The sequence below is a fragment of the Emydura macquarii genome, unplaced genomic scaffold (assembly GCF_026122565.2).
Source record: "Emydura macquarii macquarii isolate MOO-44397 ecotype Brisbane River unplaced genomic scaffold, CSIRO-AGI_Emac_v2 contig_3470, whole genome shotgun sequence".
Classification (NCBI taxonomy): Eukaryota; Metazoa; Chordata; order Testudines; family Chelidae; genus Emydura; species Emydura macquarii.
In genome coordinates, this window is record NW_027133607.1 from 8,805,959 (window position 1) to 8,943,207 (window position 137,249).

General features: G+C 46.2%; 2 protein-coding genes across 12 annotated transcripts; both read right to left on the reverse strand.

Moving 5' to 3' along the window:
* Positions 1-11,070: 11,070 nt before the first annotated feature.
* On the reverse strand, positions 11,071-105,307 carry NRF1 (nuclear respiratory factor 1). Of its 5 annotated transcripts, none has more exons than XM_067534941.1 (13): positions 105,193-105,307; positions 81,153-81,384; positions 76,196-76,310; positions 74,165-74,291; positions 72,567-72,707; positions 60,565-60,723; positions 59,066-59,263; positions 55,606-55,707; positions 49,546-49,703; positions 44,403-44,527; positions 29,313-29,369; positions 27,014-27,094; positions 11,071-13,069 (listed from the first exon to the last, which is right to left on the reverse strand). In XM_067534941.1, exons 2-13 carry the CDS (start codon positions 81,373-81,375, stop codon positions 12,906-12,908), a joined length of 1,650 nt encoding a protein of 549 aa, XP_067391042.1. In that variant the 5' UTR covers positions 81,376-81,384; positions 105,193-105,307; the 3' UTR covers positions 11,071-12,905. The 5 variants fall into 5 exon arrangements, with proteins under 5 accessions (XP_067391042.1, XP_067391045.1, XP_067391043.1 ...); XM_067534944.1 differs by having other exon boundaries at positions 26,994-27,094; XM_067534942.1 differs by lacking the exon at positions 105,193-105,307 and adding an exon at positions 104,189-104,411.
* Positions 105,308-122,937: 17,630 nt separating this feature from the next.
* Positions 122,938-134,515, reverse strand: SMKR1 (small lysine rich protein 1). 7 transcript variants are annotated; one of them, XM_067534908.1, is made up of 3 exons: positions 134,499-134,515; positions 132,927-132,988; positions 122,938-123,425 (listed from the first exon to the last, which is right to left on the reverse strand). In XM_067534908.1, the coding sequence occupies exons 2-3, from the start codon at positions 132,927-132,929 to the stop codon at positions 123,222-123,224; spliced, it is 207 nt and encodes a 68-aa protein (XP_067391009.1). In that variant the 5' UTR covers positions 132,930-132,988; positions 134,499-134,515; the 3' UTR covers positions 122,938-123,221. The 7 variants fall into 7 exon arrangements, with proteins under 7 accessions (XP_067391009.1, XP_067391004.1, XP_067391005.1 ...); XM_067534903.1 differs by lacking the exon at positions 134,499-134,515 and adding an exon at positions 134,081-134,210; XM_067534904.1 differs by lacking the exon at positions 134,499-134,515 and adding an exon at positions 134,029-134,086.
* Between the last annotated feature and the right edge of the window lie 2,734 nt (positions 134,516-137,249).

Consider the following 137,249-nt stretch of genomic DNA (forward strand, 5'->3'; position numbering starts at 1 on the left):
GGCTGCTGCTTAAAGCACGGCTCTCTGGGTGTATGTCCTCACAGTACCCGGCTGATTCCCTCTCCCTAAAGCAGGCGCAAAGGAGAGAAAAGGAGCCCCCCAGACTAGCAGAGTGGAAAGTGGAACATGAGGGAGGAGACCCGTGAAAACTGCAGCAGGAAGGAGGCAGGGCCCAGTCTGAGCGCTGAGAAGGAGCCCATAGCATGACTGGCTCTGGTGGAGATGTCTGATTTTGACAGCTGGCCTGGCTGGATCAGGAGATTGGCGCGATTCCGGCTGGCTTCTGGTTTAACAGAGAAAGCATAAGAATATCCGGGAAATGCCCTGATATGATGCTGCTGCTGATACCCTCTGTGCCCTACCCCTCGCTGCTGAGGAAAAGAAAGAATACGCCCGAGTGGAAAGAGACTTTTGATGCCCATTTTATAGGTAGACCGAATATTACCTGTGAAAGGGCCAAATTTAATAAGAGGTGCCAGGAGCAAAGGGAAACAGCCGAGACTTTTGCTCTTGCAGTTCATAGTCCTGCTGAACACGGCACATATGGCATGCTAAAGAAGAACTAATAAGAGACAGGATGGTTATTGGTATAAGAGACACCAATTTATCAGCACAGCCGTGGCTAGACCCTGCTCTCACACTAGCAAAAATGAGAATACAAGAAGCAGCAATGTGACATATATCTTAGCAGCAGGGTGGAGCACACTGGATATTTGTGGTCAGTTCCTTGCAAACTTGGAAAGAAGGCAGAAAGTTCTTTAACAAATAATATATAGAATAAAGGATTGTCAACTTTGCTTGCTCAGAGACTACTCCCAGATGGGAAACTGGAATGTATTTATGGCACAGAGCAAACCATACAGGAGATTTATCCTCACAGTTTCACAGGGCTAGGAAAGCTGTTGGGGAATACAAAATAAAACTGCTGCCATCAGCAGCGCCCTTTGCTCTCACCGCCCCATACTGCAGCTCCATGGCCTTGCTAGGGGAAGTCAAAGAAGAGTTAAAGAGAATGAAAGAGATGGGGGTTATATCCTAGCTAGAAGAACCCACTGACGTGTTTGCTGGCATAGTTGTAATACCAGAGCCCCATGGCAAAAATCCATATTTGTGTAGAACTTGCACACCATAATAAAAACGTGTGCAGACAAAAGACACGTTTCCCCCAGTTGACATTCGCTTAGTTAGCAGAAGCCAAAATGTTCTCCTAGTTCCATGCTACAGCAGGCTTCTGGCAAATCCCTCTTGCTAAAGAATCTATACAATTAACTACATTCTTCACCCCATTTGGAAGGTTTTGGCTTCCATTAGGCATATCTCCAGCCCCAGTCCATTTCCAAAAGAAAATCCCTCAGATTGTGTCAGGTTTGCTGGCATCCTTTGCCACGCAGATGATGTGTTGGTGTATGGCAAAGATAAAAATGAGCACGATGAGCAATGACAGGCAGCATTGAAAAGCTTTCAAGAAGCCAGCCTCGCCCTGATAAATGTGAATTTGGACTTTGGAGCAGCTAAACCTGGTAGGACACATAATTAGCTAACGGGGGATTCAGCTAGATTCAGACAAACTACAGGCATTGCCTGTCTGCCTGAACCCACAGATGTTTCTGCGATGAGAAGATTTCTGGGCATGACAAGTCATTTTGGGAAACTCTTACCAAATTCAGCTCATCTGGTAAAACCCTTATGAGAGCAACTTACTGAGCACAACGGGCTTGGGGTAGCCCACAACAAAATGCATTTAATAAAACTAAAAGCACTCCTGACTACTCCACATGCTTTGGCACAATATTTGGTAAACTATCCAACAACAGTAGCAGCAGCTTTGTGTGGTTTCGGAGCAGCGCTCACTCAAAAACAGCCAGAAGGAATCCAAAGACTGTTGCATTCATATTGAAAAGCCTCACAGAAACCAAGACGGGCTTTATCTGGAGCCACTGATTTTGCAGAAATCTTTTTTTTAACAGTCTGTACTGCTTCTTCACAGACCTGTTGCTCTGGGTAATAGGAATTACTAGTACGCTGGTCCCAATCAATGTTCTGTGCAAATTCTAGGAATGGTTCAGTGGTAAATTGAAGCTCACTATCAGATATGGGGACTTGAGGAATGCCTTGTCTTGCAGATATTGACTTTAGTTTCTGGATGACCTGTGCCAATGACGTCTGTGTAAGTATAGCCAAGTCACTCAAGCTAGAGAAGTATTGTTTACCGTACTGTATGTGTGGCCTTTCCAGAAAAACAAATCCGTGGCTATCCAGTGTTTCCTTGTTACAGCCTTCTATGAAGGTCTAAATTTGCCTACTCAGACAAGGCCATCATAAACATTTGTTTATACCTTGGTGTCCCTCAAGGGTTTTGGAGCGCATCTCATTCTGACGTGCCACAGGGTAAGCAAGCACTGCATTCCTGGCGTATCGGTCAACACCACGTGTGTCTGGACTCTCACCAGCAAAACTTCTAATGGGAAGACAACGTAAGGACACCCTTATCTGTGACACCAATACTGCTTAAACCTAAGTAGCCTGATGAACAGGAATTTTGAAAACGGGATGCTGAAACAAAAAATTCAGCAACAACAAAACGTCAGTGTTTGGCACAGAACGCAAGCACTGCCTGAACTCAGAACAGGGAACAAAGTTTGGCTCAAACGCTCCCAGAATGGTTCAGCACTTGGCAGAAACACCCAGTTTCTATCTAGTGGAGACTCTCAAAGGATTTCTCCAGAGGAATTGAGTTCATCTTCAGTATTTCCTGACACAACAAGGAGATGATCTGGGAGTTGCAGGTACTTTGTCTGGCAACTGAGCCCCCCCCCTACAAGCATGCAAACCCTCCACATGCAAACTCTGCAGAAGCGAGAGCATAATCTGGCATCGGAGAAGGCAGAAACAGATCAATTTGCATTATAGCAAACACCCACCGAGAAAGAAACCATCGGAGAACTTCCTTCAGCATCAGACTCCAAGTCTCCTTCCTCACAGCTTGAACGACTGTTGTTAGGGGGTAACCTTCAGAAGAACGTAGTTCCAGAGGTTCACTGGACCATGAGCCAGAAGGGAAAACCCCAAGTTATCTATCACCTGTGCAGACAAAGAAACCGAGCACTTTGGACTTTGTGGGAGAGCCTGACCAAAAGGGTGGTCAGCCATCTTGGAGGAAGGAAGTGTGGTAAGACGCTTACCTTGAACCTTAGTCCCTAGAAAGCATGCTTTTACTTTTGTTTCTTTGTAACCCTTTCTACTTTTCGCCCTTCTACTTTCTATCACTTAAAATCCTATCTCCTTTTGTTAATAAACTTGTTTTGCTTTTCATCGAATCCAACCTAGGGCTGTGTTTGAATTGAAATGGTTATTAACGCCAATGGAGGGGCAGACAAATCCTATTATTCCTCAGAAAGGGCTGGACGTTGCAGATTACGCAGTTTGGGGGAAAATTCAGGACTGGCAGATGCTGGGAATCCTCTTGCCGGGTGTCACCAAAGCTGGCGGAAATCAGGAAGTGTCGTGCTGCGGCAGAAGGCAAACTGCTGATGCCAGAGTACGGGATCGGGGCCGCGCAACACACAGCCATAGCGTGCATTCTTGTTACTGACTGTGAACATCCCAGGCAGGGAGCTGCAGGAACGGAGCATTTAAGCACGCGGGGTTACAGGGCAAGTGGTGACACAACCCCTCATGAGTCTGGATTGCACCCCAGAACGTAACATAGCAACTTTGGTTTATAAAGTACGGTTTAATCTTTTACTATAAAGAAAAGGGGTTGCAGACTGCATAGTCCTTCCCAGTTACCAGAGAAGACCAGGACATGTGGCAGTGGGGAGCTTAATAAATGTTGGAATTTCCTGTTCAGGATGTTCGCTGGTTCTCTGCGTGTAACACACACACATACACGCACGCGCGTGTTAAGCATATAATCCCCACCCTTTATGTCAGATCCTGTTGTCATTTCCTCTGTCGAACCCCGAGCTCCTCTTTTCCAGCCAGCACCCCTTGCTCTCCTGCAGGCCTGGCTGGTTTGCATTAAATCCCCTGCTCCAGGTGTGCAGATCTCGGGCTGGCAGGCAGTGGCCAGGTGTGCGCTGCTGCCTATCAACCAGGTTCAGCGAGGGGATGGTTTGAGAACCACCGGCTGATTATGGCGCTCTCTGACTAAGACTCAGCGATGTCAGCAGAAAACCGCCTTCCGTGGGCGTAGCTTGTGTCTACACTACGAGGTTATGGTGGCATAGCTGTGCGGGTAATATAACCCTTATAGTGTAGACATACCCTGCGTCTCCCCCCCACCCCCAAAGAGGTCTTTGATAACCTCCTACTGAATCGCCGCTGTCTCTTTATTCCGCTTGGGGAATTTCCACTGTCTCCATTTCCAGCAAGAAGGGGGCTAGGGTGGCGTATTGCAGGGAGATGGCACTGTGTTTCAGAAGCAAGCCATACATGGGAGCAGAAGGACCCTAGATGCCCCCCCCACTTCCCCCCAAAACCCTCTCCCAATAGCGCCAATGCCAGCCCAAGGATGGCTCTGGAGAGGTGAGGAAACGGAGGCAGGTAAATGCACGTAGGGCTTGTGATTTTTGTATTGCTGGGTGTATTTCTTGGGCTAGCAAAGAAAGCGCAAGCGGGCGCTGGCAGCTGCTGCAGTGGCCGTGCCTGCCGTGTTGCACCTAGCCTGTAACCCAGCGATAGGTGGCGAGCTGGGAGGCCATGCGGGTCAGCTGCAGAGTGAATCAGCTCTCGGCTAGACAAGCTGCCCCCTGAGAGTGTGCCCAGACCCCCCAAGACAGCTGCCGTGCCTGGACTCCCTTCCGTCTCTGGGGGCATCAAGAGTCCTCCCCCATAGCACCCGCCTGAAGCTGTGCGCCCTCCGTTGGCTATCAGGGCCCCAGTAGCAGCTGAGTGGCAAGTGTGGCTATTGAGATGGTAGGAAGGGGCCCTTCTCCCAGAACCCTGTGTGGGACGGCTCTAGCCACATGCCCAGCAGTAGGGTAAGGCGGGACCCATGAGTTTCAGAGGGACCAAGTTATCTCAGCTTTCATCACTGCATTTCAGGAGTCCCCAGCGCCCGGCCCAATTCGCCAGGGGCTTTCGGGTAATTTCCAAAGGCCATGCCGTGGGGCCAGGCAGACTGGTGCAGCAACTAGCCCAGTGGCTTCCCAGCGTCACCTGCAGAGCAAGCACCGTGGAAGGCGCTGGCCTAGCCAGCGTGGGGCACCTGCTCCCAGGAGCTGTGGCCAAAGGGTGGCACTAAGGCCTGTGAGCCAGCTGGGCCCTATGCGGGTTGTTGCAAGTTCAAGGCCTCAGGTGGGGTTTTTTTTGGGGGGGGCCTGATCTGGTTTTGTGGGGGTGGGGACTACATAGTTCTGGAAATGTCTTTTGTTGTCTGTGCCTTTTACATTCTGACATTCCCTGTGGGCAAAGCACGGCAGCCATTTTGTTCTCAGAGCAGCTGCAGCCTGTTACCAAGGAGGGAACGGCCGGTCAGCCACACACCGCGCGCTCCTCTGGGCACGGCACTTGGGGGTCTGGTTCGCTCCCTGTGAACGAAAGATTGTGCCGAGGGCTGCTTACTGGCCATGGCCACACATCTTTAGCCCTAAAGCCAGCCCCCCCCCCCCCCCCCCCCCCCCCCCCACACACACACACACACTCGGGGGGCCTTCAGGGTTGTGACACACAGCTCGGTGTTGGTTGTCCTCTAGGCCAGGAAGGCAGGCTGGGGGTCTGCCTCATCCGGAGAGCCCCCCCCCCCCCCCCCCCCCCGGGGCAATCCTGGGATGCTCGGACACCCAGGGCTGAAAGTGTCCCACAGGTCGTTCCCCCCCCCCCGCCTCAAATCGCCCAGTGTCTGCCTCATCTGGCGTCGTTCTCTCAGCCGCTCCCCGGGTTTGGCCGGGCAGCCCCGTAGCGCCAGGGCGGAGAGCTCTGGCCCCAGGGCACGTCTGGGGTTGAAGAGGCTCCGGCCATGAACCACTCTTGCTCTGAAAGTAGCTGGTCTTTGGTGTCTCAAACCACCGGGGGGGGCGGGAGGTGGCATGGCTGGCAGCTCCCAGGTGCCCCCCACCCGCTTGCCTGGGTGTCACAGAGCTGGGGCCGAAGGGGGGGGGGGTGATATTGTGTGTGACAGGGGCACCGGCAGAGTCGTGTGAATTTCCCCAGTGCTCAGCTTTAGGCAACACGGGCAGGGTCTTGCTTTTCCAGTCCCGGGCAGGAGCCCCCACCCCGGCATTCATGCCTCTCTCGCGCTCTCTGCCGTGGACGGATCCCTCCCCGGCCCATTTCCCTGACGGCCACGCTGGGCCTGGGCATGCTGCCCGGCCCCCTCCGTCTCCCCGGAGCCAGGGGAGATTTAACATGCTGCCCAGCGGGCGTCAGCCGGGCCCAGCGGGCGGCCCTGACCTTCTTACTGAGCCCCGCTTAGCGCCGATTAAAGCCGCTGGGCCCGGCGCTGCTGGGCGGCCATGGAGCCACCTCTGCAGCTGCTCGCCCTCAGCCAGGCAGGTTCAGGCCTGCGCTTACACTGGTGGAGGCAAACGACTCCACTAGGAGCATCAGCGTCTCCCTTATGCCCCCGCAACCCCGGAGGAGCCAGTTGGCTGCTTCAAATAAACCGCCCCAAGCCCCTAGGCAGCCCCCCCCCCCCCCCCCCCCCCCCCCCCCCCCAAAACCCGGTGGGAAGGTTTCGCTGCTCGGTCTAGGGAGGGGCCAGAGCCGCGCTGGCCTCGTGCCAGTTGGCCAGCTCCCCACCAAACCCCCGCGTCGGTGGGTGGCTGTGATTTATCATCTTACAGGATCAAGGCAGCTTAATGCTAAAAACACTGCCCGCCAGGTACTGCCCCCCCACCCCTGAGGCCGGCGTGGAGGAAAAGCAGGCAGCCTGGGCACAGCGGAGCAAAGTGTGTGTGTGTGTGTGTGTGTGTGTGCGCGTGCAGGCGGGGGCTGCGCTGAGTGTAAATAGCCCAGCCAGGAGAGGGCACGGGTCCAGGGCACTGGCAGAGCAGATCTGCCACGTGTAATGGGCACAGGGACGTAAGATGATGGATGGTGCAATTTCAGGCCCTCTCCCCCCCCCCCCCCAATATCCCCCACCAAGCAGTCTGATGGGGTCTCTCGTCATGCCCATGAACAATTAGCCAGCTCATTAACAGACACACGTCAGGCCTGGCTTTAACTTTGCCGTGCAGCTGTACAACGGGGCGCAACGTTACACACACACACACACACTTTGTAGTGCAGAAGCGGCTGGAGAAGGCCGTGGCGGCCCCGTGTCCTGTCCACGTGGCATGGCTCAGCCCGCCGGTGCCGCTCAGTAACGCGCTGTTTAACGGTACCGGTGCCGCCCACCCCCCCGATTAACCAGAGCAAGGGGCTTGAGTGGGAGGCGGTGGGTGGGCCCGACTGGCAAGCCAACAGCATGTGCCCCCTGGATTCCCGGGGGGGGGGGGGGGGTCCTGCTGGCTATTTACCTGCCTTCAGCCAGGCCACGCTCTACATCGAATCACTGACGATGTCACAAGCCCTGCAGCCGCTCACTGCGCCCGCCAGCGGGCACAGAGCGATGTGCCTTTATCGACATCTCTCCAGGGCCCGGCTCGCCGTGCCCAGCCGTTCTGCCCTGCCGCAGGGCCCTGCTGTGACGCCGGCTGGGCACTGGGCCAGGCCCGACATTCAGTTTAGTGGGTGGGGCCGCGTCCCTTTATGCTGGTTGATGCTCTAACGTTTCTGTCTTGCCCAGGCGCCGGAGGCCTTTAACACGCAGTATAGACCAGCCGCCCGTCTGCTGGTGCTGGGAGGGGGCGGGGCATGGAAGTGGTGTAGTGAAGCAAGCAACACACCAGCTGACCAGGTGCCGGTGACAGGCTCCCCTTGAAGCTAGGATTGGGGCAGGCCCCATTCCACAGCCATAAAGGGCAAAGCCTTCCGGGCTCTGCCCACACAGGCAGCTAACCCAGCGGGCCTGCTCCAGCGTGCTGCCCTGGTTTTAGTGTCGGGCGCCTCAGCCGCAAACGCTGCCTTGTAACGCGGTGCGTGAGAGAGGCACGATTTGCCCTGCAGCGCTCCGGCCCCACGTTCCATGGCGGCCTCTTAGCCGTGTCTGACCCGACCATATTTAAAACCAACAGGATCCTCCTCCTCCCCCCCAGCCCCAGCTGCTCAGGGAGCAGCGAACACTTGACGGGGAGGGAGCCGGCTTAGGCGTGTGCGACGTAGCGCGCTGCAGTGTCCGGGACGGCAGCCTCCTCACTCCCCATCCACCACTCAGTGCCTCGTGCCCCGTCCCAGGCGCAGAAGTCGCTGGACGACCGTGGCCAGGGCTCTGTAAATGCCGTGCCCAGCGAGGTTGGGTGCGGGCCAAAGCCCAGTTGTAGGGGCAAGTGGGACGCTCAGGTTACGGGGCCGGTGCGGTCCTTGATTTCACTGCCAGCCAGGAGAACAATTAGCCCCCCCAGTGGTTCCGGTAGTTTTGGAGATGGCTGCCTTTCCTCCAGCAATGGGGCTGAGACCCACCGAACTCATCTCACCCAGGCTAGCTGATGGTCCCAGAGCCGTCACGCCCCGTGGGGGGCTCCGCTTACGTGGTCAGCGCCCTCTAGTGCAGCCGGCCCCCCCTTGGCTGCATGCCAGCGTGCACATCCCGTTCCTGCATCATAGCCCACGTGTAAACCTACCCGGCCTCCCATTCTGCCCCCCTAGCCCAATCGCTGCCTCGCGCCGCAGGTGTGAACCCCAGCTCGCTGGCTGCCCCCCTGCGTTCCACCGTCACCGTCCCGCTGGCGCTGGGGAAGCTCCTACAGGGGCACAGCCCCGGAGCCGCTCCCCCATGGTACCATCTTCCCAGCGGCTGCCGCCTGTGTGCTAAAAGCCCAGTGTAATCCGGGGCTGGAGTGGGGGGCTCTGTCCGGTGTCCTGTGGGAAGCCGCCAACACAGCTCCCTTGCCTCACCCTCCTGGTGGGCAATGTGCAACAGGCCCACATGCGCTGGGGGTTAACCCCGCCCCACCCCAGCAATCGTACATGGGACAGGCCTGCCTCGGTTGCTCCAGCTGCGTCACTGCCCGTTAACCTCAGCCACGCAGATTTTCCAGTCCTATGGGAGAATCTGGCGGACATTGTACCCAAAATGTAACATTTTTCACAGCTGGCCAGCAGCCCTGGCACTCCTGGGGAATGGGGAGGAAGCAGGGAGGCTATGCACTGGGAGAAGGGGCTGATCGTCCCGTTTGAGCAAGTCATACTGACCAACAGTTGGAGCGGGGCAGATGGTTTCTCTCAGCCAGCCCCCTTCAGCTAGAAGCGGCAGGGCCGGAGGAGCGGGTGTTGGGGTGCAGGAGAAAGAAGGGGGAAGAGAGGCTGAATCGCAGCAGAGCACATGGATGGGACACTGGCTCACTAAATTTGATCATCAGATCAAAGGAAGGAAAAACCAAGGTAACCCATGTACCTCCACTCACACCCGTGTCCTCAGTACGTGTGTCAGCTCTCCCTCCTGCTTGGAATAGCACTATTTGAGAGAACAGCTACCCCTTCTTATCCTAAAGGTGCCCAGCGATCGCACTGGCCCCCAGCATAACACAGCCAGCTCTGGGGTGTAACGTGGCAGTTCTTCAACCCTACACAGCCGTTTTAGACGGAAGGGAAGATTGCCACTTGAAATGAAACGGCTTGCGGGAATTTACAGAAGCAGAAAAGTAGCATCTAGGAGTAGGAATATGGCCAAAACACCAGGGCTAACAGAGACCAGAAGTGGTCAGGACCTTGGTCGAACATCCTCTCCACCAGCTCAACCCCCAAATGCCATGCTGGAGTATCAAGCCAACAACGGTCCAAAGGAAAGAGTGGCACCTTGCTCAATCACCAGCACCGCTGTGGGTTTTCTTAGGAGCCAGCCTCTCGTCCCAACACTGACCCTACTGAGTACGGGAGATCTGACAAAACCACAGGCTGCGGTGGCCTGGCTGGAACCATTGAACCATTAAGCAAATATTTTGACAATAGGCCATATACTGAGGGGTTAGGCCTGTCTTGTCTATATAGATTGTAAGCGCTTAGGAGCAGGGATGTCTCTGACTGCGTTTGTACTGAGCGAAGAACAATGGGGCTCTGATCTCAGCGGGGGTGTCTCTGTGTTACTGTAATCCTGTTATACACAACATTCAAATAAAGCGTCCTGGAATGTGTTTCTGGGCTGATTCAATGTGCAAGTTATTTTCCCCTCCTCTTGCAAATGGTTTCTATCAAAGCTCAGATTTAAGAACATGAATGGGTGCCTATTTCATGCTCTCTCCTTTTTTGCGCAGCGTAAGAATTCTCACATTGAGTCTGAATCAAGTACCACAATTGGGATTGCAGGGCAAACGGGGGTAGGAAGCACGTAATTATTCAAACTGGAATTTGGCCAGGACAGAAGCACTAATTAATACTTAGCACTTAATCTTTATAATGCACTTGCAGATGAAAATTATAACTAACTAATCACTAGGGCCAACTACGTGATCTCGTAGAGAAGTGCCACGGGATCTTTAATGATCATGTGTGATCCAGGACTTCGGTTTAATGGCTCCTCCAAAAAACACCTCTCCACCAAAGCCCCAGCAGGACACCAAACAACAAAGAAGAATGCCACCTTTCGAGGTCCCAACACCGCTTTCAGCAGCAATAGGCTAGTGCATGGGTTGAGGGAACCTGAAAGAGAATATGAATGAAAAAGGGAGGCTGACTCATCTAATTTCATTGTCCAACTGAGTGAAGTGCAAAAAGAGTAAACACCAGAACCAATGTCGTGTGAGTGAGGTTTTAAAAATGGTCACTTAATAATTTAAGGTCCGGATCATGCAAACTCTTCCGCCTGTACATAGCTTTACTCAGCTGACTAGCTTTATTGGAGTCATTGGGATTACTCAGAGGAGTCAAGTTGCTCAGGTGTGTAGATGTCTCCAGACTCAGGCCCTAAGACATTAGCAACACAGGTAAGCCAAACGAATTAATATGTTTACCGCCTGAGAGTTGCCCTTTTAAAACCATCTTCCCTGCATTTACCAAAACCGTGCAAAGACCTACGAAAGCAGAGGCTCCAGAGGCAGACATTTGTAACAATTTATTGAATGAGGCAAGAACAGACAGAATGGGAAAACAACAGGCATTCCATGCTCTGCTACTTGACTGTTTTTTTTCTTTTTCGGGGGAGAATTTCTGAGACTGTAAGAACGTTATTTCATCGCCAAAGAAACAAAGCCACTGGACATCTTCACAACGACAATAAAAAATAATAGTTAAAAAAAATAAAAATCAGAAAAGCAGGACTGTTTCTATGGAAATGTTTCCCTCCCCTCTTTAAAGTACAGAAAAACATATACAAAGAACATCTGATATTTTCATATAAAACAAGTAAATACAAGGATCTGAAAACTTTTCTCAAAGGCGGAGCAGGACGTGGAGAATTTTGTTAAATGGCCACTTAAAATAAAAAAATTAAATACCATGCACAACGGCACACACCAAGGGAGAGTGTGGCTAAAAGGAGAGAGGAACTTGCCTGGGGATGGGGCAGTGTTGGTTATGGCTGGGAAGGAAAGGTTTGGCCCATTGGAACGTCAAGTAAAATCAGCCACTGAAAACACACCAGGCGTTTTTCTGTCTAGAGGTTTTCACATGAAGTAGATTAAAAAAACTAAACAGCAGCAAAGCCGTGCTGAAGATGCACATACAGCAGAAACAGGCACATGACCTGTGGAACGTGAACTGGGGCAGGGGGGCTACGGGCAGAGTTCCCCCAAAGGGAGTCTCCTGCAGTATGACCCCCCTATTTATTGAACAAAAGTATTGTGTGGATTGACCACACTGTGATGGGGAGAGGCTGGGATATGGGACCCTCTGTTTCAGAGAGTCCTATCACTGCTCTGATACTACCAGTGACACTCAGACCTCGGATGACTCGACGTACCCCTCAGCGTTGGGGGGGGCCAAATGATTCAGTTACAAAATGAGTCTTGGGGAGATGTGGGGGAAGGAAGAATCTGCCCTAGTCAAAAAAGGGAGGGAGAAGTTAACACCCTTGCCCCCCTCCTTCGCACCCCAACCAAAGCCTCCCAAACGTTTTCCATTGCAGTCTACATTTACAAACATGAAATAATAAAGAGAAGGGTCTAAAACGTCAGCTACATTTCAACAGCAGAGAAGCTAAGGGCAGGTCTTGAGGGTGGATTACAGGAGCGTAAGGCAGGGGCATGGGAGGGGAGCTCTCCACGGCGCTGCTTAAGAACTTCAACGACAGAGTTTTCCTCTCTTACAGGTATCACGGGGTAACCAATTGCTGCCCTCTGAGACGCTTTATCCCTTCGAAAGGCTGCTGCCGCCCCTACACAGTCGCGCACACACCTTCCCTGAGGAGAGATTTTTTTTCCAAACGGTCTCTCTCGTTCCCCCACCCCTGCGACATTAAAATGTTTGAAACCTAATTCTCAACGTGACAGGACAGAGGGGCCCGACCACAGGAGCCGCTGCAGCAATCCTTGCGGGCTCGGTGGGCTGCAGCGTTGTTGGAACTGGCCCCAGCCAAGGGCACCATTACTTCCTACGGAGGGCGGGGGGCAATCTTCCCATTTTGCCCTGATTCTAATAGAGAGATTTCATGCAGGGGGAAGGGGATGGTATTTTGATTTAAATCTCCTCAGAATGGAAGTCCATCACCGATTGGCTTTCCACTCCCACGAGCTCAGAGCGGCGCAATAAAAATGCACGCCACGCACATCCTCTGCTATTCTCTTTTTTCCTTTTAAAAAAAGGTCAACGAAACCTTTGCTTCCAAAGCCGGGAGACTCAGTGCCACCTGATTGCATCTCTGAAGAGGCATAAAAAAATGTATCCGGGTAAGAGACGAGGAAAAAATATCATCATGATCCTCCGTGGCGGCGTCATTGTTCCAAGGTCACAACCTCCACGGCCTGACCGTCCATGGTGACAGCACTGTCTGCTATCCTGGTAGTGACGGGAGCCATGGCGACCTGAACGGGGCCATTACCCTGGGCCAGGCTGGTTACCACCGTCTGGTACATGCTGACGGGGATCTGGACAAGCCCTGTGGAGACAAAAGTAGGAGATGGGCTTTGCAGAGAGTTCAGTCATTTCAAGTGGACAAAGCAAAGGACTCTGGCATTTTTGGGATACATCTTTTATCCTCTGCATGTTGTGATTATTTAGATCGCTCCAAATCAGAGTCAGAGAGTTTAAGGCCCAGATCATCTATGTGACCTGTATATCACAGGCCATCACCACCACCCAGCACCCACACACTAAACCCAACAATCAAAATTAGATCAAAGCATTACAGCCCACAGACGACTAAACTATTCTGTGCCAAAAGGCAGAGCAGAGGAAGGACCGAGGTGCACCAATGCCCCTGGCCCCTGCAATAGCAGATATACCCAGATGATCCTGGCAAGTGACTCATACACCCATGGTCACTGAATCTGATCTGGGGCAAAAATTCCTTCCTGACCCCACACATGGCGAGCAGTGAGACCCTGGCACATGAGCAAGAACTATCTGGCTAAGACTGTCTGAGAGGAAAAGCTCAGTGCCACCTCAGAGCATTGGCCCATGTCCCATCTCCAGCCATGCGCACTCCAGTGCTTCAGAGGAAGGAGACAAAAAAGAAAAAGACAAAACAAAAAAACCACACCACCACAGAATACACTGGGGGCGAGGGGTCCCTTCCTGACTCTCGCAGGTGACCAGAGGAGCTTAAGACATAAAGAAAAAGGGACCCTCAGGGCTGCTGAGCCCGGCCCCCCACCATCACAAGCAACCCCATCCTACAATCTCACTCATACATTTGTCCAGCTCTCCCTTAAAATGGTTTGGCCCCAAAATTCCTATTGGGAGGCTGTTCGAAAATCTCCCTCCTCTGATGATTAGAAACCTTCTTCTGATTTCCGGCCTGAGTTTGTTCGTAGCCAACTTATACTCATTTGTTCGGGTGTCAACATTGTCCTTTAGCCTAACTAGCGCGTCACCCTCTCTGGTGTTTAACCCTTAATGTATTTACAGAGTCTTCAGATCTTCTTCTCCCAGCCTTCGTTTTGCCGGGCTAAATAAGTCAAGCTCTTCCTGTTTCTTCTCATAAGACAGGCCCTTCCTTCCCCTAACCATGCTAGTAACTTCTCTGCGCCAGTGCGTTTGAATTCAGCTTTCTTGGATATGCGGGACAAGAACCGTACGCAGTACTCCAGATGAGGTACTCCAAATGGATACATAGGGGTGTACACTGGGAGATGCTGTGGCCATGAAATAATAGGTCCCTGCCCCAAAAGGCTCTAAGATCCCACAGTGCTACAACGCAAGAAAGGGGGTCCTGCTTTGTGCAGGGATTGGACGAGATGACCTCCTGAGGTCCCTTCTAAACCTAATCTTCTAGGATTCTATAAAGGTGGGCGATTGGCGTTGGAAAGCCTTGAAGAACAGGGTGGTTCAAGGAGCACGCGAGCTGTGTACGTTGACTGGGGGGCTGGTCCACACATGCACATGAAGGCATCAAGGCAAGAGTAAGTGATGGAGACCTGGGAACTGGACAGGGATTGGACGTGGAAGGGATGTATTAGGGAAGTGCGAGTGGTCTGTATGGAGCCCTGAAGGTGAAGAGTGGAAGCTAGTGTAGGATTCAGGAAGGGAGGGGGGGACCTGTTTGGAGCGGTGGGAAAGTGACTTTGGCAGCAGCCATAACCTTGGATTGTTAAATCCAAACCAATTTTAAACAGTGCAATTTACGACCCAGTTTAGGCTGGGTGTTTGCTGGTATTTCGCTCAGCTGACACAATGAGGCTGGTCTGTTTCTCCCCCGAGCCTCTGGCTGCTTGTAAATTCTCCAGCCCCACCCAGCCACGAGAGAAAAGCTGTTTTCATCAATTTTAAGAAACACGTTCATGAAAAAAAAAAAAAGTGTGTGTGCTGTGTCCCAAGGTGCCTCACGGATCAGATTGGATAAGGTTCCTAGCACTGAATTTAGACTTAATGTAAGTGAGGGTGAGAAGAGAGAGGAATGGTCTGGGTTAAAGCTGGACAAGGTCACATAAATCAGCCAGTAACTCAGTCTGTGGACATCTTTGTTCCTGTGCAACATGAATTCAGCTCTCTTGTCCATACGCATTAGACCATAAAAACATTAAATGGCCATACTGGGTCAAGTCCAATGGTCCATCCAGCCAAATATCCTGTCCTCCAATAGCGGCCAATACCAGGTGCTTCAGAGGGAATGAACAAAACAGATAATCATCAAGTGATCCATCCCATCGGTCATTCCTAGCCTCTGGCAAACAGCAATCCCTGCCTATCCTGGCTAGTAGCCATTGATGGACCTACCCTCCATGAATTTATCTAGTTCTTTTTTGAACTCCGTTATAATCTTGGCCTTCACAACATCCTCTGGCAAAGAGTTCCACAGGTTGACTGTGCATTGTGTGAAGAAATATTTCCTTTTGTTTGTTTTAAACCTGATGCCTATTAATTTCATTTGGTGACACCCTAGTTCTTGTGTTATGAGTAAGTAACACTTCCTTATTTATCTTCTCCACACCAGTCATGATTTTATAGATCTCTCTCATATGACCCCTTAGTCGCCTCTTTTCCAACCTAAAAAGTCCTAGTTTTATTAATCTCTCCTTATATGAAGCTTTTCCATACCCCATATCATTTTTGTTGCCCTTCTCTGTACCTTTTCCAATTCCAATATATCTTTTATGAGATGGGGAGACCAGATCTGCATGCTGCATTCAACATGTGGGTGTATTGTGGATTTATAAAGAGACAATACAATATTTTCTGTCTTATTATCTACCTTTTCCTAATGCTTCCCAACATTCTGTTAGCTTTTTTGACTGCCTCTGCACATTGAGTGGATGTTTTCAGAGAACTGTCCACAATAATTCCAAGATCTTTTTCTTGAGTGTTAACAGCTGATTTAGACATTAATTTAATGTAATTTATACATTTTATATGTAGAGTTGGGATTATGTTTTCCATTGTGCATTAATTTGCATTTATCACCATTGAATTTAATCTGCCATTTTGTTGCACAGTTACCCAGTTTTGTAAGATCCCTTTGTAACTCTTCAGTCTGCTTTGGACTTAACTATCTTGAGTAGTTTTGTATCATGTGCAATTTTTGCCCTTTTTCCAGATCATTTACGAATATGTTAAACAGTACTGGTCCCAGTACAAACCCCTGGAGGACACCAGTATTTACCTCTCTCCATTCTGAAAACTGACCATTTATTCCTATCCTTTGTTTCCTATCTTTTAACCAGTTACTGATCCAGGAGACCTTCCCTCTTATCCCACGACTGCTTACCTTGCTTAAATACACTGTGATCCACTGGATCACCCTTGCTCACACGCTTGTTGGCCCCCGCAAAGAATTCTAGTAGATTGGTGAGGCATGATTTCCCTTTACAAAAACCATGTTGACTCTTCCCCAACAAATTATATTCATCTGTGTGTCCGATAATTCTATTCTTTACTATAGTTTCAACCAATTTGCCTGGTACTGAAGTTAGGCTTACTGGCCTGTAACTGCCGAGATTGCCCTTGGAGCCTTTTTTAAAAATTGGAGTCACATGAACTACCCTCCAGACATGTGGTACAGAAGCTGATTTAAATGCTAGGTTACACACCACAGTTAGTAGTTCCGTAAGTTCACATTTGAGCTCCTTCAGAATTCTTGGGTGGATACCATCTGGTCCTGGTGACTTATTACTATTTAATTTATCACTTTGTTCCAAAACCTCCTCTAGTGACACCTCAATCTGGTTATTAGAGGTATCATTATGATACAGTCTTTAATTACATAATCATGTACTATTTTTTCTACAGGACTCCTGTCTCCTTCAGTGAATGGGTAGTTATTCAGCATCTCTTTTCATCTTCCACATTCAGTGTGTTGCCTCAGGTTTTGTTTAATGCACACCACTCAAACCCTGCTTTAAATACATAGTTATTAATCTGCTCATGGGTGTTTCTATGGTGCTTTCACCATAGTGGTGGAGTGCTTCACACACATTAATGAATGTGTGGTGAGGTGGTATTAACCCTATTTTTCAGCTGTGGAACTGAGTGATTAAGGCCAAAATTATCAAAGGTCTCCCCTGTTTTGGGTGTCCACCTTGAGATGTCTAGGGCCTGATTTTTCAGAGTAATTAGCAATGTTATCTCACTACGTTAAAAGTACAGCTTGCTCCAATCAACTTCAATAACAGCTGAGAGTACTTGGCACTTTAGAAATCTGGCTCCAGGAGTCTTTCATTGGTCACCCAGAAAGTGAGGAACATGCAATTAGTGGCTACTTTATGACAAGTTTCCTTTCAGTGATTTGCCCAGGAACCGTGCAGCAGAGGCAGAGAGAGTCCAATTCTATAGGGCAACTATCAGCTGCCTTCAGCATGAGATCGTCCTTTGTCTTCCTATAGTCCCCTGCCTCATTCACACCATCCAACTTCTGCAACAAGACAGGCAGGGGTCTAGCAGCCTGATTCACTAGATAACCATAATTAATTCCCAGAGCTCTGGTCATCCTGCCTCTTTATCCCTAGAACTACCACCAGCCTCTCCTAAACAAATCTCATTTGTTCCTATCAGTCAGCTTTTTCCCCCTTAGCTATCTACTCCTGCTCTCACGTTCATTTACATACCTACATTTTAAGGTCCAAGTGCAGTGTCTCTAAAGCTGCCGGCTCACTGCCGGTGCTATATAATAATACTGTGAGATGGTATGACAAATTCAGGTTGCTTCCTGTTTGGACAACAACAAAATGTCTTAAGGCCCCAGGGGTTCCCTTGCAATGTAGGTGATTAAATGATGTACAGTAACTGCAATAAAGGTGCAGGCTCTTGCCTTCCAGTAACAGTGTGGTCATGTGCACTTGGATGCAGGGCAGGGCAAGGGAAGTCTGGAGCAGCTTTGGCTGGACTATGGAGTCCTAGAATTTAGCAAAGGAAATGACTTCTGAGATCATCTGGTCTATGCCCCTGACTAACACTGGATTGTCCCTTACCTAGATCAAGTTCAAATAATTCTGGATAGCAGGATCCTTGATCCAAGTTTTCCAGACAGAGGAGTCTACTATCAAACCACTAACTCGTTTGGGCCATTTGACTCAGATTTCACTAGCCAAGGCCAGGACCTCTATCCCCAAAGGAGACTATTTAATAACAAGAGGCAGCAGAAAGTTTCTGTGTCCTCGCATCACTTACTGTACAGACAGAAAAGCTTATGTCTTAATCATGCAGACCAGGAGGGTGACCCAGTGTCTGAGATGGCACAGAGTTCAGTAATACATTGCACTTCTCTAGCCCCTTTCATCTGAAGATCTCAAAGCATGTTGCAAACAATTAAGCCTCATAACTCCCCTACAATGTAGATATTAGTCTGCCAACTTTACAGACGGTAGAAAGATCCAGAGGGGTTAAGTACATGCCCCAAGGTCACACAGTGAGTCAGTATCAGGATCTGGAATAGAGGAAGGAGACTGATTCCCAGTGCCCTGCTGTAACCAATGGCACCACCCCACGTGACGACTTTGACACATGCAGAGTCCTGCAGAGCAGACTACAGAAGGCACGGGGGATTCTTATGCATCTTCAGAGAGAGATTATAGGCTGCGGAGGCTTAAATCTGAGCTGACATCCTTTTCACAGTCCCCACCCCCCAAAAAGATGGAATAGTTAAAAATCCCTGCAGACTTCAGTTTGTGGGGGAGCCAGGCAGCCACCTGGAAGTTTGGCCTTAGGTCAAAATGGAAACCAAGCACCTCCCAGATCTACACTCCAGGCAGCCAGCCTTACTGGTCCTAAACATTCTCCATCGTGCCACAGTGGCTGAATGGGTCTCCTGGCCTGCTTAGGAATGATTGTCCAAAGACTACATACAATGCAAGTGACTGATCCTCCCTTATTGGCCAGGGAGCACACAAGGATGCAAAGCTTGATCCCCCTGCAATGCACAAAGAGAAATGTAGGTGCACGCTATGAAACAGATGTTGCCATTCAGAGAAAGGGTCTATGTAAAAAGGGAGGGGGGGGGGAACTGAATGGGCTCAGTCCCTGTGGGAAGGATGGATTCCTAGGATCAGCGGTGTAGTCAAGACCAGCCCCACCTCAGGAACAGCAATACCTTAGAGAAGGGAATTATCCACGAGAGACAGACAGACAGACACACACACACACACACGCTCTGCCCCTTTCTACATGGGATTAAACTAAATCGCCTCACTGTCTGATGTAGCAGCCTTTCTGACAGTAGCGGCAACAAACCGAAGGAAGAGAGGGGTGAGGGCTGTAAAGTCTGCTGTGCATTAAAGCAGAGATGATCGCCCTTGGGAGAGAGACGATTAAACTGCAGATACACCGTAATCAGGTCTAGGATTGTCCCTGTGCTGCATCTGCTCAGACCTGGACCCTGATTAGCCCTAATCTAGCTGGCACATGTTAATCTAAAGCACGGGGTTTGGATCCTTTCAATTGTATTAAACAGAAAATCCCTTGCACAAAACTTCTGGGGCTATACAAACACACAGATCTGCAAAGAGGGGACAATTCCTTGAAGGAGATACGCCTATTACAGGGGGACAGAGCAGGCAGGAAAAATCATACAACTTCTTGCCAACAGATGAGTGGGATGCTGCAAGTCTCCATGGCGCAATGCTACACTTCAGCTGCGCACACAGTTCAGATTGGCTCCTGCCACGTCAAGGCCTATAAACAAACATTATTAATAATGCACTAAGCCGCACAGACAATAGAAGCAGGTTTTCAAAGCAACAGACTGCAGCGCTGGAGCGGGGACGCACGTTCGCTCCTCTTTGTGCAGGGATTGTCTACCTACAGCTCTCTGTCACCACGCCTCGCCCACTATTATGCACGTTGAAGGGGGTGGAGCACAGCTGTGACAGAGCAGCCATGGCAGCCCACAAAGCCCTAACAGCACGGCCTGCATCCATTCTGCTTCCCTCCTTTAAATCCCCATTCCTGTCGTGTTACCCGCACTGGGATAGCGCCCAAAGGCCCTGAGCAGGACCCCATCGTGCTGGGGACTAAGCAGACATAATGAGAGAGTGTTCCTGCCCCAATGAGTCTAAATGACAAGCAGGTGCCACAAGTGGGTTACAAACAAACAGGAATGGTTGTAAGATCCGTGTGCACAGGCCAGCTGCGTGCACAGCTAGATGGCTTGGAGTAAAACTTTTTAAAATGATAAAATCTAAACCAATAAATCAAATCTGCATCAGCCGTACCTGCTGGCGCCACTTTCAGTTACCTATGGCCTTGGTCTTGAAGGATAGGAGAGTGGCTTTATGGACTAGTTCAGACGGGGACTTTTTAAGAGGCAATCTGTAAACAAGCCTAAAGGAGCCTGGGGGAGACATAGAAAAAGACCTGCATCACTGGTGGGGCAATAGGGTGCTGGGACAGGATACTAGAGCAGATAAGCAGGAAGGAACAGAGCAATGTAGGGCCTTTAAGGCAGGAACAAGAGCCTTGACTCTGATCTAGTGAAGGAATAGGAGCTGGTAGAGGGATACAAAGAGGGCTAGAGATGGATTTAATGCCAGGCCAAGCAGTTCATCTGAGGAATTCCATTTTGCATGGACTAAAGGAGGAGGTTGCGATATTCAAAGATGAGGCTCAGGTTACAGGCCTCAATGACGGGGAAGAGGGCTGTGTTATCAGCCATTAGCTGCAGCAGGAAGGCACTGGGTGGGCGGGGAGATGAGGAGGTCAGCTTTGATTATATTGAGTTTAAGTTGTGAACAATGAAATCAGCCAATCACTAATGGCAAGCCTGAAGGGCCCTTGGGGAGTGGTTGCGTTTATTTTTATGACTGCTTTACCCCTTTCTCTGGTGCCTGTCTCAAACAGCAGGCTTAGTTACACTACAAAATTAGGTCGACTTAATTTAAGTCAATCTACAGCCACCGCAGTAATTCAATTGACTGTTGGCGTCCACACTGGCCTCCTTCTGCTGGTGGTGTGCATCCTCACTGGAAGTGCGTGCACCGTACGAAGTGGAGCATTGTGGGGCACTGACAGTCAAGTGTGGAGGCACTGACCCCTGCGTGGAGCACACAGCAGTATCCTCCCAGCTACTCCAGGGTGACAGCCAGAGCTGTGAGCCCAGCATGGGCTCAGGGAGCCTACCAGCTGTGAAACTGACATTCTTGTCAATTTCACAGCTCCAGCTGTGAGCCCAGCTTCAGAGCAGAGACACTAGGGACCATGAAACTGAAAAGAATAACAGCCAACAGTAAGGTAACGTCTACATGGACAGTGTGTCGACCTAACTGCATAGACTTAAGCGCTACTTCTCTTGTGCAGGTGGAGTTATGGTGTCCGGGTGGCAGGCCACTTACTTCGGAGGAAGCAGCATACTAGGGTAGCCACCAACATAATTAGTTTACGTCAACCTAACTCTGTGGGGTACACCAAGCCTGGGAGCTTTCTGGGGCAAGGATGGAGTATTCCTGTGCATATGTGCAGTGTTGAGCACTTTGAGGGCACTGGTGGAATACATAATATACAATCATCAAGACTACAGGCCATATTCAGGCCTGAAATGTGCTGGTGCCATTGCCATCTCTTTCAAGGTGAGATGTACTTACTTATTCCCCAGAAGTCTCAGTCAGGAATGTTCCATCGTGATCAGCAGAAGACAAGCTGGCATCTGCAGACTCCGCAGGGCCAGACCCCTAGGATGGAGATGAGGGGTGGCTGCAATCTGCTTTATTTTATATAAATACGGTGAGACCCAGGAAACTGCCAACTTTATCACCTGGGCACAATTTGAGGCACCTCTAGAACAACTAGAGTACTAAGTTGGTGTCAGGAGATATACTGGCAGGGGACATGGCTCCTAATTCAGCACCTGTGCAGGCACTGGTCTCCAGCCAAATCTAATGTCTTGTGGCTATTACACAGATCAGCAGGAACTCCGTTTCCCTACCATGGTTGCCCGCAGTCCTAGTTTTGAAAGGACAGTGCTAGGTACAGAAAGCTGGGCCCAGAAGGCATTATAACCTGTATGTCAGCCTCTGAGCTGACATAAGGTTTCTGCATTGTAATAACACAGCAACTTTGTTGCAGGCAACAACATTTTATGTGACTACCCTAATTCCATCAAAATAAGTACACACCCTCTAGCATCTAATCCTGGAAGAGTAATGACCATTCCTATGTTTCTAAAACAGACTCGCCGCTGGATCTGCGGATCAGTCGCCATTACCATCAAGAAAACAGCACTGTTCCTCTCCAATGGTTAAGATTTTCTCATCACCAGAATTTTATAAAATTCACCTTGCCCTCTATGGAAATTTTGCCAAGATTTCCATGTGAATAGTAAGAACATAAGGACTCCCACACTGGATCAGACCAATGGTCCATCGAGCCCAGTATCCTGTCTCTGACAGTGACCAATACAAGAGCTTCAGGGGGAGTGTGCGGAACAGGGCAATTTAGAGAGATTCACCCATTTTCCCTTCCTGGCTCCTGGCAGAGGTTTACAGTCGCTCCGAGCATGGGGTTACATCCCTGACGAGCCTGGCTAAGAGCCATTGATGGACTTATCTTCCACAAACTTATCTAGTTCTTTTTGAATTCCGTTATAGTCTTTGCCTTCACAACATCCCATGGCAGTGAGTTCCACAGGTTAATTGTGCACTGTGTGAAAAAGTATTTCCTCTAAATCAGCGGTTCCCAAACTTTTCGAGCGTGTGGACCCCTTTTCAACCTCCAAACATTTCATGGCCCACCACATGCTACTAGTTTTATTTGAAATTGTACATTTCCTTATTATGAGGACATTATTCCTAAGGATGTTATTTTTTTCTTTTCCACGGACCCCCTGTAGTAGCCTCACGGACCACCAGGGATCTGCGGACGGTAGGTGGGGAACCGCTGCCCTAAATTGTATTAAGCCTGCTGCCTATTAATTGCATAGGGTGGTCCCTGGGTTTTGTATTGTGGGAAATGGTAAACAAACACTTCTCTTTTCACTTTTTCCACACCATTCATGACTTTACAGACCTCCTGCATATCCCACCCCATCAATCATCTTTTTTAAGTTGAACAGACCTAACCTTTTTAGTCTCTACTCTTACCCTTGATCATCTTTGCTGCCTTTTGAACCTTTTCCAGTTCCACTGTATCTTTTTTGAGATGGGACACCAGAATTGGACACAGTGTTCAAGGTGTGGGCACACCATGGTTTTATATAGTAAGTGGCATTATAATATTTTCTATCCCTTTCCTAATAGTTCCTAACATTCTGTTAGCCTTTTTGATTGCTGCTGTGCACCGAGCTGAAGTTTTCAGAGAAGTGTCCATGACGACTTCAAGATCTCTTTCTTGAGTGATAACAGCTAATTTAGAATCCATCACTATATATGTGTAGACGGGATTCCTCCCCTCTCCCTATGTGCATTACTTTGCACTTATCGATGCTGAATTTCATCTGCCTTTTGTTGCCTAGTCACCCAGTTTTGTGAGATAACCCTGTAACTCTTCGCAGTCAGCCTTGGACTTAGCTATTTTGAATAATTTTGTATCACGTGTGAACTTTGCCCCTTCACTCCTTTTTCTAGATTATTAATGAATATGTTGAACTGCACAGACCCCAGTACAGATACTTGGGGGACCCCACGGTTTACCTCTCTCCACTGTGAAAATGAATAATTTATTCCCACCCTTTGTTTCTCTATCTTTTAGCCAGTTATTGACCCATGAAAGGACCTTTTTTGTTATCCTGTGACTAAGTTTCCTTAAGAGCATTGGGGGAGCAATTTTGTCAAAGGCTTTCTGAAAATCCAAGTACATTATATCGACTGGATCGACACGTTTGTTGACGCCCTCAAAACATTCTAATAGATTGGAGAGGCATGACTTTCCTTTACAAAAGTTGACTCTTCCCCAACAAATCTTGTTCATCTATGTGATTTAGGGTGTCTCCATTTTGGGGGGTAAGGGAGGGACTATATTTGAGATGCTCTAAAGGGTCCTAACTACAAGAAGTGGTGAACACTCTCCTTCTGATTAGTCAGACTCTTTTCATGTGTCACAAGTTGGGCAACCAAAAATTGGGGCATTCAAAGTCACCAGTCACTTTTGAAAATTTTGGCCTCTGACTGTAAAATATTGGCCTCCATAAATTAAACATACACAAGGAAAGGTAGGAGGTGAGGAAATGCTGGCATGGACATGTCATCAACAGCTCTCCTTCTTTCACAGTCCTAAAAACCCATCAATGAAGAATACGTCAAACCAGTGCTGGGTGGAGCAATATGGAAATTGTTCCACCCAATACTGCTTTGAAAAGACTTGCAACCTTTATTTTGTTTTATGACCTCAAACGTGCCTTCACGTCACCATTTGTCTCTGGAGGAGCCATCCTGGTCTAATCATGTTAAAAAAATCCAACTAGCTCAAAGATGCACAACAAAGCATAACAGATCCGCCAACAGGTTCACAACAACGTGTGAACAGAAAAGTTGAGGTGCAACAGTGCAGCTTGCGGATGGAGTATCAGTATGAATCGGGCAGTCCCAGACACTTACCTGCAAATTATAATGGATATAGTGAAGTTTCAGTCCTAACTTTTCCATGGAACATTAGCCAAACACAACAGAAAACAAAAATGCTACATTTTCATCCAATAAACTGCAAGGATCCCCAGGGGCATTATGGCAGCTCTGCAGCCACCATAATTAAATAATTCTTCCCCCCCACTCTCAACAGCTAAGCACATCGAGCTACCTATGTGGATGTCACCTGCGTCACCTGCCATTCAGCCACCAAATGCTTCCTAAAACTGACAGTGATTAACCCTTTGCATAGTCCTGGTTCATCTTGTTCTATTTCAACATGCTTCCCCCCTCTGCTTATTCATAACAACCACAGGAGTGGATTTATCTAAGAGCTCAAAGGCTGGGTAGCGACTGTTGATCTGGTCCCCTCTGCTCTACATCACTAAAACAGCATGTGTCAGGAACCAAAGAACCAGGCATACAAGGGTTCACTTTTTCCTTGATTAAATTCAACTTATTTAACTTTAACCGCAGGTGTTGGCTACTCAGTATTTTGAAAATCAGGCTGCTTATTTAGGTGCATAACTGTGGACTGAGAAGCCTAACTTTAGACACCAGTTTTTCAAGTCCTCACTTTTGTCTTTCCCTCCACTCTCTTCTGGAGAGCAGATGCCTGTGGTGTGCATTGAGATTAAGTTGCTGTTTTACACATTTATCTTCTGCTACAATCCACCAGCTTCTATCTCTTCTGCTTCTCCGGCATGGCATTAGCACAATCTAAAGCCAAAAATCCCCCTCGGGGAGAAGCTAGAGCGAGAGACTTTTTTGCCTTTTTTGTTTTCTAGCCTTTTTACTTTTGTCTTCTTCGGTGGGGAAGGATGATCATCCTCATCAGGTGACCATTCCTTTCCTTACTTGGGGCTCCCATTCAAGAAGATATGCCAGAGAGGGAGCTTTGAGCCCCTGCATTCCTTTTTGTCCCATATGAAATTGGAAGGGGTGCATAGGGAGTACATCCCAGAAAGAGTTCAGACTTCCGCTTGGGAAGGGAGTCAGCAAGGATTCCTTGCCATTTCCCACCAGACAACCTGGGGGACGGGCCATGGAGCTTTTTTAATTTGGGATGGATTGGGAGGGGAGATTTTGGGACTTACCCCTACAGAATCCTTGGCTGGAGAGGACGAGCCAGCCCGTTGAGTCGCAAGTGCTGGAGGACTGACCTGCCCTGGTGGAAGTATCTCCTGAGGAGTCTCTGCTTTTTGTGTGGGGGAATGCAGAGGCCCCCAGCACGCCATCCAGATACACGGTCCTTTGGCTGTGGCCAAGCACGGATCCACAGACAGGGAGCAACTGTGGCAGGACACCCCTTCTGTGACTCCTGAAAGCATCTCTTCATGGATGGAGCACGTTGTGGCCCTGGGCATGCTCCGCTTAGCTATGTGGAAGAGTCTACTCACCACAGACACACTCCCTCGTGGCTGGGCACGCTGCAGTGGCTCGCCTCTCCTTCGGCGCCCCCTCCCGACAGCTGCTCTGGCCCTGTGGCCATCTGCCTCTTCCTGTGACTTGGCCTTTTGGCCACCTCAATATTAGTCCCGCTCCTTCCAGGGAGACCACAGTCCAGCATGCCAGGGGTTTGGCAATGCCATGCCATAGGATCAGCCCAACTTCAGGCTTTTTGGGCCTGTCAGCTCTTGGCCCTGGGGTCCTCACGCCCCCTGCCCTAGGTGTCCTGATCAGGGAACCCAGGCCTGCCCTCCTCTGCTCTGGGTTCCAGCCCAGGGGCCCTGTATAAAACAGAGGAGATCTGTTTGTTCAGACCCTCTGCTCTATGCCTAGGCTGCTTCCTGCTGTGGCCCATGGCTAGGCCTCTCTCACAGTCTCTGTCCCGGCTGATTCCTCTCTAGGTCCCGACACAGAGGGCAGCTCAAACTAGTTATGAGGGACAAAATGGTCCTGCACCAGGCTGACCTATCCCAAGGAGGCTCTAGGGTGACCAAGTAGCACGTGTGAAAAACTGGGATGGGGATGGAGGGTAATAGGTATCTATATAAGACAAAGCCCCAAATATCAGGACTGTCCCTATATAATTGGGACATCTGGTCACCTTAGGAGTCTCGGGTTAGGCTGTTGTCCCAGCCAGGCCTTCCTTCCTTCACAGGGCTAGCTCAAAAGGTCTACTCCCTCTCCCAGTCAACCACCACTGAGCTGGTCTTTGCCACTATCTCCCGCCTCCAGGCTCGACACCTTGCACAGGTGTACTGCGGAGGGGCTGACTGGGTTCCCAGGCTCCGATTATCCCCTTCCTGGTCACAGTAGGGTCTGTAACCCCATCCCAAGCTGGGATTGCAAATTCCTTCAGTTAATACCCTCAGGTGTTGTTAGTAACCCTGGGAAGCACTTTAAAAAGGTGTTTTATCTTGATAACATTTCTTTAACCTGAAATTCTGAGCCTTTACCTTCCTCTTCTGTCATTTTGGCCTCGTTCTGATGTATCTGTAAAAACCTTATGTTCTTCTTACTTGATAAAAAAAGAGGGGCTAGGAGAGGAGACAAAGAAGCAGATCGTGTTTTTCCATGGGAAATCAATTTCAAATCCTCAGCTCATGAACCTGTCGGCTAAATTGCCGGTCCCTCCCTCACCTCCATGGGATGCAGAAGATGAATCTAGAGCTCAGTAAGGAGACTCAGACCGGCTTGAGCCAGAGGCAAAGTGTGGGCATACTCTGTGTAAGTCTTCCCCGTGCAGCTCTACTCCGCTGTAACTCCATCCCAACCTAAGACACTAATTCTGAGCCTCTCTCAAGCAGGAACTGCAAGTCTGCTAAAATTGGGCCAATTTTTGTGCAAGAGAAAGAGAGAGACGTGGCATACAGAGACCAGGAGACTAAACGTGCTCATTTCCACTTGTGATCTAGACAATATTTGAACCTAGGACTCCAGAGCTCCAGTGGACTAACCCACTTTGCTACTAACAGCTCCCTTGATCAGCTAGCTTTACAGAATAGGGAAGGATAAACCTGATAAGATCAGCCATTTGTATCATTGTTAATTCAAATATATAGGAAACAGTTAAAAATACTGAGAAAGAATCATAGCATCTAACTTTTACTAAAGTTAGAAACTTTAAATTGTGGGTATATTTTAGGTAGATGGCTAACAGGTGTTATGAAGACAAAGCTTCATAGAAATTAAAGATGGGAAATATCTAATCAATCACAGAGTAGATTCCTCTGTGGTCCCCAAACAGGATGCATCAGATAATAACCTGGTATGTTTGATCTTCGTTAAATGACCAAGATACCATATTACAGTTTTTAAAATTTCTGAAGTCATTTAACAGAAAGCTATTCTCATGTTTTACCATAAAAGTGTTAACAACACCCCTTCTTTTCTGTTCCCTGAAAACTCTGTTAATTACAGTGCAGACTTCTACATTTGCTATTAAATTCTAGTGGTTTTCAGGGTAATTGCTATGGAATCCTATTATATCTCTGTAGAAATCTATTCATTTAATCCGAATTAAAGTCTACAGGGCTTTTCCATAAAGTAAGGACTATATATAAGCTGAGTTTAGTTTTACATTTAAAACATCCTTTAGGAACCCATATTCTCTAGAGGGCTTTTGTATAGTGGCAAATTGCAAGTTCTGAAATGTAAAGGGAGAGCCCCACTTCAAAGTATGCAGTGACTGTTATTCTGATTCTTAAGGACAATCTATTTTAAAATATACATAGCAATTTGAAGTCACAAAGGCATTTTGAAAATATATTTAAATTCAATGTATTTAAAACCATTTTAAAAAACGCTTAACAGTTATCCCACACTCCAGTGACACACACACACTTGAATTTCTCAGATCATTTGAGAAGGGAGGACATCCACTGGTGGGCACTCATGTCTTGGTCACTCACCCCTTGTGGACCATTGACGAATGTTAGTGAAATATATGCCATGTGTATTTATGTATCAGACAGAGAGGCATGTGTATATACCTGTCCATTCCATCTGTGATAGACGTGTGAACTCCAGTGTGAGCGAGTGCATGCTCACCCACCCACTGGAGTTCACTGGTCTATACCAGGCCAAACTGGACTATTTCTAGGGGACTCTTTGTTCAAGTTTTTACACGAGGGCCGTCTCCATTTTTTTCAATGCTCCTCACTGTGGGTTCTCAGCACTGATGAGTTGGTGGCAGTTTACGCTGGGGTTTCTCTTCCCTTCGTATAACTCTTGTGTTTTACACATTATGCACATGCTCTCTAAAATGTTGAATCAGACATCTTACAAATCAAAATATCACACCAACACACCTCTTCCCTCACCACAAACGTTGTTACTTGCGCATATTAGTGAACTATACATTTTGGGCCCAATCCTGTCACTCTGACTCATTCCTTTCTTAGGTGGCAATCCCATCAATTTCCACAGGCATTTAGCCTTAGTAAGGATAGAAGGATTGGGCCCTCGTGTATTAGCATGTGCATATCCCCCCTCACACCCATGACTGTTAATGTAGTATGTATCCGTGAGTTTGACCGTACATATGCAAATTTAACACACCCATGGATACATTTACTTCTGAATTCTACTACTCTTCACTCGTGAAAGTGAGAGGAAAAGATAGCCAGACAGATGTAGCCCTCCTTGCCCTAAGAAATACCAGGTGTGCTCAGAAAAGCTAGAGAAACAAGCAATAATGCAAACCAGCAGCTTAATCCCAACGTTCCAAAACTACCACCACAAAAATTAACTCACCTGCGGAATTGTCTGTTAGACTCCACTTGCAACCTGAACAGTCTGCTGCTAGGAAGCCTGACAATAAAATGCAAGTATAAAATGCTGAACAACGGGCAAAATATCGCAGGGGGTGGTATAACCAGAATAACCCATGTATGGACAAGAAATATGCCCTTCTCACTCCATTTGTGAAGGACAATAGCCACTGAACAGAAATCATTCCTGTCCTTCACGGAATTAAAAGCCATATTCAGTGTCCACACAGGGAGAATCACCAAAATATTAGATATGCTAGACTATATATTTCTAACTATAAAACATACTATATTTGACATTAATAAACAGCTTAGGGGCAGGGGGAGTACAATTATTGCAGATCATCCCAGGAGATTTCTTGCTAATATTTAGACTAGTGACATAATCAGGCCACAGAAAGTCTGTCAGGTAGGGACTGTTGTGGAGTGGGGTAGCTGAAACCCTTGTTCCTAAGAGCTAAGATCCCATCTGGTAATGCTATCTCCACCATTCCCAGGTAAAGTGAGGGTGGGGGCAGGGAGAACAAAAGAAAAAACACAAAACAAAACCACGCACACACACACACACACAGATGGATGCCAAGCTGGGACTTCTACACATCCCAGAGCACTAGGCCAGAAAGTTCCTAAAATCCAGGTTCTCGCCCCACCTGCCCCACCAGTCACTTAAAAAAAAAAATTAGTCTCAAATTATTTTTTCAAGTTACAACAGACTTAGATCTAAAGGAGTTTCAAAAGTCGGGGTACACGTCACACTAGGACCATATGTGAACACCAGCATTAGCGCACACTGTAGAGCATTTCATACGTGAAGGTATAAAGCAGCTATTGTTCAGGCGGTAGAGTAATATGTAACCAGATATTCTCTGGGTTCATCTAAAAGTTGCCTCTCTGAGCATTTCACTGGCTTGTTCAGCGGTGAACATACTTCTGCTAACACACAGAGCTACATTCAGGGCTGACAGGCCAAGAGACACAGGTTCTTTTCTTCCCTCACTTTTGCGTGTGTTAGAAATGAAGTAAACTTATGTTCATCAGCACAATAGGCTCACGTTAACTGTTCCTTATGACAAAGTACTGGTTAATTGAGTGCCTACGGCTGGTCGTACTTACAGCCCCATTTTGATGCGGTTTCTTCGGCCAATCCAATGATATTTGATTTAAAGGCAGAAGAGGAATACTGCAAAATTGTCACCACGAGATTCTCTATTAATCGTCATTCAATGGCTCTGAAATCAAATTGGCTCTATTCACCCAGCCAAACACGCAGCTGGGGCCTGACTCTTTGGTCACTCCTCTGCAAGAAAGTTTCTGCCAGCAGAACCTGGTGGAAAATTCTGTCTGTGGAGCGCGACATCTTTTACCTCACCCACCTCGTCTCTTTAATATCCTGGGACAGACATGGCTACAACAACACTGCATGCAACTGAGGAGCATGCTGCAGGGTAGAATCCAGGTCGCTTTCACGTAATTCTACGAGCTCAGTGGGCATGTCTTTGTTCAGGAACAAAGATGTGTTCTTCTGAGTTAGCTAACTGGAGTCAACTAACCTGAAGTAAACTTCTAGCGAAGGTGTGAAATATACAAATTGCCTGGACTTCACTAGGATTTTACTTCACGTCAGTTAACTAATGCAAGTTCAGAACACATCTTTTTCCTTGTGAAGACAAGGCCATTGAGAGAGTCCGAGATTCCTCCCTTTTCTCCTCCAAAGTAACACCTACACCTAATACCTCCGCCCCCCGGCTTCCCTCCCCATGATACATTCTTGCTACAATGACCACACTCTGCTCTTTGTTCTGTTGTGTGTTGGATTGTCACAGGCTATCCTTTCACTGCCTGCAGACAGTAAGCTTTTTAGGGCAGGAATCAGTTAACTGTTTGGCAAACATCACCCATCATACATGCCCTGTACACCTTCAATGCTATATGCAATGAATCAGAGTAAACACAGGACTCAAAGCCATAGCAGGTGTAGCATAAGGGTCAGTTTTTAGTCAATATTTTTTTAAAAGCATTTTCTTGCATTGTCTGTGTTGTGTAGCCAGTGAGAGTGGTTCCCACCGCTCTCTCCAGAGACTATTTCTTTTTTATATTCTACTGCCTTCGGCAGATTGCTGTTTAACTCTGCACATCAGCTGATAAAACAAAAGGTTTGGAGGCTGGACTGACGACTAAAACATACAACATTTGTGTGTCATAAGCCATATAGATCACAGGTTTTACTGAGTGTGGTTAGCTGGTATGGTACTATGAGATTCTTGAGTGCATGGGCATCTAAAGTGAGATCCACATAGACAAATACTCAAAGAAGAATTAAGCAGCCCCTTCCATAATAGGTCTGCCTGTTCTTTACCTTAAGGGACAACAGAACAAGTTAAAAATCCTGGTTGATACATGAAGAGAAAGAAGTAACTGATGAAGAAATAATTCTGCCTTAAATATTGACAGGTAACATTTTCAAAAGCACCTAGGTGACTTAGATGCCCAAGTCGCTTTTTCAGAAGTGACAGCACTTTTAGAAGCCTAATTACTATAGACTTTCAATTAGACGTAGGCTCCCGAGTGCCTGTTATATTTGAAATGGGACCTAATATGCGTTTTTGAAAATCTTATCCCACCAGCTCAGTACAAATGCGTCTTTAAGATGACTTTTAAATCACAATACGTCATCAGTGGGTTAAATTCTTTGAGGATGTAACTGGACAGCTCCACTGATTTGTTGACTCCAGTGACTTCAAGGGAGTTGAACCTACTGTATTTAAGCTGTTGATAAGTTTGAGCCAGTAAGTACTGTCACCTAACTAAAGAGCTCATTCCGTTAGAACTTAGATAAAAAACCATCTACAAGATCGCTGCCAATTTGGCTTGATCTAAACTGAAAGTAAACTCCCATGATTTTGGAGGTTAAGGGGCAAAAGAGACATGAATACAGTTGCAATTAAATATATAAATTCACTTTCTAAAGTACAATGAACATGCAGTTTTGTGCACCTCAATCGACATTTTCTAGCGCTTGAAAATACAAAGAATTTGTTTTAGTAGGGGAGAAATTGGATGGCTCAGGGGAACAGGAAACATGAGCCTTTCACCAAGAGGTCTCCTGTTCAAATCTGTCCTAGCCAGTAGGAACAGATGGCCATTTCTGAAGGCTGTTCAGTAACTTATGAAATGAGGGATTGTCTCAGTCAGTTTCCTAGTGGACAACCTGTCCATGTCACAAACATGAGCTGTTGCCATTTTCTGGCAGATCCAGTGGAGAAGCAAAAGATTATATAGGCATGAAGCAAGTACTCTCTACCTGACAAAAGGAAGTCCTGCCAGAAAAGGGTTGAATCACATTAATGGGATCATATGTGGGAAGATCATGCTGCAGCTGCCTTTGCTACACGTATTCTATGGCTGTATAGAGACTAGAATCTCAATAACCAAAGGTTAGACAATTTAACTCATGATTGCCCCCTCCGCTTTGTTCCTTGTAAGCAGGATCCTATGAATATTTACTAAGCTTCCCCTTGAAGATGCTTTGAGTTTGAAAGACTAAAATCACCGGGGCAGGTAGAAATGATGAAATGGAGGGATCCTCAGCACTCCAATACCATGAGGACCCAAACTCATTCGCTCCTTGAAAAGGGAGAGAAAAATTACTGTGATCTATAAACTGGGTCTCCCAGTGTGTCTGAGCTTTCTCTGAGCTGTGCTTTAGTTTGGGAGCTCTTGGGCAAGGATCTTCCATCACCCCAGGGCACGTTGTCAGCACTTAGTTGGTGCGAAGTCCAAGATACCATGTGTACAGCTGTTATTTTGTAGACCATTCGAGTCTACAGATAGCAGTACCCTCCTGGCAGAGAGGGGTATTTGTGAGTCCACAGAAGAAGAGTTATGCAGATACGAAGTTACCTCAAGAGGTACTTCTGCTGAGGAAAATATGAAGCCAAAGGAGTTCATTTTTAGTGGGGTAAGAGACAGAGTCAAATTCAGGACGAGGGCCGCCCCTTTACTAGAAAGGATCCTAGGGAAACAACTTCAGGAGCAATCGCTTTTTGCATCTTGTCATTTATTTTGCAGCTTCACATTGACTCAGAACCGCTTGTGCCCATTCCACTACAAGAGAGAAAGGGTTTCACAGCGACATCTGGAACTGCTCCAAACGCACTGCCCTCCTGATGAACTTTAGGAGCCAATTAGCACCCACAGGCCACTTTAAAGCCCTATTTCCTGTCCAAGTGTGTTGCATGCAGCAGCCTGAGCCCCGAGGGGAAGACAGGCTCTTGGGGGGAGGTTTGAGCGGCTGTGTCATGCAACCACAGATATAGTGCATAAAAGCGGGTGTGTGGCAGTAGCAGCCGCCGCCCTGAGTCTTGTGTTCTCATGCCAAAGTCTGCGGTGCAGAAAAATAGGCCGATTCCTCCTGCAATCTTCCTACACAGCTGTTTACTGCCTGCGGATTACTGCAGTCACATGAGCTGCTTTACAGCAAAGCCAAGCTGTCTTCATGAGCTGAGAAGGTCACTGAGAGACAACAAGCTCAAGAGAGAAACATGCTGCCCTCCACAGGGCAGCTGGGGGCATGATTTGCTGCCAAAGGCAACAGGGGCAGCAGCTTTGACATTCCCCTCTGGTCACAGGGCATGAGAAAAATGGCAACATCACATTCAATCCTGTCATCGTGACCCACCCAATCAGAGGAGAGCGCAGGTATTTGCTACCCACTTCGATCTCACCCCATTCATTTGCTGGGCTGCAATCTGTGAGATGGTGGATTACCAGGAAGTGACAGAATGGCCAATTTGGGATTTGCCAGTGGCTATTCCCAATATGCATTTAGGATTTGAAAAATCATAGCAGATGACTGCTCCATAAGGTCAGGGCACTCTATCTACCACAAAGGTCAGTGCTTGGTGATTCGGACAAAGGCCACACACAGTGTTAACTTGCCATGCTGTGCACTGGGGTGACAGAACATTCCTTCCTGACCCCTGTCACGATCTGCTGACACCTTGTAGCATGAGCGTGGATTACTCCTTTCTTAGCATGAGTAGCTAGAGATGTTATCCAGCCCCTTTCCAAAGCCAGCAGCAGCGCTTGACACTTTAGGAAACAGTGGCCAAAGGATGAAAGTGATACATTTTGTAAAAGCAGAAGCACAAATATTCTGTGTGACCTGATCATAAAATTAATTCCCAAAACATCTGCTGCCTTCGCCACTGTGCCATGCCTCAGTTTTAGGGCCCCACCCTCTAACTCTTACTCACAAGAGTATTTCCGTTGACTACAATGAGATAACTCACATGAGTAAGGGCTATCGGACTGAGCTCTTGGTTATGTGCTAGAGGCACACAACAGACTGGGTTTTGTATTTAGGTTTTGAAATCAGTTTGTGCTGCAGAGATCTGATGAAGGTAGATAAACAAAATCACGGAATAAATCTTCATATGTGCTAAGAAAACCATTTAAAAGAAGGGAATTCAAGCTTCTTTCAGAAAGGTTCTTAAGTTGTTTTCAAGGATGGGGGATGGACTTTTTAGGAAACCTTGAAGTATTTAAAACTGACACCCCTGAACTGATGCATCACCCCCCGTTCTGTATCTGGAGCTGTTGTTTCGCACTGTGATACTTGGGGAAGTGGTGAGTTTGCAGCCTCCATCTAGACCATGGATTGGAGGAGTGTGCAAGGACTGCAAAAGCAACACTGACGGGGCCTTATTCTTTCTGAGGAAAAAAGACTGAGTCTGACTCCACTGTGAAGGAACTTCAATTAACATACATGTCAAGGTTATTCCTCTCTTAAAGGGACAGATGTACACACACACCTCAGTGCTTTACATTAAAATAAATTAAACAGAAATTTATTTGGGAAAGTCCCTGTTTGGAGCTTAATTTACAAGGGATTTCTTCTTCCTGCAGGGGAAGTTTAGGGGAGGAACCATCTCATTTCATCAGACGCTTTATACAGTTACAACAGCTTGCTGGGATTTGAGCCAGCTTCCCATTCAGATCAAATTGCATCCCTCTCCCACTGACATCCATTAAGAGCCTGGAGCTCAAAGCTGCCCTCAGGTTAAACTATTTTTCTCCTACCAAAAAAAACCCCATAATATTTTCTAATGGACTCTTCACTATTTTCCTAAAAATCAGGGGATGCCCAAACTTTGCCCTGCTAATAGCCACGTGGGCAACCTGCCAGGGCGCTGAGAGCCAGACCTTATTTGCATCCAAAAGTGCAGAGCGCAGCCAGCCTCATCAGTAACAGAGGCGCAGAGCGGATAGAGCCCAACCACAGGCTGCAGGGAAGCGGTTATACCTTGGCAACACTGCAGTCAACCCTGCCTTCCAGGGTACGGTACGGGTAGCAAAATGACAGTGCAGCTGTGGACAAAGCTAAGGCCTGGAAGAAGGCCTCCAACATGTAGTCTGAGGGAAAATCTGCTTCTCCCAGGAATAAGGTTATCCATCCTGGAGTCTGAAACTGCACCGAAAGCACCCACAGCTGCTATACTAGAAGGTGTTACTTCATGCCCCTCGACCCAGGACCCAGACATCAGAGGGTCAGCTAGGATCAGAGAGCACAAGGACCAAAATGACACCCTCTCCAAACCTCCCTCTTGTGGCTAGCATTCCCTTAGCCCCGCTACCAGCTGTCTGTTCAGGGCTAGGCCCCTGAACAATGGAAAGGCTATTGAAGCACTTGTTCAGGGCTGCCTGATGGGTGAGGACAGAGGATGGTGTGCAAGGCACTTTGGATAGTGAGAATGGTGGTGAGGATTGAGCAATGTGGCACTTTGTAGCATGGCGTCTGTTATTAGAATGTAAGATCTTTGGGGCAGGGACTGTGTCTTCCTACACGTTTGGGGGAACCCTGAGCACATTCTGGGCACTATCGCAAGCAAAATATATGTTTATAATCATCTTTGGCATTAGAGTCAAGTGCGTAGAGCAGAGAGAGCCTGGCTGGAATTTAAGGGGCAGCTTGGCTGATCTTGTCACACTGCCATGGTTAGACAAATCCTGCTCTGAACTTGTAAACCAAGCAAAATGTCTCAGGATGTCATTGCTATAGAATAGGGAGAGGATGCACCACTGATTGCTTTGCTGGCTATCACTGTGCTCACAACAAAGCACTTTAGCCCAAGCGCTGCAAAGCAAATGGCCCTTTGTTATTTAATTAGTGCAGCTCATCAGGGTGACACCATCCTTGTGGGGGAGCAGTAACACTACCTCTTCTACATCCCCGAGTACTTCCAGCTCCAGGTGGTCACAACTGTTCGAAAATGGACCTAACACACAAGCAGTCCTGAGACTGGAAAGTTCAGCTGAGGGGCTTGACATTTTTTTAAAGCATTTGTCCATCTAGCTCTGTGTGCCCACGAGAAGCCACTTAGTGAAGAAATGCCAGCTAAGCAGTCTGTCGTTCCCCACCCCCAGCTAATCATAATCACTCCTCCTCGGGCAAAAGCCATGACTGACTATTCAAAGTTGCCTAGGTGAGTTAGGCAACCAAATCCCATTGTCAAGTCAACAGGATTTGGACACTTAACTCTTTCACAGTCCTAGTGACACCGGGTGCATCTTCACTAGGAAGAAAGAAGTTGTGTTCAGGACTCAGAACCCTTGTTGGTGCCAACAAACAGAAATGGTGGTCAGTTTTAGGATGCAGGAAGCAGAATTGCTTTTAAACATCACAGCAGAAATGAAATCCACCTGCTGTGATTTTTAAGATACAAATAAAAGTAGAGACCCAAATGGATGCCGGCGTCTCCTTGATATCAGTGTGCTCTTCTCCAGTCCAGAGCAAAAGGGAACATATTGCAGTGATGATGGACGAGGAGGGCTGTTGTCTATTTCTTTAAATGTAATGTTAATGCCTTGTAATCAGCTTTAATTTTTAAACAGACCCAGCCCTCCTGTCCATTTTCCCTAATTCATGACACGTGGAAGGTAAATGGCCCTGTGCTTAAACCAGGGCAGCATCAGCTGTGACAGCTGGAGAGACTGTAAGTCTCAACTGCCTGATAATAGGAGTGGATATCAAAACTCGCAGGGGGAGAGGGGCAAGGGAGATGCTGCAAGGTCAGGAGGGAGCTGGCAAGCAACGTTTTCCAACAAGATATATAGTTCATTGTACTGACGGGGAGGTCTGAAACCAGTTAGCTACATGAGATGCTATAAGCAATGTTCAAGCTGAAAAGAGGCTAGGTGGGCACTCCCAGTCACTGTCAGAGTTCACCCTCCTCTCTGGATACTTGTAAGCCATACATGGCTCTTACAGAGATGCCTCTGAGAAGCAAGGGGTGTCTCTCTTTAGAATGCACCTGATAGCACCCAGCAGATAAACACAAATCCAAGGAAGAGATGACCTTATAGGGCCGAACCCTCTCTCCTTGCAAATGACTCGATTCAAACACAGGCTGCAGAGATAAACAGGGCAGCCTGAGAATTCACATGAGCTGCTGAGGCAGAGTCACGTGTGTGACAGGAGCACCCAAACTGGCAGGTGACACTCCCCACTCCCGCCAAGCCGATCCTAGTGGCAAGAAGAAAATGGAAGCAGGTATATGAATTGCACTTTGCATTATAAAGAGCCTTTTACCCAAGGATCTCAAAGCACAGCACAGTCAATTACGACAATGGATTCCAGACTTCCAGCTCTACTCTCCTGCTCTAACCACTAGACAAAACCGCCTTCTATGTTGCAGTCCAGGTCTTGAGAAAAGCTTGCTTAGAGCATGCGAGCCTGCAATATACCCACACTTGTTCTTGGGGGGACCAGGAGATTTGGATTAAAGGAGGAAGCTGGCGTTCAGGGCAGCACGCGATCGAGTGCTCAGTGAGATTATTTTTAGCCCCAGTTGGTGGGCAGACAAATACTAATGGCAGCAGCCGTCTCATCACCGGTCCTATCCTGTCAAAGCAAAGGAGAGCGGAGTCCAGTACAGCCCAGTGCCAAAAAGCCAGCCTAAACTGGGTGCACAGTCAGCGCTGGCAAGGATTAATGCCCGACAGCAATTTAGGGCCGTGACAAGAACATGCAATCCAACATCCTGAGTTTTAAAGGGGCAGTGTTTGCCTTGCAAAGGGAAGCAAACATTGTTCTGGGTTAGCAGGTCCCAGGAACATGTAAAAACAGGAAGAGACAGTGCCAGTGGAATAGTGATCTCAGCCACTGAGCCCAATGAGTACGGCAGTTCTCAGCCACGCTTCCCACCCACGGACCAGAGCATCAAAAGGCCCAGTCCTAGTTAATCTTTCATTCATGTGCTGGGAGTTACTGCCTGCCACAGCATTTGGAGAGGAGGAGGAAGCATGCAACACTGAGCCACTTGCTGCACGTGAGCAGCAGACTGCAATTCCTTCATCAGTCAAGAAGCGACTTCCCCATCTACCCGGTGTTTTCTCCAGGTTTTGGATGCCACGCAGGGTTGCCAACCGTCCGTAAATTCACGGTCAGTGGAAAAAAAAAAAAAAAAAAAAAGTACAATTTTAACACTGTCAGTAAATCCGTAAATAAATGAAAATGTCCGTAAAATTGGGTAGAAATAAAACATTGGATTTTGACATTGATTGTCGTCATTCAGAATCACTTCTTGTATCATAAAAATCACGATTTTATCAATTTCCTGTTTTCTATTATTGCACGTGCCCAAAGAACCCGACTGATCAATTAACTGCAATTAAAACAATTGCGTCGTTCCAAATTCCTGCGTACAGAATATCACAAGTGAGTGCACACTTTTGTGACATTATTGTATTGTTTATGGTATTTTTAGTGATGTCAGTAAAACGTTTACCATGTCAGTAAAAAAAAAAACCAACTTCAGATCTTCATGTCAGTAAAAACTAAAATCACGGTTGGCAACCCTGGCCGCCAGTGGGGAAGGAGTGCAGGCATGGAGGTGAGTGAGCGAGTGTTGAAAGTAGCCAGTGCAAATCTTTGCCAGTCGATTGACACCGAAAGTGCTGACCCCCCACCCTTCTTCCGGTCCATTCAAAAAGCATCTGCTACGATCCTCTTCCGTGTCACTCGTTCAGACCATGTTTGAATCCACCTGCCTCAGTGCATCACATGCAAACTGCTTCTTCTCCCCTCTAAGACTCAACAAGAATCTGCCTCTCCTTTCTTGTCCACATAGCTCTAATGAAGCCATTCCCCCGCTCTGCTCAACACCCCAGTTGGGCACTTCTCCCTGAAATTGAGACTTATTTTTTAAAGGTAGTTTGGTGTATACAGCAGATTAATGTGCAAGTTTCCATTAGGTTTTTATTGTGCAAGGGGCCACCGCAGTAACCAAAGCACCTCCCTGCCCCAGAGGCATTCAAAGGCAAACACAGGTAGTTTCTTATTCTACAGGTTTGTCTTATGTATTAGTGCCTTGATCTTTATTTTCATTCTCCGGGTCTTTGGGTGATACACTCAACACAGGGAACAGAACCCAGGCTCCTTTCCCTCCCTGACACACTCTGAATTGTAACAGTTTGTACAGAGCTTGACAGGTCTGTCGCTATCACCACATATCTGGAGGTCTAACTGCTGCACAGACACGCTCTTCTGTGTCTTATCCACACAGCCCCATACACAGTGGCAGAAACAGGCTTCCACCTGGTAGCTGTTCCTTAGTTTGATCTTGCACAGGGAGTACAGAGCTCTCAAGCAAGCAGAGATTTGCTGCATTTCATCTGATTTTTATAGATCAACTGCATCGCTAATTGCCATCATGTGGTGATATAAAGCAGCAAGCCCCTGCCCCTTGGAAATGAGAAATACCAATCTACATGCCTGTTTACCCTAAACTAACTTGTGAGGCATGCATCTATACGGATGCCTCATTTCCTTTGTCTGCAAAAGCACAGAGCGCTTGATAATCCCTCTTTGCTCATGTCAAATAGTCCTAATGCTCTGTCCCTGCTTTCATCACAGCCTGATAATCCTGCCTCACCCTTGCCTATAAACCTGCCTCACTTTGGCCAGGCTGAAAATTGTTACTGAGAAATTTACATCTCTTTGGCAGGCTCATCTTATGCCCATCTGCACCCACGACAGAAAACCAGCAGACAAATTAGCATGATTAGCAGTCCTCTTAGCTCAACAGATGCCCGGACTGGAAAAGCAAAGGGTCTGCATGTCAGAATTGAGGGACACTTGCCACGCTATAACTGGGGCTCAGGAACGGAATAGCAGGGGATGCTACCAGTCAGGATTGAGGTGCATCAGTAGAGAACTTTTTGGGGGTGGAGCTGCATAAATTTGCACACTGGATGCACCCAGCTCAGGTCAGTTTAATTAGCTCCCCAGTTTGCCCTCAGCTGTTCCGCTTTAAGATCAGCTCCAGAGGGGTAGCCGTGTTAGTCTGTTTGCAGCAAAACGATGAGAGTTCTGTAGCACCTTAAAGACTAACACATTTATTTGGGCATAAGTTTTCGTGGGCAGAAACTCACTTTGTCAGATGCACCGACAAAGTGGGTTTCTACCCATGAAAGCTTATGCCCAAATAAACGTGTTAGTCTTTAAGATGCCACAGAACTCTTGTTTTTTTAAGATCAATGCAAGCTTCCCCTGCTCCCAACTTCATGCTTTCTTTTAATCCACCCTCTTTAGCTGGGAATCCCTACAAGATAACTCACACCAAGCGCCCTTCCTCTTCTTCCAGACAGCTGAAAAAACCATTTATTCTGCAAAGCCTTCCGGCTGTAATGACCACAGGCCCCTCTGTTTGTTATACAATGGGCCCACTGAAGCTATTAGACTGAGTTCTGTGGGGCAGGGATTCTGCTCTCTTTGGCATATTACCCCTCCTGGCCAATGCTGTGTACAGTTATGGCCCGATATAAATAATACGTAGACACTAAATGCCCCAATATTTAAAAGCGAAACCCCATTGAGAAAGTTCATAATCAAAGATGAACTCAAGTCCCAGATCCACCTAGAAAGGGAGGCTGCAACATGAAGAGACCCAGTCAATGGAAACCGCACTGCCGGGCTGTGCTGCAGTCTCTCCTTCCTGACAGTCTCCCTGCTTGGTCCGGCTCCTGCTACCAGCCACGGCACCTCCATGTGTATTAAACTGCCTCTCCTTCCCCATGCTAGCAGGTGCCCTAGGCTTGCAGAGCAGTCCATTGTCTCCTACCACAGCCCTTTCCAGTTCCAACTTGACATGAGATTTCACTACAGTCCCTTTGTTTCTCTAGAGTATCGCTATATTTCCTTTCCAATTATTTAAGAACACAGCATTTGAGGCAACAGCTCAGACGGTTGGGTCATCAACTCCAGTATCCTGACTGACAATACCAGATGCTCCAAAAGGAGAACACCATCATGCACTTAGACCCTCTTACACTGCAGTGAAGCAGGAGATTTTATGTCCCTTAGCTATAAATATTACTGCTCATAAGATTATCGACAGCCCTTCTTCAGTCCAGCCGCAGTTTACTGGACACTCTACCCTTGGCAACACTGAATTCAGCTCTGGTTCCTGGGGTGTCTCAGTGCAAATAGAAGTTTCCCCTTTATAATCTATCTGTTTCTCCTGGAATAGGTGTATCACTTCCTGACGGTAGATGGAAAAACAACAATATAATGGAGGGACATAACCCATCCAAACAAACAAGGAGAGAAGAATTATGTCTGGCGGCTGAAGTAAAGGAACAGGAATTAGGATACGTGGGTTCTAGTCCCTGCTCTGTCAATGACTCACTGCGTGACCTTGGGTGAGTCAGTTAAACTCTGTTGTCTCCATTTAGCTATCCATACAATGGGGATAACAAACCCCACAACACCTCTCTGAGAGGTATGGAAATCAATGTTTGTAAAGTGCTTTGGGATCCTTGCATGATAGGAGCTAGAGAAGGGTAAAGGATTTTTAGAGAGGAGCATTTATTGGAAATATTAGTAGTTCAGTCATTGGCAGAATCACTGGGCAAGGAGAACTTGTTGGTTAATTCAGTAGCTGTTCTAAGGTATCTCCCCTTCTCCCTGCTGCAGCCAATCACATCCAATAACTCACATTTAATCTCCCACTGACGGAATTGCATTCTGAACAGCTTGTACTGAATGGCTGTGTCAGATGTGTAAATGTCTGTACCCTGGCAGATCCTCAATCTGAAACCCGGAGAGAGATCTAACTAAAAATGCTAGATGCCTAGGGTGGGGAAAGTAGACACAAATTTTGAATGACAATACAGAAGCTGAAAATCCCTCTCCCCTGTCTGGGGATAGAGGATAGACAGTGGGAATTGATACCAAAGTCGCCTACCGTCCCTACAGGGAGACATATTAGCTGATTACGTAATAAAAACTGCATGGTGCTTCCAAGGACTACTGCAGAGACAAAGACCTTCCCTTTAATGTCACCAGAGATTTCATTAGAGCAATCGAAGAGGAGAGGAAACAAGGGGAGGGATTGCGGGTGAGATTCTGCACAGAGGAAAATGCCACAAACAACAGTCTCTTTCCTAAATGCATTGTAAATCCCATCTGATTTCAAAGTCTGCTATAAAAACCATCTCGCATTAAAATGATTTTAATGCTGGATGAATGAGGCGTCCGGGGGCGGGAGCAGGGGAATTGTCCCAAGGAATCCAGAGCATGAAAGCACTTCGGAAACAGACCAAAGGGAACAGGCCTGACAGATTTGCTAACCCGCTTTTCATACTTAAAGGGACACCAATGTGCTTCCCAAATTATGCCTGATCGTAAAACATTCCTGGAAGCTTGAAAACAACAAGTCATTTCTTTCTGGGCCTTTCCACTGACAAACATGGATTTCCTACAATCTTCACACCATGGTGCTGATGAAGCACTATCCAACACAACTCTGCTTCTTCTTTTACTTTTTGAGGGGCAATAGCATCCTCAATAATTTAAGAGTTTTAGAAACAGGGTTTGCAGGTTAATTTGCGCTCCCCCCTTCAGGCTGGTTGACTCCATAGCAACAAAACCACATGCAAGGTTATTAGCGAAAGTTGCTATTGTTTTCCCCATTTGCGTTCTTTGACAACAGAATGGTGATGTTTTAGAACATAAAGACCATTCCTAACTAATTACTTCAAGGTAGGTCAAATATGAAGCTTAAACTATTAGAGGTGCTGCTTTAAGTATGGAACAGACCTAAAGACAATGGCCATCACTTTGCAACCCGGTAATCCACTACTTTTTCCTTTAGCGATGACAATATTTAAAATAGTCCAATCCTTTACAGCTGAATTTCCATATAATTGAACGCATGCCACATAGTTCTTAGGTGCAGAGAGGTAAACAGAAGCTCAACTGCCTCAGCGAGTCTTTTTTAATAACGAATGAATTTCATCCCGGAACTTGGAAAGCAATGCTTTCTTTACCTCGGCGCTTGAGCAAAGGCATGACAAGTTCATGGGACAGTTACACGTGGCTGGTCAGTGTTAGCTACAAATGCTGATATTTGCCTGTGACAGAGGGCTCGGAGTAGGGTCTCCAAGCACTCTGGTGATATCAATAACCACTCCCACAGCAGTCATTTGTGGTTGGCTAATTCTAGCAGACACCATTCAGAACAGACACTCCAATACTGGGAGGTGCGCCACAGAAAAAGAAAGCAAGCAGCAGCCTGAACGGTGCTATGATGAAAATAGAAAGAGCAGGGATGCATTCGCTGGCATGGAAGGTGCCACCCAAGCACAGATACGCAGCAGCATAGTGACGACTCTCCAGTAGCCACAGAGGAGCATGTGAAAAAGTCCCACAGACGGCAAGGAAATACGGGAGGGCAATACCTTGCAGTCACCGCTCAGCCAAATTCTTTACCGCCTCGAATTCCAAGGCCAACAAAGTCCCTATTTAAAAGGTGTAACTGGTGCATGATGCTCCATAGGGGTGAAACCTTCCTTACAGCAAAAGCCCAACATCCCAGGTAACTTCCCCTTGCGTGATCAGCACTAGCTTCTTGCTAAGCAAAGCTCCTGGTTTTGTTACAGCTCGCAATGGGACTTTTTCCCTTTGTTTCTCGTACGGGTTGGGTTTGTTCTGACTCATCCCGTCAGTCGGGACTTGAGGGTTTAAGTGGAGAACAAAATGAAATCCAATTAAATATTTATCGACTCTTACCATTAGCATCTTGGACTCCAGTAAGCGCTCCCACTGCTGCTGCAGTTTCACCGGACAGGACGATTTGCCCTCCCCCTTGCAGGGTGGCTTCAGCAAGCGTAGCTACAGCATGGGCAGCTGCTTCACTGTAGGCAGAAGGGACAAGAAAAGAAAAAAAAAAAAAAAAAGAAAAGGACGATTAGGAAAAAAAGAGCACCTCAACTCCAACATGACTGGCTTGAATCAAGTGCCACACAACGAGATCCCACAAATCAGGATGGGGAGAGCTCTGACCTGGCCAAAGGAACTGAAATGATCACATAAGTGAACAATCTTATAGTGGAAGGGGGTGAGAGAAGGACCAGATGAAATGGTCTAGATGAAATTACTATAACCTGGCTGCAAAACTGGTACTAATCAATATTTTTATTAATGACTTGAACAACGGGGTGGAGAGTATGCTTAAAAAATCAGTGGATGGCACGAAGCTGGGAGGGTTTGCTAGCACTCTGGAGGACAGGATTAGAATTCAAAAGGCCCTTGGACAAATTGGAGAATTGGTATGAAATCAACAAGATGAAATTCAATAAAGACAAGGGCAAAGAACTATACTTAGGAAATAAAAATCAAACGCGCAACTACAAAATGGGGAAAAAGTTGTACTGTTGAAAAGGATCTGGGGGTTATAATAGGTCACAAATTGAATATGAGCCAACAGTGTGAAGCAGTTACAAAACTGAAGTGTTTTTTAGAGAAGTGTTACATGTAAGACATGGGAGGTAATTGTCCTGCTCTACTCAGCACAGGTGAGATCTCAGCTGGGCTACTGTGTCCAGTTCTGGATCCCACAATTTAAGAAAAATGTGGACAAACTGGAGAGAAGGTCAGGTTTTCTAAACCCTTTATATTAAGGTTAACAAGTTAACTAAAACTGGGCATGTTTAGTCTTGAATAAAGAAATCTGAAGAGGGACCTGAGAACAGTCTTCAATTATGTAAAGGGCTGTTATAAAGAGGATTGTGATCAATTAGTCTCAGTATCGATTGAAGGTAGGACAAGAAGTAATGGGCCTAATCTGCAGCAAGGGAGATGTAGGTTAGATATTAGGAAAAACTTCCTAACTATAAGGGTTGTTAAGCTCTGGAACAGGCTTCCAAGGGAGGTTGTGGAATCCCCATCATCGGAGGCTTTTAAGAACAGGTTAGCCAAATACCTGTCATGGATGGTCTAGGTCTACTTGGTCCTGCCTCAGTGCAGGGGGCTGAATTAGATGACCTTTTGAGGTCCCTTCCATCCCCACATTTCTATGATTCTACAAGATGACCCAATTGGTCCTTCCCATCTCCAATTTCTTCTATTCTAAAATCCCTTCTAATGCACATGCAGTTTCTTTAATAGCCTTTTGCAAGGGACTTTGTCAAAGGCTGTTTTGAAAGCCCAGGTAAATTATAGCAACTGGTTTTCCCTTATGCACTGCTTTGTGGACATTCAAAGAATACCAACAAACCGAGAGGCAGGATCTTCCTGTACAGAAACCGCACTAGTTTTTCCCCATCAAAACCTAATTCCGTAAATGTTTTGTAATTCTACCTTTAATAATTGTTTTATTTCAGTGTAAGGTGAATTGATTGAGTTTCACTGGTCAGGTATTCCCATGATCTCTTCAGTTCTTTTTATCCAAGGCCAAATGTTTGCTCCAGCCTCCAGCCCTGTGGTTTAATAGTCCGTTTTAATGAGAGATTAGCAGCTGAGTGACTTGTAGCTATTCATAATTTGCTCCAGAACCTCTTCTTTAGATAGTTGAATTTTTGACAGTGCCTCACCTTAATTACCTGCTTTTTCAGATATCTCCTCACCATCTTCAGCAGTGAAGATCAACGCAAAGAAGTCATTTAGCTTCCCTGGGATCTTCCTTAATTGCTCCATGGTAATCCAAATCAACCCACCCTTTTTCTTGCAGGCTTCCTATGTGCTATTTGTTTTTATGTCCTTCCCTCTTGACCTTTTTAATTTCCATCATAGATTTTATGCTCCTTCCACCTGACTTTGCTTGAGTTGGATTTTCATTTCTAAACAAACGATGCCTGTTTGGCTCAAAAAACCTCCCATTGCTATTTGACTATTTTGTTTTCTTGCCTCCTTGCGTCCTTTTGCCTAGGAAGTATGCACACCTCTGAGAATCTGCACTGGCATGCAGACATTTATAATGTGGGAAGACCAGCTACAATATACTAAACTCACGGATAAACAGATTTCATTTGCTGGAGCCATCCAGCCGCCCACCATAAAAAGCACTTATTTAAATCCACTATAAAGGGCAATTTAGCATTCCAATGAACTGTGAAGGCTGCATCCATGAAAATGATAATAGTGCTTTGCTATACAAATGCTCTTTCCATTTATGTTGAGCTCCCCAAACGTTTATCTATTAACTCAAATGGGTGTACATTAAGCTTGCACCCATTTACATGCCCTCCCCCTCATCCTCTCTTGCTGGAAGTTGCTCCTTGGCTTCCCATCTCTAAACCTATTACAGAGATTGCCTCATTTGCCACAACCTGCACACATCTGCTGTTTACAATGACACCGCTCTAGCACCACTAGGAATCACAGGAACACCCTGCCCACACCTGATGTAGGAAAGGCAGCTTTGGTAGAAACCTTCCCACAGCTGGTAATAGTTGCCAGCTTTTAAGGACCGGGGTGTCTTTAAGGCCCAGTGACAGACCCCGAAACTGACAGGTGGGAGACCTCAGCCCACTGCCAGGACAGCTGAAGGAGGATTATGCTCCTTGAGTCAATCCAGAACAAGGCTTCTGGCCAATAAATGAATAGTACTTTGGGGCTGGGTAGGCCGGTAGCCATACCAGAGTCCTACATGAGGGAAGAAGCAAAGCAAAGGGGAGGGGTAAGACTTCAAGCCCTGCGTGAATCATACCATAAGAAAAAAGAAATCAGTCTATTCCCACCCTCCAATACACTTCCCAACTGCTACCAATGTCAACAGCTCAACACTTCTAGGAGTTTCTAGCAGGTAGCCATATTCTCCCCTTATATGTGATAAACATTTGAGTCAGCTCAGCTGTATTGCAGCTTGTTAACAAGACCTCCTGGGGCACCATTACTTTGCTGCCATCAGAAAGCAACGGGCACCATCACAGCACAAGAGCCTGGGCTTTGTATCTCCCCCTTCTCCCCCCCAAGTGCACGCTGTTCCCACCAACGTCTAACTAGAACAGCCAAAATGTTTACTGAATACCTTGCCTTCCTTTTCAAGGCTCTTGTTGCAGACTCCCACCTAAAATACAAAGCTGGCTAAAGAGAGAGGTATTGCAGGGACCCCCTGGGATTGCTACTAGAGTTAAAGGGAGAACAGTTATTTCTATGAAGAATTCTGATTTTCAGAAGTTAATTCTGTTATTTAATTTGCATCTGCCTAAAAGTGGATATGCAGTGAGAAAGATACAAAAATCATACATGAATAGGCTTGGCAGAGCTTGATTTTTTATTTTTATTTTTTATAGTTTCAACTGATAATATCAATGTGTATTTTTTCAGATGTTTATCTATCTACATTTTCAAAAAACTGCTCTTGATACAGAGATGTGTTAAGCAGCGGAATAATCTACAAAAGTGGACAAAACCCTATCCTTTGAGTCATTTAAAAGTACACTGGAGAAAGCTCTTGTGATTACTACTGTACTGGTGTGGAGTGGCAGATTGGGTGTGAGTAGGCCTTCTGTACAATGCTATGAATACTTTGGGGGGGGGGGTGTCAGCCATTTTTCGTATCATCTCCTGAAAAGAGTTACCCAGGCTTTTTTTAAAAGTGATTTTACAACAACAAGTCTTTATCGGTAGATAAAGTTAATCGGTATAACATAGTGAATCTGGATCTCAGTCCTGGCCTCTTGCTGGGAGTAATGCAGAAGCATTGCATTCAGCCTATGAGAAGATTTCACTTCATTTCAAGTGACTCAGCAGCAACCTCTCCCACTGATTAAAGTGTGGCACTGTTTGGTACCAAAGGGAAAGAGATGGGATTGGGGGTGGGAAGGGGAGGAAACAGTGATCTGCTTGACATACATGGGAAATAGTTCTGGGCTTGTCCTGGATCCTGCTGCAACAGAAATTTGGAATCAGTTTGTGGGATGCAGCTAGTATGAAGGTGGCTGTTTTAACAACGAGTGGTCTGTAGCTAACACCCAGCATTCCATGCTTTGCTCTTCTCCTGGCAGCATCAACCCTTGTTCAGTAAACAGACTCCAAGAACGAGGAGGCTGGGTATAAATGCAAAGCACAGAATACAAGATAAACCAGGTAGGAAAACCCAGCTCTGGTTCAGGCAATGAGCAATAATAGTCTCCCTCCTACCCCTGCCCTTTGGATCCTTTTCCCTCTCCTTGTGCTTGGGACAGTCTCCCTCATCTCACTCAAATCCCTTCTCAACAGTGTCTTCTACAAAAGCCTTTCAAAATGACCTCTGCAAGGTTCCTATCTCAACCTCAGACCAGCACTCCATACTCTGTGTCAAAATGTTCTTCTGCAAATAACTAGCAAGATGTCTCATTCCAAGCCAAGAGCTCTCCAAGCAGGTGGAGAACTCATCACCCAGGCAGTTCATTTCACATTCCCTGCTCCAGAGTCAAACACAGGAGAGAAACTTTCAACAGCTAGCTTTGAAGAGAGATTCTCATTTCAGATCGGAGGAGATCCTACTGCCACACACCTGGTTAAATCAGCTTCGTCCCTTGAACAGAGAGGCCTTCAGTAATGTTGACAGAGAAATGGAGCGGCTTATTTAACAGGTGCTACCAACACATTATAGCTTGCTAGGCTTATTATTCCTGTAATTGGACACTCATTCTACAAACAGGATCTATAGAGAGGGAGGGGTACTAAATATACAGCACATTTCCATTTCTGTGAGCTTCCTCAGACTACAGTAAGACACTAGGAAATGATCTATGAATGCTTTGGCATGGATGGGTTGGGAATTCACCATGGAAAAATCTCTAGTGAAGACCCCAGACACTGTTCGTCCAAATGTGTCACTGTCTTTTGTGCCACCCTCATCATGAGAGAAAGCAAACCTGGCAGGAAGGTCTCACTCTCAGTGGCCTTCCCCCCATCCAATCCCCATGGCTCCTCCTCTCACATGTACCTGTTCAGTGCCATGGTAACGGTTGCTCCTTGTTGCATCTCTTGAGATGCTGCCACTGCTGCTTCTGCCAGCGATGCCACCGCCTGCGTGGCCTCTGAAGCCTGCGTCGTCTGGATAGTCATCTCGCCCCCCTGTAGCGTTGCCCAGTTCTGTTCCACCTATTTGGGTGAAGGGAATAGGAGAAAACTTCAGTTTCCCTGAACCTTTCCCACAGCCAGGTGATTACTTCTTAAAAGGAGAAAGTCAAACAGAGTCCAGATGTCTTTGAAAAATCCTACATGCTTTGATTCTTCTGTACAAAACATCCTGAGAGTCTCTCTGTTGGAAAAAGAGGTGCCTTGGGAGCAATTTAGAAAGCCAGCTACGGGGAATATTTTGGAAACCATCCAATCACTTCTCATTCCCTATCGAGGTGTTGACTCCCGCTTCATAGCCTACCTGTGAAACTTCAAACACACACCTTCGTGATTTCTCCCATCCTGCCCCACGCGCATGTGGGAGAAACCTCCCGTAAAGATCCAAAAACTACCTCGTTATCCTCCAAATCCCTCCTTTGCCATGATGCCTAGAGAAATCTTGACAATGGTAAGGCCACTGATGTGCCCATTATTTTTAAATTATTTGTGTGCCCGAAGTGTCTAGGACCCCTGGTCAGACCACGACCCCATGGTGCCAGCTGCTGTATAAACAGAGAATAAATATTGTCTCATTATTTCCTTGTACTTCCTGATTTGTCTGCCCATATCCATCTGTTTTCTCTTGTATTATATTTAGATTGTAAGCTCTTTGGGATGTTTTTTGTTCTATGTTTACACACTGCCTAGGACAATTGGGTCTGGTCCATGACCAGGGTCTTAGGTGCTACAGCAATACAAATAATAGTCATGTTTGGAAGCAGTTCTGCTCATGCATTTTAATTATTTCAACATATCTCATTCTCTCTTACTAAGGACATTCACATAGATACAGAAGCTTGTGCTTGCCACAGAGCTCACCTTCTCGTAGCTGATCATTCTCCACCCCAGCCTCTAATCCTCCAACTGGGGCTCCACACGTATCAATGAGTGTGTGGTTACAGACAGAAGATTAGGACGTGAGGCAGGAATGAGCATCAGGAACAAAAGATCATAGAATCAGAGGATGAAGGTTCTTCAACCTTCAAGAGCTATGGACCATTTTATAAGAGAAAATTCCTTTCACAGACCCCTCCCAACGCCAATAAAGTCAATTCAACTGATCGTCAGGACGGGCTCCACAGACCACTGTCACAGTATACAGAAATGGAGAAGATCTACTAGATCGTACCCAATCCATCCCAAGGCTGTTTCTTTCAATCTGTAGTATTGTCTTACCACATCGTGTCAGAGGCGAGGGGCTGAATTAGAGTCTCAGGTCATTATCTATCTATCTATATAAAACAATATATGTCAGCAAGTCCCACTAGCCTTCTCCTCATTATCAGTTGCCATTTTCCTCCAGGGATCACATTAAAGATGTGTAGGAGGACAGAGTAGTGGCTCCATGCATTAGTTTAGGGAGACCATTCCATGCACAAAGGATGGCATGGAAGAAGGTGCAAAGATGACGTGGGGATGGGGGAAGTGTGGCATGTGAACAGACAGATGATGAAGGCCAACATTTCTGGTGGAGTAGAGAGCGCTGCTTGATAAGATACCAGAATAGCCACATAGAGAAGACCTTGAAATGATGAGAAGCAGCTTGAATTCGATGCGGTGGAGAAAGGAAGGTCAGTGGAAGGATTTAAAGTGGGAGGGGAGAAGGGAGGTGACAAGGAAGCAAGCACAAGCTAATTGTAACAACTGTGTTTTGTATGGACTGGAGGGTAAGTGATGCAGGAACCAGGAAAGCCAGAGAGGAAGTGGTCATACTATCAAGAAGGGAGATGAAGGGATGGTTGAGAGTTTAATGTCCATATATACAGTCAAAAAGGCTGGATCTTCGAAATGGTACAGGAGAAGCAGCAGCAAGATTTGTGCATCTCCTTGAGATGCAGGGCAAGGGAGAGGGAAGAGTCAAAGAGGAATGCCAGGTTGCAGGGCTGGCTGGCGGGGAGGAGGAGGGCATTGACAGTGAAGAAAGGGAGGGAAAACAAAGGTGCTCAGCTCTGGTCACATCAAGCTCAAGTTGATGTTAAGACAAATGGAAGGAGATATCAGAAAACAGGCTGAGAAGAGGGACTGGCTTGAGGGATTGGGTTAAGTCTGGAAAGGCAGATTTGAGAGAGGGTGTAAGGATGACAGGCAAAGTCAGGAGAGCAGACGTAGGGTATATAGAGAGAGAATAAGAGAGGGCTAAAAATGGAGCCCTATGAGACCCCTACAAAAAGTAAGCCAGGGAAGAACCACTGTTTCTACTGAAGAAACAACTAGAGGTGGGAGGAGAAACAGAAGAGGTTGGAGTCACAAAAGCTGAAGGTAGATTTCAAGGAGATGAACAACTGAGTCAAAAGCAGCCATAGTTAAGGAGGAGGAGGGTGAGATTTTGCCAGGATGACCCCATTAGATATCTTGGTGAGAGCATGGTTTCACTGGAGAGAATCCAGGGTGGAGATGGAGAGGAACTCCACGGCAACGGTTGTAGACTGAGTTTGAGTTTGGAGGTGAAAGGAAGATGTGATATAAGTGAGAGAGGCAGATGGAGTCAAGGACCTTTTCTTTTTTAGGCTGTAAGAGACCAGAATAGGCTTGTGTGTATTGTGAGGGGAGGAAGCCAGATGAGAATTAGAAGATGAGGGTAAGGTAGAGAGCAAACGATCTTATGAGGCAGGAGAAGAGATTGGAGGAGAGCAGGCAAGAAACCTGGGTGCTGGTAGCAAGGGACGAGGAGAGCACACTGGGGACGGGAGCGAAGTAGTATTGGGTCTCATCAAAATTCTCTTTGAAAAAGTCAGCTGCATCTTGAAAGCTATAGGAGAGAGAGGAGTTTCCAAGAGAATCAAAGGCAAAAAACAATCAGCTGCAATTGCTGGGATCTGAGACAACAAGGGAGGAAAAAGTAGCGAAGCTTGACAGGGAAGAGTGCAGAATCGAAGGAGGAGAGAAGAAATCTGTAGCAAAGGGCCTGCACGGTCACGAGCCTTTCTCCAGAGATGTTCAGTGGCATAGAAATGCAGGAAGCCAAGGGTAGGAATGAAGCAGGATTGGAGGTTGTGGGGACTGACTTTGCAGTGAGTGACAGGCACGAAGGAGTGGAGGAGTGAGAAAGTGGAGTGGGGGGGATTCAGCAACCGAGTCAACAAAAGATAGGGAGAACAGAGAGGGGGACACTGAACATGGTGGAAGAGTCACTGACATCAGTGGTCACAGCTGGGCTGCGGGGGAGAGGCAGATGAGCGTGCAGTGTTGAAGGAGATGAAGTGGTGCTCAAAGAAAGGGGGAGCACGGCGATGAAAAGCTGAGAGCAGAAGCAGTGCTGGGTGAAGCGGTGGAAGAAGTGGCCATTCTGGTGAGTGGGAACGCTGATCTCGGGTGAAGGTTACATAATGAGGTGAGGGGACGAGGGGCGTGGCTACAGGGTCAGACGGGGCATCAATGCAGAAGCAGAGGTCACCTAAACGAGGCAGAGCGGATTGCGATGAGAGAAAAAGGGACGGCCAGGAGTCTAAACGGGAGAGGAAGGAGGATGGAAGAGAGGAAAAAGAGAAGAGCCAGAGGGATTGTTGCTCTCAGGGAGTGTGATGGCAAAGAGGGAGAAGGAAGCACAATACTCCCTCCATTGCCTCTAGGCACACCAGGGGCAAGGTGTGTGCAAGAAGCTGCTGCTGTAAGAGAATGTGGCTGCAGAGGCAGTGTTGGGAGTGGAGGCAGGGTGCAATCCAGGTTCCTTTAAGTGTCCAGAGACTGAGGGAGTGAAAGATGAAGAGACTGTGGATGGCAGAGATCTTTTTTGAGACAGACCAGGAATTCCAGAGAAGAGGAGGGGCAAGGTAGATCATATTGTGCTGTCTCGACCAGCCTTGACAAAGCCCCCTTAATAAAGAAAAATATTCAAATCTGCAGACACTGATTGTAACTTCCAGAGAGGGAGGAAGGTTTCTGCAACATCACCAGGACAGGGATGGAGTGTGAAGTGGTAACCGCTTGCAAACGCTTGGGTAAGAAAGTAGACACTTAGATTACAAGAGGTCCACCAGGAAACTATGGTTTGCCTACACAAGAAAAGTATTACCAGTTTAATACATTGGTACAATTTTGTGTAGATCAGTGATTCTCAACCAGGTGTACATGCATCCCTGAGGGTATGCAGAGGTCTTCTGGGGGTAAGTCAACTCATCTAGATATTTGCCTAGTTTTATAACAGGCTCTACAGCCCTGCAGCAAGACTGGGAAAGGGATAAAAATTCTACAAATAATGCGGAAGCTGGTAGGAGTGGATATTATGGGGTGGGGCAGGAGTAAGATTAAAAAAAATAGTCCTTCCACATCGCAAACGACATGAATGCCCTGGGCAGCAGCTGCCATTCTCCTGAATGACTTGCTGAATGACAAGGCTCACAAGTGAAAAACATGCTCAAGTATCACACTGAAATACAAGTACAATATTTATATTCTGATCAATTTATTTCACAATTATATGGTAAAAATGAGTAAGGAAGCAATTTTTCAGTAATTGTATGCTTTGATGCTTTTGTATTTTTATGTCTGATTTTGTAAGCAAATAGTATTTAAGTGAGGTGAAACTTGGGGTACACAAGACAGACTCCTGAAAGGGGTGACTGTAGTTTGGAAAGGTTGAGAACCCCTGGTGTAGACAAGGGGGCGATTTTCAGAGACAAGCTCCTAACTCTCACTGAAAGCCATAGGCATCTTATTGCCATTCGTGCCTTTGTAAATCTTCCCCAAGGCCTAAAGAGAAAGAACAGGTCCCAAAAACCCGCTAGTGAATACAAAGCATTTTTCAAGGCCAGGGCCCAAACAGACAGTTTGCATCTGTTTGTTTTTTCAGCTGCAAATGCTCTTTAATACAGACCAAAGCTGTTTTGTGCTGCCACCTATTGCCTTGAAACTGTTATCCTTACGGAGCAGAACAGGTTGGCTATTCCACGCCATCACAAGGATGGCACTTCACCCAGAAACCTAGGCGTGCGGCCAAAAGGGAGGACAATAACTTGCAGGGAAAGAGCAGTCTCACTGACTTAAAGGGTGGCACAGGGGCAGAGGGAAAGGAGGAAGGCAGTTCCTGTACCCGTTTGAGTTACAGAATACACGTCACATAAAATGCATTTAGTTTCTTGATTTAAGAAAAATTATGTAATTTTTTTGGGGGGGCCTTGTAAATTTAAGTGCTTCCTCTTTAAAAGCTTGGGGTTGGCATGATCAAACCCTCAATGGGAAATGCAGCTTTGCCAAATTTGAAAAATCTGGATGAAAAACACTTTCCTTCACATTTATGCTACTCTGCATTTATAGAGTGCCCTTTATCACAGGAAAATGCAAGCCACTTACACATTAATTAAAGTCTCAATAACCCTCAGAGGGGCTGCAGAGAAGTGTACCCATTTTACCCATAGGGAAACTGAGGCAAAGAGAAGGTAAGTGGCTTGCCCCAGGCCACGTTGCATCCTGTTCCTGGCTCTGACTCAAAAGTCCTAAACTCTAATCTCATTGCTGTAACCAGCTGACTGGTGCTCTGTGTCCCAGGGTTATCCAGACACAAGCGCATGACTGAGTATATCTGGATAGCTGCATACAGAATACATACGCTATTATTCAAATGGACACCGTGACTGAGATTTACATGCGCAAAAGTTCAGAAATTTAACACTTGGGGTCTCCTAGTAATTGTGCGCACACACCCCTCAGAGTCACAGTTACCACAACTTTGCACTTTTTTACTTCGGCCCATGTAAAATATCAACTACAATGTAGCATTAATGTTGATTTCGGCTTTTAACACGACAGTGGATGGCATCAGGTTTTTGCATTCCCAATAAACACTGAAGTGTGAAAAATGCAAGTGCATCAGCCATGTCCATTAGATACACACAACCCTACTGTGTGCTGCATACGTGAGAAAAACAAACACGACCCACATCCTTACCTCTCCATCAGTTACCGCGGAGTAATTGACTTGTGCAACGGTAACTGTGGTAGGCAACTCGGAGGCATCAGCTAGGGTGGCAACTGTAGCGCCTGTGCCAACCTGCAAAATACCACCATAAAACAGTCAACAAAATGCAGCTCCGACCATTCTTACTCATTTCAGGAATCCACAGCTACATCTCCACTACAGGGACACCCAAGTCTCTAGAGCAGTGTTCCTCAACGGCCAGTTCGTGGACCAGCGCTGGTCCCGGAGATTTCCCTGACACGGCTTAGGAAGGCAGGAAGCTGGTCCCTGGTATCAAAAAAGGTCGGGAAACACTGCTCTAGACCCTAAAGCTAAAGTAGGTAGAAAGTTTAACAACATGGGGCAGGGTTTGTGGTAAATATTAAGAGAACCGAAAAGGAAAACTGCAAAATAGAGGGTTCCACACTGATCACTATCAATACCCAGCACTTACCATGTATAGGAGGCATTTACTTTTCTAAGCATTTTACAGACATTCATTCACCCTTAGCACCAGGGCTGGCTTGACATATTCTGCTGCCCTAGACAAAATAAAAACGTGCTCCCTTGCTGTCCCCAAGCGGAAAAATTTGAGTATTTGCAGCGGTGCAGGGGCTGTCACTCTTGTCAATTTCAATTGACAAGAAAGCCAGGGGCAGCAAGAGCCTGGCTCTGGGAGGGGACGCTGCCACCCGCTTCCCGGGATGTAAGCGGCTGACGCCGGGCTCCTGGCTGTGCACCAGGACCAGGCGGGAGGCTGCAGCCCAGCAGCTGCCCTTTATGTTTTGCCACCCTAGGCAATTGCCTACTTCGCCTATGGCGAAGGCCGGACCTGCTTAGCACCCTTGTAAGGGATGGAAGTTCTCTTCATCCCCATTAACCGCTGGGAAAACAGAGGTTTATAGCCTGCTTCCAAGCAGCGTTGAGCACTCAAACTCCTGAAGAGATCAATATGAGCTGGGGTGCTGAGCTTCTTGGAAAAGGTGGCCATAAGTGGGCAGCGCAAAGCCAAAGAGGGAGTCCGCATCAGCAAGTCGGGCCAACTCGCAGCAGCTCAGAGACAAAGCTGTTCCGGGGGGGGCGGGGGAGAGGAAAGAAAAGAGATAGCAAGGCAGCCATCTTATGCTCCGGATTAAGGCTATGCCCACACTACAGGACTATAGCGGCACAGCTATGGAGCCATACCAATGCTGGCATAAGCCCGTAGCGTAGATGCAGCCTCAAGTGACAGAAGGGGTTTTCCCGTCGCTGTAGGAACAGCGCCTCCCCAAGTGAGGCAGCTATTGACAGCAGCGTTCTTCTGTTGACCTATGCTGTCTCTACACCAGGGGTTAGGTCAGCACAGCTATGGTGCTTCAGGGGTGTAGCGATGTCAACCTAAGTTTTAGGGGCAGACCAGGCCTAAAGTTTAATTTAAAAGTACTCCAACTCCTAGTCCTCACAGTGGTGAGCGTAGCCGTCCAAACGTGAAACAAGAGTAAAGCAATGCAGTGATGTCTACCGGCAGACAGCTTGAAACAACAGCTCTGAGCGGTGTTTATAGCCCCATTCATTTCAGTAGGTGTTAACCTTGAAAGCTAATGAGAACATAAACATCAACACTTAACTATTTCAACTGCTGATCAAAGCCCACACGGAAACAAGAGGGAGGAGTTAGCTGATGTCTGCTGTGTGCGTTTTGCACAATCTACTGTGAACGGCATCTTGTTTCAACACCTCAAGTGGGAGGAGCGTGGTTAAGCAGGGGAGAGTACCACTACTTCAAGTGCTACGAACACCAGCTAAAGTAGCGGCTCCCAAACTGTGGGTCACGACCCCAAATGGGGGTGCGGCATCAGCTGATGGGGTCACAGTGATCTCTGCTGTGTTGAGGATGCCATTTTGCTCTGCACACCACGACCTGGCGTGTGGTGGGTGTTGAGGTCATGATGCAGGGAGGACACCACTTTGCTCTACGCAACGTCATCCACAGTGTGGCACGAGCGTGCGTGCACCATGCGTACAAGGTCACACTGTGCAGAGGGTGCCATTTTGGAAAGCAAAGCAGCTTCCTCTATTCGGCCTGACCTCAAACGTATCGTGCACGTGAGGTGACGCTATGCAGAGGATGACATTCTGCATCCCCCAGACTGTCTGGGGTCCGGGAGGAAATAATTAAAATGGGTGTGTGCCAGCAAAGTTTGGGAACCACTGACCCAAAGCTCAGTGCACATAATCCTGTCTTTTTTTTATTCCGGAGGTCAGACAGACAAATGTCCGATGACATTCAGAAAAAGTGACATTTGTTCAAGAGGAGATGTGTGTGATACAGGATCTAGAGTCAGCAACAAAGGAAGCCGCCTGCAAAGGAGGAGATGGTGGCTGCAGCTGTGTGTTCTCGTCTTCTCCAGAGACTCAAAACTGGCACTGTGCTTTGGAACTTCACTAGCAGTTTGGGGCCCTAAGGGTATATTTACACTGCAATTAAACAACTGCGGCCAGCCCCTGACAGTTGACTCAGGCTCATGGGGTTGGAAAATTGCAGTGTGGATGTTTGGGCTCATGTTGGAGCCCAGGCCTATGCAAGAACTTCTACATAACAATTTTACAGCCCCTGAACCCCAGCTCTGCAGCCCCAGCCCAAGCCAGCTGACATGAGCAAAGCGGGGCGTTTAACTGCAGTGTAGGCATAGCCTAGGAGAGCACACTGCTGGACCAGACAGGTACTTGAGAGGATTTACAGATTCCAAGGCCAGACGGGACCACTGTGATCATCTAGTCTGACCTCCTGTATGACGCAGGCCATCGAACTTCTCCCAAAGAATTCCTAGAGCAGCTCTTTTAGGAATACATCCAATCTTGATATAAAAATTGTCCGTGATGGAGAATCCACCATGATCCTTGGTAAGTTATTCCAATGGTTAATTACTCTGACTATTAACAATCTACGCCTTATTTCCAGTCTGAATTTGTCTAGCTTCAACTTCCAACCATTGGATCATGTTAGACCTTTCTCTGCTAGTCTGAACATTCCACTATTAAATGTAGTTATAGATAGACTGTAATCAAGTCACCCCATTGCCTTGTCTTTGTTAAATGAAGTAGACTGAGCTCCTTGAGTCTATTACTATAAGGCATATTTTCTAATCCTTTAATCATTCTTGTGGCTCTTCTCTGAACATTCTACAGTTTATCAGCAGGAGGAGTCCAGTGACTGGGTTGCTGGCCTGGGACTTGGTCCTGTTCTGGCACAGACTTCCTGTGGGTCCTTGTTCAAGTCACTAGTCTATGCTTCAGTTCTCTCTCTTTAAAATGGGGATAACAGCTCTACCTTATTTCACAGGGGTGACGGACCGACTCGAGGTTCTTGAAACATGCAGCTCAAGCCAATGGCCAAAGGTGGTGCCGTTAACAACTTCTGCCAGGAACGGACACTCAAAGCAAAGTGAAAGCACAAGCTGGCTTTGCTCACCTGGATAAGCGAGACAGTGCCATCGGGATTACTGAAGGTCTGTACCACCGTCTGTGATGGTACCAGATGTGCTATACTATGTGTAGCTGCTGTCTGTTGCTGAGTCTGTTGATCCTCAAAGGCGTAGAGTAGGTCCTCACGCCCATGCTGTTTGTAGCAGTTCTTCACAATAGTCCTCAACGCCTGGGTCCAGGACACCTAACGGGGGGGAAAAAAAACAAACAGGAAAATTAAAAGAACAGTGCAAATGGGTATTTCCATGCAGCAATTCCCCCTGGACTCATTCCCCTGTGAACTGAGCCATGTAAATCTTTAGTTGGCTTTCTTCAGGGCTTCTTTTTTTTTTAAATCAACATTTTTCAAAATAAAAACAAAAGCCTTCCAGAAAAAACCAACCCCTCTATGCCTCCCAGCCCCATGGCTCATGAACCACACCACAGAAGCAAGCCAGCAGGCATGCAGTCCACATGCCACGTTACAGAACAAGGAAGGTGGAAATCTCTCCAGTGAAACAGTTCTGCTTCAAACTTTCAGGGAATTTAAGTAGGAGTGAAAAAAACAAAACCCTTAAAAAAAAAAAAAAAGATCAAGCAAAGGGTTGACTTTGATACCATAATTCCTGGCTCAACCAGGCTTCCCCCTGTGAGGGACAGCTCCAATCTGTGTAAGGATTTAGTCATGTGATTCACAACATCTTTAATGCCCTTTTGTGATAGTTTGGTAGACAGCTATCTCCCGCTCCTCCTTAGCTCCTTGCAACATCCCCTGACATATAGTTGACATGTGCCCCTTTTCCTGTCTGTTTTCTCTGATCCTTTTCACATTTCCTTTTTCTCCCCACTCACCCACGACTGCCCCGCCATGCCTGTTCCCTCACTTAAAGAAAGGACACATATTGCTCTGCTAGGTGAGGTGGAGTGACATGCTTTGGTGTCTCTCCATGGGGCTGACGCGTGCTGTCTAACAGCTGAGCTGAGTGTTTGGGAGAACAGATACAGCTTGGGCCACTGAACTACTTCTTAAGTCTATATTCATGAGTTGTGACAGTGGCCAGCTGGATTAGGAGTTACCCACCACAGAAGTTGGGGGCGGGGGGGAAGAGAAACAGAATTAAAAATTCCATAGCAGCAAATTAGCAATAGGGAGTCAGAATGGATCCAGGGTTACTCCTCTTTCACCATCTCAACTGCTCTCCTCTGCCCCTTGTACCCCTTGGACTAATTGGGGTCAACCCTCCAGGGCAGGAATAATGACTTAGCCAAAAGGGGCAGATGGATGGCTGTCACGTGGAACTGGGGGACATCCAGCCAAGTTATGGAAACGGGGAAGACGACCCATCCCACATGATTTGGGCACTATCTTTTAACCATGGCATGAAACAAGGGAAGTTTATGACCTAGCTGTTCTCTCTATCACACAAAGGGGAGGGTCATAACTTAACAACCTGCTCCTAAACCCCAGTGACTGCCCTGAAGGGTTAGCGACAACAGAACACACACCCTCTGTTTCTGCTCCTCTGTACGGACGTCACTGCGAACATTTGCCCATGGAATATCCTCAGGCCACCAAATGGGTTTGCAGCTTTCCTTCCCCCAGCCTGGCTTCCCACGACCTGTTGAGTACTTCAGCATTTCGGGGATGAACGCTCGCAGCTGCGCCTGAAAACAGCACAAAGTGGTTAAAAGAGGAAATCCCAGTTTCTTTGGGGGGTTTAAGGTTAGCTTTATAAATTACTAGACTCTGTTTCCACCTGGAAATTCTCAGACTAAAACTACTCGCTGGAACTGCCTTGAGCACATCTGAAAGCATGCGATGAATCCCTCTGCACCTCATCCCAAGTCACAGCTGAAAACAACTCACTGTTGAGTGTGGGATAGCTACAAAGGTAAGTCAGCCAATTAGAATAATAAAAGCAGTAATATCAGGTGTGTTTTGCAACATGAAGATTCAAATACTACAGTGATGAAAACCAGCCAGCCAGCCTTTATAATCAGTGAGGAAATGCAGCGCTAATGCTCTAACACCTGATCTGCATATCTTGTATGGTGTACATTTTACAGGGATGTCACAGCGAGAGCAGGGATTCAACAAGCCCTGCTATCAAATACCAACTGTAGGAGAAGTCACAGCAGGAACTGGAGGCATTCCTCCACTGCCAGTGGGAGCTGTTGGACAGCTCTGTGCAAGAAAGTCTTTTTCCATGCGCCATCTTAAAAAAAAAAGTCTCTGAACTGATTTTCCATAAGCAAAAATCTTTTGTCAAAGAGAGGGAGAGGAGATGTTTCAGGCTGAACGTTTTCAAGAATGTTCCAGGAAAGTATAAAGAGAGGGATACTGTTTCAGCTGAAACAAAAGCATTACTATCACAAGTATTTTAAGAGACTTGCAGACCAGATAACACCACAAAGACATATTAGCAAGAACGTGACTTATACTAGCATTATCATGAATGAAATTAAATTTGTTAGTCTTTAAAGTGCTACAGAACTCTCGTGGTTTTATCATGAATGCTGCACATCTATCAGTGTGATTTGAGATCCTGCTAATTATTATTATTAATATTACCACATAGGGCCTAGAAACCCTAGTCATGGCCTAGGACCGCATTGTGCTGGTGCTATACAAACACAGAACAAAAAGATGGGCCCTACCCCAGACAGCTTACAATCTAAGTAACGCTGATCACTGTGACACCCAGATGTTTCTCAGAGAAGCAGGCTAATTTGAGACAAGAACATTCTTCCCCCACCTACACACCTACCCCCACAACCTTCAGTGGCTCTGGTGGCAAACCACTTGAACTCCGCTCTCATGGTTGATGATGCCACCAGAACCCCTTGATGCAACTAAGTCTTATATCACCCAGGGGCAGAAAATCCTGCAGCACCAGTCACAAGAGCGTGCTGTGCTAGAAAGCTCAGGTGAGAGGAATCATTTGCTGCTGGTTACAGCCATGAGAAGAATTCCAATTAGCAACAGAGATGTTGTTTACCCCACTAGACAACTACCAAGAATTCCCAATTCTCTGTCACAAGAGCATGGGCCTCTTCCAGATACATGGCTGCCCGCATGACATCACACACACCAGCCTATATATTAGGCACCTCAGCATCAAACTGCAAGCTTCTTCGTTGTATGGCAGATGTAAATGTTAATTTTACATTCAGATGGTTACACCAAATAATTGCATCTGGAGTAGCAGAGTGTATTGCTGTGATGCCTCCTTTGTATTTGTGAATCTCTCAACAAAAGTGACTGGGGGTTTGTCCATTAGCTTGTTGAATGTGTACCTGGCAGCAATCAACTCTTTCCATCCTCTGAATATTCTTGGGGCCATCGGGAGACTGAAAGGAAGGACTCTGTACTGGTGATGCTCTAGGTCCACCATAAAGGGTAGAAACCTCCTGTGAGCCAGGTGAATGCCTTCATGAAAATAGACATCCTTCAAATCAAGAGCTGAAAACCAGTCGCTTTTGTTGAGAGATGGGATTATAGAGGCTGAGATGGTCATCCTGAATCTCCAACGACCTACAAAGATATTCAGTTGTCTGAGATTCAGGATGGGTCCCCATCCACCCTTCTACCTGGGAACAAGGAATTATCTTGAATAGAAACCTTCCCCCTTGTGATGAGCATATCTCTGTGGCTTGAGCTGAAGAAGAGTCTCTATCTCCAGTCTGAAATCTTGTGAGATGTGTCCCTGAAGAGGGATGACGGATGGGGAGAGGGAGGTTGGTGTATAAATAGAAATGAATTCTATTGCGTAGACAGTGGAGATGATCTCCAAGTTCCAACTTTCTGAAGTAATATGTTGCCATGCTGGGAAGGTCTAGAATAGGTGGACACCAAAGCAGGTGTGGTGGGGTGTCTGGCTGGATGGAGATTGGTTGGCAGCTCTCAAATGTCTTGTCAAAATGGCTTCCTGGCGGAGGATTGTGGGTAAGGCGGAATCAATGGCCGAGCTTTCTGCCTGCTGAGGTGTAACCTCTGGCTTCTCCAAGGTGGCTTGTAAACCCATTGCTGGAAGAAAGACTGGGGAACAGGATGCTGTCTGTAAAGGGATGGCTTAGAGTACTTCCTCCGAGGGGCTGGGATGTAGATCCACAAGGAATGGAAGCTAGTCCTGGATTTTTTAAGAGACTGTAATAATTTGCCTGTTTTTTCACTGAACAAAATGTCACCCCCAAAGGGAAGGTCTTCTACCATCGTTTGGACTTCCTCAGGAAAACCCGAGGAGTGAAGCAAAGAATCCTGCCTCATTACTATCAAAGTCACCATGGAGTGTGAAGTGGCATCAGCTTCACCAGGTGACACCTGGAAGGACAAATGAGCAATGTGCTTCCCCTCTTCCAGAATAGACTGGAACTGCGGCCTGAGCTCCAAAGGAAGCTCACTAGCAAACTCAGACAGCTTATTAAGTCATATTTCCAAATCAGAGCCTGGTAATAGGCTATCTGGTATTGTAGGATGGTGGAGAAGCTCTTCCTCATGAGGAGGTCCAGTTTTTTAGCATCCTTGTTGAATGGGGTACACTGAGGCCGGTGCAGTCTGTTGCACTTGGTAACAGCTTGTACGACTAGAGAATTTGGTACGAGATGAGAAAACCAATATTCCATCCCCTTAGGTGGGACAAAGCATCGTTTCTGCAGCCTTTTGGGAGTTGGGGTAAAGGTGGGTGGCATGTGCAAAGAGCCTTAGCCAGTCCCAATATGGCCTCGTTGATGGGAAGCGCCACCTTGCCAGAGTCTGTAGTCTGGAGGTTATCCAGAAACTTGTGAGTAGGGTCCTGGACTTCCTCCAGAGAGATCTGTAAAACCGCTGCAATCATCCTCAGGAGATCCTGGAACGGTTTATAATCCTCAGGCAGCGAAAGTGAGGCTGGCACCACCACCGCATCAGGAGAAAAGAGAGCGAGAGCGCCACAGGGGGAAGGGAGGATTCCAGCTCATTGGGCTGTACGTCCTCCCCCTCATAGTGCTCTGGTGGAGGCAGGGGGAGCTAAGACTCTTCCCCATGAGGAGATCTGTCAGTACTCCTGCTCCAATCTCCAGGAGCCAGGGGGCCTAAAGTAAGCGCCTCAACAGGACCATGATGTAGGGTCACATGGGTATGGAAGAGGTCCCCATGGGGGAGGGTGCCACTTGTCCTGGGGCTGATATGTCTTGAGGCGGTGAGTGGGTACCTGTGAGGCTCTGGAACCCCTATCGGGACTAATGCCACATCTCGGGACTGTCAGAACAGCTGGTGCGTTGGCCTCAATCTCGCCAGAGAAATAGGAGTTACGGGCGTCTACGGGCGAAACCAGTCTAGTGGTGCCGCCACAGGCAGAGGACATGCACGAGTGGTGCACTGTTGGTGCCGGCAGCTCGATACCACAGTGGAAGGGACCAGTGAGTGGTGTGCTGATGGTGTAGGTATGTCTCTGGAGATTACCAGGTCCAAAAGTATAAATCACTAGCTCCTCAAGAATAGCATAGCTGGGTCCAGCAGGAGAGTGAAAGGGGCTTCTATGCATAGGTGGAGGTGACAGCGCAGGATTGGGATGGAAGGCAGGTGTTGGTACCGTTAAGTTCCTCCTCTTCTTGTGCTACGGAATCATTGGTGCAGAGGGCAATTGCTCTCTCCCCTCCTTCACTGATGCTGAAGCTGGATCTGCCCCTTGTCTAGGCAGCAGTCCATGGGCATCCCTGACTCTCGGTACTGCTGATACTCACACACCATCCCCGGGAGATGGAGACACACCTGTACTGGGGCACCGATTCTCGCCTGACTTAGAGGGGGTAGTGTAGGCAGACCAGTTCCTTAGAGGGTTTAGATGGGTATTTCTCCCGCTTCTTATGAGGGTGCTTTCCTTTACCCTCTTCCCATGCGTGCCTGCCAGAGTCTTTAGATCTGGACACTGACGATCTGGGGAGCGCTGGGTCCAGAGAGGTGCTAGTGGATGGCTCCTGCTAATGTAGATGGGGGGTCAGAAGCTCCTGGGTCAAGCTGTTGTCTCATGGAAAGCTCCCCACATGCCTCCTAAGCCAAAATCCATGAGATTGTTGTGTATGAGGTGGGAAGGAAGGACAAATCTTGCACGGAGACAGCATATGAGATTCCCCAAGGCAGTACAGGTAGGAAGAGTGGGGATCACTGACCAGGAAGACCCAGAAGCAGGCCACACAGGACTTAAAGCCTGAGATTTTGGGCATAATGGGTGCCTCAAACAGTGAGGGTGAGCGGGGGGGACGAGCAAGGGGGACAAGGAGGGGAAAGACCTCGTAACCCCAAACACGAATCTAACTAGCTACACTGCTAAACTAATGAGACTAAAATAAAACCATTTACAATAAACCTCGAATAGATGGCAGAAACACTAGCCAAGCTGTGGGCACTGCTGGAGCGCCGTCTCAAACCATGAGTGGTAGAAAGGAACTGGAGATGCCGTTGGTCCGTGCCGCCCCTTATGTGCTTAGTTTGCAGCATGAGGTTGTGCAGCCACGTACCAATGGAATTCTTCGCTAGTGAAGAATCTTCTGGTCTAGGGCACATGTGCACCCAGTGAATAACCCCTGGACCAGCACTCGAAGAAGCACCCTCCCCACAGATTCTGTATAAAGCCAAGGGCAACACATATGATCCGCGTTTCTGTAGCTACTTCCCTCTAAAGGTCACTATCCCCAAGGTAGAAATGGGGAAACAGAGGCCCACAAAGGCTAAATGATTTGCTCAAGGACACACAGGCCGTCAGTGGCAGAAGCTGCCAGGTGTCCTCTTCCCACCCCAGGCTCTGCCCTCTAAAACGCTGCCTTGCCTAACCTTTCTGTGCCCCAGCTTCTCCATCTATAAAATGGGGGCAAAACCCAGGCTGCGAAGTGCTCTGAGATGCTCACGCAAAGTGGCAGTACAGAAACGCTAATTATTACAAAATGACGGGCGTGAATGGAATTTAGCTGTTTGGTACGGGGGTGGGGGGGAATAAAGAGCTCAAAAGTTCCTTCCCAGAACTCCTAGCTGCAAGCTGCGCTCCTTGTTACCAGCTGGATTAATTACTGGTCCTTGGGAGTTCAGAGACTCAAGCTACTCGAGGCACTTGTTAAGGAGGGTTCACCTTTAATCCGCCAGGGAGACAATCAACAGCAGCGGCAGCATTATAACCTGCTCAAGCGCGAGGGCCTCTCTAATTAGCATCACAACAAGAACTGCGCCCCTCATCCCACCTGCTCACAAAACCCTAAAACGGGCTACAGTGCTGAGACGGACAGCCCCATATCGTCTAGGTGTGCAGCGTTTGGGAGGGGATCAGCACAGTATTTTCAACTCTGAGCCCTCAGACGCTCACAAACCCCACCACCAGCATACAAAAAGCAGAAACCTTGGCAAAATCAAGTCACTTATACAAAGAAAGATACTTTCCAATCTCCTTAGCCCATTAGCTTGGAAAAGAGCTTACATGAACTACAATGCAAGGTCTATGAGAGAGATTGTTTAAAATGTTTACTGGGTGCCCTTGGCTGTAGCACCTTGGGGCCTTCTAAGGATAAAGAGTTAGATGAACCCTTATAGGTAATGAGCTCATCCTGATTTTAGCCATCCTCAGCCTCCAAAAAACCAAGATGCATCCAACTGAAGAGCCACAAAGAAGTTAGAAGCAACAAGGCAAAGTGCATCTACTAACAGCCAGGCTTGACCTCTGACTGTCTGCTAAGGGAAGCAGTTCCCAGAACAGAGCACCGTCCGTGAGTATCAGCCTTCCAACCGCCCCCAGAAATTCACCGTCAGGGATCCCCAAAAGGAGAACACCAGCCCTCTGCAATGAGGCCGGGGAGGGATCAAGCCAAGTCCTGACAATTCATATTCTTGAATTGTACCTGAACTGTGAAGCAGGTGATTGCAGGTGAAGCAGTAACCAGAGTGGAGCACTGGGGTTCTGTGATCATGTGTCCATCCTACCTAACAGGTGAGGAAATTGCATTCTGCAGCAGCAGATTTTATACTGAACGATCAGATAATATTTTATCTGCAGCAGATTAAAAGACGGGACATCTGCCAAGGCGGGTGGCGATAAATTCACCATCATGAATTGCCTTTTTATAGAGCTCGTCCTGCCCTTGTTGGACCCCTTTTCAGGCCTCCCCACTACTAGCACCTCAGACAGGCCAGGCTGGGAAAGAGGTTTGGCCAAATGTCATCATTTGTTGAAGCAAAAATGAGAGACAGGGCCCGATCTCTCAGGTCTCAGTGGGGGCTGAAGGTACCTGGCAGGATGGAAGCTTTAATATGCCTGGTAAATGCATCAGGCTAGTACCACTGGAGTCAAGTCTGTATCTAATAATATTGTCCCTACCCATAGGGCGAGGGAGTGTGGGAAAACTAGGAGTGCTCAGCGCAGAGCAACTCATGGACCAGTGTACTGCGGGTCAGCGCCGGGGACGGGGGAGTAGGCAGGTTACACACTGTGGGGAAGAGGCTCAATCAGATCCTTCGATTCATTGACCCCATCCACTGACCAATTCTTTAATCTTGCATTTTACTCCTGCATGAACTTTCGCCCTCCCCCTCATACACCTTGGTCAGGTGAAAAATAAAAAACGCATAAACAAAATCAGAATTGTTAACCCCTTCGCCGAGCTCCTTCCTGCACAGTCTGAAGAATCGCGCACTCTAGTCAGGAGAAGATACAGCATCCGTCTGACTATCTCCTCATGATCCCTACAGCCCATTCCATCTGGAACAGCCAACAGGGTTTAGAAGTCATCTGAATGCTGCATGTGAGAACTTCATTTCACAAAGGTGCTGCAAATCAGGCACAAGAAAATACCCCGAAGAGGCTCCAAGGATAGGGACCCTTCAGAACCCTGGCAGGCACGGTCAGACCTGGGCTCCAAACTCCCTCCCACTCCATCACATACCGACCACGAGCGACTAACTTTAATTTCCCCAACATTCCTCTTCAGTGCCTAAAGTTAAACTGGTTCGGTGCCCAGATGCTGACCTACATCAGAGCAACAAACACCTTTTAATTGCCCTTTGGGGGAGAAGCGGAACGGGGCGGCGTCATCTTTGCACCCAAGTCACAGGCCGACATTAAGATGAAGAAATAAAAGTCAGGTTAAGGGACAAACTTTGCACTCAGGAAGGTGTAAGCAACATCCAGCAACTTCACTGAGATTTCTACATGCAGAGCAGAGTGCAGAATCTGACTCAGTGTTAACCCTCTGCGTTCACATAAGACTCAAGCTCACTGCTGGGCTCAGCTCTGAAGTCCTTAGTCCAAATGCTCAGTGACTACAATTGGAGATTCCCCTGAGGAAGGGCTTCAAGATCAGACCCCGCTGCACACATTTTTTTCATACACAGCACAGGTGGGCAGTGCTCTCCAGCTGCTAATCCATGGAAACACCTTTACTTAGCCTACTGAAGGTTTTATTTCCCCCAAGGCCTCCGAAGAAGCAGGGCAATTAAAAGGAGAGTTATTTTCATCTCCTCTTCAGTGAGCTGAAGCGAACGCTTCTAACACCTGCCCGATGAGACCTGCAGCTGTTCAAAGCCAAACCCTCATTTTCCCACTCCTAGTGACATGCCTCTTAATTGTGCTGCCCAATATATATTTTTAATTTTTTCTGCTTTCCACAGGGCTTTGTAAACTGCAGTCACAAAAGAGAATGGAAAAAGGTTTGATTTTCCCGTTAAGCTGATGAAGGGAAACATCAGGAAAAGAATATATTGAGCCCCGTAAAAATTATCAGCCATGAACGGAGAAGCTTTATACCTGCCCAGCTGGGCATTCTGGGGAATCAAGATTTCTGCTGCAACAGTTGATGGCATCACTTGCCATTCAAGATGCTTCATTCTTTGCACTGATTTAGGGACTAGTGGTACTTCCACTCTTCCCAGGGAGATACCGAGCCCTGGACTTGGGTCATTGCAGAACTGTTCTGCTTTAAAACGGACACATTTATAGTGCCGCTGGGGTCAGAGAAGTGACACTGAAAATGTGGCATCAGTTTAGCCAACATCTCTGTCCCCTGCAGCGTCCGAGAGCTACCTCAGGTTTCGCTGAAGTAAGCGTTCGCTCCTCTGACCCCTGCGGAGGATAGGGAGACACTGCCAGGGTCTACACGAGAGTTAGCTCAACATGAGGCATCTTACGTCGACTTCATGATGTCAGTGTGCACACTACAACCTTGCTCCTGCCCATGTAAGCGCCCCACTCCACCAATGTAACAACTTCACCCCCACGAGAGGGGCAGGGCTTACGTTGGTGTAGGCAGGGTGACACAGTGTCCGTGTAGACACTCTTCGTCGCTCCACTCTTTTGTGGCTCCACGGAACTGACAAGAAAGCCCGGCTGACCCCAAGACAGGTGGGGGGCTCCAGCTAGAGCCTGGATGCTCCACAGGCTCCTGGGCTGCCCCATGCCCAGTCAGGCTTCAGGCGCCCAGATCCCCACCGGGAGCATGGCAGTTGCTCAGGCTCTCAGCTCCCCATTCCCCACGGGGAACCCCGCAGCTGCCCGGGCTCTGGGCACAGAGCTTCCTGCCAGGATCCTAGCAAGGAACAGGGAGCCGAGAGCTTGGGGGGCAGCTGGGCTCCTGGCAGAGAGCTGTGCACAGAGCCGAGAGTCTCCCACTGCAGGGGCTGTTTAACATAGGTCGACTGAAGTTTTTAGTCTAGATGTGGCCCTCTCTCATTAACAAAATTGTCAGCTGTGAGCCAAACGCAGCATCCTTGTTAACTGAGATGCTTTACCCAGCAGAAAGGCCACAGCTGGATTTTCAGATCCTAGAGACCATTTGTAACCCTGACAAGTACAATACTTAATAATGCTTCGTCCTGGTGCTGCCCTCTCCTGTCCATCCAAGCCTCTCAAGGTATTTTACAAGTGTTTCTGACAGCAACAGGCAACTGGAGGCTCTCCCGATCATTGTATTTAGCCCACCATGGCCCGACTCAGGGCAGGTGATCCAGAGGCACTAGGAAGGGGGTGGGGTGTTGTGGGGAGAGGGCCATGCCTGCATGCCGTGAATGGGCCAGAGTAGGGTGACAACCCGTCCCTGATTGGATGGGGGAGTCCCAGATTGTACATTTCAAGTCCTGTCCCTGGGCTGAATGACTCTGGGACAGCATTTGTCCCGGATTCCCTGCAGTGCTGCTCCATGTCTGCCCCTGGCTCAAGGGCAAAGCCAGCCTCTTCTGCGGGGGGCAGGGAGGGGAGGAGGGAAGGAAGGGCCTTAGCCCCCCCCACCATGAGGCCCTGCCTCCTGCTCCCCTGGCCAGGCCAGAAGCCAGAGCAGGGCAGTCATAAGAGTCGCCCAGGGAGCCCAGGCCACTGTGGGGAACCCCAGACCCTCCACCCGCCTTGGGCGGCACTTCCCATGGGGTGAGAACATGGGCCGGGGGCTAGTCTCTGATATCCCGCCCCCTGCCCAGGGCAGGTGTAGGGTCCGGGGCTCCCCACAGTGACCAGAGCTCCCTGGGCAGCTCCCATCATGGCCCAGCTCCGGCTTCCAGCCTGCCCAGGGGGCTGGGCCTCAGGGAGAAGAGGTGGAGCGTGAGAAGGGGCGGGACCCCTGCATGCGTCCCGTTTTTGCATGTTGAAAAGATGGTCAGTGGTCACCCTAAGCCAGAGCAGGGAGCCAGGACAGCATGGCAGGATAGGAGTTGTTGTGGTGGGATGACTGCAGGGTGGGCTTGCTTTCCAACCCCCCCCCCCACACCAAGGCCTCACACCCCCCTCCACTCCTGTGTCACTGCCCCAAGACAGGACCCGACACTTCCCTTGCATCACCCCCTTGGCCTGCCAAAGAGTTTTAGTGGGTTGTGTGGCCCTCTACCACCTTTAAGTTGCTATCCCTGATCCATGAAGTCACCCCCCTTTCCCAGATGGGAAAGCAGAGACAGTGTGTCGATGTGACCACCTATCCACAGACAGATGAGTTTGGCACTACCCACACCACCACAAAGAATGGCTGTTATTACCAAGTCCTGCCTTGAGCGCAGGGGACTGGACTAGATGACCTCTCGAGGTCCCTTCCAGGCCTACACTTCTACCATTCTATGGGGATGAGGGTACAAAGTGCAACAGCCACACCTGCCTCCAGCTTGGGAGAAACTCGGCACACCGCTAAGAAGAGCAATAAGTGATTTAGTGGTCACTCCTGCAAGAAAGGCATTCCTAATTGGGTAGCTGCTTCAGCATGATGCGTAGGTGAGATCTCAAAATAAGATGCCTTGTAAGTTACTTCACCGTTGCATCAGCAGTTTGCATACTTTCTGCCAAAGAACGCGGCTATAAATGCCGAAGTTCAACTGCTGCACCGTTAATAGCAAGAGGAGGGGCAGAGAGTGGAGGGAAGGTTAGCAGCAGCATGCACTGGAGCAGTCAGCCATCTCCTCTGCAGTGGTGCTCATCGTGACTCACATTGCAATCGTGGCGAGGGCCTACAGAACCGTGTTTCGGATCGGGGCCCCGTTGTGCAGGGTTCTGTACAAACACAATGTCACCGCTACCGAGGTGAAAACCTTCCCTGCTCCTCCCACTCTGTCCCTCAACAACTCTTCACCCGACGCACACGCACCTTCTGGGGCTGGAGCGCATTAAAAGCTCGTATCTAACTTGCTGACCACTCTCACCCCAGGCCTCACGCAGCCTGCTGCTCTCGGAGTTTCTGCCGCCCAGTGCACCGCCGGGTTTGGTCACTTGTTTTGATAGATCAAACTGCCTAGATGGAGCACGTGCAGAGCCTCTTGCTTTGCTCCTTTACACAACGTTGACATCAGACCCTTCCCTCCTCTCCCATCCCCGCCACCCCAGGGAACGGAGGAGATTTACATTCTGAACGATTGGTCCCTCCCCACTCATGGGAAGTTTCCTGCAGAACCCTCTCCCCTTTTCTCCCAGACATGGGCTCACCAATGCAACGCTGCTCAGACCAGGGCTGGGTCACGAGAGGATAAGGAGTTTCCCTCCCCACACATGGCAGATGACTCATTGTAACCACCAGGTATTAGCAGCTCGCCCCTGCCCCGGAGGTGGGAGACTAGGGTTTGCCCTGGAGTATAACTATTAGCGGGTTTCCTTCTGCTTCAGCCCACAGCATCAGTGAGAAAGGAAGAGAGGAGAAAAACCAAGTCAATGGGAGAAACCAAAAAGGAGGTTCTGCTGACAAGTAATAAGCCACCTTGGGACCAGTGGCTCTAAACCATTCCAAGGTGCAGGACTGACAGCTCCCCCAGTCACAGCTGACTGAGCAGGACAACAAGGATTCCTCGGGGAAAGGCGGGGGAGGATTTCCAGCCCTCACTAGCATTTTTACAATTTCATGCGGAAAGGAGCGCCAGTGATAAAGATTCACATCTATTACCTGGCCCACTATGGTCCCACCAGAGAGATGGGATTGAGTGTCCCTGAGGACACAGACATGCACTCCACAGCAAAATCAATTAGCTCCACGTGTCAGCTTTAAAACTCCTCTTCACTTCTTCTTTCAAGTTTCCATCTTCCTTGGCTGCTTACCTGGGTCATCTTGTCCACAGAGACAGGAATTCCGTCGATGGTTAGGGGTGGCAGCTCGGAGTTAACCTCTTGTGGAGCAGGTGCATGCTCCGCCAGTGCTGACTCCAGGTCTTCCAGGATCATGCTCTTGTACTTGCGCACCTGTGGGGAATCACGGAGCTCAGGTAAACAAGGTAAAGAGCAACAGAAGAGGCAAAGGTGCTAGGTAACCGAAGGAGGAGCTTCCCCAAGATGCTGCAGAACTGAGCGAGCAAACAATGCCACAGCTGGTAGATAAAAACACCCACTGGCCCCAAAGACTTCCGACTACATTAAAGAGAGCTGATGAAACTCCAAGTAACACCACCAAGGGGGAGCGTTAGAATACTTTCAGTAAAGTTTGGAAGCAACGGTGCTGTTGCAGCCAGGATGATCCCCTCATTTACTGCCAGGCTCCAGGAAGTTCATTCGAGGCTAGGTGGAATTACTGATGGCCAAGACCATTTTTAAACCCTTTCCATTTACCAGCATAGTCCAGTCCTTCCTGACTCTCCTGGAAATTGGTGGGCTCCAACTTTCCAGGTAACTACTGGTTTGCCAGACTGAGACCCTTGCAGTACCAGCCAGTGGCTCCCTGGGGCCCCGCCCTCCCACTGCATCATAAACTGCACGACCAGCTCAGGTGAGCCAAGCACTGCTTGCCTCCCCTATTGAAATGGACACGCTCTCTAACCTAATTTGCCGGGGGGCCTGCGTTGCTTCAAACCCCAGATCCCAGAAGAGCAAGGCTGGGACTGCACTGTAAGATACAGCGTGCCACAACACACAGGGCGGGGGATTTGGTGACGTAAGTCGCTAAGCACAAAGGCGGAACCCCATGTTCCTTTTCCAGGTAGTGAGAGGAGCTGCAGTGGGGACTGAGCTGCGGGTTTGCTAGACAGCCCAAGCCCCAGTGGCTAAAGCTTGAAGCCCCAGAACTGCTACACATGCTGGTGGTGGGGAACCAAAGCTGTAAGTAACGTCCCGTAGTCACAGTGAAGTGAGAGCAAGGTAACAACACTCGGGTCTTTAGTCCCACTAAATCTCTTCCTTCCTCCCACCGTGCTCCTGACGATTCAAGACAGCTACCTGTGGTGGTACTCTCAGAGCCTTTCTACATTACCCCAGCCAGGCCCAAAGCTCACCAGCTCTATCAATATAGGCACTAAGACCTGATTTCATGCCGCAGCTTCCCAGGCAAAATACTCCGCATCCTAGACAGAACAGCACTGAAATGCAGCCACCTCTAGGGTTAAGGCAGAATCCAGATGCATCAGCTCACAGCACGGAAGTGTTCTAGAACACTAAGCTAAACTCCTCTTTTATGAGAAGTGCCGGGGATCTTCATCATCTAAACAGAGCAAGCAGAACTTCAGTACTAAGGCCTGACCTGAAAGGCCCACATTCAGGAGACTGTTCACCATGCTAGGATTTGATCCTGTAGCTCCAGGTGTGTGTATTTTTCAAACCTGAAGCTTAGAGCACTACCTGACTGTTCGAAGCATTGAAAGCCAAATTAAACAGGCACTGAAAGCAAACAGCTCATTTTAGAGCCTTTTCCCCGGCCCAGGCAGACTTACCACATTCTCCAATGGTGCAGCACCAAACACTTTAAAAACAGGATTGGGTTTGGAGGGCGATATGCAAAGGACGATGGCCTGCTGCCCCACTCGGGTGGTGTATTCATCTAGTGTGGCACGGAGCTTCCTGAAATTGGGGAGGAAAATGGGGAGTGGAGGGAGAGGGGGGTAGAGATGACACAAAATTAAGGCCTATTCTAGCCAGTCTTTCAGATTGCAAATCCCTCCTCTTGACAATGCCCGTTCAAAGAGCAAGCGTGAAAGGAAGTCCTGGCTAGTAACAGCGGCCACCCAATCATCCCTTGGCTCCCACAGGCCTGCTATTTTCCCTTTTGCCAGACTGCAATTCAGAGACGGAGTTTCTACTTTTCACAAATAAATATGTTCATGAAAAAGATAAGTAGAGAGAGGACAGAGACATTTCTCTCTCAGCAGTGAAGTTAAGGGCACAGAGAATATGCCACATCAGATCAAACCACTGAGCCCATCATATGTGGGATCTTGTCTCCAGCAGTGACCAACATCCAATGCGCTACAGGCCAGCAATTGCGCAACATTGGGGAGAAATTAATTTTCTGACACCTGCAGGTGATCAGTTAAAGAGGGAGGAAAAAGCTCCAATCATCCACTGACTAACCATACAGAATTTATAAGTAGAGCAATTTGAAATATTTTACAGATAAGGAATCATACACACACACACACACACCAACTATTTTATGTTCAGCACCCTCAACAGTGCTGAATAAGGACAACGAGAGTTCTGTGGCACTTTAATTCGCTGGTACTTCAATCCTGCACAAAAGCCATAACTTAAATTATTTTACCAAGTGTAATGAGCAAGAAACAGAGACATTGCAACAGCTGGCTAAGGGAAATGGGTATATTCAGCCACGTGTTACATCACTGAGTCCCTTTGGGATGGTCCCTCCATGGGGAAACACTCATACTTACCATTTCTTTCCTTGTATTAACATTTAAATGATGCAAGAGACTTGACAAGAAAATGGCAGTGATTTTCCTAGAGCAGATCGTGGAATGTTTATATAGCAAAGGAGGAGGAGTGGCTCTCGCCATATAAGTTACCACCATATGCAACATTAAGGTTACCAATTCAAATGGGCATTTCCGAGCCCCCTCTAACACTGGATGCACTGCTGAAAGCTGTCATCATGCAACACCTGCTCTGTGGAAGTTCCAGTGTCAGAAACCCTAAACCAGTTCTCCCATCAGGCTCACGCTCTGATTTAAATGGACAAACATTTACTATTTAACTCTTTTGACAAAATAGCAAAGTTCTTCTGATTGTCAAACTGATCAGAATGCATGAAACTGACATGCCTGACCAGTGTTTTACCCAAGTTATTTGTGGCAGCAGAGGGAAGGAAGAGTGATGTCCTTCTAATGAGGTTTCACCCAGGACGCTTTTGGGTTTTTTTTTTAAATACCCTCTATGTGATGCACTCTGCTACATGCCACCTCAGGTTTTGCTAGAAGAGGGAATTCAGGGACAAGCACTAGCTTAGTCACATCTTGTGGAACAACTGGGCGGACTTACAAGAGGCCCCATTCAATAAGACAATAAAAATACTGAATAAAGATGCATCCCTCGTGACGGAGGTGAATGCTTTATACCGTTCCAGAGCTGGGATATTGCAGCTCCAGTGGTTCTCAAGAGAACTACTGCTAAAAACATTAAGAATTCAAATGGAAAAAAAGCAAGATGATAATCAGAAGGACGTGAACTAAATTTGTGATCAGGCAGGAGTAGAAATAAACAGTGAACACCATCAGAATGGTGACTTCCGTCTCTCTGGGTCCCACTACCATATTAAAGCAATATGATCCATTTATGCAAATTAAATGCAGCCCTCAGGTTCCGTACAAATTGCCAAAGATGCCCTCAGCTGGGCAACGTGTGGCCTGTCTCTAGTCTCTTAGTGACTCACGGGTTTTGGAAAGGCACAGACAGAGGTGGACACGGCTGTTGGCTTGCAGAAGCCACAGGCACCTGCAGCAGAGGATCCTTACCGTAATAAACGGGTCTGCTGCCTCTTGCGGATGGATGGATTGGACTCAAACACATGAGGGCGCTTTCTTTTTTTACCTGTTGCCACAGCAGCCGCTGCTGCCATTCCCACCGGGCCTGGAACCAAACAACAAACGGTGGATCAGCGTATAATCTATTAACAGGACAAGACAGACAAGGGCCTGTTATGCCAACTGGAACAGGCTCTGAAGGGCTCAGGTCGTGGGCTATGGTAATACAGATAACAGGCCTTTTACCCTCATCTGGGCCAAAGTAACCAGAATTCTTTGCAAAACTGTCACCAAACACTGGGACGTCTCTCTCTGCAGGGATCAGAGGGATACTTCAAGTTAGGCCTCAGGTGAATGCTGCATATTTCATTCCACAGAACTTTCCTCCCAATGATAGAATTACCATTTGGGATTGTTCGTAGCGTTCCCCCAACTACAAAAATAACCCAAGGGCTGCAATCAGTGGGGCCACTGGATAACCGAGGTGCTAGCGGAGCACTCAAGGGAGACCAGGTCATTGTGGAGAGGGGCTAAAAGAATTCTTTGCCTCATTCTTCACTGCAGAGGATATGGGGAAGATTCCCACACCTGAGCCAATTGTGTTAGGTAGCAAACCTGAGGAATTGTCCCAGACTGAAGCGTCACTATAGGAGGTTTGGGAACAAATTGACTAATTTAAACAGTAACAAGCAGCAATCTTAGTTTTCCCATGATAAAATACCCAGAATTCTCCAACAAAACAAAACATAAAAATCCGCATTTTCCCACAATTAAAATGAAATGCTGAACTTTAGTTTCCCTAGCCACATATATATAGATATCAGTTGAACTAGGGTGACCATATATCCTATTTTGGCTGGGAGGGTCTCCTTTTTAAGCCCTGCCCGATAACCCGACTTTTTTGGCAAAACTGGGCATTTGTCTCACAACGTGGGAGGATGTTTGGGGGGGGAGTGGAAAGGGGGTTAGCGGAAATGCCACATGTCAGGGCTCAGGATGTCGGCCCCAGGCAGCTCAGGCCAGCACCGCGCAGTGTCCCGTTCTCACTTTGGGAAATACGGTCATCCTAACTTTCAGTAAAATTTAGTTAACAGTTCAGCTATGTTTTCATTTTTTCACAAAACGTAAAAACTAAAGATTTTCTGTAAAAACTCAAATTCCGCATTTTTCTGCGGCAAGCGGATTTCTAGGATCCCTGGTAGTAAATCACTAGGACCAGATGGGATTCACCCAAGAGTTCTGAAGGAACCCAAATATGAAACTGAAGAACTATTATCTCTGGTATGTAAACTATCGCTTAAATCAGGGGTGTCAAAGTAACTTCCTATGTCGGGCCACATTGGATTAAGATTAATTTCTAGTAGGCCATACCCTAGCGGCGTCATACCCTAGCGGCTCCTTCTTTTCGGTGGCAGCAAGCATCGCATTGCCCGCCACTGAGAGATCTCGCGGACTCTGACCGTTCCGTGGCAGCCACCAGGGGACGGAACAAAAAGGTAGGCGGGCTGTATCGGGCACCCAGGGGCTGCACCAAAAAGGATCATGGGCCGCATCCAGCCACCTGCAGGCCGGAGCAAAAAAGAATCACGGGACGTATGGACCGTATGTTTGACACCCCTGGCTTAAATCAACCTCTGAACCAGATGATGGGAGGGTAGCTAATGTAACGCCAATTTTTTTTAAAAGGCTCCTGAGACAACCCTGGCAATTACAGGCTGGTCAACCTAACTTCAGTACCAGGAAATTGGCTGAAACTACAGTAAAATGAGACTATTTCATAAGATGTTTTACAAGGGTGTTGCAAAAATCAATTAGCTTATGTTTATAACATGCTTTGAACATTAACTGTGACAGACATATTGAGTGTCATATTATCAGTGATCTGGGATTACTGCCATGTGCATCTAATGGGAAGAACAGAATTCAAATCTCAGATATCGCTTCTTATCCCTGCCAAGCCTGTGAAGAACGGGAGAACTACTGAGGGGTTGACCTGTGCTCCTGAAGTAGTCTGCTGTCGCTGGTTAATCAGGTAGTCACACATTAACTAAGACAAAGAAAATCCAGCCCAGCCCTTCCACCAGGGAAGGGATCAGAGCAATACATAGCCTTTGTTCTGGGAGATGTGAGATTACATACAAGACCCACAACACATTGCAGACTGGAACCCCAAGAACCTGGATTTCATACGATATGACCCAATAACCCCAACCTATAGTAGGGGCAGCATCAGTTGTGTGGTATTAGGGCATTCTGGTGAGTGAGGGAAGGCAAAAATTAAACAGAAACAATAAAGACGACCTTTAGCAAGTTGTGTGCCAGTCCAACTCTATTCTAACTTCAGAAAAAGTACTCTTAATTTCAATGGAGAGACTGGGCGGGAGATCAGAAACACAGCAGCCGTCTTCGTAGGTTATCAATTCTTATTGCTATGTTGCCCTCTGGTGGTCAATCCTAGAATTTCATAGCATGCACTTGAAAACAGCTGCAGAATATGGGACACTCAGAAATCCAGAAGAATGAAGAACTTTGGTTTTTTTCATTTGGTTGGTTTTGAATTATTGTTATTGTGAACTCGCTGTTTGAGGACACTGAAGGGGAAGTGAGTTGTTAGGAGGGATCTACCGGAGACTTTGCTAACCAGAATTAGGAAGGCATTCCATGCATGGGGCAGACATTGTTATTTAGTGTTTGTATTATTATTTTTTATTTGTATTATCATAGCACCTTGGAGCCCCAGTTATGGCTCAGAACTCACTATGGTAGGTGCTCCAGGATCACCTACTGGCCTCAACCAGGTCAAAGCTCCACTGCACTAAGCACTGTACAAACATATAGTAAATAACAACCACTGCCCCAAAAGAGTTTACAGTCTAAAGGAAAGAAAGGAATCCAAAAAGGCATGGAGACAGGAGCTGGAGAAAGAAAAAACAGAGTGCAAAGCTGGCATCATTGGGGAGTGGAAGGATGCCATAAGGTCTGGGATATAGGTGACAGTGGAACTAAACTGCGAATGAAGGAAGTGGAGAGGATATTTGGGAGTAAAAAATAAGGAATTTGGTTTCAGTCATCTCTTACTCAGCAGCCTCAGTCGGCAATACCAGAACTGAGTGATGGTGTGAAAAATACTGTGGTGACACAAAGAATACTGCCTTCCGGAGGGGAAGGAATAGGAGATATAGCTGGACACTGAAGAAACCAGAATCCAGGCATTAGATTGCCCTTAATGCCTTCTCCTAGAAAAAGGGGTGCTTCTCTGTGGAGCTGGTGGCCAATTTTTGAAGAGGTTTTCATCAGTAGGTTCTCTCAGGTTCAAATCAGGCAGAGCAGGGACCGCTGGCAATGCTGGAGTCAGTCAGTTGCGTGCTCTCTCTCTCTCTCTTGTTTTTTCATGAAAGGTCTCGGATTCATTCCAGCGCAGAACAAAAACAAATTTCAAAACCTCAATTTTTTTTGCAAAATGGAATTCTTGTTTTCTGGCCAGCCCTAGTGCTCTGTGGCTCCAGGACAAAGGAGGAAGGATAGGGTGTGCGGACAACAATCCTTCTATTTCCTTTTTTGCATTAACTTCCTTTTCAAAATTTTACCTGATAATGCTGGCAGACCTACAACACAACTGATGATGTCTCCCTCTGCTTCTGAGGCATTTCAGCAGTCTGGTTACTAACCCAAACCAGGTACATCTCCCATATGGTCTCCAAGTTCCACCTTTATTTGAGTGAAAAGGACTTAAAGTTCAGTGGTGCATATGGGACTGTGACACCCATCCAGCCTCTCCCAGCTCTGACCACACCATCACGCCCTCGCTCGAGTCCCTTCATTGGCTTTCACTCTCCTTACACATCAAATTCAAGTTAATCATTCTCTCTTTCAAAGCTCTGCACAACCTCAGTCCACGTACATCTCCTCCCCTATTTCCTACTATACCCATTTGCTTTCTATACTCAGAGGTCTCCTGGCTGCTCCTTTTCAGCTTTCTTTTGCACGTCATAAGCTTTGAACAGCCTTTGAAGTAAGTTGCCTATTGCCCTCCCACTCCTTATTACAGAGACTCCTGAACAAGCCCCACCTGTTCCTTGAAGCAAGCGAGTTGTAAATGTTATGTCCCGTTATGTGCTGGGCATATTCTGTTGTACAATGCTCTGTACTGCCCCTTCTTGTCCCTTTAGATTGTAAGCTCTTCAAGCCAGGCACTCAGTGCTCAACACGTTTACATTTCATACCCCACTGACGTACGTTGACTATATGGCACTGCATGTGATACTAAAGAATTTCAATAAACGTCCTTAGCTTCATAGGTTGCCTTTTGTTCAGGAAGTGCACTCCAAGGTTTTACTTTGTCATATAAATGATGTTAACCAATCGCAGGCCGGCCTATCTGCCACTCTATTTGAGACCAATGGGGTTAGGACCAATCCATGATTTCAAAGACGGGCGATAGGGGCTTCACTGGAGAGGGCCTGTGACTTTGGAATGTTTTCCTGCTTAAAATATGCACAAGCCCATTAGTGGCATCTTCTTAGGCGAGGCTAAAGATGTGTCAGTTTCCTTCCTATTCTGGGTTGTGAGGGATTTATTGAGTTATTTTGGTTAGTGTTCTTTATGCTACACTATTTTAGTTGGTGATGGAAGCTAGCTGCCCTTTGAAATTTTCTGCCTTTCATTTACCTTTTTGCACAGCAATCAGACACCGCTGGCACTTGCATTTTAGCAATATTTTTTCCCCAGCACCACGTCGCTGTGGATATCAGCGTGATGTTACTCAATACAGCGATACTCATTCAGTTGGCATTGCAGGGCCGGTGAGTAAACCTGATGCAATCACCACCCAGCCCAGTTTGGAGAAGAGAGAGGTCAGTCACATTAAATGACTGCACTCAAGCACTATTTGCAACCCATGACCAAGCAACAGGACCGTAGGCAATCACAAGTGCCCAAGTAAACTTACCTGCCGCAGCCAGATGGGCGGTGACCTCATCAGCAGCAGTAGAGTTGAGAATATCAGAGTCATCATAGGAGGTATCCTCAGGAGAAGACGGTGAATCTTCGTCTGCACTCAACATGCTGTGTTCTGTGTAGGTGGCCACATGGACCTGCTGCACCTGCTGGGCCACTGCATGGGCCTCGATGGTGTCCATGTGTTCTGTTTTGGTCACCCCGTGTCCTTCCATTAATGGCTACTGTTAAGGGAGACGAGATCACAAGACAGACATTACTAAACTGATGCAATGTAATAAAATGGGGTTGAACGTCTCTTCTGCCACACACAGATCACTCCATTGACCGAGAATGGTAGTTATCCTACCCAGTGAAAGATGCCCTCCGGACGACTGAATGGATGGTTGCACTGGGAAGCAGAGAAAAAACTGGAAATTTAAAACAAGATGTTTGAAAAACCCTTGCTTCCAAACACTGAGGCACTCTGGGGGGGGATAATTTTTGTTGAAGAAGTAGTCCTCCAGGATCCTATTACACTTGGTACAGTGAGAGTCCCACCCTCCCCCCACACACATCAAGATGTTTGACTCAAGATACAAACTGCTGCCACTAAACTACGTTGAGGTTATTTTTAAATTGTGTTTCCTGTTTAGAGTCTGGGCATCAGGTTAGAATCTTTATGGCTGAACACAAAGGTTTCATGAAGTACCCTTGTCTGACATGCCTAGAACTACTGAATAAAGGAATAACTATGTAGCACTTATATAATGTTGTATATTCTCAAAGAACTTTACAAACATTAACTCATCCACCCTCACACAGTCCCTGAAAAAGCTTGGGGAAAAGACAGGGGCAAAGAAATGGCCTTTTGCAGGCACATGTGCAAGCCACGTGTTGTGTGAGAGTTGTTATACTCTGACACTCAGATTTTTGTCCCTGATCCGTTATCACTGAAAGGCTTCGTGGAAGAAGTGATTTTTAAAAGGAGAGGTGTGAATGAAGAGAGGGCGGTTAACTGGGACAAAAAACATGGAAGATCACTGCAGGCACAAGAGACACAAAGGAAGAAATCAGGAAGATGAGAGCACAGGGCAGGAAACAGATACATCTGTTAGGGAGGAGGTTTGCACGGAGTGAAGGGAAAAGTAGGAGGAAGAAAGAGACGCAAGAATGTGTGTGGGGTGAAGTGGAAAGGACCAGAAGCTTGCATTTGATTCAGAAGGAGAGGGGAAACCTAGAGTGATATTTGAGAAAGGGCATGACACGGTCAAAGCTGTGGGAGAAACATTTTTTGCAGCAGCATTTTAAGCAGACTGAGACAAGAAGCAAGGAGACAAGAAAAAAGGTAGTTGCGGTAATCAAAGCAGTAGATAATCAATGCTCAGATAAGGGATATAGCAGTCAGGATGGAAAGAAAAAGATTGAATTGAAAAAGATTATAAATAAAGAGCTGTCAGGATTTAGCAACAGCCTGGATGTTTTCGGGCATAGGAGAAAGATGTCATTCAGTTTCTGCCATGTGGTGTCTAAGTTGGTGTCAGAATACCCAGGACAAGATGTCAGGTGGCAGAAAAGGTAGATTTGGAAGTAACCAACTATGGTGTGAACACAGAAGAGGCTTCAAGGACTTGTTGAGACTAGGATTTAAGTTATGATGTGGGTACACATTAACTAACACATGTTAGCATCACACCTTTAAAATATTAGTTTAGGCCAGGTTCTAGATATGCCCAAGAGGTAGGTCATTGGTGACCTTCAGAAGAGATGAAATGAAGAGGGTGGAACCCAGCGTGCAGCAGATCCAGAAAGGCATTTGAGAAGAGGCAGTCGAGGGAGTGCGAATAGGCTCAAGGATTTTGGAGGTAAAGGGAGGAGCAAGTCAAACGGGGTCTAGAGAGAGGACCCAGTGCCACATTTAAAACCCTTCGAGATTTTAGTCACAGGCTGGTTTCTAAAGCCTACAGGTGCCAGCGTTTGCCTTGCTCTGTCACACAGGTACAAGTGACGTTTAAGTGAGATCTACACCACCAAAGAGAGATCCATCCCAAAGGACACCGAGCATGAAAGAGAAGCCCTTAAAAAGATTTATGTAAAACTGAAAGAGAGTCTATTCTGAAATCTCTTTCCACATTTCTGACTTTCTAATAGCATCTGTTTCTTCAGGAAACAGAAGATGCATCCCAAGGGCAGGAGACTCAATTCCTTGGAGAGGCTTTTTTCTTTTAAATTATTAAAAAGGAAAAATAAATTTAGAGAAACCTATGTGAATCCCAAGGATTTCCATCCCCCGCTTAATACTATAGGAAGTTACAAAGGATGGATAATAGAATGCCCTCTACATTGATGCTGAAGGGTGTATAAATAGATTGTCTGGAGTTGGGTATTTTGAGGTATGATATTTCTCGCATAATAGGGAGGACCTGGAAACCGACAAGGCAATTTGTAATGATCCAAATACAGTGTGCGCTGAAGCAATGGCCAAAGCAAAGTGGGAAGAAGGTTGCTAGTGTGGGTGGGTGATATTGGATGGAGAGAGAGAGAGAGAGAGAATGAACAGTGACCTCCCACAACCTCAGCTGTACATAAAGTGGAATATCATAAGGGATCTGGTTTGATCATACATACATTGCCTGGCATCAGGCCCACTTGACGTAACCATGAACGCAATGTTGTCCCCAGGAGTTGCAAGGATATCTGACAGACCAACTTCCCCTGCCCAGTAAACTGGCAAACCTAATCAGTGATTTCCTGACATTTGGGCAGCCTCACATGCTCTTAAAAAAATTTCAAAATAAAAATAAAAAATAGAAGTCACTATTTTTATGATCCCGATAGGAGAGCCTTGGACCTAGTCAAAAGCCATGAAGGCAACTCTCAGGTCACTGTTTTAGGTGAGGGAGTGAGAACTTATTCACTAGTACAAAGGAAAGGAAGAGGTCTCCAAACATGGCCAGAACAGCCTGAACTCCACAAACTACTTAGGGCCATTTATCTTTCCATGTATGTTCATGGCTGGTTTCTCCCCCATCACTTTCTATTAGGTGTTTTTCTGATGTCAGTGAAATGTATAGTGAGATTCCACCACCACTGCTAGGAACCCAGTCTACTATACAGGCGCCACATGCAACACCAACTTATAAAAAAGTGTTATGTCTCAATCAGCTATTTGTGATGTGCTTTGAGATCATGGGACAGAAAGCAGCCGGAAAGTGCCAAGTATTATTAGGGGGTGGATTTTAATTAATCAGACAGTGACAGTGCAGTAATACACAGAGAAGTTTCTAAAGGTTAGGGTGATACTGATTCATATCACAGCTGATCGGAGAGTCAGACAGTCTAAAAACAGATGCCCTATTTCTGTAGTGGGGTGGGAGAAAGGATTTAGTCACTGTGATATCCAAGTGCTTGATCTGATCACATGGCTCATATGCGCATTTGCGTGACCTGCCTGGTGCGCAGGAAGAAGGGAGCATGGTCTAGTGGCTAGAATAGAGAAATGGGACTAAGACTACAGTTCCATGTCTGACTTCATGTCTGCATAACCTTCACCAGAACAGAACAAACCACAGACAACAGACGTTAGTTATGTCACTTAATGTGCTAATGGAAGCAGCTCAGACACTAGGGTGATGACAGTATACCTGTATGGAACAGAAATCGGTTAACCATCTGATATCAGGCACTCCATCTGTACATGGGAATAACCCCACCACTCACCCTCTCAGGGAAGATTTATCGTGAGAGAAGCATTTTGAGATACTTGGCTGAAAGCTGCCAAATAGTATGGGAGATGAGAAAGATCCAATTGAGACCATACATCTCTAAGGCCATGTTTATACTACAGGGAGGAGGGTGGAATAGTTCTATGGCACCATAGCTATGTGGCATAAACCACCCTGTAGTATAGATGGACCTTACAGCAACAGGAAGGGTTTTTCCATCACTGAAAGACCACCACCTCCCTAAGTGACAGTAGCTACATCTGCGTCTCTACCAGGGCTTCTTCACACTCCTGAGCAACGTAACTAAGTTGACCTAACTTGTATGTGTGATCTAACTTGTATGTGTAGACCGGGCCTAAGTTTCAATTTCTAGCTAAATATACTCTAGAGGAACTCAATCCTACATGATAGCAAAAATGCTACCACAGGACCTATTGCATCAGGCTATAAAGATTATACTTAGTAGTAAGTCACCTTCAAATCACCTATAATAATCACAGACCAGTAGAGCAAGATGATGCTATTGCCCAGCTCTGTTTACGAGGCAGATTGTTAAATAAGAGCCATCCAGAAATAGTAGCAATTCAAATATCTCCCAGAAGAAAAACAGAGCAAGATGTCAAGAGGACATTGAAGCAAATCGAAAACATCAGTCAAGTTCTTATGATGGAGCAACTTATTTGTCACTGTCCTACAGGAACCAGGAAAGGAAAATTGTAAGAAATTTTAAAGTAGAGCTGGGGGGGAGGAGGGGGGGAATTTGAGTAAGAAAAAAGAGGGTTTTTTTAATAAAAATGCAGGTTTTGGTTGACCAAAACTTTTCATAAAATTTGTATAGATTTTGGTGAATTGTTTCAGTACAAAACAAAAACCCCTAAAACACTGAAAAGGTAAAACACATTTTGCATCAACATTTTCAAAAAGAAACGTGTAGACTTTGACTCAACAGGACTTTTCTAAAATTACCTTTAATTTTATTTTAAAAAGTAAAAGAAAATAGAGCCGAGTATCAAAGGAAATATTTGGTTTGAGGTGAAACAAAATGTTTCAATCGACCCAAAATGATTTTTTTTAATTTTCAGAATTGCCTGTGAACCAAAAAACAAATGATTTATATAGTTCTACTTTAAAATGAAGAGGCTTGATGGACCCAGCCTTTTCAGTTACTCTGCCTCTTACATAGGTATCCAGTGGCTTTATTTTATGGAGCAATGCAACATTAAATGTTCTCTTCATTTAAAAAAAGTTAATCAACTTAAAGAGTTGATATTAGAACAAGGATAACCAAAGCATGATTTTGCAGATCAAAACAGCTCAATGTCACCCTTTCACATAATGACATGGCCTCTGAAGGCTAGCTTCTGAATGAAATGGAGCATTGTATACAGTATGAAGATTGTCTGAATCACAAAGAAATATTGCACATTGAGGAATGTAGTCTTCAGAGATTACATGTTTAATATTAAAAAATATGCGTGGCTGTAGACGGCTCCACTTGATACAATTAGCTATGATGCTCTGGCTCTTTTGGGATAACGTTTGACACTTATTCAACTATTAAATTATAATCACTGCATTTTTGAGACAGTAAATGAACAATTGTATAACTGACATTAATATTTCTTGAGTAACTACACAAAGTCACACATACACATTTGACCTCATGAATGGTAACATTCACTCTAGTCTAGTTCACAGTACACGCTCATAAGCCTTTTCTACACTACAAACACTTTGACAGTATAGCTATACCGGGTGAACCCCCTAGGATAGACCCTTCTCATGCTGACAAGGAGTAGTTTTTCTGGTGGGATAGTAAGACCATCTTCCCGAATTATGTTACCTAGCTGCATTTACAGTGGGGGTTTTGCTGGGATAGCTACAGTGTGGTATTTTTCCTCCGCATTCCTGACCAACAGAGCTATTCTGACAAAACTTTTTAGTGTAGACCCGGCCTTAATCTGGTGTTTCTGAGACTGCCCCAAATAATGAGTGGTCTTGTTAACAGTGGAATCATTCATTAACAGAATTCTTTCTCCTTCTCCCAATTCCTCCCAAATGAGTCCCTCCTACAATTTGTAGCAATTTGTGGTTTGTTGCTCTCACTGATATTCTATTAGAATTTTTTGTTTTTGATTTTTCTTGCCTTTTATTAAGTGTGCATGCAGGAAACTACTATTCTCTCCTGCTAATAAAGCAAGAGTTCACCATCTGCATATTAATGGACACTGATACCGATCTCCTTTGCAAAGTGCTTTGGAGATCTACTGATGAAAAGTGCAATAAGTGCTGGACATTATTATATTTAGATGACCGAGCTCTTTAAAGCCTTCAACGCTGGGTTCCAGAACAATGTGCTTTTTTATTTTTGGGCAAATTCATTCAAGCCAGACAGACAAGTTCTAATACATTGACTACTAGGGTCATTTGTAGCCTAAGTGAATAGTTGTAAATAAAATTCTCTTTATTTCACACAGCTTCTTCTTTTTTCTTTTTCTTTTTTTTTTTGGGGGGGGGGGGGGACAGGAGTAGGAGGAAAATGTTTGGTTTTGTTATTTAATTTCTTCCCCAACATCTGCAGCATCTACCAATCCCCCCGATTTTCCCATTTCCCAGCTCCTGGAAATCTTCCACCTCCCACCCCTTCCCAGAAGACAATCATCAGGATGATGACCACTGTATTTGTATCTTTCAAACCTATTGTGTTATTCTCATGGAGTGTCCCTTCAGATGAAGCCTGTCCCAGTGGACAACACATTATCATCAAACAGCAGTCAGCAAGTTTGTTTCTGTCTCCACAGGAAAGCAACTATCTATCTTGCATCCAGGAAGACTAAAACTTATGATGCTCATGAAGACATTTCCTGGTTGTTGTAGCTCAGTTCAAAAATCTTTGACAATGTTTTCTGATATACAAAAGGTATTTTTTGATCAACTAAACAAAAAAAATACACCCTTCTCTACACCCTGTGCAGCTGCTTTATATCTTTATAAATCAGAGGTTTCTTTGATGTGAATTCAACTGCGATCAGATTTGCTATTGACACCAGAACTAGAAGAACAAGCCTACAGGAAGAAAAAACCAAACTACTAACTAATCTGGAAAGAGCCTAGGAGTTGATGGCTGCAGGCAACGAGGAAATTGATCCTATTAAGCATGAAGTCTACTGGAAATTGAGCAAATCACACGCAAATTAAATTGAGGCCTTGTCTACATAGGAAAGTTTTTGGTATAATTGAAGGAGTGAATGCAAGCATATATATTTGGCGTAAATCCCTGCCTGGATGCTCTTATTCTGGCATAAGAGTGACTTTTTCAGTTTAGTTTACATCACTTGGGAAGGGGTTTAAGCTAAACCAAAAGACAAAACAAAACAAAAAGAAACCCCTCATACTGCAAAAAGTGTCCAAACTGGGTGAGGAGAGCGAGGCATAGACCTACATAACCATACTGGTATAACTGGTAAAATTTTCCCACATAGACAAGCCCTGAATTTATTTCAACCTCACCTCCTTACCACTGAACTATTACTATTTCAAACTGCTGTAGGAAGCATGTGATATCAGGATGCTGAAAGGGGCGGTGTGCAAGAAAGGACATGGACCACAATATAAAGTTTGAGAAGACCTGCACTAAATGATCAGAAGCACGATTGTTGATATTTAAATTGCCATTATGTTTCAGAGTTAAACACTCCATGAAAGGGAACTGGGCAGGTTATTTATGGCTCTCAAAGTTATAGTTTTAGTCTGTGGATGCAGCACTGCATCAGGCCAAATTCAGAAAGTTTTCTTCAACTTTACAACTACAGAGGTTAGAAACTACTCTTTAAAGTATTAAAATGCTTGCATTCTCAAAAAAAAAAAAAAAACCTCACTGGAAGTACAAAAAAATCCACAGAAAGACCCCACTTTCCTGGAAATACCGCACAGATTTCCAATGCCCCAGCAGTAACTAAAAGCAGAAAGCCCCAAAACATTTTGAGGTTTGACACATTTGTTATAACATACAAAGATGCTATTAACCTGACGATTAATGGGAAACACTTCTTTAATGAATCGAAGTGTGGCGCTTGATCTAGGAGGGGAGTGTGTGAAAGACTAGCCAGCAGCAAGGAGGCCAGGAGAGTTATTCTCCACAGCATTAGCTTTCATTACAAAAATGTCTCTACTTATTATGCTGGCGAAGAAAACCTCCAAAAATGTGACTGTAATGGTGTAATGTCTGCCTGAATTTGCAGAGGGCTTGAAACAACACTCAAGTATGAACTGCCCCAGTCATTTCAGTGGGTGCTAATTCCTATGCCAGTGGTGATGCTTTAATCCATCCACATCGTTTAGTCCATCCACATCGTTTAGTCCATCCACATCGTTAACTATTTCACTGTTCATCAAAATATATGAAAGGAGCCTTGGCTCCCCCCATGCTACAAAAATATGTTTGCTTGCTGTCATTGACCTTAACACCACAGACCTTTCTGCCCATGAAGAGAATTAGTAGAGATAAACACTTTAAATCTAATTTACTTTCCATCATTTAAATTTACTTTAGGAATTTTGTTCAGCCTGGTTCAGAATTTATTTTTTAATACAAGCCAACTTTTTTGGTCTACTCGCCTCAGAAGATTCCTTTAAAAAACCAAACATTTTCTGAACGAAAACTGAATTTGAATACAGAAAAAGGCTTGAGTTGACAATTTAGACAATTCACATTGAAACCCACTATGTCTATGTGTGTCTATGTGTGCGCACTCTCTCAGCACGCATACCTGACACATATGCTCCTTCGTTCTCTAAACAGAGCAGCCATTGGATAATAGAGATTGAAGCCTGGGGAACGCAGGTGTGCACTCTGATTCTGAAGGGGTAGGCAGAAATGAGCAATGAAGAGTGATGAAATACCACAGTGCAGGCTTTGCTCTCGGTCTCTCCAAAATACTAAATAACCAGACCCTCATTTTTAATTATAACTGGCTTGGACATTTCAGAAAAATACTCTGAGGGATGAAATCTCTTTTTTAAGCCATGGTTAGTTATATCTCTGTAGCAACATGTATGCCAAGAAGCTATCATGATACATTCTTTAAAAAAAATAATCTTGTTTTGTAGAAATCAGCACTGCTTCACCATCAGAGTACAACATTTTCTTCCCACATAATCAGAGGTAGATTTATATTTTACAAAATGATACAGAAGGAAGCTTTTGCATTCGAGATCAAGGCTGAGTCACAAAAATAGCAAGACCACAACAGCAAAGGGAAGAGTACAGCTACTTTCTTGTGGTGATCTCCAATGTTTTCTGTAAGTTACTTAATTTTTTGTGAGCCAGGTAACAACGCTTAACAAAAGATCAAATTAATAAATCATTGGTGGCACCTGTTGAGGCCATTCGTCATTCAGATTGAACCATCAGCTACAGCACAGCCCTTTTCCAAACGAAATCATTGGGCAGAGGGAAACAGTCATCCAAGCAGACACAAGGGAGTGATGTTCAAAAGGACTCTCACAGTATTTATCAGAGATAGGCAAGGACTCCAGAAACATGAGTGGCAGCTTTTGATGGCCAAATTGCAACGTTCTGTGAAAGATGTGTTCATTTCTATCATCCTTGAAAACGGAATGATAGACTTTACAAATTATACTGAGTGGAGAGAAAAAGCACTAGCAATTGCAAGCACCTTATCAAGATCTGCCGTAAGCAGGTGCAATGCCAATGATTACTTGCAAAAACAATGAGAGTTCTGTAGCACTTTAAAGACTAACAAATTTAATTTCAGTAGGCATAAGCTTTCGTGAGCTTCAGCTCACTTCCTTAGATGCAGTTTTTGTTAGTCTTTAAAGTGCTACAGAACTCTCGTTGTTTTTGCTGTATACAGACTAACACAGCTACCCCTCTGAAATGATTACTTGGCAATTCACAAGCCAGCTTGGACTCCCTTCCTCCTCCTCTGTACCCGCTTACGACAGAGTGAGCTACAGGAGAACCTCAGAGTTACAAACACCTTGGGAATGGAGGTTGTTTGTAACTCTGAACAAAACATTATGGTTGTTCTTTCAAGCTTATAACTGAACATTGACTTAATACAGCTTTGAAACTTTACTATACAGATGAAAAATGCTGCTCCACCCCCCCCCCCTTTTTTTTTAGTAGTTTACATTTAACACAGTACTATACTCTATTTGCCTGGGGTTTTTTTTGTTTCTACTGCTTCCTGATTGCGTGCATACAGTTCCAAATGAGGTATGTGGTTGACTGGTCAGTTTGTAACTCTGGTGTTCGTAACTCTAAGATTCTACTGTACCCAGCCAATATCTTCCCCTCCCAGCAATGACAGCAGAGGACGAGGAAACTTAATACCCAATTCCCTATCCTGTTTTTTATTTAGATATAATACAGTCTAATGGCTGAAAATTGAAGCTAGACAAACAGATTGGAAATAAGGCATACATTCTTACCGGTGAGAGCAATTAACAAACGAACAATTTGTCAAGGGTCATGGTGGATTCTCCATCACTCAGAAATTTTAAATCAAGACTGGATTTTTTCTAAAAGCTCTGCTCTAGGAATTATTTTGGGAAAGTTCTCTAGTCTGTGTTATACTGGTCAGACCAGATGATTACAATGGCCCTTTCTGACTTTGGGATCTATAAATTGCAGGACCAAGTCCATTCAGAGCCCGGAAAATTAAGAGACCTTAAACATGACCCTATATGTTCTATGGGAAGCTGCTATAAAGAGCAAAGCACTGGGGTGACATCCTCTCAGCAGCTAGTGTTACTGAAGAGTCACGATGCTGCATTCTGCTCTAACTGAAGTTTTTTTTTTAATTAAGCATAGGGGTGCTCGTATCTAGTAAATTGCAATAGCCCAGCCTGGAGTTCACAAAAGCAGAGATCTCTGTGACACAGGCCATACCTATTTAATAAGATGTGGCAGTCTTCTGGCTAGTTGACTATGGTATTTTATTGTGGCTGTCTCTATCTGAGTGTCCTGCAGGCTATCAACCAATTTGACACTCTTTGTTAAGACCCCTTCGGTACAGGGCCTATAATATACAATCTAATCAAGTGAAACAAAACAGGACCCTGGGGAAGGTAGTATTAGGCAAACGGGGGAGGCAGGAAAGAACAGAAACCAACATGGTGGTTGTTTGACACAATACATGCATCATGTTCCCTTTTAAAAATTAAATTAATGTAGAGGGTTAGCATAGGAGAGTGGGCCACTTTTACATATTTCCTCTCAAGGATAACAACCCTGTTGGCAGACTTCTTAATTTACTTAAATTAGTAATGTTGCTGTTTCCCCCAAATCCCTTATCTGTTTGTTTCCTTTGTTATTAGTGAGTAGGTAATTGGCAATGATAATTTTGACTTCACACAGAAGTTCAGTGTAGAGTTAATTGGTTGAATCTTCTTGCACTAAACACACATTCCCAGCAGCTGGCTGTTTGTAACAGATTCCATTTTTTATTCAGCTTTTTCACACTTCTTGTGGTTTTGACTTCAGCTGCCCAGGTATGGAACATGTTTTCATTGAGCTTTGCTACCAAGCAGAATACCTCCTCCCTGTTTCTTTTCCTGTTTGTAATGTAGACAACATCTGGAGTTTAACATCCCCTTCATGCATTCAACCATGCACTGCAAACAGTCATGTTTGCTTTGCCTTAGGCAATGAATATCATACTGGCACTTTTGTTCACACATGCTGTTGTGGTGAGCTAACCGGGGGGATTCCTGTGATTTGGGTCTGCTAATTCTTGTGGGCAGCAGGTGTCTGACTTGGCTGTTGGACAGCAGGCTGCAGGATTTCAGCTGCACCCATCAATAGTTAACCGCTAAATTACTTAATGTGGTTTTCCAATGGCTTTAATTCCAGATCAGCCTCTTTACTATGAAACTGGTTTCTGAAACAGGTTTCAGTGTATTTGCAAATTAAGGTAAGTGCTTTTACTCCTTCAGCGACTAACACAGGGCTTGGCCACTACAGGCTGCTTCTTCAATGTCTTTGTGACACTACTAGAGAAAGCCATGAGAGAATATCAATGCGCCAGAAATACTCAGCTCTACATTAGCCCCTGACAAGACCATGAATGAGCTTCTTAACATCTCATGAATAAAAGCCATAGAGTTTAAGATTTAGCAGATCAAAGAACAGGGAAGCATTGTATCAGTCTGAAGAACTCACAAAGATTGCAACTGCCCTCAGCTGAGAGCACTTGTCTGCCTTTCAGAGCTGCTCTCAGTATCAGCATCTTGTGCTAGACCCTCCTTTGCTCCCAAATAGCAATAGTAGTAAGAAACACCTTTCACCTTGGACAGCCATTAGATTGTGTTGGTCTGAATCAGAGGAATGGTCAGTTATTTTTGTCTTTGTTACATGAAAACTAGACTACTGCAACGTGCTATACACCTAGGGATAATCTTGAAGGTCGGTTAGAAGCTTCAGGTGGTGAAAGAGACAGGTGTCCACCTTTCAGATAAGTTCTACTGATGGGAGTATAAGACAACTGAACTTTGTACTCCACAGCGGCTGTCAATGCACTTCCAGGGGAAATCTGAGGAGCTGGTTGGCATCGATGAAGCCATACATGGTATCTCTTATCTCAGAGAAGGCCTCCCTCCCTATGCTTCATTGTAACAACTGTACTTTTACACATGCTTTTGTTATGTGTTCAAAGACTGAGTGATAGTGGTGAGGGCAAAGGAAAAGGTAGTTTCACTGTAAAGCCCTCACCCTCAATAATTCAATTCTTTTCGAGACAACTGAGTCCAAATTTAGCCATGTTTAGAGGAAGAATGGAAGACATTTTTCATGCTTCCCATCAAGTGCAAATTTTGGAATCTTCTGATAGTCCAGCTTCTTGATGCCTTTATGGAGTCTGTCAATCATGATGAGTTGGCTGTTGTGAAGGGTCAAAAGGTATATACAGTTTCACATTCTGGGAACAATCTATTTGGCATCATTCTACCTATCGAAGGTGCACCAGGATCCAGGGCAACTAGTCTCCGAACAGGGAAATAGTGCTATTAGTCAGGCTGGAGGTCAGTTTAAGTCTTCACTATTGCTGAAAGTTAATAAAAAACTAATCTAAAACCCATCACACGACTTGACTATTCCATGAGAAAGGTTTGTCTCAGAGAAATTTACCAGTATAATTATATCAGTATAACTATCCACGTGGACACTTTTATTCCAGAAGTTATGTCAGTATAAATACAGCAGTATAATTATGCCTGTACATTTCCCTGTGTATCCAAGCCCTAAGTGAAGAGGACCAAGAAGGGACAAAGAAGGCAATCTTTCTACTTAATTTTCCATCAAAGTTCAGTATAGCAGTACAAGTGCAGGGAACATGTACATTTCATACTAAACAAAGGGATTACAAACTTAAGAGGAAACCAATATGATTCTACAAAAAAAAAAAAAAAAAAAAAATCAGTCAGCTTTTGATAATGCAATCCATTGTTGGAACATCAATTGAATTTCTAAAAGCCAGTAATAGAAAACTTGATCTTATATTTATTTCATAACACATATGCAATTATTTTGTAGTTTAGCCTCTCAGTTTTAACAGAAACAGTATTGGCAGAAGGCTCATGTAACATTTAATTAGAGTACAAGTTGCCATATATTAATCTCCTCATGCTTCAGTATGCATGGAGAAGGCCTCATTGTGGTGCTCCATAAAGTCATGCAGGACAACTCCTACCAGAATTCTGCTCTCTCCCCTGGAGTCAGCAGGGACTAGGAGTGCTGCAATAAGGAGTATGCTGAGCCCTCTGGAAAATATACACATTCGTAGCTCCCTGTAGTTACCGAAGAAATGGTTCTGACTGGCTCAAAGGAAATCTCATCCAGTTGTCAGCTTTGGCTAGAAGGACAGCTGTGTAAGAGCAAGGAAAACGGAGGAAGGAAGATTGCAGATGTGAAGAACCTCCTTTTTCCAAACTTCAAACAATCTATGGAGGTGTAATCCAAAGCCTGAAGTTAAACTACGCTGTAAAATCCTCAACCACAGGATGGAATTCCCATTCAATATTCATGCATTTCTTTCACAAGACAGGGCAAGTTTCACGTTATACATTTATGGGCCAGTCTGCCATCAATGTGCCTAGTAACCATGACACACATTCATGAGAGAACACATATGGTAGCTTTAAAAACTTTTATAGAACATAGTTTGACACATTAAGGTAAAACAAGCAATCTACTCAAAAGGTGATGCTTCTTCTATGATATTACATAATTCTTTACTTTTTATATTTCTGAAAAAAGAACCATGCAGAAATTCCCATATAAAAATTTCGCTCTGAACTGTGTATCCTACAATCAATCACTTGAACAATTCAAATCAAGTTAGGAGTCATTTCTAGTTTACATGGTTTTAATTAAAACATGAAGTGGTCTTTAAAAAATTACTGACCCAACAAACACCATTACTGTTATTTACTGATTGCTGAGCGCCGTTCTGGTACGGTACAAAGGCACAGTCCTTTCCCCAACAGGATTAATCTAAAAGACAGAGTGCAGCCATAGCAGGTTGAATTAAAGGTGCAAATGTTCCTGTTTTTAATCCTCTTTTACATAGATTAGCAATTATGCTGGTCTACCACCAAAAGGCATAATGGAAGTGTGTTTTAAAACAGGCTTTGAATGAGAATGTGGCAATTCAGCACATTGTGACCTTGTCTAAACTAGAATTTAAAGGTGTGAAGCTAGCACGTGTGACCAAAAAGCCTAGCATAGATAAGGCTCACTGCCTTTAACATGTGCTAAATTGGTTGAGTTAAAGTCTAGGCTCCCCTCTACGCATTAACTTGATCATCTCAGCATAAGGCAGCATGTCCTATATGCACTAGCCAAAGGCACCCTTATATTCACACCCTGCACACTACTGTAATAATCTCTATACAAAATATGCCTTGTAAGGTATCATTTAAAAACTAACAACTCACTAGTCAATAATACCAGGGTGAAATGTATGTAGCAACATTGTGTGTGAAGTTATGAAATCCCCCCTGTATGATGTCAAAGGCTCATGGTCAAACTCACGTAGCCCTGATTAGGTAGAACTGGTCAAGCAGGCCTGTCTTAAATATAGGGATGTGTGTTTTACATCAATCTGCATATAAGCCGTAAACAGAGTCCTCAGGCAGTGAGAGGGGGAAGAAAGAAAATCTGCATTTCAACATACACAGGTAGCAAAGAACAGCATAACACCTCTTCCCCACCAGACTCCACATCTCCTTGCTCTCAGCTGGAACTAGGGGTTACTCTCAGGAAAATTCATTTCAAAGGGTAACTGAACTCTAAAAGTGAGGGGCAAAAACACCAAAGTTCTCTCTTCCTGCCTCTCTCTCTCTCGTTTCACCTCAGATGACGAAAGAAACAGCCAGTGGACCTTGGGAGCAGATCCTGATCTGAAACTTAATGCTACTGAAAACCTGTGGTAGGAATTTCACCTTGAACTATGTTTAGTTTGTACTAGGAAGTGTTTTATCTTTGTCTTGTAACCTTTTTTTTTAAACTTTCATGCCTTAATATTTGTACCCGCTTAAAACCTCTCTCTCTCTGTAGTTAAATAAACTTGTTTTATTCTTCAATCAAAACTAATCCAGTGTTGTGAACTGTGTGGGTAACTCCATTTAAGGTGGCAGACTCTTGTATCTTGAGCCCTGTAGAGGGGCAACGGATCTAATATACCTGGACTGTCCAGGAGAGGGCTGGACAGTGCTAAACACACGTTTTTGGAGAAAGATCTGGAGGAGTGTGTTGGGGTCATCCTGCAAGTGACAACCAAGGCTGCTGGAAGTCAGCATGTGGACGGTGTTTGCTGACAGACTGCTGGAGTCAGAATTGCTGGAACAGGACTACAGCTATCCACAGACACCCCAGGATGCTGTTTGGCTGTTTGTGAGAAGCTCAGGTTGGAACCCACAGCAGCAAAGCATTGTGAGGCATCCTAGGTTGCAGGGAGGGTGGTGACCGTACCCGTCTCACTGGTCTAGATTGCATCCCGGGACGTCATAAATACATGGTAATTTTACATCTTTAAATCCTAGGTCTGGTCTATCCATTGGTTTTAATACCATATAACTATTTCAATTAAGGGTGTGATTTAAAAAAATAAATACTGGTACAACACCTGGTACTGGTACAACACTGCTATGAAGATGCTTTATACTAGTATAGTTTATTCCCTTACCATATGGAAATAGGCATTTTTATACCAATGTAACTGTATCCAAATTAGTGTGGTACCACTTTAACTATACCCAGTAGAGGTAAAGTGGTACAGCTTGTGTGCAGAAAAGCCCCTACACTAGACAAGGTCAAGTAGTGAGTAATTGTTCTAAACATAAGAATGGAAGATGAACATTAAAATAGCCGTGAGGAAAGGACAAAGTAGGAGCACTTGGAAGAATGATGTCGCTATGGCAGTATAGCTGGTAGGAAAAGGTTTTACCAGAAGCACCGGGGGTCACTCACCCTCCACTCCCAAAAAATACAAGACGAAGCTCTCAAAAATGCTTTCCTTAGAAGTAGATAAATCCCACAGACCATCTATGGAGGAAGGAAAATAATGTACGTAGACTTCTAAAGCAGCGAACACACAATAAACCAGGACCTCGCTCAATCGACGCCATTTTCATAAATAAGCAATTAATTTAAATAAGTTTCATAAATGGGGGCAAATGAATTAAATCAGAAAACAGATTTCAGTGTTAGATCTACCAGATGTTTTTCTACACTAAGTGAAAATGAAAAAGTGATTTAGAGGAGGAACTGTGCCCCATAAGTGTCTCAAAACAATTGCAGACAGCTATTTACCATAACCAAAGACAGGACAAAAGGGCATGGATTTTACTTGTTTACAGTCTCCCCCCCAAACTCCTTTTCCTATAGTTATTGCATGTGCAGTCTGGAGCATCTGAGATTACAGATTATGGTAATGCTCAATCCAGAAGCAGCAGCAACTAACAGGAGCTTCTTCCCCATTGTCTCTGAATTTGGGGAGGTGGAGGAAAGTTAGGTACCCACTAAGACAATTTTCTGTATTAGTAGCAGTAATCCTACTTGCTAGGCCCCAAAGAATCAGACTAGGAAAGTGGGTCAGCTAAACACGCTCAAGATATTGAGAAGGGAGGTTACAAGCTACTTCTCATCTCTCCAGACAGGACACCAGGTATAATGGGAAACCTGGTAACTGTGAAATTCACAGCTTTGTACCCTGCAATTTGCTGGTAAAACATCTGTTGGCAAGTCATCAAAAGAGGCACAAACTTTCATTGCAACCAAAATGTCACTAGGGTCAGAAGCTGAAAAAGTTCAAGCAACAAGAGTATTGGATGTAGACACTGGCTTTTTTCTTTAAGTACTGATATAGTGAATTTTTTGTAAACTGGATTACCCTTCTACTGAGATAGTGTATTATTTAATGTTGGACTATGCAACAGTTTAACCTACACATAGATGATACCAGATTTTAAAGCTATTGAAATGATTTGTTAAAAAGATGAGGCATGGTTATAAATAATGTACAGCTGACCAACCATATGGCTGCTAATATTTTTCTCATGACGCATGGTTATATTTCAGCTCTTTGTGCGGGGATCCAGTTTAAATGTGAGTTTAGGAGTGGTATTCCACCACAGTTGAAACTTTCTTTGCTCCTGGAGAACACTTGGCATTAACCCAGTCAGTTATGGTGGTATACAGTTCAGACCACCCTTAAGTCATACCCAATTGAGGCTTTTCTTGGTTTAGTATACTGGAACACATATAAGGCTCCCATGAGAAGTCACTAAAAATTAGTGTCTCTTGAAGTATGACCATGTGTTTGGTGTCCTAGAATTACTGGGATACAAAGTGTAGCAGCAAATAAGAATTTGTATTGTATACCTAACTTTTCACACATTATCCCCGTCCTCCAAAAAAATCCACCAGAAATAAATATATTTCCTATTGTAAGGGTATAGTCTTACAAACATCACAGGAGCTTAGACCGTGAACTCCTCAGGGAAGAGACTTGTCTTACAGCTTGTCTACATGGAGACATTCAGGAAAATGAATCCAAATTAGTTTTTAAAGTTGATTAGTTAAACCTTCTGAATAAACTACACAGAATTAAGGCCACTTCTGTTCTGAATGAGTGTGTCCTCACAGGGGTTTAAACTAATCCACTTTAAATTAATACCTTCAGTTAATTCAGAATAATTTTCACAAGTGTCCCCATATAGACAAACTCTTATTACTTCATATACAAAGAGCAGGCATAACTATGGTGCTATAGAAACATTGAACTTGAAAAACCCACTCATCCAGAACATGGAGAAATTTTATTTGGGCAAGGGGGCTGAATAGGGTCTGAAACCTGAGGGCTCATTCACTGAAAGGGAGAGGGATGTGAGGAGCAGCGTATCTGGAGCTACGCTTACTTTAAGAGGAGGGGCTGGTACATAGATGACCTCCTGTATGCCCAACAAGGCAGAAGTAGCAGGAGCAGCAGAGGAGCTCGCAAAGACAAAGAGGGGACAAAAATGAATTTATGTGGAGCAGAACTGATTTAAATTGCATTCCCATATAGGGACATTGCAATGTAAACTAAATTTGCATAATTTGGGAGAGTGGCTTTGCAAATGTTTTGACCCAGGTTAGTAGGCACTGGGGAAGTTTTTCAACCCCTAGAAAGCATAATACAGTTTGATTACTTTAATTAGATAATTATGCAAGACAGTGGGAGGGAATAAGAGTCTATTTTGGATCTGACTGTATACCCATTCACTCAAGTTGCGAGGCAGAATGTAAATTAGTACATACATATTTCTAAATTTAGTTTATGGAACTGAAGTCTGCTGAATTAGGTAACTACATTCAAAAAAAACGGTTGAAGTTTTTGAAGTAAGTGAAAGTTAAACACCCAAGTCTCTCACATCAATTCTTCGCTTGGGAGTAAATCAGTTTCTTACTATTTACATACTAGTCACATACAGCAAGTTACTTTTAAAAATGACATCTCTCTTATACACAATCATCACTAGAAGCAAAAGGTAAATCAATAATCTAAAACAATTTTAATGAGGAAGCAGGGCCTCAAAGCCTAGCAGTGAGCAGAGCAGCATACATGTCACTGGATTCTCTGGTCCTTACTTAGCATACACCTGTTTTTACACTTCAATACACAGAAACTGAAGTGTACAAATCTGCTACTGAAGGCAGATTTATTCCTAGGAAAGATACAAAGTATGAAAACTGGAAAGAAAATAAATAGAAAAAGTTGGACTTTTCAATCCTACACAGCAGATGCCCCCACGGAACATACCCCAATGCTTTCAGACCTTACTCTCAAAGGGGAAAAAATTATTTGTATTACAGGAGTGACAAGATAGCCCCCACCCCCTATTGTCCTAGATGCTGTACCAAAAATATAGTTCCTGTTTCAAGCTTATATAAAGTCTGTCAAAGCAAAGGGATATTTCTTAAAGTTTGACAAAAGGCTTCTCCATAGCAGAAAAACAGGTCAGGTCTACAGAAACCTAGATCCTTTATAGAAAACTAAACTATTATGTAGCCATTTGTATTTCATTGTTAAGTGTTCTTGGCTCAATATATGTATAGATAAAGAAAGACTATGTCCACAAGGTGACTAGCTGAATATTCTGTCTCAAAATAGTGCAGATTTAATTTTCAGAAGCAGGAGAGAGAATTTACTTATACACTTATTTCACTGTGGATTATTGTTCAAAAATTGCCTGGAAAAAGCATCATGAGGTACACTGATGGATAAGGCAGTAATTTAGAGCACAAGAGAAAAACCATCCCAAGAATAAAGTACAGAATGGAAGGTGTGAACAAAAGAGAGGACGGAGGATCCAAAAAGAGAGGATGGGGGAGAGCTGGGCAGACTGAACCAGGAACAGTTAAAAGCAAGCAATGCCTATAGAAATAAAAAAATCCTACAAAACCGCTATCAAAAATCAAGAACTGGAAACCCTAGTTGCATTCTTATGACTGATATAAGACACCAGAAAGAGATCACGCGCAAAAGGAAACATTAAGCAGGAAAACCATATTATTTTGTTTTCAAACCTATGCTCAAGAACACAGGAAGAAAACCATACATGTCTATTACCAAAAAAAAAAATCTTACTTCAAGTTTAAGGTCCTATTCCTAAAATATTTAAGGAAAGATATGATCAAAATACCTGACTTCTGTGACTGAGACACTGAAGCCTTGATGGAAGAAATGGGACTTAAATACATAACATTCATGAAAACTAATCCAATTTCAAAACAGTTATTTAAATCTGAATTTCTTTACTTTCTCTCTCTTAATTGAATGTTACTACAGTATTAAAACTTGTAAACTGTCCTTTACTGAATGCTACAGGATGTTGCTGTGATATATGCATGGGTTTGTTTTAATGCATATAAGATTAAGAGGAACTTCCTTTTAAGAATATTAGTTTACACATGAGTACACACCACAAACTAAATGGCAGACACAAAAGGTAAAATAAGCATCTGAACTCTTCAATGGTTTTGGAACTTTAAATGCATTTAAATTGATAAATGGTTGTGTCCAAGGGCATGAGTAATGTTTAATTTTAAATATAAGCACATGTTCCTCATTTATGGGTTACCTTTAAAAACACAGAAATAGTCCAAAAGAAATATTAGAGGGTGAAACATAGCTCCATACAGTGCAGAAGGATCTATGTACCGCTTAAGTTCTTAATACAGAGGGCCATAAGCAGTTCAGAGGATTTTGAGCAGGCCCTCTGCACTGGGATGAATGTCATCCAAAATTTGCAAAAAAGCATATAACACAGCAACACAACCCTGGAAGCAACATGAGCTCATATTATGGAGAGTAAATTAACCTGGTATGACTGAAAGCCTTTCACTGCTTATACTGGTATGCAATTTATTGTAACCAATTCTAATTTTAAGCAAATATGAGTACCTGCTTTACTTTACAGAACAGTTAATGAAATTCACCACAGGAAAGCCGACTAAGCTGCAACAAGTGTTTGACTCAAATGACTATGGACAAAGTAACTACAGGGATTACAGGAGCATAGCTACAGCCATGAGGCTGTAACCTCATTGTGTGGACACGCTACAGCAATGGAAGGGCAAAAGCTGAATCCACACTGGGAGCACTTTATTGGTATATGCTGGCAAAGCACTCATTGTGTAGATCTGGCCTAAGGCCACTTTTCATCTGAACAACAGCTTCCACATAGTGGTTTAATGATGTGCTTTCCCATCACACCTTTAGTTAATTCACCTTAACTTTCCTGAGTGACATTGTGTGGACACATTGTTAGTGAGATGTACCTTTGGATGTTCATCTGCAGACTGGTTTTGAGTCTGCAGAGTAGTTTAAACACTCATGCAACACTCCAAGCCAAGTCAGGTATACAAAGTACATTGCATGCACAAGTTAGCTACAGTCAAGCACTTACAAAATATCTGTAGCAAATGAACAATGGTTTACAGGAACCCTGACTCATTCTCTGTGTATCTTGTTAGGATGCAACAGACCATACACAGTTCATCAAATGTAAACATTATTCCAATATAGGAAACTACAACCCTATGCACGTTAGAAAATAAACATACAACGAATGAGGCAAGACTCTCCTTGTCTTGACATCGACATGATGAATGTATACTGTATAGAGAGGCAGAGGTCCACAGAAGCTCTTGCCTTATTCACTGCACGTTGAATATATGGCACAAACTGTGGTTTACAGCACTACAAGATATTACGTGTAGCTAAGTTTGTAGAAAAAGTATGGTTATATGGAAAATAGTATGTAACCATAAAATTAGAGACTGCACCATAATGCATATCGATAATGGGTGGTGTTAAGATTGTAAGCAAATGTATTTTGTGTTTCCTGACTTGAGAGCTTCACTGTACAACCTGTTCTCTCTCTTATTTTATTTATTTTGTTTCCAACCCTATCCTGGGTTAAATGTAAAATTCTAGCATATTCAGGAGATGAATTACATCTAGACTTCAAAAGGAATTATTTCCCAGCATCAGGCCTTTAAAAATTAATATAAAGGTTTTTTTAAATGAGCAACTATAATGCTGGTGCAGTATGTTGATGAATAAAGCACAAGTTGAAGCTACAGCTGATGTAAAGGTGAACACAATCATCCAAGAGGTTGGATAATAAATGTTTTGTATAAGCAAATCACTAAAAACACATGACTGCAATCACTAAAACCTAAAATATTCTCACTGAACTGAAAACCTGGCAGGAGAAGTGATAAGACAATTCTGGTTGAAACAGTAATAAGACTGCTGTATCAAAATAAAAAACAGAACTGTAAATCCTGTTTACACACTGTAAATTAGAGTCAGTACTCAAGAATTAACGATGGAGGCCATAATGGGTGAAGCAAGAAGCAAAGGACAAGATTAGAATGTGCAAAGGTTCATCTCTCTCTATACTGAAAGTGAAATTGCTGGTAGCTATAAGAAAAAAAAAAAGGTACGTTGCATGAATGAAGTCTCTTGAGTCTAATACTTTTGCCCTGGAACTAAGACTCAATTCCCTGTTTGAAAACATTATACAAGACAATCCTGGTTGAACGATTAACAAAATGTATACCTTATTTTGTCCCACAAACACTACTGTCCCCTAAATCTTACAGAGTGGCTTCAGAACAAGATTTTGGCCACAAAAATACTTAATATGCATCCTCTTTACAAAAAGAAAATCGGAGTTACTGGAACCACCTTCCTAACATACAAAGGTGGGAAAAGACTAGACCAGTGGTTCTCAACCCACAACCCAATCAGCACACAGCCCATGTGACATTCACAGGGAGGATATATATTGTGTGGATGCAGCCCACATAACACAGAAAGCTGCATATGTGGCCCACAATGGCAGATTGATTGAGAACCACAGGACTAGACTACCACAAAGCAACCTGTCCTGAGGAACAAAGAGATTACTGCACTAGCCACTGCCAGACATATGAATACTGGGAGGAAGGGGGGCACTGCAAAAGGTAAACACGCACTCATGTGTAAGAGCTGCTGCATTACCTGCTATCAGCCCCTCTTTCTGAATGCACTGGGGATTCTGCTGCCTGTCACACAGGTGCAATACCCACTCGTGCAGTTCATGCTATTCGTGCTTTCGCTTTTATCTGCCCCTGAACCCACCCATCCTTTCTCCATTCCTTGGAAGGGGGAGGAGTCAGAGCCCTGACCTGTCCCATGATTCACATCCAAAGAAGCCCAGAACTTGCTCAAAATAGGTGAAAGAAGAAAGATCCTTCAGGTCTCACCTCATGTTAACAGCAGTGGTTAAGGGCCAGGGGTACAAGTCCGCCACCTGCCCCCTAATGCCAGCAACCAAGCTCAGTTCTCGAATGAGGTCTTAAGTCCCTCCAGAATCCAGACTCACTCCTTCCTATTTCCCTTGGATTGGGGGAGGCTATGAGAGAAAGCACCCCTCTCCCTTGGGTGGAAAGAGAGGAAAACACCTTCCAGCCCTCTCCCCTGGATTGGCAGGGGTGTCAGCCCCATCCCATTGGAATGGGGAGCAATCCTCTTCCTTCCCCCTGCCCCTGGATTGGAGGCCAGGCAAGGATCCTGCTCCCCAGGAGTCGGAGAGCAGCTCCTTTCCCTTCCCTGACGGGGAGTCTGGCAGGGATCCTGCTTCCCAAAGAGGTAGGAGGGGGGAAATCAGTCAGGGGCCCTGCTCCCTGGGGGGTGAAGAGGGCGAGCAGCACATTTCCCCATCCCTGGATTGACCGGGGGGGGGGGTCATAGGCAGGGATCCTGCTCCCCAGAAAAGTGGGGGATCAGCCCCTTTCCCCATCCCTGGATAGAAAAAGGGGGTCAGGCAAGGAATCTGCTCCCCAGCGGGGTGGGCGAGCAGCCCCCTCCCCCTCCCCGGGCTGGGACGCACTGGAGCTCGGGCAGACCCCCCACCCCCGTCCCTCTCCTCCCGGCGGCGGCGCCCAGGTCACCCCGCTGGCGGGAGGAGGAAGGGGGGGATAGAAGGATCCCTCCCCCGCCTTCCCTCAGCCCAGCCCAGCCCCATCCCACGGCCGAGCGCGGGGAGACCATCCCCGGGGCCGGCGGATCCAACCCTCCCCAGCCCGGGCCTAGCGCGGCCTGCGCATCCCCGAGGTGGGAGTTGGGCCAAGGCCCGGGCGGGCCGGGGCAGGGCGGGCCAGCGGCGCGGGCTCCGGAGCGGGGTGCCTGGGCAGCCGGCGGGGGCCCCGCGTTGCTGCGGCTGCGCCGGGGCTGGAGGAGCTGGGAGATTGCGCGGTAGGACACTCACCTCAGAGCGGCTGCGCTGCAGCGGGCCTGCGCCGTGGAGCCTCTGCCAGGCGGCGGCCGGGGAGGGAGCCGAGCGGGGACACGGCGCGGCTCGCCCTGAGCCGCCGCAATGGCGAGCGAGCGAGCGAGAGGCGGGCAGCAGCAGCAGCAGGAGGAGGCCGAGGAGAGGACGCGTGACGTCACGAGCGGGCGGCGCCGCCATGATGAGGAGGGCACAGCCGCGCGTTGGGAGTGGGGGGGGGGGGCGCCCCCGCGCCCCGGAGCGCCATGTTGGGGAGGTCGGAGGCTTACAGTGAAAGGGGGAACTTCAGGGGGCGTCTGGCGCCATGTTGGGGAGGTCGGGGAACTGCCGCGGTGAGGAGGGGGGGGGGATAAACGCCATCTTAGGAAGGTCATGCCCCCAACGTTGATAAGTGGGGAAAGGGATCACTGGAGCCTATGGATTTCATCCAAAGCCTAGTGGAAAGAGACCTGCGGATTTCAAAGAGCTTTGGCTCCGGCTTCATAGTGGGAAGAGTAGAGCAGGGCGCCGGTGTGAGGGGCATGGGCCATTGGGTGCTGTGATGGAGGAGGGGCATGGGCCATTGGGTGCGGTGGTGGACTGGGGTATGGTCCATTGGGTGCGGTGCTGGACTGGGGTATGGTCCATTGGGTGCTCTGATGGACTGGGGTATGGTCCATTGGGTATTGTGGTGGAGGAGGGGCATGGTCCATTGGGTGCGGTGGTGGACTGGGGTATGGTCCATTGGGTGCTGTGACGGAGAGGTGTGGGCCATTGGGTATTGTGGTGGAGGAGGGGCATGGTCCATTGGGTGCGGTGGTGGACTGGGGTATGGTCCATTGGGTGCGGTGACAGAGAGGTGTGGGCCATTGGGTATTGTGGTGGAGGAGGGGCATGGGCCATTGGGTGCGGTGGTGGACTGGGGTATGGTCCATTGGGTGCGGTGATGGAGAGGTGTGGGCCATTGGGTATTGTGGGAAGGGCAGCATCACAGAATTTTGAAATGAGAAAAGTACGATCAGGGACAAGTGAGCACATTAGGAAAGCTGAGGCCTTACAGGGAGGATGGAGCCAGTGGATGCCATGTTGGGAAGGGCTGTGCCATGCTGGCACAAGGAACAAAGAACTATGATGCTATATTAGCAAGGGCTAACTCACCTTCTCAGTCATTATCTCCATACGTGGGCCCAGGATATCAAAAATACTGCATAGAGCTCAGGGATGAAGGCTGTGGTAGACATTTGTGCTCCTTGGGTATACTGGGCCTTTCAACAATAAGGGTAAAACTCACCTGTGGAGGAAACAGAACTTTCTGAGGGGCAGTCAGAGACTGTGGCGTGAACTCCCCCAGTAATTAAGGAGCATTACAAACCCCAGCACCGTCAGCACCAAATCCATGGGGCAGTTCTTTGACATTGCTTTCTTTAACATAAACGCATAGCAGTGTGTATATTTAATATTTTTTAAAATGCAAAAATCTAGAACCATATCAAAACAATTCACTCTAGTGCACATACTTCTTCCCCTAGAAGAAAAAATGGTTACTTACCTATATGGTAGCATGAGAACATAAGAATGACCATACTGGGTCAGACCAACAGTTCGTCTAGCCCAGTATCCTGCCTTCTGACAGTGGCCAATGTCACCCTTCCTTTTGTTTGTTTTAAACCTGCTGCCTATTAGTTTCATCAGGTGACCTCTGGTTCTTGTGTTACGTGAAGGGGTAAATAACACTTCCTTATTCCCTTTCTCTACATCACTGATGATTTTATACACCTCTACCATATTCCCCCTCAGTCGCCTCTTTTTCCAAACGAATAGTCTCCGTCTTTTTAATCTCGTTTTATCTGAAAGCTGTTCCATACCCTTAATAATTTTAGTTGCCCTGCCTCATCTTCCTTAAGTGCTCTTTTTAGCACCTCGATCGTTCAGTAGCCCCACTGATTGTTTGGCAGGCTTCCTGCTTCTGATGTACTTGAAAAAAATCTATTAGTTTTTTAGTCTTTTGTTAGTTGCTCTTCAAGTTCTTTTTTTTTTGCCTGCTTAATTATACTCTTATACTTGACGTGCTAGAGTTTATGCTCCCTGACTTCCACTTTTTAAAGGATGCCTTCTTGCCTCTAACCGGTTTTTTTACTTTGTTTTTTAGCCATTGTGGCATTTTTGGTCCTCTTATTATTCTTTGGGGATCTACAAGTAATTTGAGCTTCTATTATAGTGTTTTTTAAAAGTTTCCATGCATCTTGCAGCCATTTCACTCTTGCGACTGTTCCTTTAATTTTCATTTCTCTAGCTTCCTCATTTTTGTGTAGTTCCCCTTTCTTAAGTTAAATACTATTGTGGTGGGCTTCTTTGGTATCTCCCTCCTCCCCTGCCCCCCAAGAATGTTACATTTAATTACATTATGGTCATTATTACCAAGCAGTTCAGCTATAATCACCCTCTTGCACCAGATCCTGTGCTCCATATAGGACTAAATCAGGAACGGGCCTCTACCTCTGTGGGTTCCATGACAAGCTGCTCCAAGAAGCAGTCATTAATGGTGTCTAGAAAATTTATTTTATTTCTGCATACTGTCATGAGGTGACATGTACCCAGTCAATATAGGGATAGTTGAAATCCCCCATTATTACTGGATTTTCTATTTTTATAGCCTCTCTAATCTCTCTAAGCATTTCACAGTCACCATCACCAGTATATCCCCTACTGCTATACTCTTATTATTCAAGCATGAAATTTCTATCCATAGAGAATATGGTACAGTGAAATTAATTTAAGATATTTTACTAAATTTGACTCTATGCTTTCCTTCACATATATGTCACTCCCCCACCAGCATGATCTATTCTATCATTCCGGTATATTTTGTATTACAGTGCCCCATTGATTGTCATAATTCCACCAAGTTTCTTTGATGCCTATTATATCAATATCCTCATTTAATACCAGGCACTCAAGTTCACCCATCTATATATTTACACTTTTTCCATTTGTCTACAACCACTTATAAAATATCATTTTTATCATCATTTTTATCATTTTTAATTGTCTTCTTTCATGTGATGTAGTTGAATGAGACTCTTTTTCATTTGACTGTTTCTTTTCAGTTCCTACCTGTGTTTTATCAACTTCTATCCTCTCCTCTTTACTATGATATAGAGAATTCCTATTAATAGCTCCCCCCCCCCCATGGGATGTCCCTGTCTAAGCCGTGCGCTCCTCTGCACCTGTCGGCTTTCCCCCAGCCCTTAGTTTAAAACTTTGTTCTTTGAGATGTGGTTGCATACATATATTCCATTTGTAGTAAGAAGTGAGAGCTTAAGGCCTGTAAAACAGGCTAAGGCCTAAATGGAAAAAGCCAAGTGAACAGAAGTATAAGGGGTCACTCAAGTTAACTGAGACTGGTATAGGAAAGTGCTGATTCTGCAAGGTTGTAAGACTGCCAAAATATTACTGAAATATGTAGTAGGTATAAGAGGTACCAAGATACTAACTCTCTGAAATGACACTTTTATGGGTAGAAATGATACATGGAGTGGCGGTGCCCAAATCAGCCAATCAACGGAAAAAGGTGGTATTAGACTACGTCAGGAGGGTGGCAACTACCTACGTGAAAGGGGGCAGACCGAAAGTGTATGTAACAGTGTATAAAAGAGGGTGTCAGAAGGAATACCAGTGTCCGGTCTAGGGGATAATGGAAAATCCCGCCGTTGGGCCGAGACCATTGTAACGCCGCCAATATGAAACTGACCCAGAGATACTCTGTAAGTCATTTCTCATTGTGCCGCACGCAATAAACCTGGCCTGGGCGCCTTCGTTGCTCAGCTACGTGGTCGTGTCGACTCATTCAATCGTGAGAGCCGTCTCAGTTTCCTGGCCAGAGCTGGGACAGCATCTACACAGGGACACACGCACGCAGCCTACACTGATAAACATCGGTGACCAACACACCGAGTACCACACCATTCAAGTGAGCGTGTGCCCAGAAGGCTGCAGCCTGAGAGTTTTCTGCAGTAGTACCCATCTGGGTGGCATTTGTCCCCTGACCTAAGGTTATATAAAGGCATCTCTACTCCAACCCCTCTCAGTTCACATCAGAACATGGCAAAACAGGACTCTGATGCAGACGGGAGAGAGGGTGACTCATGGAATACACATGCAACCACATCTCAGTTACAATGCAAAGAAAGTAACCCCTTTTTCTTCTTCAAGTGGCTGCATATGTGTATTCCCCTGAGGTGACTCACAACCAGTACCATTAGGATGTGGGGCTTGGAGTCAACTTAAATAGTGATTGCCACAGAGCCTTCTCAATATTTGCATCAGAACTTGAAGCAGTCATAATGGCATTGTGACACTGGCAGACCAGGTGCCGGCTCATGCCAACATCCCTCAGCCTCACTGAACACTTACAAAGGCATAACTGGAAATCAGGCTAGTTTACCTGTGTGTCAGCATTACCAAGATAGAAATCAGAGTTGTAACACTGTATTTAGTGTTAACACTGTATGGAATGCTTGTAGGATGCTGCATGTATTAATCCTGCTTATATCTGTATCCCATGTTCTCAGGTAATGTTTAAATGTTTGCTCTGTAACTCTAAAAATCTGTAAGTTTGTAAATTTCCCACAGTCAGCGGAGAAGCATTACCAAGTGTGAATTAATAGTTTACCCCAAGAGGTGTTGTCTGCAGCCCTTCAGAAAGGACTATTGAATCCAAATGGGCCACTGTGGAATAAAGACACTGTCGATTGCTCCACCCACCCATGAAGAGGTTACATGCAGTGGTGCTCATCCCATCAGCTTGGACTCTAGAGAGAGGGGAGGGTAAAAATTCCTAAGCAGAAGACATTGAGGTCTTTTTATGTTGTCTGAACTCAGAGAAGCAAAGATTCATAGACATAAGCAAGAGATTCCCCCACCTGGGTTTCACTTGGGTTAGCCCCAAAGGACATAAAAGCTTGCATATTATAGAAGCTTCTATTACCTTTTGAATTTAGGATTACACCTCATTTGTGTATGTATGTTTCCTGCTTTACTCTTGTAAATAACTCTCTTATTACTTCTCTCAGTTATTAAAGTTTTAGTTAGTGTATTACAGGCTTTGCTACAGACATTGTCTTTGATTTGAAATCTGAATACAATTGTCCAGGGGTAAGTGACTGCTCCTTTGGGACTGGAATTAACCTGAATATTGCTGTGATCTTTGGTGTAAAGTGACCCTCTATCACATAGTCCAGCTTGCCTGGGTAGCAAGATAGACTGAAATGCCCAAGGGACTGTCTGTGACTCCATGGTAAGACTGTTAAGTACTTTAGGAGTTCACACTTTTTACTGGGTTGGTGAGCTCCCCCTGCTTCCACATGCCACTGAGTGCAGATAAAAATGCAGGGCTGCCCTTAGTCCAGCTCAGTTCCTTCTTGCTGGAACTCCAGTGTAGAGGAGCAGAAGGGTGGGTCATGGAATGGACATATGCAATACATTTCAAAGAACAACAGTTACTGAACAGGTTAGTAACCTTTTTTTCCTCTTTGAGTGATTGCACATGTGCATTCCACTCTTGGTGTCTCACAAGCCATAACAACAAGAGGTGGGATCGGAGTCTATTTCAATAAAGATTGGAGAACAACCCATCCAATGCTAGCATCATCTCTGGAGTCTTGAGCCACAGCATAGTGGACAGCAAACGTGGACCAAGGATCAGGTTGCCACTCTACAAATGTCTGCAGTTGGAACATATGCCAGAAAGGCTGCCACGGCCAATTCGACCTTGTTGAATGAGCAGTGACTCTGCTACACAGAGGGACATTAGCCAAGTCATAGAACATGCATATAGAGAAGGCAATTCAGTAAGAAATTCTGTGGGTGGAGACTGACTGTCCTCTTATTCTTGCCACCACTGCTACGAACAGCTGCGATGATTTACAGAAGTGCTTGGTTCTGTCTGAGTAGAATGGTAGAGCTCTTCTGACATCCAAGGTGTGCAAACGCTCTTCATCCTTGCTTGTATGCGGCTTTGGGTAGACTGCAGGCAAATAAATTGGCTGGTTGATGTGAAAAGATGACACCACTTTGGGAGTGAACTTTGGATGAAGATGCAGGTAAACTTGTCCTTAAAAAAGATTATATATGGAGGCCTCAACATTACACAGCTCCCATCTCATCTGGCTGAGGTAATGGCCACCAAAAGTGCCACCTTCACTGACAGATGCAGCAGATAACAAGTAGCCAATGGTTCAAACAAGGAACCCATCAGAATCAGAATCATGGGGTCATGATATGTGGAGACACGTTCTTATCTATCACTTATCCTATAAACCTCTGTAGAAAGAATTTGGACATGAAGTGATCATGGAAGTGAAGGCATAAGCAAATTCCAAATTTGCAATCTGCAGAGGAAAATATCTATGGTAATGATCTTAAATGTATAAAACACATTTTTGTCTCCAAAGGTCCTTGGAGCTGAGTTAGATAAAAAAAACAAAACAAAAACAAATTAGATTGGCTAGGGTAAAACCTACAAGGGATATAAACCCTGTTGCTTCAGAACATAAGTCTTCAAATAACTGCCTTGGAATCAGAAAGAAACTTTCTCCATGGGCATGCTGATGCCTGAATGTCCATTATGAGAGCATTTAAAACTTTCTCTGAAACATCTGGTACTGACCACTATACCATTGGTCCCATCCACCATGGGGATTTCTATGTTCCCAGAACACTTTATAAACTAATATACAGACTATACTCTAGGATCACTTCAGCCAGTAACTGAAACGCTGCTATGTCTGGAATGAAACACAGCAACTTTTCAACAGCACACAGCGATACTAAATAACCAGTTAGGCCAGAAAATGAAGACTGTCCTATAGCCAAGTGAAACTGCGGGTGCATTTAAGTATGTAAAGTGAACATAACTGAAGATACCTCTTCATTGCAGAGTTACTTTGAGTGATGGGACCTTGAGTCTTAACATCCAGTTAGCCTAGCACAGGTGTGAGTATTCACACTGCACTGCCCTACTTGAGTTGCTGCATCCACATTGGAGCTGCACTCACTCACGAGGTATTAAGACTTCTGGAGTCACATTCCATAGTTCTTAGCACAGCACAGCTTGCAGCATATGGTGTGAAAACTTCTCTGTCCTTCCTAGGCTCCTGTGTGGAAGTGGTCTTAGCCTACCAGCTCAGCAAGGCAAACCACTTCTGGCTTGGCCTGCTCTAGCGATCTGTCTGTGGCTTTCATTCCAGCCAGTGGCAGGTCATGGATCCAACTCAGGACAATGACCGGCTCCAAATGTTAGCATTAATACAATTCTCATTTCAGAACCAGGATGTAGAATGAGACATGGTGGAGGGTATTTTAACAGCAACTCGTCACCCGGAGAAGATGGCAGTGTGGCTTGCTAAGGAGATCATGCAAGTTGCATGCAGACTTGGACCAGTGGAAACTGTGGATGCAAGTTTTAATAGCTGTGAAGTCCCCCTTTGCTGACCAGTGGTTTTGGAGCAGGTCTACAAGCAAAGAGTGGTGGGACTACATCATCATTCAGACCTGCGATGACCAGAATGTCTGCGTAGAGAAGGCCATTTTCCTAGAGCTGTGTGAGAGACTTGCCCCCACCTTTCAGTGCCAGGGCATGCAGATGAGACAGGCCGTACTATTGCCATCGGGAAGCTGGCTACCCCAGACATCTGCAGGTCTGTTGCTGATCAATTTGTCACTGGCAAGTCAACGGTCCATGCTGTGGGGATGGATGTTTGCAAGACACCCAATGGTGGTGAAGATTGCTAATGGCCCTGAAATAAATATTGAGCAAATGAGCATCCCAAATTGTCCTGGGGCCACAGATGGCACACATATGTCCATTGTCCATCCCCTCCTACATCAGTGGTGCTCGTGAGTTTGTAAACTAAAAAGAACACTACTCACTTATTATGCAGGTCAATCATAGAGGAAGGATCATGGACACCAATGTGGGATGCAGGGATAGGTTGCATGATGCCAGGGTATTCCAGAGATCTGGGGTTTTCAAATTTGGACAAGCTGGGACTTTATTTCTGCAGTACCATATGGCTCTCACTGGGGTGTCTGTATCTAGTGTTGTTTCGGCAGACCCAGACAATCATCTGCTGCCCTGGCTCATGAAGCCCTGCCCTAAGGCGCGAACATCTGGAAGAAGAATGTATAGCAGTTGTAGGAAGGTAGTGCATTTGTCTGACAGAAGGCAATGTGGCATTGCCTACAAAACTAGTTGGATGCCAGTCACTGGTACATGCTGTGTACTGTACAATATATGTGAAGAGAAGGAGGGTGCACATTAGCCAAGATTGGATTCATGCCTGTGCTGCTTTACAGGCCTGGTACAGGGAGTCAGAAAGTGCCCCTTTGATAACTGGGGTTGGATCCAGAGAGTGAGGGCAGTAAGGGATTTCTTGTATGCCCACACCCTTGGTTTGGAGGGGAAAATGGGGGAAGGGATAATGTGAGCACATTTGTAGGGCAGTGTATCAGTTTACCAATTTTATGTATTGTTAATCAGATACTTTATTACAATCTTTCCTTTGAAGTGCCTGGTTCTCTACCTTTGTAAGGTCCAAACAAATCTTGGTGACAACCTCTGGCCAGCTGGCAGGATAATCTCCCAAATGCTACCTCCTCTGTTTATGTGGTGTGGAAGCACAGTAGAAATGTAGAAATTTTCCCAGTTGTGCAGGCTGCATGCAATGTGGGATTTAAATGCTGAATCAATGATTTCCAGTGCAGGAAAAGGGAGGAGATAGATGGCAAGAAAATATTGCTATGGGGGAATTTGGCACTGGAGGATTAACAGCACCTGAGTTAATTAGCCTACATCCACACTGCAAAATGGATGGGTTACCAGCCTCAGTATAAGCAGCATTTGGGGTTTAGTCTATAGCCCCAGACAGGCCAGCTAGCCTGGGCTGACACCACCACCACCAAAATTGGGTGTCTTGCTTTTATGTGTGGAGTGTGGATAGGAGCTGAGTTAGGGACAATATCTGAGTGACAGCCCAGGTCAGCTCTGTAGTGAAGATGTATCCATGCCCTAAGTTTGAATTTGGTTAGGTCACTATTAAGAGGTTAGCACCTGTACTCTCACAAAAACTGCCATGGAATTTTAATGATCACAGATGGGCAGGGATTTGGTTGTAAATCTCATCCAACAGACAGCAGCAAAAAAACATCTACTGCAGACATAACCATAAGTATTCCTTAGTCATCTCCCATGCAAACACTGAACAAGCTTGACACTGCTTATCTTAGGAGAACAGATGGGATGACAGCAAAGTGTCTATTACAATGCTATATTTATATGGGGGTTGATCTTTGGTGTGTTGGAAACAAGTGGGCTGTATGAGCACTGCAGTGGAAGGAACATTCATGGCTGCAATTATTCTATATGTCCATTTCCTACAAAATATCCCATCTGTCTCCTTAAATGTAAGACAACAGCTGCCTGATGGCACTACTTAGCTAGCTACATTTTTACACACTTTTAGATAGAATACCAGACTCTCACAGGGTTGTGCATTATGGAAAGAAACCTGATAAAATGTAAAAAAAATAAAAATAAAAAAAACCTAAAAAACAAAAATCTAGCTTAGAGATCTAGATGGAAAAAGCACATGATAGATTATAGCTAGTATGCCACAAACAAGTGAACAAAAATTACAACATAAAGAAGCAAACAAGCAATTTTGGACACACGTTACAGAAGGAAGGTCTGAAACTGTTACCTAACCTTTTCCTTCTCTCTCTTTAAGAGAGGGAAAATATTCTTACATCTACTTCTTTGTTTAGATCTTTGCAACAGTGGTTGTCCTGCAATGTACTATTAAAGTAGATTTGCATGGCTTATAAAGAGGTGGCCTGTTTTTCATTACTCCAGAGAGAATGTTGGTAGTTCAATGGGTATATAAGTAACATGATTCTGGAATAGTCTTTGAATTGATTTCTGATGCCACAGTGCCTAGATAGATAGATTAGACAGAAACTGTTCCTTTTCTTGGGGATCTTTCCACCAGTCATCTTTAGCACTGTGGAATCCATTTGGTTATGTTAGGTATATACACCAGTTTGCACAGAGCTGCTAATAGTAAGAAGGTGAATTTGTTTAAGGCCCCGCATTAACCACAACTCGATAGAGCTCACGGTCAGGAAGTTTTTCCTGATCTTAGTCTGAATATTCTCTCTCTTAAATGTAATTCTTTGGTCCTCTTTCTTCCTCCTTGTACCACCCTAGCTTACTACACCCTTCAAGTATTTGTAAGTTATGTTCCCTTGCTCAGTTTATGTTGCTTTGCCAAACTCTACCTATTTAGCCCTTAACTTTTCCTCATAATTCAATTCCTCCAGACCGCTAATTATTTTTAATTTCTCTCATTTCTCACCAACTTAATATCTTTCTGATAAAGAAATTTCCAGAACTGATTGCACTATTTCGGGTGTAGTTGCACCAGAGGGAGGGATGTTTTACATCACGCAAGAAGGAGTTTTACAGCACTCTCTCTCTGTTCTGTGATATGATGCCTCTGGGCATGCTGCCCAAAATTACATTATCTTTTTTTACAGTCGGTCTCTCCTTGGAGGGTGAGAGTGCCATAGGGAGGTAGTGCATTTTGAGCATGGAAGAGAGGTGGTTTGTGAAACACCAGGGTGAGAGAGGCCTATTGGGTTAGGAAGGATAGAGGTAGAGGGGAGCTACTTCTGGGGTTATATTTTTGGAAGTGGATTTCAGATTTAGGGATGATGGCCTGTGTTGGCAGCCTCGGAGGGTCTAATTTGGGTTCCTATCTGTGTTAGCTGCTGCATCCTTTCAGTGGGCATTTCAGAATGGCCAAGAGGGTTGAACCATGCTGTTTGTTTGGTGATATGAAGGCCCAAGGAGGGAATCACAGTTGTGAGGGCTTGGAGTCCTTGATCCCTGCTCAGCAGACGATCAGTAAGGAAAATACCTTGTATAAGATGAGAATCTGAAACAAAACAACTAGTTTGAAGCAAGAACCATCTTTTTGTTTTATGCTTATATAGCACCTAGCATAATGGAGTCCTGGACCATAACTGGGTCTCTTAGGCCCTAAATAATAGTCTTGGTGGCAGTGGTTTCACCTGTTATTTTGCAGTGTCATGGGATCTAATTACCAAAATCAATCAAGGCTTCAACTCTGCAATTTAGGAGCCTGCCTCTCCTGCACTACAGTTACTTGTCAAAACAAAATCTGTTAATAACTAATTACTTTTTTCTGCCAGCAGACAGAGTATATGGAAACAAAGTGATAATGCTGGATGAGTATAGTCAATCTCCTCTGCACCATCCACCTGGTAAGATGGTAGTTTCAGCAACATATATACAGTGAGATCTCCATGAGAGTCCACTCATTATTATTTATATAGTGTCAACAGTGGGCCAAGCGAAAAGCAAGGTCCAAGTCAAAAAGAGCTTACAACAGAAATAGGTAATGGGCAGACGAAAAATAGATTGCAGTGAAAAGGAGAAGGAATGAGCAATGCAGTGTGTTACAGTTCATCGTAGGTCTGAGATTTTTATTTATTCATTTTTAAAAATTTTTTGTAGATTTTTAAAAAAAACATCAGTATTGTTACACTTCCTTTTGGGGTGAACCGATTTATGGACCTTTTGGAAGACACATGTTTCTGTAACTTTTATATCCTTCTTTCTTAAAAGCCCATTCCAAAGTTTCCACAAGTGCAGTGAGGGCAATTCTGCTCTGCCTTCATTAAAATTTCATCAATTTTAATCCATCTTTATTATGCAACCATGCTTCCTTCCTTAAGTGGTCACTGCGGCCTAGCTTCACTGAATGACATTTATAGTTTGCTTTCCTTCATTTTTATTCTGTGCAATTTCAACCTAAATTGCATACAGGGAAAAGCAATTTTTTCCCATCTGGTATAGACATCTGAATGTGATACAGTATGATAAGTATAATCTATCTCTTTGTTACCAAGAATAAGGGGGGATATGATAGAGGCCTAGAAAATTATGAATTGTATGGAGAAAGTGAATAAGGAAATATTATTTACCCCTTCACCTACCACAAGAACTGGGGGTCATCCAATGAAATTAGTGGGCAGCAGGTTTAAAACAAACATAAGGAAGAACTTCTTCACACAACACAGTTAACTTGTGGAACTCATTGCCAGGGGATGTTGTGAAGGCCAAAAGTATAACTGGGTTCAAAAAAGAATTAGCTAAATTCATGGAGGATAGGTGCATAAATAGCTATTAGCCAAGATGGTCAGTGACACAAGCCCATACTCTGGATATCCCTAATCCTTGACTGCTAGAAGCTTGGAGTGGATGACAAGGGATAGATCACTAAATACATTGCCCTGTTCTGTTCATTCCCTCTGAAGCATCTGGCATCAGCTCTGACCCAGTATGGTTACTCTTATGTTCTTAAGAATCAGAATGGTTGAGTTTACCACTATAGCAGAATGATAAGCTCAAAAAGAAGTTGTTTCTTTCCTCTCTGGCTTTTGGCATAAAGATGACTTACAAAAGGGAGAAAATTAGACTTAAAAAAAAATATTTTTTTTAAAGGAAAATCTCAAAGAGATGAGCCTTTTAAAAGATATTCCAGTGCTGTGTAGGTTGGACAATTCTATTATGACTAAAGAACTAATGAAAGGTTAACAACAGAAGAATCAACGAAGTTGAGCAATTGAGAAGAAAAGGGGTCTTTAGTCAAACTGTTGAAAACCATATTTTTTTTTAATCTATTTTTTTTTACATTTGTTTAATTTCAATGTCTAGTTAACCTTTCAGATAAAAAAAGCTTTTATTAAAAAAAGTTTCAGCATATTTGCCAACCCTTTTATTATGGAATTAGTGCTCACAAACAACCCGGAGGTCCTCCAACAAAACCAAAGAACAATAAACTTGACATTTCTGATATTTCTAACATAGAAACAAGCAGAAATAAAACGTAAACACATACAACCTAGGCGGCCTTTTTGATCCATCATCAAGAAGCAATAAAGGGTACAAGCCCAATTTTAAAAAATCCTTTGCAGGTCACCTTTAAAGACACTATCACATAGTTTAGGCCAAAGACAGGTTTTGTTTAAAAAATGTGTGATAGAAAATATCAAAAACTTAGAAAACTTGAATAAAAATAAGAGTAAGGAAGGGGGACATGCTTGGAGCACAAAATCTTCTACTGCCAGGTGTGATGGACTGCACCTTCTGCTTAAATGCACTTGTGCCAATATGTAGCCTCCACTCACACTTGCACTGGATAACCACCTTCCTATGCTCCCTGACACACACCACCCAAGGACATGCAGGCGAGAGGCCAATGTATTTTTAACACCATGGTTTTGACACAGAACTTCCTACCGGAAATGCTGATCTTACTCACTCTGAGAACAGCACACTGTGCGTGACAACTGCTAAGCAGAAGATAGCAGAAAGGAGGAAATACTGTTAATACTGTAACAAGTGTGTTGGCAGCTAGGACACAACATTTTTAATTGTGCTGCACACCAACTCCTCAGAACTTCACAGCTCCTAAAACAGAGGGTCCCATTCATTTGCATGAGTATAACATGTAGGCAGCAGAGGACCAGTCCAGGAACCTACCCCTGCAACAAACCCCGTTGCCAGCTCTGCCCACACATCGACTCTAGTGACACCATCACTGGTCCTACCCACATCAGCCACACCATAAGGAGCTCATTCACCTGCACATCTACTAATGTAATATATGCCATCATGTGCCAGCAATGCCCCTCTGCCACGTACATTGGCCAAACTGGACTGTCACTATGGAAAAGAATAAATGGACACAAATCAGACATAAAAAATAACATCCATAAACCAGTCGGAGAACACTTCAATCTTCCAGGACACTCTGTAGCTGACTTGAAAGTTGCCATACTTCTACAAAAAAAACTTCAAAAACAGACTTCAGGGAGAAACTGCAGAGCTGGAACTCATCTGCAAACTTGACACAATCAAACTGGGTCTGAATTGGGACTTGGAATGGTTATCTCATTACAAGAAGTAATTGTCACTGTTCACACATTCTCACCTCCTAATCAATGGTTGTGAATAGGCCTCAACTACTCTAACTGAATGGACTTCGATTTTATCTACCTTCCCCATTGTTGTTACTTACCCTTGGATATGTATATATATCTCCTATCTGATTTCTGTTTCTTACATCTGACGAAGTGGGTTACAGCCCACGAAAGCTTATGCCTGCAGAAATTAAATTTGTTAGTCTTTAAAGTGCTACAGGACTCTCGTTGTTTTTTCATCTAAGAAAGTTATTCTTAGACTGAAGCAGGACAGACTTTATTGATGGGTTGTGTTTTTTAGAAGCTGAGCCTGTGGGTAATAAGGTTTCTCCCAAGCTCTGACTCCTACTTATTGGAATAACAGAAAGAGTAAAAGTCATCTGCAGTCGTCATCTGGGGGTGACTAAGGATATATCTATGCTACAAGCGCTGCAGTGGTACAGCTAAATTGACCTACATTTGAGGTATAGACCAGGCCTGAGACTGCACTAATGCTATATCAATCATTTGAGTTAAAAAATCATCTCCACGAGCGGTTAGCAGTACAGAGCCTATGACACTGTTCAGCAGTGAGTTCAAATTGCCACAAGAGGAAAAACAAGGAACTGTGACTTTTTGTTTTGTAGGGATGATAGGTAAGAAAGAACCCCTTATCTTCTATCATATATTGTACAGCTTTCCATAAGGCTTTCCAAACACAAGTAATTAAAAGCAACTTTTCAGATATATTTGACGGCCAAAGTTTTAACGTTTGCACTTCACTAGTTCCCATGTGGAGCCCTAAATCTCATCATGCAGAAATTAAGACTGATTTTTTTCATATTTAAACTGAGAGCTGAAATCTGCCTTGTAGAAGCAATACTCAGTCTGTTTCAGATGTGTTAAAAGACTGGATTTACATAGGAACATAGCTATACCAGACTGGACCAGTGGTCTATCTAGTCCAGTATCTGTCTCTGACCAGTACCAGCTGCTTAAGAGGAAGTTGCAAGAAATCCTGCATTAGGTCATTATAAAATAACCTGCCTATAGGGAAGATATTTTCCTAAATTCATTAGCAAGAGACTGACTCATACAACAAAGTAGGAAGTTTTCTCTCTCTTCCAAGCTCTTGGTTTTTTTTAAAAAAGTCCTTGCTAATGTAACTCTGGGATTTTTGTAATCCATGTTAAATGTCCAAACTTTTTGTTAAGTAGTTTGAAAGTGCATAGAAGTCACATCACACTTTTCCTGTACCCCAATAACTGAAAGAGGCTAATTCTCTCCCTCAGAGAATTTACTGAACTCACTTGTGTTAGGATAGCACATCAGTGAAGGAGCTGTATGAGCCAACTGGTCCTGCTGCACAGTTCTGTGGAGAAGTCAGGAGATCAGGCAGAATAGGAGATTGCGTGGGCCCAGAGATGGGAAGGCTCCCCATGCAAGGAGACAAATCTGAGTCTCTCAATAGACTAGCAGAAGCTACTTGGCTCTCCAGTTTCTGAAGTCAAACCTCCCTAGCTGAGATTAATTGGAAAAGCTTTAGATTTACCTGACAGACTTGAATGAACTGCTAGTGATGAGTTTTTGGGCCCAAGGGTGAGCGAGGAAACTAGTTGTCTGGTAGGTGTGTTACTCTGCTGGTTCATGAAGCCTTCCCCTTCAGGCCTGAGACACGGTGAGGACCCTTTCAATTTGCCTGACAATTTGCTTGTTACCCCCTCAGGCTCAGGAGACGCCGCCTCAGAACCTGCATAACAGCTAGCACAATAGTTGCTTTGCTTTTTGGTCATTTTCTCTTTCCTCCATTTTTTAAAAGGAAATTTTCTCCTCCAGTCCCACGTGCTATGACAGTCAGCAAGAACAAACGGCATAACAGGAAGGCGAGGTCATGGCCACTTCTAATTTAACGACAGCAAGGAAAGACCTTGGTTCATTCTGTTCCAAGAGCTATGTAGACCCCTACCACTTGAGCTACAAGCGAATCAGTTAGCAATATAGGAAACATCAGCTAATCAGTCTTAATTGTAATATGTTCATGAATAATCTACAGACCCTGATTTAACACACGCTAAAAAAAATGTATTAATTATTCAAAAAGTTAACTTCTTGTGGGCAATTTGCAGAAAGAGGCTACATTCATGGAAAGATTTATTTACCAAGCTCTATTTGGCAGTGCCCTTTAAAAAACAGAGCAGAAAATGCTGGAGACATTAAGTCTTGGAGGGGAGCTGGCAAAGCAAAATGTGTTCTAGCGCCTGCATGTGAAATTTCTTCTGGATTCTCAGAAGGAACTTTGTGCCGGCTCTGCATCCAGTGTTATCATTAATCCAACAGCAGTATGGGCTCCTTTATCTGGAGATCAGATTGCATCACTTTTCCTCAAGTATCTTTTGCCCCTTCTGTAAACTGATCATGTAACCTGTCTGACAAATCATCCAAAAAACGGTTTGAGCTTCAGTGTACCTTGGGATGCATTATACATGCCCTCTTCTTTGGAGCTATGTTATGGAGGGGAAAGAATAATCACAGCTGTATGGTGGGGTCAGAGACATCCTGCTGGGTGATGGGGTGGTGCTGGAATGTGATTCTATACTGAGAACATGCCACTTGGGGTGGGAGGGTGGCATGCTGAGCAGGATAGCAGAGAGGTCAAGTTCAGTTATATGTGTGCAACATCATTAGAGCAGCAGGTTTGCACTAGTGTAAATGATGGAAGTATTTGGCCGTGTAGGCAGACCCACAGAACTATGAACTTCCCAAATGAGACCTGTGCATAGAGGGAAATCTCCATCTTGCAAGGCCTAACAGGCATTAAATACCAAGATGGATCAAATTATTACTGGTTCCAAATTCCAAATTGCTCTTCCAAAGTCCATAACATACTTTACCTGGAACTTAGAAAAGCGTCAAATTCTTCCCTACTTCAAAGACATTCAGAAATTGTTCTCGGTTTGCAGTCAAAGGGGCCCTAGCCCAACCAGAGACTGGCTGAAAGTTTCCTGCTCATGTTATGCCACATGGGGTGGAGCATAAGCTGCTTCACGCTGGCAATAACGTGAGCATCCTAGAAAGTCAGGATGTCTGCCTCATTTATTGTAGCCCTGCCTCATTGCAGATTCTCCTCTCCACCTGTTTAAGGAAGACACATCTATCCGCTAATTCCCTGACTCCCTCCACAACATACATCAATTCTTGACACATTCCCTATTGCCCCAGCCCCTCTGAGCAGGCAATACATAAGAACTTGGGATAGTTAAGAAAAAAGTTTCATACCAAATCTTGGGCCTTGTAGGTAAGAATGGACGGGACAAAATATGCATGAACCAGACCTGTGATAGAAATATGGGCTATGGGCACAAGAACTTTGCCCAGCAGAGGACTGACTAGCATTTTGCCAGGAACCCAAAGGCTGCACTTAACTGGTATAAAATGGAGCTGATTGAAGCCACTCTAAACTTTAATATGAAGACTGTGGTCTTCAGCGAAGATGCTCAGATCGAGAGCAATCACTGCACGCTGGGACATGAAGTCTCCCTGGGCTGCATCTTCTGAGGCTGCACTTTTGCAACCCTGGGTTTAAGCAATGGCAGACACACCAGCACTGATGTGCACTGGCTTTCAGAGAATACATTTGATTCCTAGGAGCAGGAGTAGCAGCAGCAGCCATCAGTACAAAATGAATCCCTCTGCACGTCATTAGAATTGCCCACAGAGGTGCAATGTTTTATTTGCTGTCACAATTAGCAGGCTAATGTCCACAGTTAATATTGCACTGGCAGAGTAAGTCTTAAATTAACATTTACTATCTCATGCCTGCACCATAACAGAGTGTCTTAGTACTGGCCTTAACAGTGATTATGGCAAACCTTAAGAGTTAAAAACCTGAGTGATCAGTTGGCTTTCAATCCTTAACAAGGGTTCTCCTTTTCACGGTGGAGCTTGATTTATCATGGGTCCCTTGCCTTCCATCCATCTGATTACTACTTTCCTTTCTTCCCTTTCTTTTTGGGGGAGCCGGGCCAGGAAAAACCACGGAACTCCAGGCAGGCAGCAGCATTGTGAGAAATGTAGTAGGCATTGAGCATGGCAGCTGGGCTAAGGATATCCACTTCGCTCACTGGCTTCTTTGTTTTCTTCTTGGAGCCTTTGGATTTGCTGCGTTTGGATTTGCCACCTTTACCTCCCTGTAAAAACAGAACAGCAACAAAAAAACCTGGGATTGCGAAAAGATCTGGATCATTATTGTGTCCGTGCCAACTACAAGAACCCAGAGCACTTCACTCCTAAATTGCAATATTCCCTTGCTCATGTCATCCAGCACTGGGGTTCCACATACAGCTATATTGCTGCAACAAAATCATGATCTGCAGCACTCCCAGCTATGTTAGTCCAGGGCTCTTGACCACAGACTACCTTCCTGGTTGTGGATTTTTTTATATGGACTAATAGTTATGACACAGTAACAGATCTCCCAAATCCATATCACCTCTATTATGGACTAGGTTAGATTGTGAAAAAGATAATCAAGAAAGGAAAGGCTGCATAGATATTTTTGATACAATTGGTGGATTAAAGTGAGCAATCTAAACAGTCAATTAGTGCTCCAAACTGTGTTTACATCTAGCTAAAAAAAGATCTGCAGATGAAAGTTATTAATCCAAATAAAATAGATGTTTACTGAGAACTTGTTCAATTAATGCACTAAAATTTAATTCTGAAGCACATAAAATGTATGCTGTATCACCATCCCCTACTCTTTGCCTGTTTGTTTTGTCGTGGAAAGGATCACACAGCTTCTCTTTTAGGGTTGAATTGAGCAGAACTTTAATTGTGACATACACACAGGAAGCTATAGCTATAGGGAAGCCCAGACAGCACGTCCCTGTGCTGATCTCTGGAACTTTGCCTTGGTACAAAATACAGATGGCTTATATAGGTTTTTAAAATTCCTTTTTTACATATAGATCGTATAGTGGAGTTTCTGATATTTAACAGGTCATTTACCGCACATAGGGTACTTATAACACACACTGGGGGTCTCATGGTACCAGCATGTCCCAGTGATTCTTCCGATGCCAGTGGGTCCCAAGTCACATACAGTCATCTATCTGACAGGGTATGGCTGGGTGCAGTTACAAAGGTAGTTAACGTCTTACAACATAGACCAATGATTTTGCATTTCTACTGTAGTTCTGACATCCTGCCCGAATTTAGCATTTCTATCACAGTTCCAGTCTAAGGCATCCTGTCTGAATTTTTTGTGATTCCACAGTTTTGAGGTTATAAAAACAGGATTACTTAGCAGTAACTGTTGTTCTTCAAGATGTGTTGCTCATATCCATTCCAATATAGATGACTGCACACCACCGTGCACTGGTTCCCAGAACTTTTTTCCTCTTAGCAAGCCCCGTAGGGTCGGCTCAGGCGCCCCCTGGAGTGCTGCGCTCATGCCGCGGTATATGAGGCACCGCCAACCCTGCGGGCCCTCAGTCCCGTCTTTCTGCCGACTCCGACAGCAGGGACGGAGGGTGGGTGTGGAATGGATATGAGCAACACATCTCGAAGAACAACAGTTACTGGTAAGTAACCCTGTTTTCTACTTCAAGTGATTGCTCATATCCATTCCAATATAGGTGATTAAAAAGCAATAACTTGGAGGTGGGTAGGAGTCATCGGCGAGCTGCTCTCATTAGTACGGCCCTGCCGAAGCCCGCGTCCTCTCTCGCCTGCTGCACGATGGCGTAGTGGGACGTGAAGGTGTGAACCGATGACCAGGTAGCTGCTTTGCAGATGTCCTGCAGAGGCACGCTTTCCAGGAAGGCCGCTGACGAGGCCTTGGCTCTGGTTGAGTGCGCCGAAACAGCCCCTGGAAGCGGCGCCTTCGCCTGCTCGTAGCAGCACCTGATGCAGGCGGTGATCCAGGCGGAGATGCGCTGGGTGGAGACAGATGAGCCCTTCATCCGGTCCACCACCGCCACGAACAGCTGTGTTGACTTCCGGAACAGCCGTGTCCGCTCGATGTAGTATGCGAGGGCTTGTCTCCCGTCCAGCGAGTGCCAGCTCCGCTCCTCCTCCGAGCCATGCGGTTTTGGAAGGAACACGGGGAGGAAGATATCCTGGTTATAGTGGAACTGGGACACCACCTTAGGCAGGAAAGCCGGGTGAGGTCTCAACCGCACCTTGTCTTTATAAAAGACGCTGTAGGGGGGCTCCGAGGTTAAGGCTCTTATCTCGGAGACCCTCCTAGCCAATGTAATGGCCACTAGGAAGGCTACCTTCCACAAGAGGATGAGCAGCTCGAAGGGGGTCCCGTTAGTCTGGTGAGGACCAGGTTCAAGTCCCAGGGAGACACTGGGTCACGGACCTGCGGGTACAGCCTCTCCACCCCCTTGAGGAATCTGACTGACATGGGATGGGAAAATAATGACCTCCCTTCCATCGGCTGGTGGAAGGCCGAGATGGCCGCCAGGTGCACCTTCAGAGAGGCCAGCGCTAAACCCTGGAGCTTCAGGTGGAGCAGGTTCTCCAGAATCGCCTGTATAGGCGAGCAGCTCGGTGGGATGCCCCGGGACTCCGCCCAACAGGTAAACTGCTTCCACTTGGCCCGGTACACCACTTGAGTGGAGGGTTTTCTGCTGCCCAGCAGAACCTGTTGGACCTGCGCCGAGCAGGCTCTCTCTCCCTCCGTCAGCCACAGAGTCTTCATGCCATCAGGTGGAGGGAGTCCAGGTCTGGGTGCAGCAGGCGAACCTGGTCCTGGGAGAGCAGGTCGTAACGCCTCAGGAGTGGCACTGGCGGGGTGATGGACAGGTCCAGCAACATGCTGAACCAGTGCTGCCTCGGCCAGGCTGGGGTGATCAGTATGACGTCCGCTTTGTCCCTCTTGATCTTCAAGAGGACTTTGGGCAGTAGCGGAATGGGGGGAAACGCATACATGAGGGTCCCCGTCCAGTCTATGAGGAACGCATCGGAGATGGAGCCCGGCTTGCAACCCTGGAGCGAGCAGAACCTCAGGCACTTCCTGCTCCAGGACGACGCGAACAGGTCCAGTTGGGGAAGTTTTGCAGAAGATAAAACTTACCACCTCCGGATGTAGCAACCAGTCATGTTGGGGTAGAAACGACCTGCTAAGGCGGTCCGCCTCGTTGTTCCTGACCCCCGGGAGGTGAGAGGCAGGTATGTGGAAGTCATGCCTCACCGCAAAATCCCAAAGTCGAATGGCCTCCTGGCAAAGGGCCGAGGAGCGCGCTCCCCCCTGCCTGTTCATATAGAACATGGCTGCTGTGTTGTCCGTGAAGACCTGCACCATCCTGCTCCTCAGGAATCTGAGGAGCACCTTGCAGGACAGTCGGACTTCTCTGAGCTCCTGGACGTTGATATGGAGACTCCTCCCCTCCTCCGACCAGAGCCCCTGGGTGCTCAGGTCGCGGCTGATGTGGGCCCCCCATCCCACATCCGAAGCGTCCGTAATAAGGGTGACTGATGGGGCCACGTCTTGGAACTGAACCCCTCTCAGTACTTCCCCGGGAGTCCTCCACCAGTTCAGGGAGGTCAGTACCTGTGTGGGAACCGTGACCACCCTGTGCAAGGAGTGCCTGGACGGTGCATACACCGAGGCTAACCAAGCCTAGAGAGGCCTGAGCTTGAGGCAAGCCAGCTTCACCACATACGTACAGGCCGCCATGTGTCCCAACAGCTGCAGGCTGTGCCTGGCTGTTGTCATGGGAGACCTGTGGAGTTGGTCGATTATGGTGGCCATCGCCTCGAAGTGAGGCTGTGGGAGGAAGGCTCTGGCCTGAGTGGCATCCAGGGTGGCCCCAATGAAATCTATGCGCTGCACCGGGGTGAGAGTGGACTTCTGCTCGTTGATGAGCAGCCCTAGTCTGGTGCATGTCACGCAGGGAGTGCCAGGCTGTTCCTCACGTGGGCCCCGGACCTGCCCCAGATCAGCCTGTCATCCAGGTAGGGGAAGTTCTGGACCCCTCTGCGGCATAGGTGGGCCGCCACCACCGCCATGCACTTTGTGAAGACTCTGGGGGCAGACGAGAGGCCAAAGGACAGGGCCGAGAATTGGTAATGGCAGCCAGCTACCATAAATTGAAGGAAGCGCCTGTGCCTGGGAAGGATGGAAATATGAAAATACACATCCTTTAGCTTGAGGGCGGCGTACCAGTCTCCTGGATCCAGTGTGGGGATGATGGAGGCTAGGGAAACCATACGGAACCTGAGACGTCTGATGAACTTGTTCAGACGGCGAAGATCTAATATGGGTCTCAGGCCCTCCTTTGCCTTGGGGATGAGGAAATACCTGGAGTAGAAACCCCTCCGTTTCCTGCGGAGGGACTGCTTCCACAGCCCTGCGGAGGAGGAGGGAATTCACCTCCTGCAACAGGCGTTGCTTGTGAGAGGGGTCCCTGAAGAGGGACGGGGTGGGGGGGAATCTGGGGGGAAGGCCGTAAACTGAAGGGCATATCCCCTGAGAACTACGCCGAGGACCTAGTAGTCTGATGTAATACTTTTCCACTCGGCGTAGTAGGGCCTGAGCCTTTCCGCAAACAGACGGGACGGATCCAGGAGAAGGGTATTGGTGCCCTGGATCCAGTGCGGGCACCAAGGAGTGCTTGATGATTTGCGATCCTCAGCTGCAGGGCCCTGGTGGAATAGACCTTGTGGCCGAACAGGTTTAGTTTTTTGTTATCTTTATTTTGGGGCTTGTTGCCCGGGCCGCCTTGTCTGTCTCTTTGGTTGGCCGCGTCCACCACTAGGGTCCCGGAGGTTGGGTGGGTATAAAGGAACTCAAACCCCTCCGATGGAACATAGTACATTTTCTCAGTGCCCTTGGAGATGGGAGCAACCGAGGCAGGGATTTGCCAGAGAGCCTTGGCCAGCTTCAGGACTCTCTCGTGAACTGGGAGGGCCACTCTAGATAGCCCCACCGACCCAGCCACACCAAAGACGGGATCCTCCTCCTCAGAGAGCTCCTTCAGTTCTATATTGAGGTTGCTGGCCACCCTCATAAGGAGCTCCTGATAAACTTTGAAATCCGGTAGGGGTGCCCTGTGGTTCCTGGCGGTCACCTGGTCAGGGGAGGAGGAGGAGGATTGTGGAAGGGGCCCAGTGGAGGGTCCCTCCTCAGGATCCGATTTCTCCTCCGAGAAATGACCCTTAGCGGCTGGCTAGGTGGGGGGGTACCGGTTGTGACACTGACGATGGGACAGAGACAGTACCCTGCCCCATCTGCGCCCCCCATGGATCCCAGCATGGCCACTGCCATGGACCTTATGGCCATCCTGGTGCCGGTATCTGTGCCAGCTGTGGTGCTTCTGGACGGTGCATGCCCTTGCGGGACCCCGCGCCACTAGAGCGGTACCCACGGTGCCTACAGCTCCCGCCCATCTTTGTCAGGGACCTGCTCTGCGCCGCCACCGCCGAGGATGAGGAGTGCCGGTGCCGCCGCGAACGGTGCCGTCAGGGAGGTGTACAGCTCGATGAGCTGGAGGACGACCTCCGTCTCGGTGCCGAGGTTTTGCGAGGTTTTGCAATGATGTGCGGTGTGTGTCATCGGTGCCAATTCCTCCAGCACCGGGATCCGCGCCTGACTCCGTTCTGAGGATCGAGACCGGTGCCATGGTGACGAGGGTGCCAGGGTGCGGGAGTGCGCACCTCGTGCGAAGCGGAACGGGAGCAGCGTCGCCTCGAGCGCGAAACCTCCGGTGCCGTGTACCTTCCTCAGTGCCACGGTGCGGAAGAGCTCGACGACCCAGAGTCGGAGCTGCGAGGGGAGCCGGCACGCTCTACCCTCTCTGACCGTCTGGGGGGAGACTTGTACTGCGGTCTCGACCACCCACCAGAGGCACCCAGCGCAGGTTTACCTCGAGACGCCGGTCCCTGCACCCTCAGCCGAGGGGAGGATGGAGGCGTGGGCATGGCCATCAGGGCGCGTGCCGCCTGGAACGCCTCCGGTGTCGACGGTCCTCGTAGGGGCACTCCCTCACCCCCAGGAGTCGGGGGAGGCTCCCTGCGTGGAGATGCACCAGCCACAGGCCATTGAGTTCACTCTGGCACCTGCATCTCCCGACTCCCCCCAGGCCGCGCAGGCGGTGCAGGGGAGTCCTGGCGCTCAGTGCCCTGGTGCTTCTTTTTCTTTGGCACTGGCGACTGGTCAACTCCGGTGCCGGTGGAGTGCTCCGCACCGAGGAGACTCTCAGTGCCGCGGAAGAATGCATCGGTTCAGAGTCCGGGCGGAGCGCCAACTCCATCAGGATGGCCTTCAAGCGAGCGTCCCATTCTTTCTGGGTCCTCGGCTTGAAGGCTTTGCAGATCCTGCACTTGTCCTTCCTGTGCTGTTCTCCCAGACAGCGGAGACAGCACTCATGAGGGTTGCTCACCAGCAAGGGCTTGCTGCAAGCGGCGCAGGACTTAACACCGGTTGAGCCAGGCATGGCCCAACCTTAAGCCCCTAAGGGCTTCTTATCTAATCTAATGCTAACTATCTACACTTAACAGCTAATTAATTCTAATACTTAACTACAAAGAACTAGAACAGTTCAAACGGGGAATGCTACTTGCTAGAAGGCAAGAGGCAAGACATTCCAGTCACTGTCACAAGCGGAAAAAAGGGACTGAGGGCCCGCAGGGTCAGCGGTGCCTCATATACCGCGGCATGAGTGCAGCACTCCAGGGAGCACCTAAGCCGACCCTATGGTGCTTGCTAAGGGGAAAGAAGTTCCAGGAACCAATGCACGGTAGCACGCACTCACCTATATTGGAATGGATATGAGCAATCATTCGAAGTAGAACCAGGGTGATACTTCACCCAACTGGGGACTGTGGCTGCTACTATAATATAATATAAATTCTTCGTCTAATAGCAAAAAGCATAACTATCTGCTTTAGCAAATACATGTATACTGAACAGGTATCTATTTAATACTCACCAAGAGCCTGATCCAAACCCTAATGAAGTCAATGGAAAAACTTCAATCAAATTCAATGGATTTGGCTCAGGCCCTTAGCTCCCACAGTGCTGCTAGAGCAGACAGATCCTCTGCGTATGGTCATTTTGAATATTTAAAGCTCTGTTAAAGGACCTGTAGAGAAAACATGTAGAAGAAATATGGAAACATTTCAAGGTAGGCAAATACCATGAGGAGAAGGAAGAGTGATTTTCAAGGCTACAGCACAGGTGCAGAGGATGGAATGATGAGCACGTTTCAAGAGGAAAGGGACGCAAGAATACCTACATTTCCTAAGTGATTGAAGGTTCTTGGACTTTGGCCTCATGCTAAACAGCACATCCATTGTACACTGGGTAGCCTGGTGTTACTGCCCAACTAGTGATGGGTTATATAGCTAATTTCACACACTCTGTTAAATGACTGTATTGGTGCATTCCTCACAAGAAATGCACCAGTTGATGCACAAGAGAAACAAATGACTTTGATACAGTCTAGAAACATTATGAACATCATCACTTCAGTGTTAATTATGGGAACAGGAGTGCACCTACCACATTTTTACAGTGTAAACCCTGAGAAGTACCTCTACGACTCAGTACACCTCAGCAAAAGAGAGACATAAATTGAAATTCAGTGACATAGTCCTGGGACACAACCCATGTGACTCAATCCACAAATAGACATAAAGGAACATGTATGGTAAAAATAAGGGGAAATACAATTCAAATGAAAAGCAGGTTCAATCTGCAACATCCTCAGAAAAACAAGATCCCAATGGAAAATGCAGAGCACAAGTTGTAAGGGATGAAGGTTTGAGATACAATACTGCCAGTCACATGGAGAGGAAACTGCTGGCAATCAGACATCTTTTAGTGTAAGTGACAAACTTTCCTACAAATAGTAATTGGATAGCTATAATTTGTTGAATGCTCCTTGTAATGTAATGTGTACGATTTATGACGTAAATGCTCATGTAGATAGATTTTTAGCAAGCCTCCTGAATTACACTCCCATACATTTGTGCCCTGAAAACAGATGCACTAGCAAATCTTTGAAGTGCAATTATTTTCCTGTTGGAAATTTTGCCCATAGTTTTAAAGTGTGGACAGCATTTTGTGATCCTTCAGGTTGCAAGGCACTATATTTAAGTGCAAGTAGTTATGGGGCTGCGAGTTATTTGGGAGGTTGCAATTGTCTCACCACTATTGCTTCTCCTTCATTGTGATACATGCTTCTGACCACCCAATTCTTTGCTTGCCCACGATCATTATCAGCAGTGAAGCACTTTCATTATTTCTGATGAGCTCTAAATCCTCACTTCCTGTCTCTCAATTAAACTACAGAACAGAAAGCTGAAGTCTGCATATTCTGTGGCAACAAAGCCTAGAAGATTCCAATTTAGGGATCTCTTACAAATTTACCAGGAATCCAAGGGCTGCATCCACTTGCACGACATTGAAGAGATTGCAGCCCTCTCTCATCTCACAAAGGCATAGCTCAGACAGCTCCCAGGTCCAAGCAAAATGTAAGTAACTATTCTATTCTGGATCTCACTCTATGTCCAGCACCACGGTACCTTGCCCCCCTCCAAAGAAGCTGGACATTTCTACTTTTGTGGAAAGTGCAATGGAGTCTTCATTGACCTCAAGTGGTCAGAATTTTCATTTTACAAAGCATGTGTCTGCCTACTCACAAATATGGCAAAGTAGAAACTGGTGCACCCACGCATACACCCTAAAATGTAAGTTAGGTAGGTCAGTTTGTGTTCATCAGCCTTGAAAATGAACCTTTCAGATTCACAGCACAGTAGGAACCCCAATTTAATGAACACTGATCTTATAAATGACTGGCTACATGACCCATTTTTATCCCTTCATCAGTAAGGCACACAAGTATTTACTTGAGTAAGGAGCAGAGTTCACATGCACCCACAGCATGGGTGTACTGACTTCCCTATACACTGGACATAGTGCCTTAGGCTGTGTCTACCAGTTATGTCGGTATAACTTATGTCGCTCAGGCATGTGAAAAAACACACACACACCCCAGTGACGTAAGTTATACAGACATAAAAGCAAGCGTGGACAGCACTAGGAAGGTCTCCTGCCGACAGTTACCACCATTCATTGGGGTGGTTTAATGTTGATGGAAGAGCTCTCTCACATTGGCATAGAGTGGCTACATGAGAGGTCTTACAGCAGCACAGCTGCATCAGTTCAGCTTTGCCACTGTAAGCTCTTTTGTGTAGTCTTGGCCTAAGTAACATAACAAAAGTGATGTTAATGAAGAACATGACAACATCCCTTCACATTCTGATGCCTTCAGTGCATTGGAAATCCCTCTGCAGTGGTTTGAAGGACAAGAAGAAAGTGATGCAGTGTAACTCCTAGTTTTTAAAAAGCTGACAGATTTGGTGGCAAAGAAGAGAGGCAGGTTTTTTAAAGAAAAATCAGCTATTTATTTCACCAGTGACTACAGGGACACTACAGCAGAATATGATTGTACAATACTGCATAAAGTAGTGAAATCCATCTGCAAGACTGTAACAGGCACATTGTATACTTTTATTACCATTCATTATGTACACTATCACTGAACAATTAGTACGCTAATGTATGCACCATTTCTACTCTAATTTTGAGATATTCAATTCTATGAACTCCTCAATCCCCAGTTAGTTCATAGAGCTTCTACTGCATAAATAAATATAAAATTAACTTGTATTACCATGGTAAGTCCTTGTATTGACCTGAACTGATGGACTCTGCATGAAGCCCTGAAGATGGACCCTGCAATATACAAATTGTGCAGAGGGTTACATACCATCAGATATCATCACGGTGTTGCTCTCTATTCCCCCTCAACCCTGTGGTCAGCTAGAAAAATGAAACAGAACAAGTAGCAAAATGAGCTCCTCCCAAAAACCTTCTACCTTGCGCAGACAACTACACTAGGCTAGAACTTTTACTTGCCAGTAAAAGTAAAAAATCTGTTGAATCATCTACACCAGTTGTTCATGGCTCCGTAGTCTGCTGGAGATTTCCTGCATTGCTCTGAGACAGGAGCTCTCCTGTGTTGTAAGAGACCATCTGGATATCAGAACAGCGTGGAGGTAAGAAAGGGGGTGGGGGGCGAGATCTAACTTGCAGCTCACTGTACAGATAGCGAACTGGGAAAGAAGCTACCGGGGGGAGATGTGCAATAGTTCTGTGAAGTTGGTACAGTTTACAGCCACCAACCCTTCCCCTCAAAATCAACCTCAGTTCCTGCTGTTTCCAAATTGCATTTCTGATGGGGGGCGGGGAGGAAACGTTCTCTCTTTCTTAAGCTCCCATCACCCTAGCGCCGAAGCAAAGCGTCCCCGTTGCAAAGCCGGAGAAGGGGATGACATCGCCAGGGCAGGTTTCTGGCCCGTGAACGGATGGGCATGGTGCAATGCCGCCCAGCCTAGCGCAGGTTATCGCGGGAGGAGGTTAGGCCAGGGGTGGTCGGGGTGTCCTGCCTCCTGCCTCGGCTCCGCGGGGGCTGACGAGCTGCTCCTCTTCGAGGATCCTCCACCGCTGCGCTGCCTTTTCTCATTGCAGGCAGGGGAGGCGGGCAGCGATTGCCCGCGGCGCTGCTATCCAGCCAGGCCCCGCACGCATCCCCCTCACCCCCGCCGGGGGGCGCCCCTCACCGGCCCAGGCGCCGCAGGCCCCCAAACGGGCCCGGAACCCCCGGAACGCCGCATCGCCCGGTGACCAACCCGCGCGCAGGGAGCCGCGGTGCACGCCTGCATCCCCCCGGGGCGGGGCGGGGCGCACCCATCCTCCCCCGGCCCCGCACCCACCGCGCCCGCCCCAGGCGTCCCGTTCCGTTCCTTCGCGCCTGCGCAAACACACCGCCTCTCCTGCACGAGCTACAGCCCGGAGCGCGCGCCCGCACCGCCTGCCTGCCTGCCTGCCTGACCCGAGGGGGGTCGGCTCGCGCTCCCCGCCGCAGGCGCCGGGGCCAGGGGCAGCCACTGTGGGCGCGCCCTCCTCCTCCGAGGAGTGGGCGGGGTCTGCCCTTTGTTTACCCCTCTCACGCGCCGTTACCAAGGAAGGGGCGTGGCTCGGCCAGACCCCGCCTCCCCTGCGTACGGATGACGTGATTCCCTCCGTGTGTTCCAAACAGTCCCGATCTGCAGGGGGCGCACCCCGCCTCCTGCTGCCCCGCCCCCGGCCCGCGAACCCCCCTGGAGCCTTTTTGGTGGCGGGGCCGAGGCGGTCTGCGCGCGCCCCAACTCTCCGCCTGTGGCGGTTGGCGCCCAACGGTCACCTCAGGGAAAGGGCGGGAAAACTCCCGGCGTTCGGGGTATCGCTCTCGGCGGGAAAGTCAGCAAATAGCGAAAGGCGCCGAACCGCCTTTCCGCCGCCCGCACAGCCACGGGGCCGATCTGACCTGACAGACTCCCTCTCTCACCCCTCCACACAGCAAGAGGCTGACAAGCCTCCCCATATAGCGCAGGGGGCCGGGGCAGCCTTCCCCTCTGCTCCCCCCAACTCACAAGGGACTGAACTGCCATCCCCCAGGAAGTTACACAACCCCCCACCTCCTGTTTTCTTTAAAATAAATAAAAAATCCTTGGTTTTTAGGGATGGGGAGCAGGTCCCAGCTGGCAGGTTCCTGGCAAAGTACCAGAGCCCCAAGGTGGGTCCTTGAGGGGACCTGAGGAAGAGCTCAGGAGCTTGTCGCTTCCCCAGCGGACTGTCAAATAAAAGGGGTTAACTCCCGCACCTCATCTCTCTGATGTCCTGGGTGCAGCCCAGCTACAGCAGCACTGCTCACCTGGCAGTACTGGGTGTTTATTTCACTGGTAGGACAGTTTAGTCCCAGTTTCCTGCCTCACCTGATTTGAAGGCGGGCAGCCAGGCCTGTAACATCAGTTACTGTCCCCATTTCACTTCAGTAAAGGATTGGGTTCGGATGGTGGTGGGAGCAAGGGGGGTTGGGAGAGAGCCAGTCAGGGGTTGTTTCCCCTTCCAAGTTGCCCTGGCGTCATTCAAGGAAAGCAACATTCTCAGAAGTCATCTTTGGCTGCCTCGATTTCCTTCGATGGCGAGTGGGGTGGTGCTCAGACCTAAGCTCTCGTGCCTCAGGCACTGAAAACAGGCAGTAAAATCATGGGGCCCGGTTAGAAAATGTTGGCCTACTGCAATATTTATTCAAATTAAACTAACAGTCATATGGCCAACAAGGAGGGATAAGGGGACGTGGGAGAAGCAGACATCAGCTCATTTTCTGCCCTGTATTCCCCCTTCTGGCAGCACCAGCACTCTCCTGGCATTAATACACACAGATATTTAGTTTAAACAAAGACACAGGGTTTGGTAGGACAGAGCAAGGTGAGTCCGTTACCTGTTTTTAGCCTGTCATTATCAGCCATGACTATCGTGCAACCTACCATCCCAAGCCAGCTAGTGCAAAATTCTGCCCCCAAATCAGATATACAGGTAGGCAAATCAGTGGGACTATAGTGGAGGGCATCTGCTTTGATTTTTGAGCCTTCAGCATACACTTGGGTCACATTTTCATGTTTTCTCCTCACCCATGACGGCAAGAAGCTTAGCTTTCATAATCCTCCTCGGGCCCCCACGACTCTCATGTACTCACATCATTCTGGGAATTAGGGCTTTAAGAAAAATACCCAATAGTGTATCACAAGACTCACACTAGATAACAGCAACATGGAGGGGGAGAAGAGAGTAGAGTCAGACACAGAGCTGTTGTTCACAAGAGGAGAAAAAGTGGGAAAGGGGTGGAAACAGCAGGAACAGGTAAGAAGAAGCTCAAAGCCCTCCAGCTCCAGAATGGGGCATATGGGAGGAGACATAGGCCTTGGTTAGAGGGCAACTGCAGAGTCTGTGTCAGATGAAGGAATGCAGGTCTCCGTGAGAGCCAGGAGATGGAGGGAGTGAGATATAAAGAGGTCATAGGTGGCAGGGATCTTTTAAAGCAATGGAGTGGATATTTCAGAGACAGCAAGAAAAGGGGAAGTGAGAGAAGAGGGTGTGAGAGTAGGAGTCAAGGATGACATCGAGGGATAGTGGACACCCCCCAAAAATATTTTCTGTTACCTCTTCCTCCACCCTCACCTGACTGGAGAAGTAAAAGAGCAGCAGAAGCCATTTATTCCCTTACTTTAGTGTCTGAGCAGTGACTGTGGAAGTAATTAGAGAAATACAAGCAGGTAGTTCCCTATCTCAGAGGGCAGGGAGATTGCTGTTGAAATGCACAGCCTCCAAGACACTCACCAGCAGAAGTGAGATTCAAACTAGATCCCATGTGCCTGCTTGCTTGGTGAATATCCCTGAAGGCTATGTGGCTATAATGAACAATCCACACTCTCACTCTCTCCCCTCCCTCAGAGAGCCCCAGGTGGGATCCCACACTACCTCTTTTCTCTGGTCAGCTAGTCTGTGTGGAGGCACAGGTGCTGATGGACACCCCAGGGCAGCTGGTTGGGGTAGCTGTGGCACAGACTGTTTTCTTCTAGCTGAACTGCACCTCTAATGCATGCACTTTCCCTGGCAGCTGCTGCTGGGCCTTACTGTTCTGCTCTCTTCTAGATAACGAGGAGCTCCCAGTACATGTGACATAGCTGCCGTTTTAGATCCCTGGCCTGGTCTTGGTGCTGCTGGCTCTTGGTCACCTCCTCCTGCTCCAACCTTGCTCTGGTCCTGCTTCAGGGCCTCATTGTGCAGCTGCTCCTCCTTCATTATCTCCTGCCATAGTTAGAAGTGAGTTCTCAGTAACCAAGCAAGCAGATACTGTTCCAGGCCCGGAGAGCAATTGTCAAATCCTTAGACTTGCTGTGATCAGAATTAGCCACATCAATGCTTGTTATTTTACATTTACGGAAAGGTTTTACCAACTGATCTTTTGACAATCACTTTCTTCCACTCCCCCCGTGTGGGGGGTAAGAATGATGGAAAGTGTGGGTGATTAGAAGCCTTCCAGCCACAATCATATATAGCACTGACTATGGGTTTGGGTCTTCCTGGCGGAGGTTAAAGATAAGGTGTGGCA

Coding starts and splice junctions, on each gene's coding strand:
- NRF1 (XM_067534941.1), bottom strand. CDS start 81,375: ATGGAAGGACACGGGGTGACCAAAACAGAACACATGGACACCATCGAG. Junction 74,292..76,195: donor CAGCAGACCCGTTTATTACG/GTAAGGATCCTC, acceptor CCCCAATTTCAG/GAAGCTCCGTGCCACACTAG. Junction 72,708..74,164: donor CTGCACCATTGGAGAATGTG/GTAAGTCTGCCT, acceptor GATTCCCCACAG/GTGCGCAAGTACAAGAGCAT.
- SMKR1 (XM_067534901.1), bottom strand. CDS start 133,778: ATGAGAAAAGGCAGCGCAGCGGTGGAGGATCCTCGAAGAGGAGCAGCT. Junction 132,987..133,700: donor CGCGGAGCCGAGGCAGGAGG/CAGGACACCCCG, acceptor TATATTGCAGGG/TCCATCTTCAGGGCTTCATG. Junction 123,426..132,926: donor CAATACAAGGACTTACCATG/GTAATACAAGTT, acceptor CTGTTTTTACAG/GGAGGTAAAGGTGGCAAATC.